The sequence below is a fragment of the Ammospiza nelsoni genome, chromosome 16 (genome assembly GCF_027579445.1).
Source record: "Ammospiza nelsoni isolate bAmmNel1 chromosome 16, bAmmNel1.pri, whole genome shotgun sequence".
Lineage (NCBI taxonomy): Eukaryota > Metazoa > Chordata > Aves > Passeriformes > Passerellidae > Ammospiza > Ammospiza nelsoni.
The window spans coordinates 10725992-10840151 of NC_080648.1; the positions used below are offsets into that span (position 1 = coordinate 10725992).

The following is a 114160-nucleotide window of genomic DNA, read 5'->3' on the forward strand; positions in this document are numbered from 1 at the left end:
AATCCCGGCGCTGGGAAGCATTAGTTGAGTTTCTTAATCCCGGTTAACGCTGGCGCTCTCTGGAGCCGGCGTGAAGAGGCTGAGCTTTCTGCTTGAGCTTTCCAGGCACTCCTTTCATTGCTATGAAGAGAAATAAATTTAAAAAAAAACCAAAAAAACAAAAAACAAAAAAACAAAAAAATTTAAAAGAGCGATGTCCCGTTGGTCGAGAAAGAAACCCCAAAAAAGCTTCCCTGGGGATGGGTCAGTTCCTTGGCAGCCTCCCCCGGCGCTGGGCTCAGCCGAGGCTTGGGCTGGGGCAGTGCGGCTCTGTCGGACCCGGCTCTGTCGGACCCGGCTTTGCCCCTCGCTCCGTGGGCAGGGCACAGGGCACAGGGCACAGGGCACAGGGCACAGGGCACAGGGCACAGGGCACAGGGCACAGGGCAGGGTTGGGTTGCGCTGCCGACCGCTCCGCAGCCCGCGGTGCAGCTGGCACTGACACGATGCTAAAAAGGAAGAGATCTTCGGATAAATTCCCGTGAGTGCCTGAGGCTCTGGCTGGAGGTTTTGAGCTGGGGGAGGGTAGCAGAGAACGGGACAAAAAAGAAGAAAATTGCCTCAAAACCTTTCTTTCTTCTTCATCCCTTTATTGTTTAAATCTGGAGTAATCAATGTCCCTTCCATTTTTTTTTTTAATTTTTTTTTTTACTCCTCTGTGATCCCCAGCACCCTCTCCAGCCTGACAATTAGCATGTTAATTCTTTTTTTCCAGCAAATTGCTTTATGCTGCTATTAGCTCCTGGCTGCTCGCCAGCTTGCTCTCACAATCTCCCATACATCAGATAAGCGCTGTTAATACTTTTATTTTAACGCATTGGAACTTGAAAAATGGGCAGGGGAGAGGAAGAGTAACTGGGCAGAGGAAAACACCACCTCCAGCCCCAGGGTGCTGATCCCAGCAAATGCTAAAGCTGCTTATGATGAGCTATTGCGGCCAACAGTGCCGGTGGTCAAACATTTCACTTAGCATAATAAATGTTTCTGCTGGGAGAGGGCGAATGAAGAGAAGAGAAATCTTCTGGTCAGTTAGATCTGAATAAAGTAAAATAAAATCAGCACCCTCTGAGGCCCTGGTCAGTGTGTTCCTCATGTCCTGCCAGGCTCCAGGTGCTCCAGTTAAACCCCTTGTGCCACCAGCAGCTCTGCTGGGTGGCAGAAAGCTGGCACATCCCTGTCACATTGCTGTTCACATCCTCCTGCGCCCATCCTCAGAAGAGCCATTCCCTGTGTGTTTACTCACAAGTCCTGGGGACCCTGCCATCCACAAGGAGTTCTTTCTCTATGGCAGGTTTTCTCGACTTTTGTTCCTCTCTCTCTCTTTCTCTTCCTCCCGTTTTTCAGCTCCAGTGCTCTGAGTGCTCTCAGGATGGCAGCAGGGCCTTTTCCTGCCTGCCCCCAGAGCTCCTCCTGGGAGCACATCTCCTGCCCACAGAGCCACAGGAATTACACCTATTTACTCTGCAGGTTCAAAGAACAGGATGCCCAGGCAGGCAGCCGTGGGGGTTGGAAAAATCAACAGAGGCACTGAGTTTGAACTCTCATGCTGAAATGTCTCCTTTCATGCCTCCTTCAAAGAGGGGACTCTGTGAGCAGCAGCACGGCAAGGCTGTATGCCTTCCCAGCACCATCCCATCTTCAGCTCTCTCCTCTCTGAACTGCTTTTGAGTTTAACAAAGCTTTATGTCCTTTTTTATTTATTTCCTTTATTATTTTCATTAATATGTAAGAAAATCAAGAAGGCATCTGGGGCTGAATCCTACAAATAGTGTGCACAGATCTGGGGCTGAATCCTACAAATAGTGTGCTCAGTCTCAATGTTTAACATACAGGCTCTCTGCAGATGTTTCCAACTCTGTAACAGGAGGAAAATGTGACAAAAGCTGCATAGGGATGTCATGGTCATTGGTGTGTTTCCTCCCTGCACAGAGGTGTGGTGCAGGAGAAAGGGCTCTGCCAGGGGCTCCTGGGCATCTTTCACCTCCATCCCTCTGTGACCGTGTTCACAGGGGTCTCAGGTTGAGGGAAGAGATGAGGATCTGACTCCATGTTTCAGAAAGCTTGATTTATTATTTTATGATATATTTTATATTAAAATTATACTAAAAGAATACAAGAAAGGATTTCATCAGAAGACTACCTAAGAATAGAAAAAAAAGGAATAATAACAAAGGTTTGTGGCTCGGACTCTCTGTCCAAGCCAACTAACTGTGATTGGCCATTAATTACAAACATCCAACATGGGCCAATCCCAGATGCACCTGTTGCATTCCACAGCAGCAGATAACCATTGGTTACATTTTGTTCCTGAGGCCTCTCAGCTTCTCAGGAGGAAAAATCCTAAGGGAAGGATTTTTCATTAAAGATGTCTGTGACATCCCTCCATCCCTTGAGCCCATGGGGAGCATTCCCCTGGGTGTGTTCCTGGGGAGGATGGCACAGTCCTGGGACAGGATGGGATGGGATGGGATGGGATGGGATGGGATGGGATGGGATGGTTCCCTGCACTCCCCTGGCTGTGTCCCTGGGGGACGATGGCACAGCCCTGGGATGGTTCCCTCACTGCTGGGACAGGACAAAGGTGCTGTTTGCCCTCCCTGGTAAATGCCCCCAAACGCCTCCTGGGGCTGCATCCCTGCCCTGCACACACAGGGTGCCCCCCTGAGCATCCTCTTTCCACCCTTCTTCACTGCAGGTTGCACTCAGACACAGAACCAGAGTCTCTATATTTTCCCTTTTGCTCCTGCACAGTGTTCTCTCTCATTCCTGGAAGATCCCTGCCCCGAGGGTGCCGTGTCTCAGCTCTGGTGCCAGAGCTGTGATTGTTTCCAGTGGTCACAGTGCAGCTGCCCAGCGTGGGGATCAATCCTCGGGGTGTTTTACAGGAGCTCTGTGTGCACACAGGGAGGTCTGAGCTCCTCTTGCTTTTTGGCTGCCTGGCTGGAGCTCATACACAAACTGATGAGAAGCCTTGGGAGTAAATCAGATGTATTTTCTGTGGCACTGTATCCAGGCTTAATCTTAAAACAGCTAAACTGCCATAAATAACACCTTAATTGCAAAAATAAGAGCTGATCCTTTCTCTTTGTTCTCCTTAATTTGGAAGAGGTTTTAAAATCTTCAGTTCCTTTTAATTTTTCCTCATTAACTTATTCCTTATTTAGTAGTTTCACTGGGTTTGTTTCTTGGTTTTGGGGATTTTTTTAATTCTTTCCCAAGGCTGACAGCATTTAGTGGCTGATTTTGTGAGTTTTTATGTGCACTGGCAGTAGCACTGCAAGGACAAACACAGGGCCTCTGACTTTGGCTAGAATTTAATGATAATAAACTTTAGAGTGTTGCAACTTCCTGTCCTGCTTGGAAACTGGGTCAGCATCTCTGACCCTGGTGGCATCATGGGGACAATGTGGGGCTGGAAAGGCTTCTCCTTCCTACCATGTCTGGGTTTGTCTGCCCTCAGATACATTCACGAGGAAGAAATTTTGTTCAGGTGTGTTGGTGTTTTGTTCAGGTGTTTTGTTCAGGAGTTGGTTGATGGTTGTGGCGACTCGGTGGCAGTTCTGGTCCAGTCTTGTGAAATAAATAATGACAAAAATGTCCAGAGGTGAGAAGAGGGAGAGCAGAGCCTGCGCCCCTCAGCCCCATCGCTGCTGCCCTCCAGGCTGGCAGGACAGTCCTGTTTGCTTTAACAATCCTTCAGAGCCCAGCTGCCACCACACACAGCCCAAACCCTGGCGGGGTGGGAATTGCTGGGCGTGGATCCACGCTCTGAAGGGCTGCAGCCTTTCCCCAGCCCCAGCCTGGTAAATAATGCATGATCTCTGTCATGTGCTTACGCAACCCCTACCACGATAAACACCAACCCAGGGAAATGAAAGTGGAAAGAAACATTATCTTTCTCCCTAATGCAACCATTTACAATCTGCCTTACGATCCTTCTGCTCTGCACAGTGAGCAGCAGGCAGGGGGATGTTTCTATTAGCAGACCAGAATGCCACAAATCACGGGCTGGAACTTTCCAGTGCCGCATAAAAGCAGCTTAAAACCATATAAAGGAAAGAAAATAAAAATAACATACAGGGATTATTTTCTTTTCTGTTCGCTCCAAAGGCAAATACTTATTTCCAGGTGCCTGAGTTTCAGATATTTAGGAACATACTTTCAAATGCAGGGCCATAAAATTTAGCACTAGACACCTAATGTGGGAATCTTGCCTTTGGCTCTTAAATATGGGGCAGGATGCCTGAAGAAATTGGCTCAAGTGCAGAGAAGCCATGAAAATGTTTTGTTTCAGAAGGGCTTATGTGTGTTATTTCAAACTAACTTCTACCATTAGGTTCCTCATGACATGTTTGCACCAGCTAAACAGGAGCATTTAGGAAGTTTCCTGACAAGTCTGAGGCAGTGGGGTGGAACTGGGTGATCTTAATGGTCCTTCCAACCCAAACCATTATAAAAGGGAGTTTGAGTCTGTTTGGTCAGTGCTGCATCCAGATCCTTTGCTCTTCTCCAGGCTGGGAGGAGTGCTGTGATTCACCCAGCCATGGGATGGGCAATGGGCACCACACACCTCCTGCCATCCCAGTGAGCTTTGCCACTGCTTCAGTGGCTGTAGGGAGTGACTCTGGCTGTTCATGAACGGTGGGAGCATCCCAGCCTCCCTGCCCTGCCTTCCCATGGTGGGCAGCTCCATGTGGCTTCTGGAGGGTTCTGCAGTGGGAAGAGCTTCACCCTTGGTGAGAGGTGGTGTGTGATCATGCATGGATTCCCTGGGTCCTGACAAAAATGGTCATTTCTCTGTGCAGTCACCTTCTTGGTGTGACAACTGGCCAGAGTTTCACCCTGCCAGGAGATGTGAGTGGGCATCCAGTGACACTCCTGGGGATGCAGCTCCCATACATCCACACAGGCACAACACGAGCAGGAGGTGCTCTGGAAGAAAAAGCAAAAGGTTTAACTGCAGAGAAAGGTTGTCTTTGGTGCCTTCTTTACACTCAAACAGATCCTGAGTCAAACCGTGGTGGTTTTTCACCTGAACTGGGAACAAAGTGGCCGAGGGGTTGGGCTGGGCTCTGCAGCAGCAGCAGCAAAGCTTCCCCCAGCTCAGGGCTCAGGTAGGCACAGTGGTGCTGCTGCTTGTGCTGGCTCAGGACCATGGCAGTGCTGGCCCTGCAGCACCAGGATGCTCCCTGGACTGTTCCTGGCCCAGCCTGGTGCTCTCTGGGCAGGGAGGCAAGTGCAAGGACAGGAGTGTGCAGGAACAGGGCTGTGTGCTGTTCACTGGGTCTGTGTGGCCAGCGTCTAACCCCAGTTATTGGGGGGTGAATTTTAGTAAGAAAAGAAAGGATGAAGGGATACAACTTCAACAAGGTTTCAGTTCTGAATATGGTTTGCTTCTGGTGTCAGCAGTCCCTCACCAGCTTGCAATAAAAGGCAGTATCAGTCCCATCCTGAATAGATCCTCTGAGGGTCAGAAGGAGATTTGGAGAGGCTGTGGAAAATTGTGCTTCTCTGTCTCCTATTCATGTCTCTTCTCAAAAGGATTAAAGGGAGTCTCTCTCCAGGCTGCTGCACAAAAGAAATCCCACCTGTGTGTACAACCCTCCTCCTGCCTGTTCCACTGGGATGCTGCAAAACTTCCCATTTAACTGTAGTGTTGACTTCATTGTGGGGAATTCAGACCAGGAGGGGCTAGGAGTCCCCATCATATCTTGAAAAAGTCTTGAACTCTCAGGCAGAAATCCTCTGGCATCTCCCTCCTTCTCCCTACATTAATTTTGCCAGTATTTGGGATGTCAGGTGTTTGGGATGAGCCAAGGATTATTTGTGAAGCTTCACAGATCATCACAGGGTTTCTTATTTTCAGAATCTGCTTTATTTATGGCTTCTTGCTGGTCCAGCTCACCTGCCTGGTGTCAGAAGTGTTTCCTGCTCTGTTCCTGAGCTCTGTCAGTGCTGGCAGCTCTGGCTGTGGCTGTCAGGCAGCAGTGACAGCCTGGGGACATGGGGCTCCCCTTTCTTCCCTGGGTATTGATTTTTGCTCTGCTTTTCTTAAGGTTGATATTGTCAGCTCTGAGACGAGTCAACAGCAAGTAATAAGGTGAGATGTTAAACCTGGTGATTCCCCTAGACACACAGAGGGAAGTTATTCTACAGCCCATGGGTGTTCCTGCCTCCTGCATGCATGCCAAGCCTGGGTGTCCCTGGTCATGTGCTGTGCAACAAGATTTCTATTGTGCAATATCTTAGTTTGCAAACGCCTCCTTAGTTTGAAAAACAGACTTGGTAATACTTCCTTACCCTGCAGGGATCCAGAGGATTAATCAGTAAAGGTGGCAAGGTGCTCTGATGTGGAAAAATTTAAAAAAACCCAACAAACTAAAGAACCATCTAAAACAGGGTGGAAGATGGAGCTGAACCCTGGGGGGTGATGAAGCTGAAATCTTAATAAGCTATTGACACTCTCTGGAAAGTTACACCATCATCCCACTGGAGTAGCAGTCCCTCAGTGTGGCTGGCTACTGCTTTAAGATGTATTTCCATCTATGACTGTGAAAAAATTAAAGGAAAATTGAACACAGTGTTCCTCAGCAGGCCAGGGATTGGGGAGTTTAATTGCTTGTGTGCTTCCTGATAAAGAAAAACAGTTTTGTGGTTTCTAATTTGTCATTCAGAACACTCTGACTCAAGAAATCACATTGCTTGCTTTTAACTCCAGGGTCTTTTTGATGCTATGATAGAAACCTCCTCTAAAACACACAGAACCCCTCTGAAAACAGGGGATGGTCTGTCCTCAGCAGAGACCAGGTTTCCTCCAGATGCAATCTTGTTTGTGTCCTAAACTGAAGTAAATTATCTGTAGGACGGCAGAACAAAAACTTTGTTTCAATTTCTTTATATGAAATTCTTAATTGAGAAAAGCAACCTCTTCCCTATTTTTCTGCTCTCTAAAAACACCTGCAGATGTACAAGGGAAGGGTAAATTCATCATTTCCATTCCTACAGAAGAGCTGATCTCAAAGATTTGTGCTGTTCACTGAAGATGCTCACCCAAAAAGGGAGACAAAAAGCTCTTAGACCTGTACATCAGGTTTCTATGTCTGTTTATTCCTTGTTCTGGGGTGGAGTCTGAATCCCAGAGCAGGATTTGATACTACAAAATTTTCCATATTTCCATATTGTCAGCACCTTCTATTTCAGCTATATTTTATTACAGAAGTGACAATGCAGTGTCCCTGCATGAGCAGACCAGCCTCGAATCAGATGAAATTTTCCTGGTGATGCACAAACCCTGCATCCTTGTTCCTGTGAGAGGATGCTGGTGAGACCTTTGTGGAGAGGCAGAAGAGAAGAGAGCCCAGCTGCCAGGGCGGGCTGGAAAACGAGATGTGTGTGAGTGGGAAGGCCAGCTGTCACTGCCTGCAGCAGGGAACCCACCCAGGGTGGCGCGGCTCACCCTTGTGAGCGCTCCGTGTCCCCTGTGTCCCTTCCCAGCTGTGACAGCTCCGTGCCTGGCTCTCCCTGCCTCGGGCTGTAATTAGCGCTAATCAAGGCAAGGTGCTGCCCACGCTGCCACAGGGATGGAGTGCTGGAGCGGCTGAGCTTTGGGGAGCCTTGGAGAAATCTCCTGGCAGGGCCATGAGCGGGGGCTGCCCTGGTCCCCGTGGCCACCCCAGCAAAGCTGGAAAATGCCCTCGGCAAATCTGCTCTGCAACTTGGGTTACTGAATGTACCTGGAAATGAAATCTATCAATGTGTGACAAGGGTTATTTCAATAATCTAAAATCTTATTGCTTCTGGAATAGCTGCTCCTTCATGGAGCAAGAAAATTGGTTTTAATTTCATTGCCATAGTTTCACGGAAGTAAATTTGAGAAACTCAAACTCCGCTATCAGTTAGAAAAACGTCATTTTCTTTCTCCCCGCCTGTAACAGTGCTCATAAAACTGCATGAAATATAAAGCAAACAGAAATACTTGCAACTAATTTCCCCCATTAGTAAAGTAAAAACTTGATCTGGCTTTTAACTTTGCAGGGGAAATCAGTGTTAGCAAGAGATGGTTCTTTTGAGGTGATGGAAGATCTTGTTACTCAGTCGTGTTCCTTGCCTAGATAGAAGCAGATACATTCCTGATGTATTTTAATTAGTTCTAAACCTATGCAGGTGAGGAGTACAGAACAGTATTGTTATTAAAATTCATGCTTCATAATCAGAACAGTTAGTGCAGTCTCTGAGAACAGCAAACCAAAGAGCTTTTAACTTTGGTTAACAGTGGAATTATCTAACTCCTGCTATCATTTAACCCATTGCTAAGTTTTTAAGTAGATAGAAAGGTTGTGATCATAAAGTGAAATTGTTGCATTAAGATCATAAGGAGAAAAGCTGTGATCCTTCTCAAAGGCTACATCAGGCCAGCCATTAATTATGAATGCTCATTAATTATAATGGATTTTCTGCCACAAAATCTCTAACTGCTCTCTTGAACTGAACTTCATAGGGCAGCTGTGACAAATGTAGGAGGATTGCCCCGTTTTAAAAGGCTGGGGGTTTCTCTCTTGTGGCATCCATGCTGAAACTGAAGCAAAATGACTAATGAAGTGAAGAACCTCATTCTTTAGAAGATCAAAGTCATAAAATTCTGTTAATTCCCTTTGAGACAAAACTATCAATTATAGCAAAGAGATTTTTTTTCCCTGTAACTTTTTGTTGGATTTTAAAACTCCCTAATTGTTCCCCAAGCCCATCTTCCTTTGTATTCTGCTATAGACTAATTTACTGCAGTGTCAGGAATCTAAAAAAGATATTTCTAGGACAAAACATCAATTATTCTTCTTGAGAGCAGAAGTAACACCCAATTCCTCTTCAGCAGAACCCAGCACAGGCTCTTCGGTTATCAGGGAGTGTTCAGGTACACAAGATCCATGTTCCTAGAAAAGGGGGAGTAAATTTGATATTTTTGTTTAGAGTTTAAGCTTCTCATCTTCTCCTTCCTATCTGAGCTGCTTCCTACCTCTCTTTTTGGGGTTCAGGAATTTTTGCTGAATTTTTGTAGGGTAAATGTCATCTGAACTTCTTCAAATCACCCCTCCCAAGTGTATTTTTGTGTGCCCATTCAGTTTTGGGGAATCCTGGAAGGTAGGGAGGGCCGGAGATGTTTAACTGCATGGTTCCAACACAACTAAATTTGGCTGCAGCTTTTAATCTCTCTTTAACTGCAGCTTTTAACTCCTCCAGTGCCAGGCTGTTCCTAGAGCTGGCACCATCACTTTCCACTGTCTAATGTTGCATTTGGCAGAAATATCCCAGATCTGAGTAGTCCCCACTCTGTAGCCTGGGGGTGCTCATCTCTTCAGTTAAAAATTTCCACAGAAACATTTTTTTCCTTTGATATTTTAGAAAAAAAACAACAACGTAGGATGAAAATGTTGCATCAATATTTTCAATGGTTATTTAGAGAACGAGGCGTTTGAACATGCTTGAAAATACTGCTGGGCACCTATTTGCATGTGTAGGTGCCTAAATATCTGAGAAAAACAACCATCTGGTGTCTCTGGACTCAGATCCTCAGAAAATATGTAGTCTACTCAAACAAAGAGAATTTAGGCACATACATTTCCTTTGATGATTTGCTCAGCTCTTAATATCTCCCTCTCTAATGTGCAGAGGAAGAATACACAAAAGGCTTTGAAAGGCTCTGATGCCTTTGCACTGCCTGTATGTGTTTTACAGATAACATTATGGAAAACTAGCAGGAAACCCCATATATTTCATACAAGTATTCTGCTCTCCAATTTCAACATCCCTTAGAACTCTTACTTTTATAAAATAAATAATTGCCTACCTGGTGCCTAGATAGCATTGCCAGTTATTTCAAAGGCAATTAATTTCTGAAATTATTTTCAGCTACCTCAAATTGCTTCTCCTCTTTAAAGACTCATTTTCTTCCATCCTGTTCAAGCAGAATTCCAGATTTCATGTTTTAATTTCTGTAGAACTCCTGGGTTGTCTAAAGAGAGAATTTGGCCTCAGCATGCCAGAACACAGCAAGTGCAAACCTTTCTGCTGCACACTTTGCCTGGGACAGAAGGCAGAAGCATCAGCACCTGAATGCAGAATATTTTCTGATCTGTGCATGGTGTCACTGCTGGAAAGCAACACAAAATCCTGTAATTCTGAGCAGAAGACCATACTGTGCCAGATTTGGGTGGAAGCTCTTGCTGACATCAAGATAATTCCCAGTGGGTGACTGCCAGCAGGGTTTTGGGGTTGTTTTAGTTTGATCACTATATTAAGTGGACACTGAGAAACACTGGTTTAAAAAACCCCAATCCTCAATATAAGAACTGTTCCAGCTTCCACAGGGCAAAGGCTGGGACAGGGAATTAGTAAAATTATATTAATTTCAATGCTGATTCTTCAAATATAGGGCAATGTCTTGATTCTGAACCTGTTACATGACTTTCTTCCCTCAGTGTTGACAGTATTTAATGCCAAAATTAATGAGACACTCATTGATGCTGGGCCAATTCCCTGACTTGCACATTGTCAATCAGGTAGAAATCCAAATGTTCACCCACTCTCTAAACCATTTAATGTCTCTGACTCCATCAGAAGCACATGACACATCTTGTGGATCATGTGGAATAAAATCAGATATTCTTTCCTTTTCACTCTGATGGAAAAGAAAGTACCCCACGATTCTCAACTGTGTAATCGTTTTCTATGAAATAAATTACTTTATCTGTCTTAATGCTGTCACACTTCTGTTCTCCAGTGATCTCCTTCTTCCATCTGTGTGCATAACTGCAATCTTCTCTACACCTACTCTATGTATGCTCAAGTGTCAAAATCCAGCCTCAATCATTGCTGTCATCAGTCTCTTGTTCCTGCTGGGGTAGTGGGTAAAATATCACTGCCCCTCAGACTTCTCTGGGAGATTTCTGGGCTCACCATGCAGAGTCTGCATGAGCTATCTGAAATACAGTGTGACTGAGTTTTGCTTTGGTTTTTGTCACCTGAAATTTTCCACTTATGGAATGACAGGGTATTTTCACTGCTGTGTGTCTTGTTTCCCTCATGACGGATGCTGCAGTGAAGCATAATTTCAGGAGATATCCACATCACCCAAATCCTCTGAAAGTTGACTTGCTGTTTCTTATTGAGTAATTCTGTGTGACTCATCCTTTGTTCTCTGATACAATTTTTTTTCACTCATTTGCAGAATATTGTTCAGACAATTGAGCTTGCTTTCTGAAATCACCATCTTTTCTGGTGAGGCAGCACAATCACCTTCCCCTTTCACAAAGCCCTGTGAGAGAACGAGGCAACCCATTTGATACCACCATCTTGTTTGCCTTAAAATACAGATTATGCTTGGCTAAACTAAACAACTGCAGGAAAAAAGAAAAATAAACCTTCCTGGATGTTCTGCATCTCCATAGTTTGACATGACAGCGTGCCTCTCCTGCTGAGCCATGACTGGCTTTGCTCACAAAATGCTCTCATTACCTTCCCCCAAACATGAGGCTGTGGGAGCCCCAGGAACTCTGTACCTCAGGATCTGAAGTGTCAGGCACTGACAGTCCTGCAATGTGGATTTCTTGTGAATCCTGTGCCAGGGGCCGTGCTGCTTATCGTATCTCATGTAAATAAAATAACCCCTCTTCTCCTGCTGCTGTTGGTATAATTTCCTGTCTCTGGCCCAGATTCCAGGCTGCCCTCAGCATCCACTCCTCAAATTCACAGCTGAATAAATTTTGCCATCTCATGAAAGATTCTGATACTTCTTTGGACTGATTTATTCATCAGCCTAATTAAAATGTTTTGCTCTGGTAGTTCAAAACATCTTTTCTTTTCTTTTCTTTTCTTTTCTTTTCTTTTCTTTTCTTTTCTTTTCTTTTCTTTTCTTTTCTTTTCTTTTCTTTTCTTTTCTTTTCTTTTCTTTTCTTTTCTTTTCTTTTCTTTCTCTCTCCTTTTCCCTTTTCCTTTTCCTTTTCCTTTTCCTTTTCCTTTTCACTTTCCTTTTCCTTTTCCATTAATGGATAGGAATCCTTTTTGTTTTACATTGTAAACACAAATTTGTAAATATTCCAAATATTGGGTAAATAGATTTTCCCAATCTATTGTGTTCATCAAAACTTGGTAGGATGCCTGCTCATGGAGAAACAGGAGGCAAGATTTTAAGCATTAACAGCTGTGGGAATGACCTACAACATATGGGACATTTGGTAATTATCCAGTCTGTATTATGTAAGACATAATATCACACAGTTCTGCTAAAACTTGAAAGTAGAGAGAAGGAAAATGATGGCAAATGACTGATTGCAAAGATAAAGATTCTCAACTGCATATTCACATTGTTTGGATCTTTAAAAAAAGCCTAAAATTTGCTTGTTGAATTCAAGTTGGTTACAGAGCAAAGGCTCGGCTTTGAAAGATGTTTATTGATAGAAGAAGAAATGTCTGAATCATAAACATCCACAGCTGAAAACGATTTACAAATGCATGACTGCAGGGACAGGCTGTGAAGGAAGCCTGTGCTGGTTTCTGTGCTGCAGAGTGAGCAGGGAGGGTTTCTGATGCGTGTCAGGAGACAGAAGGGTGAGCCTGGACCTTCCCAAAGCCCCCCACCCCCAGAGCGTGGTGTTTGATGGCCAAATGAGGCAGCAGGCATTTCTGCTTCCATGGGTGAAGTCATCAGAGCAGAACCAGCTCAGAGCAGGGAGAACTGGGCAGTTATGTGCTGAATAGATCTCAGTAATGAAAAATTAAGTCAGTCTGTCCTACCAGATATGGATGTTGAGTTGGACACTAAAGGCTAAGATTCTGTGTTGGAAAGGCTATCCACTCCTGGGATTTCTACTGGGAGTTTCTTTCCCCAAAATTATTCAATGTTGTTGAGCCTAGTAACATATTGGAAAACCAGCTCACAATGAACAGTGTTTAGGGACCCCAAATGAATTTACAAACTCTCTCTGGGAACTGCTCCAGTGTGTAATTTCCTCCCTGACACTGGAACTTTGAGTAACATTAAGGAGTCTCACTGCACATTTATCAGCTTGGAATTTGGATACCACTGCTCTTGGGAAGTAGAACTGTTCTATTATAATATATACCATAATTTTTGAAAACATGTGTCTTTGTAATTAAGATGTGTACAGAAGTGGCAGAGTGAGGGCCAAGGTGTTTAGAGATCCCGTGTTTGACACTACAGTCCAAATGATGAATCCTGAAGAATTCTGTTTCATTAAGGCATAATCTTCCACATTTTAAATGGTCAGAAGCTGCCATTTGCAGTAGTTCTCAGACTCTTTGCTTAGCACTTACAAATTCATTTTGTGTTGTATTTTGCTTCCTTATGGCATTGCTTCACTTGGATTTACAGAACTCACCCTTGCATATAGCAGGAAGCTGTTTGTGCTGTATCTTGTAATCTGTGTAATCTGTGTACTTGAGTAAATACATCTTTTATTATTCACAGTTCCAGACATTCTGCTGGTGAAATGTACTGGTGAGAGCAATGCCTGAATCAAGGATGGAAATTGTCCTCTAAGTTATGAGAAACACACACAGCCCAGCCCTGCCCTTCTCAAGAAACTCCCTGACAGCTGCTGAAGCCCTGCTGTGCTATCCCTCAGTGCCACACACTGTGTTGAGAGAACTTTATAAAAAATAAGTGACATATAGTAAATATCTCCTCTCTGAGCTTGCAGGAGCCTCAGGATCCTCCAGAGCCGAAAGATGATGATGTCCTGTGCTGTTCCTACCAGCTGGCTGAGGTAAGAATCTGCTGTGATATGCAGAACTATAAAAAGGAGAAGATTCTGGTTTATAGCTGAAACCACAGCCTGCCACTGGAGGATATTTATTAGAAGGGGCTCAGACACTGCTTGCCCTCCTCATTTTGAGTTGTCCCTTTCTCTGCAGTGGAGTTCATTGATTTCATCAGGCCTACTCACATCCTTAAGTACAAACACTTCTAAGTGAGGGTGAGAGAATTGTACTTTAATCCCTAGACTGTTTCAGACCTTTTTGTCCATCCTCTAAAATTTTTATGCCACCAGAGTAAAAAAATTTATTTGCATCAAAAGTCTTTATCTTAGATAAAAGATTTGAGTTGCTGTTTAAAAAAATAAGTGACACCACCTCTCAAATAGCTGCAGATTCACTTTTCAGATATGCAATTTTTGTTCTATTGAATTTTTTGACATATGGTTATGTAAAACATCTAAAGCAAACTCCATCCATTTACACCCTCCAGAAGGCAGAGACTTCAGGAGTTAATGTGGGATTATTTTTAGCATGTATTCAAGTTTATTCATGCTGAAAGGTAGTACTTATCTTTTGTAATTTTAGAGTAGTTATTTGAATAAAAACATGAGTATAATTCTATTTTAACTGTCATGTGACATCTGGGAACTGGTTCAAACCTCTCTCTCTTGAAGAGGTGGAAATCTCAGCAGTTTTTCCTTCTAACATCTCGGTGGTACACACAATACCTGTGTATGTGTTGAGACCTATGTCTGTAAATAATATGAGTAACAAAATAGGAGTAATCTTCTATATGCTGAGAGAACATTATACCAGAAACAAAGAAAGCATCGACCAGAGAAAGTGCAATTTTCAGTGTTCTTTGCAGGAAAAGCTTATTGAAGTTAAATTACCCCTTAGAGTACAAATTCCATGTTAAGCTGTCACTAGAGACACTGTTAGATAAAAATCTGTGGCTGAGTATTTTTCCTTTAGCTGGGTAAATATTTCTGTTAGCCAACTAACTGAGCCCTTTTGCAAGTTCAGAGATGATCTGTGCAGAGGTTGAGAGTTTCTCATGTTTTGGAGTCACTCCTTATATAACTCTTATGCTGTTTCCACTCTGTAATGGAATAATAAAACACAAGGGGGCTGCAAATTTAGTTTGTAATTTTGGTGGAAGGACTTGGACTGTTTGTCCAAGAGGACGCACAGGGATTTGGCCGGGGCCAAATGCAGAAGAAGCAGCAGGAGGTCAACAAAATTTCACAAAATTTTATTTGTTCCAAGTTTGATCTACAGGAAGAGGAATATAAACCTCTTACTTAGAGATGATTGTGGGTCTAACACTGGGAAAAGCTTTGCAGTAAAAATAATAATTAAGTTACAATGATAACAAGGCTGCAGTCACACAATGTCAAGTGATCTTTTTGCCTTTGCAGGAGATGCACAACTGTACATTTTGATATTCAAGATAATCTGGGTTGCTCCAGCCTTGGGGCCTGCATTGACAGGTCTGTGCTGTATCATCCTGCAGAAAAAATATACCTATATTCACAGAATAATGCCTTTCACAGTCTCTTTCTCAAGCAAACATGCCATAAAAGTATTTGTGATACTGGGTCTGTTGACAGTGATGTTCAGAAAGTCATTTTGTGATGTATTTTGTGATATATGGGTAAAACCTGACAAGAGAAAGGGCTTGTAAAATCATGGCTCAGGCCTTGCTGCTGTGGCTGGGTACAGCTAACAGCCAGCATGATAAGTTCCTGTGAGAAAGGAATTGAACAGTGAGAATCAGCTTGGATATCAGTCTATTCCTGTGGGAACCAATTTGCACCTGTGAGAAGAAAGAAAGATTCTACCCGTGTGAAGCATCTTTTTCCCAGGAGACAAGAGTGTAAACATCTCTGGAGAGGAGAGTTTTTGATGGACACATACAATAGCCATTACTAATCAATGAACTGAATTTCCATAAGTTACTAACCAACTAGAATTAAACATGATACCTTAGAAAACCATTAAAATATGAGCTGTGAAGAATAAAAAATTGATATTCTGGATGAAGACACAGGTGTCATTTTCCGTCCCTACTGTGACAGTATTTCTTCTACTGATCTATATTTCTATTCAGTGCAGTTTGAAAGCATTTTCCAGCTCTGAGTCCCAGTGACCCAGCCCTGAATGTGCCACTTCCCTGGGTGATAACTCTGAACCCTCAGGCAGTGTTTGTCACACAGCTCAGCCCATCAGTGGAGAGCAGATTCCTGGCAGTACCCAATGCACAGGAATGAGGGAGTGTGCTCAGTTTTGCCCTCACAGCAGCAGAGAAGTTCAACAGAGCCATTCCTGTAGGATCCCCCTGTTTCCTTCTGGCATGAGCTGTGTGTGGGGCTGGGGTTGCTCTGGCAGGGGAGGTTGGAGCTCAGCTCCTTCCCAAGGGCTGCACCCATCTCCTGCTGGGATCCCAGCCCAACATGAGCCTTGAGGCCTTCTCAGCATCTGGTCTGACCCCCAGCAGATGCTGGGCAAGCCGGGTGACCCCTTCAGCTCCCATAAAACATGGAACAGCCCTTAATTTCAGCTGCTGGAACCCACTGCTGGCTGCAGATTTGGTGGCAGGGTGGAGAGGAAATAATAATTTTGTTCTCATGAGCTGCTAATTTTCACACTGAGTGTGTGTATCTTCTCCTAATCCTTTGCCTGAATGGGATATTTCCATCACTTGCTCTTGGAACTAATTCCAGAAGACTGTAAAGAGATCCTGAGCTGAGTAATCTATTTTAATTCACTGAGAAAAGACTCAGCAACATACGTGGATACAAAAAGAACTGAAGTAAATCCTCTTTGTCTCAGTTACAGGTCTTTTCTCTTGAGTTTGGAATTTTTTAGTGAGAAGAAGAAGCTCCAAAAGATGTTCTGTCCCTCTTAGCATTGCTGCTGCGTCAGAAATAAACTTTGGTTAAAGAGTTATTTAAATGAAGGAGCCATTTTGCAAGGATCCTGTCAGCTTTGTTACCATTTCTCATCAAATTGGTGGGAGCTGTTCCTGCCTGTGACAGGGGGTTGGAACAGGATGACCTGTAAGGTTCCTTCCAACCCAAACCATTCTGTGATTCTGTGCTCTTTAACACTCCTCTGTCCTGCCTCTCATTTGGAGAGTGGCCACTTGGGCAGGCTGTTCCTGGGAGTGTCAGGACCCAGCCCTCCAAGTTTCACAGAGATGGATTGAAAGGAAACACCTCTGTGCCCAGCTGTCCATCTCTGCTGCCAAGCCAGGACAAGCACTGCCCTGGCCATGGAGAGAAATTTCTCCACTTGTTTTGGGAATAACCACTGGTACAATAAGATGGTGGAGTACAACAATTCTTGGATGTGAGAAACAGTTGTTTTGTGCTGTGTCTGTCTTCCTTGGGAAGGTGTCAGTGACATCCCTCCTGCCCCTCCTGTGTCCAGAAATGCCCTTTCATCCTCAGACTGAAAGCACAAACAGAAGGCTCTGTCCCTGATCCATCCTCCCCAGTGGTGGTGGTGTTTCACCCTCACAGGTCCACCCTCCCCAAGAGCCAGAGAAACACCCCAGTTATCTGAGAGCTGCACTTTGATCCCTCCTTGAGAGCATCTCTCCAGCCATCCCTCCTCACCACCCACCTTGCTCTTGCTGGGAGCCCAGCACCCCTGCATGACCCACTGGGGCTGCCCCTTGGTCCCAGCAGGAGCAGCAGAGCTCAGCAACATCAAGAACTTTATTTCTTTACCCCCAGACCTTCCCCATTTTGTTACTCTGCTCATTGCATCAGTAATTGATAAACTGAGGCAATCTCCTTTCTCTTCTTTCCACCTGCATCCTTCCTTTCCCTTTCCCTTTCCCAATTCTCCTGCATCACAGAAATTGCTCTGCTCCTACTGTTGCTCTCTGCATTCAGTTTTCTGCATTTCTGAAGCAGCGTTTTGGGTGGAATTGCCTAAATCTGAAGAAACACCCCCATGAATCAGACCCATTTTATTCTTTTGATTGACTTCTCTTTATATACACTTGGTGGGAAGTGACATGGTGAGACAGATCCAAAACCCAGCAGTGACTTGTGCCCAGGGGAAGCCCTGCTGCAGCTTGTGACTTACACACACTGGGCCCTGCCAACCCTTGCACTCCTTGCTGCTGACAATTTTAAGTTTGTCAGTAGTGAAAGCAAGGCAGGAACTTGTCCCTGACCCTGTTAAAAAAAGTCTTAATACAAAAATACATCCCTGGTGGGCTCCAAGCACATGGCAATTGGCAGGAGCTGCTGGCAGCAGGTGGATGGCAGCTCTGGGGCTTTGGAGACCTGTGTTACACATTACTTTTGGTTTTTGGCTTCAAGAAAGCAAGAGAACAGCCCAACATCTGCTTTTGCAGTGAAAATTATATAAGCTCCTGGCAGTGCCAGGGTGTTTCTAAATTGATTCTTACTCCCTCCTCTTTCTTGTGTGAAATAAATTGATATAATTTGTTTGTGGATTAACATAAGGTGGCTTTAGAGATACACAAGGTCTTTGCCAGGCTTAATCCATTTACAGCTCGTGAACAAATTGTTTAATTAGTGGGAAATATTTATACTAAGTGCATGCGGGAACTTCAGACAGGATCTTACTCCAAGCTACGGGCAGCCCAGAGTGAGCCCAGGATAAAGAGCCATGATGGATCAGGTCCTTCCTTGGACATTTTCACTCCAGATGAGATCTGGTGTCTGCTTTGTTAGACACAGGTCCTTATTTCAAAGGTCAGGATGAAAAGGGATTTTCCTCCACCTTCCTTGGAGTGCCTGGAGCGCTGGGCAGGGATGACCCTGGGGCTTTTTGGCTTGAGAATGGGCAGAGGCCACCCAGGCATCCCTGGCCAGAAGGAACAGGGCTCTGTGCTTTGGGCTGCCCTCAGTGGCTCCCAGTCTGGTGTCCCAGGGCCATACTGGGATAAGGAGGGGACTGGTCCCAGAGCCCTGGGACCCCTCAGCTCCAGCCTCACCCCATCCCCTCCATCCTCTGGCTGCATCTGAGACAGGACATGGGGATGTGGTAGGAAGGACCCAAAGCAGCAAAGATCTGCAGTGATCTTGCAGGTGGTGTCTCTACAAGACACCCAAACACCTCCATTTTAGGGCAAATGGACCTGTTTTATTTATTGACCTGCATCTTTGGTAAACTAAGAAAAACAAGGAAAAAAACCTAGCTCTTGGGTTTTTTTTAATCTCTGTATCTGGCTTTATGTATACAATCCATCAAGGGGTATCACATCAACAACATTATTTAAGCTGAAATAGGAGACTCACTATTAGACTTAAAAATTCACAGAATAAACAGGTTCTGGCATTTAATTTGTTGTAGCCAGTAAAAGAATAATTACCAGGCAAACATTATGCAGAAAATATTCAAGCAAAGTAGAAATCAGTGTTCTTTATATGGGAACTTAAACCAGAACCATATATTTTGTGTGTTGTGTTTATTTTTGTGTTGGGTAAGATGAAGTGTGCAGTTTGTATTGTTTGCTTAGGGAATAATTTAAGCATGGCTAAGAATGGAGCATCTGTCGAACAACTCTTTGGTCAGTAAACAGTGTAAGATATTTTTTATTAAACATAGCCCTGCCCTCCCGCTTTGCAGGGATGGATGGGAACAGCAGGCACATGAATTTTCTCCAGCAGCAGGACCAGGCTGAGCTGAGCAGGAAGGAATAGCTGCTCTGGTTCAGAGCTATGCAGGCATCAAAATGATTTGTGCTGTGAGGAAAAGAAATGAGGGGTAGAGCCAATGCAGCTGGGCTCCAGAAAAAGTAATGAATGGCAAATTAGTGAATGCCTGAGGTAGCATCCTCCAAAAGAAAACAGAGTGGAACTGGGCTGGTGGATGATAGGATTTCCATTAGTTCACCCAGACTCATCATTTCGCTGAGTGGATTTTGGTACAGAAAGGACAATCACGTCTCGTTTAGAGATCTGCTGAAACCCATGAATGGCCAATGCAGAGAGAGGCCATGCAGGACAGGGTGTTCTCAGGGGCAAACACATGGACAGAACTCAGGAAACAGCTGGCTGTGATATCAAAGGGCAGCTTGGGGCTGGTGGGACTTCACCCTCTTCATCAGAGAGTGTTGGAACTGCCTGACTGCAGTGCTGCCTCCTCCTGCCCTGGCTGTTGTGCCAGAAACCACCCTGGCCTCAGTATCTGTAATAAATCAAACATCATGGTTATGGCTTTAAAAGCATCTTATTTAAAATTTATGAATTGTTGAGAAATTCTGTTATAAAAAACAGGTAAGACTGCTGGAGGTAAACACACTGCTCTGATTATTTACTTCTGTTTATATTTCAGTAGCTTTTAAAAAATATTAATAATGAAAACCACACGCATATAAGTGTGGTTCTTATTCAAAGGAGCACATGGTATAAGCCTTGGAAATTTGCCTATCTTTCCCTGTTTTGCTTTCCCATCCCTCCATTTATTCACCTGCATCTCTCACTTGGTTCTGACCTGCAGAGATGAGTTCCCAGGGTGAGCTGGGGCTCTTGGCTCTGCTGCCCTGCAAATAATGACAAGACATGGCCAAAAGGTGTTTCCACACAGAGCAGAGCTACTTTGATTATTTCTAACAATGTTATTTCTAACATTTATTTAAATATGTTTCTCAGTGAAACTTCCGAGTTGGGGTACAAATTAATGAATGTGTTCTTGATTTGGTCTAATGGGAGCTGTGGTACAGACAAGAGAGATGAGGCTGGGGCTGAGCAGCCTGTGCTGGGATCCCAGGGTGGGCAGCAGATGCTGGAGGTTGTGCTGAGAGATTGGATTCAATTTGCTCTTCTGCACTGAGTGCTCTGAAATTGGGAGCTGGGTGAGCCTGACCAAAGCAAAGAGGTGGCAGATGGGATGAGGGCAAGATGATTAATTGAAAGATACCAGGCAGCCCTGTATCAGCTCCTGCTGCGTGTTCTGAAGTGTGAGATTGTGGAGATCATCTCTGGTTTAGGGGCAAATCTGCTGCTCTGTGGTGGCAGTCCCACTGTGGCCTTCAGAAGCACCTGGCTGTCCACAGTGCTTACCCAGCTGGGAAGTGAAACTGGAAAAGAAAGGAAAAGAAAAAAAAGGAAAGGGGAAGGGGGGAAAGAAAAGGGAAAGGGAAAGGGAAAGGGAAAGGAAAGGGAAAGGGAAAGGGAAAGGGAAAGGGAAAGGGAAAGGGAAAGGGAAAGGGAAAGGGAAAGGGAAAGGGAAAGGGAAAGGGAAAGGGAAAGGGAAAGGGAAAGGGAAAGGGAAAGGGAAAGGGGAAGAAAAGGGAAAGGGAAAGGGAAAGGGAAAGGGAAAGGGAAAGGGAAAGGGAAAGGGAAAGGGAAAGGGAAAGGGAAAGGGAAAGGGAAAGGGAAAGGGAAAGGGAAAGGAAAGGGAAAGGGAAAGGGGAAGAAAAGGGAAAGGGAAAGGGAAAGGGAAAGGGAAAGGGAAAGGGAAAGGGAAAGGGAAAGGGAAAGGGAAAGGGAAAGGGAAAGGGAAAGGGAAAGAGAAAGGGGAAGAAAAGGGAAAGGGAAAGGGAAAGGGAAAGGGAAAGGGAAAGGGAAAGGGAAAGGGAAAGGGAAAGGGAAAGGGAAAGGAAAGGGAAAGGGAAAGGGGAAGAAAAGGGAAAGGGAAAGGGAAAGGGAAAGGGAAAGGAAAAGGAAAAGGAAAAGGAAAAGGAAAAGGAAAAGGAAAAGGAAAAGGAAAAGGAAAAGGAAAAGGAAAAGGAAAAGGAAAGGGAAGGGAAAGGGAAGGAAAGGGAAGGAAAGGGAAGGAAAGGGGAAAGGAAAGATACACAGGAACAGAGTCTCCAGCTCCCTGAAGCAGTCTGAGAAAGAGGGACAGGAGAAGAGGAGCTGCAGTAGGAAAGCATTAAATAGAGACCCAGACAGGCATAATGATAGAGGCAGACTTTTAAATCAGTAAGAAACTGTGAAGAAAAGCCTGTTCAATAAAAAAACTGCCATCAGTGAACCACAGGGACAGTATCCGCTAAATGACATCATTTACCACTCTGCTTGTTATCACTCATTATGCTGTAGATCCTATTATGTGCTGCTTGATGTGAATCTGGCCCCTGCTGTGTCAGGCACAACACGCAAAAATGGGGGAAAAATTATTTCTTGCCCCAAGGGGTCCATGGTGGAGAGTAAGGACTATTTCTATGAAAGGCTGCATTATCAGTTCAGTGCTGGAGGTTCTGGAAGACAGTGACAGGTGGACAATATGTTCCTCAGAGTTTTATAACAAAAGCAAATTATATATATGTAAAGTAGAAATTAAATTGGCTGAGTGCTAGAAAACCTTGGAGGTACAGCAGTTTCATTTTGTTCAAGGGAAGTGATACATTTAGTGGCACAGGGATGCTGGAGATTTCATTAGATCTTAGATTTTAGTAGGCTACAAATCTTCACTGCTCTAACTCCTGTGGGATTTGGGCTTTCATATGGAACCCAACCATCCTTGGTAACCACTCTTGCTTTTATGTGGTTGCTGCTTCTAATGAAGAATTCAAAAATTCAGCAAGTGATAAGTGCCATAAAATAGAAGAATTCAGGAAAAGTCTTGTAATCCAAAATGATCTCTTTTTAAATAGCTAATAGGAAGGCTTTATAACACCACTGCAGTCTCAGGGAGCAGCAGGAGTCAGCAAGAAGGATTGGCCAGGAGGAGGCTGCAGTCAGCCCTGCAGTACCCACAGGCTGGCTGAATTCAGGATAAATAAGAATTACCCCCTCCTATGGGGGACCTTGACTTGTCCTTCTTCGGAGGGGGTTTGAGGTTATGTTGTTGGTTTTAAGCAAAATTTGTTTGGTGTTTTTTTGGGTTTTTTTTCCTTTTTTTTCTGTTGTTTTATTTTTTTTTCTTTGTTTTTTTTGCGGGGAGCTTCATTTCCATTTAATAGGGATCTATTTGATGACAGCAGGGAAGTGAATTTGTGAAGGAATGATAGCCAGCAGATGGCTTGTAGCTACAGAAGGATGCATCCCAAGCCTGAGGTGTCCTTAACTACCCCAAATCACAAAATTATCCTGAGACTCAAGAAAGTGGCTTTTACCCAAATTCATCCACCATGGTAAGTGGGGTTGGGTGTTCTTTGCAAGGATGGCAGGGTAAGAGACAAAGCTCAGCAAATTTCAGGGCATAAATTAAACTCCACAAAGCCTTGTCAGGTTTCTCCATATGTAAATGTATGTTTAATTCATACATCTAGCTGAACAAATTCAGGAATGTGTAACAACACAGGACTTGGCTGCCCTGGACTCTGAAAGGAAACCCAAGCCTTAGGCTCTGCCATTTGCACAGAAAATGTATTTTGGAGTCGACCACTGAATGGGTGTGAAGAAGGTACAAATATTTCAGAGCAGAGGACTTCAGAGGGAAATTCACACCAGGACCCTCCAGCCTGGTCAGAAGAAAATTCCTGCTTAGGAGAGAGGCTGAGGCCAGACTGAACGCCAGTGCTTTGTTTAGTCATAGGGACATTGCTCTGACTCAGTTTCCTCAATGTAGGGTTAATTTGATTTATTTTGGAGAAAGCACCTTTTTCCATAGAATTTACCATATTCCATTTATTTCCAAGAGTCCCCATCCACTGCAGAAATTTCCTCCTTTGTTTCACTGCATTTGACAATAGAAGAGAATTTTCCTATCTCCACTGGCAGATTACCCTTTGTAGTTAGTGAAAAATACTGTCCAACAAGGTTAAGTCATCCCACTCAGATGGCTTTGACTTTGCCATGCCAATTACTAATTTCCATTAAATTCAAAATATGTTTTATGCTGATAAAGGTTCTTAAAGCAGTTTCTCTAAAGCTGCATTAAAGAAAGTGACGCTTACATAAGTCCTTTGGAATACCTAATGTGCCATGACTTTTGCTATAAATATGTGCCAGTTCATTATTTTCACTAAAGTTCACAAGTGGGTAGGTATAGATTACTTTACAGTTAAAAGGGAAAGATCTTGGGTACTTGCACATGGTCTGGATAAGCTCCCAAAGCAATCTGCTGTTTTCACTCTGGCCAAGTGGGTGATTATTTTCCTGGATTTCCTACTTTCTGTTTCCTCTTGGGTTTTTATATTTTTTATGCTGGCCAGTAATTTGCTGCCTGTAAAAGGTGCTTTACTGTTAGGATTCAACTAGAAAAGTCTCACCAAAGTCCAAATAGGTTTTTCACACCAGGCAAGAACTTAAAGAAATGTGAGGATGAGAAGAGCTTTACAAAAAATGCGAAGATGGGGTGGGGAGGGCTGGTTGTGGGTAGAGCTGCCCCACAGCAAATCCCTGCTCTCTGGAACAGACTGGATTTATGGCTCCATCTGCACAATGCAGCACCTCACACTTTGCCCAGATTTGTCCTTGTTTGTCTCTTGACTTCTCCCTTGAAGCTCCTGCAGCCCCGGGGTGATGGGATGCTGGTCCAGCCTCCACTGTGGGCTGAGAGAGGCTTTGGGGTGTTAGTCCACACTGTATATCACTTAATTAGCCTGGCTGCTAATTGATTCCCTGTTCCTCTCACTAATAGGACAAATAAAGGCAGTGGAGGGCTGCCAGTCTGCTGTGTTTGGCACCTTGGAGCAGATGCAGAGCCTGGCTGCTAATGAAGCTGTGTCAGCTGAAGGACACCGTGCCTGCTGCTCTGGGGTGGGCCATCAGCTCTGGGGCACTTTGCTTTGCTGCTTTGCTTTTCCCTGTCATTTTCTCATACAGAAATTATTTCCAAGGTCTCGTGTTCTGTTATAAAAGTCTATAAAATCATCTATCTCTGACAAAAATGATTCAATGCTGTCCGTGGTCTTCTCACCTCTTCCCATGGTTCAGGGGGTTCACAGCCATGCTGGATGTGACCTCCAGTTAATCCTGAGATTTTAGAGCGTAATATGTCCTTTATTTCTGAATACCAGAAAGGAATTTGCTAATTAGGGGGGAACCAAGGTCTCTCACATGGGGAACATTTTAAGAAATCAGAAATGTCATTCTGCTATGACAAATGACACTTAACAATGATAAAATAACATTTCATAGCAGCAGAGGTTATTTGCTGCTGATATTGCAGGAGTCTGGAACTTTGAAGGACTCGAAAAGAAGGAAAAGTAAAGCATGATTCATTACTTAAAATAAGAGAGGGGTAGGAAGTGAAGAAGATGACATTCCCACCTCCACAGGGAAAGATGTCCAAAGACCAAGCTGAAATGTCTGAAGGAGCAGCAGAGCTGATCCTGCCAAGTTGCAGCTTTTACACTAATTTCCATCACCACACCTTCCCTCCACTCTGAAATTGCCTTTGGGTCACTGAGCCCAGTTCACTGTGTATCTGGGTTGTGCTGAACAGGGAGATGTTAATTTTGGTGGGGAGAAGGAGGACCTAAGGCAAAGGCTTGTGGCACTGGTAATTCACATCCTGGTAATTCACATCCTGGTAATTCACATCCTGGCCGTGTTGTATTGGTTTCTCAGTGGAGGCAAACCCTGGGGATGTGACTTTGATTATCTGAATCAGGCAGCTCCAGATTACCTTAATGTGGGGCTGCCTTCATCTGGAGTGCTGTGCAAAAGGGTGATTAACCAGCCAGCCCAGATGGGATCAGCTCCAGGAGCTTGGGGAAATGCTGGGAGATGGCTTAGTCTGCTGTGAAACTGCACCAGGGCAGGCTGGAACAGCAGCATTTGCTCTTGATGGATGAGCCCTAATTTATTTCCACTGCAAGAGGCCTTGGTGACAAGTTTACCCTATAAATAATGCTTAAATTGGAATTTTGTTAAGTACCTTTCTCCTGTAGGGAAAAAAAAAAATTGCTGCCTTCTTTGATTATTCCAGGTATTCAGTAACCATCCTCATGCCCAGTGCTATCAGTTATTTTATACATGTGGCACAGTGGCTACAGACTTTTCTCTGTTGATCCTTGAGTGTGCTGGTTTCCCCAGCAAGTGGCTGGGATCTGACTGGTGTTTGGTTTAAAGGTTTAATTTTTAATAGAAATTTGGCACTTGATTTTGAGAGCAGCTCATTGTGAAATACCTGCTTATATTTTAAAATAATTTTTCTACTAAAGACCTTTGTTCTTCTTTTGTAGCCTCACTAGGAATGTGTCAGCCAGCAGAAGGCTGGCTGATGTCTCAGATCTAGTCTTTTTGCCTTAAAAAAACGAGAAAAAAATAACATAAAATCAGGAAGTAAAAAGTGTTTAATTTAAACAAAGTTGGTGGGGAGGGGGAGGATATTTGTTTAAGTTTGTCTTCAGCACTTTAATAGACAGGTTAGATACCTTTGTGCCTGTGAGCAGCTTTGCTGCAGCATGATGTGAGCTTGCAGCAGTCCTGCCAAAAGCAGCATCGCCTGTTTTACGAGTGGGAGTATTGCAAACTCGGTCTGGAAACACTGTTCAGAGGGATGTCACGGGGGTGTTTCAGCCAGGATGGCACCTGGGGTGGCAGGGTTGGTGACACAACCAGGATTGTTTCCTGTGCTCTCCCAGAGGGCTGCAGCCCCCTTTGCCCGAGGCTTGCCCCATCTGCAGCACACACACAGCACAGCTCCAGGCTCTGCCAGGCTGTGGGATCAATCTGTGGGGTCATCTCCCCTCGGGGATTTTGGCAGCTGCAGCACTCACGGTGCCTTGCAGTGAATCAAGTCTGTCTGCTTTCCCAGCCCGGGGCTGTGTCTCCTCTTGGATTAGACTCTGCCAATGAATGCTCTTTCCCCAGTGCCCTCAGAGAGAAGCACTGAGGGAGGGCTGGATGGAGATTTCCTGAGGAGCACCAGGAACTGGCAGCAGCAATTGCTCAGCATCTCCTCAGAGGCCTCCCCAGTGCTCAGGGGATGTGGAGATGCACATGGCGTGACAAAAGCCAGCAATAGCAATGTGACACAGGGATGGCAATAGTGGGGCACTCCAGATACCTACTGGGAACTTAGACTGGTTGAGGGGAAAGTAGTGTGCTGATATTAACAGCCATTAACTCCATTCTCAGTGAGAAATATTATTTATCATATTTACCTCAAAAAACAATCAAAAAACCTTTGTAGGGAAACCAAGGAATTTCTAAGGGGATGTAGCAATAGGGCAAGGGGGAGTGGCTTCAAACAGAAAGGAATAGCTTTAGATTAGGTGTTAGGAAGAAATTCTTGCTTGTGAAGATGGTGAGACCCTGGCACAGGCTTTCCAGAGCAGCTCTGGCTGCCCCGTCCCTGGCAGTGTCCAAGGCCAGGTAGGATGGGGCTTGGAACAACCTGGGACAGTGGAAGGTGTCCCTGCCCATGGCAGGGGGTTAGAACAAGATGTTCTTTTTGGTTCTTTCCAACCCAAACCACTCTGTGATTCTGCACTTCTTTGAAGTACTGGTACTAAGAGAAGATGCTTGCAAAGGTTAAACAAGTGAGTTGTCTCGCCCTAGAGAGTCAAGGAAAATTCAGCTGGGTCATGACTGATTTTTGTCCATGGAAGAAGTCAGAGACAGACCCTGACAGACACATTCTGTCTACTCAGACACCAGGGAAGGACTTGTTTCAGTCTCAGGGAAGTGACTGCACAGGACTCACAGCACTGAGGGCTTGAGCTCCCTGATTCACTGCACTTATCTAATGGGGAGAGTAACGTGAAAGGTGGGAAGGGTTCTCAATTATCAGTTTATACAGCTTAAAAGTTCAGCCCTGTCTCTCTGGAGCCCTGCTGCAATGAGACACTCACAGAGGAGCAAAGTGCAGAAGTTTTGGTTCAGCAGGTCCCATCATTGCCTGGTTAGAAGCCTGGAAAATCACAGGTTGCAGAAGCAGACTGCCCTAACCTAACTACAGATGTGCTCTGTAATTACAGGGCTGTTTATGTGCAGAGCCCAGTCTGCTGTGGGACACCTTTCTTGGCTGGAATCAATGAAAGAATCCAGCAGCCTCATTGAGCAAATCAGGAGCCAGGTAAGTGCATTCTGTCAGCACAAGGAGATTTTAATGCTAGGCTTTGGTCTATCATTAATTAAAATAAACATCTATTATTTGGTTTTGAGATTCTTTCCAAGAAGGAAAATAGAGTCTGGAAAGGTTTTCAGAGCTGATTACTGTGCACAGCCTGGACTGTGCTTGAGACAGGCACAAAGAGGATCTGGGGAAGGAAGACAAGGATGAGGAGGAACAAAAGGTGTTGAAATCAATGTCAGAAATTAGAGAAAGAACAGGCAGGGAGGGAACAGAAAAAGAAGCAGAACAAAGCCAAAGAAGACAGACAAAATGTGATTGATGGGGAGGGAGGGTGGCAAGAGACGGCTGAGTGACTGGTGGGGGTGACAGCACAATGTGAGCTGGGGAGGTGGCTCTGGGACATTGTCCCTGGGGTCTCTGAGGGCAGGCTGGGCAAGCCTTTGCCAGGCTTGGTGTGCTCCTTGAGGTGGAGATGGATGAGAGGACCCTGGACTCCTCCAGCCGTGGTTGTGCTCAGGCATCCCATGGCCCATGTGCCTGCCCTCCCCTCGCCCAGAGGGGCTGCAGGTGGAGATTCCACAGGTCACATCTTCTCCTGGGTCCCTTTCCAGTTCACACCCAGGAGGCAGACAGATGCAGGAAGGGCTTGGAGACCCCTGCCTGGCCAGCATCATCCTGAGCACACACACAGAGCCCAGGGCCAGCTGCAGCATGTGCTGCTCTAGTCCTGCATGTGCTGCTCCTGTCCTGCAGTGGTTCTCTGGCAGCAGACACCAGAGAACTTCTGCTGGGAGTGGAGCAGAAATCCCTGGCACCTCCATAAACCAAGTTCATAAAGCATCTGTGTGTGCAGGGGCTGTCAGGGGAGTGCTCCAACCCCAAACCCTCATCCCTCAGAGGCTTCCTTCACCGAGCAAATGAGCTGCTGTGGTGGCTGCTGTGGTCCTGCAGGGACCTTGTGTCTTCTCCTGTGGCTGCAGGAGAGACAAGCCTGCACTTAGCCATGGTTTCTGCTCTCTGTTTAGCTCCCAGCAGAATAAAGAGCTGCTCTTTTGTGGGAGGCATAAGGCAGATTTGAGGGCAGAAGGAGGAAAATGTCACAGAGCTTCACACCATCTCTGTAGACACACACACACACACACACAAAATGCAACTCCCTAAAATCACAGTTTTTCTTATTGCTTGATGTTACACCTATACAAATCTGAGGAGAATCTACCATTGAAACCAGATTAAATGCTGATATTGTAATTTTGCATTTTATACTGACCAATAATCAAGAGTAGACCGTATGTAGAGAGCGCAAGGTCTGTAGGCAGAGAGAATTTTTAAAAAAAATTTATCTGGTTTTACCAGAGAATTCTGAGGGCTTTTCACCATCTAAGCGTTTGTAAGTAGGAACAGCATCCTTCAAAATGAAACAGGAATAGAGAAGAGTTATTAAGAGCTTACCTGATGTCTCTTAGGCCATGGTAGGAGGGGAAGAAGGAGGGGTAGCAATGAGAACTGGGGAGCAGTGAGAGCAACATCTCATCTCCATGTCTTGTGTGCTCTTCTGAAGGTGCCTGAGACTCCTGTAACCTTTGTTCCTGCTGGGAGAGACAGGCAAGCTGGGAAATGGGAAATTCAGGTGTGACCTTGGCCAGCTCTGGGTAAGGTAAGCCAGAGTGGAATATTCCAGTTAATGGGATGGGCATGGGATCCAGCCTGGACTGCTGCCTCCTGCCTGCAGCTGGGCACAAGATGTCCTGGGAGAGTGAAGGGCTTGGGATGTTCAGGTGGTTGGAAGATTGGAGATCCTGTGGGCAGATGCAGATTTCATGGACCCACAACCCCAGAATGGCAGGATATTTCATGCCTGCCAGCTTCCACCTGCTCATTCTCATTCCTGAGCCCCCTGGGACCCTCAAGCCCAGGGAATCCCATGCTGTGTATGCATCCATGTCACAACTGAGCACGTTTCCAACATTTTCTACTGCTGCAGAAAAGCCTTCAGGGATGCCTTGAGATTCCCAGGTGAGTAAAATACAGCCTGAGCTGTGTGCTCACATGCCATTTGATAAATTCTTACATAAATTCCTTAACAGCATTTAACTCCCATGGGGTTTCCAGTCTTTGGTGTTGGAGCTAATGGGCAACAGTAGCAAACCACAATATCAAATGTGACATCAGAGATGTGGCATTTCTTATGTGCTCTAAACGAGTGACTAATTTCAGAGCATTTGCTCAGATGTCCTGTTGATGGGGGAATGTTTTCCTTCCTCCTGTAACTATTTCACACCACAGGGAAATCAAAATCTGCTCTCCAAACAGCTACAGACACCGCCTGTTTTCAAGAAGGTGTGAAACAGAAAAGAATAGAAAGATGCTCAGCACCTCCTACGTGGTTCCCTGCTCTCCTTGAGCAACAGCACCGTGCAGGATGAGGCCCCGTGTTGGCACCAGTTTCTGAGTAAACTGCCTCTATAGAAATCGAGCATCTGTTTCTATTAGCAACAGCTGCCTCTGCATGTAAGAGTGTGTTAGTGCATTTAAACACCTCATTATTAAATGGAGTTTGTTTGTGGGTTAGAAGTGGTGAGGAAGGGGCTGGTACAGGTTACCTTTGGTGGGAGAACACGATTCCTACATTCACCTTTGCAAGAGCATCCTCTGCAAAGCTCCAGTAAAACCTCCTGAAAACAGGGTGTTCTGTCAGGCAGGGATGTGCCTGACACACAGAGGCTGAGCCTTGAGCCCTGCTGTGTGTCCTGCTCCCCCCAGCCAGCCAGGACAGACGGACACCATGGATAGCAAAGGGAAAGCACTGATGGGGCAGTTCTCCTTGAGAGCAACAGGATGCTGCTGCCAGGGTGATCCTGCAGCTATTCCAGCAGGTCCAGGGGCACAGAAATGCTTTGTGCCACTAGACTAGAGCAGCAGGAGAGGAGCTGTGCCTTTCCCTGGCATGGTTGTCACCGTAATATTTTCTGAACAATCCCTTTGCCAGGATTTTTCTCCTGAGAAGCCTCAGAGGTAAAGAAAAACAATAATTATCTGCTACTGTGGAATGCAACAGGTGCATCTTTGATTGGTCCATGTTGGTTGTTTCTAATTAATGGCCAATCACAGTCAGCTGGCTCGGACTCTGAGAGTCACAAACTTCTGTTATTGATTCCTTTCTATTCCTTCCTGATGAAATCTTTTCTTCTATTCTTTCAGTATAGTTATAATATATAATTTTCTTTTAATATAATATATATAAAAATAATAAAAGTTTATATATGTATATATATATATATATATATATAAAATAAAGTATGCCTTCTGAATCTTATGGAGTCAAGATTCTCGTCTCTTCCCTCATCCTGGGACCCCTGTGAACACCTCCACACACGGTGCCTAGAGCAGCACGAAGGAGCTGTGCCTTTCCCTGCACGGTGGCTAGAGCAGCACTGTTGGGCAGGGTGGATGGGGCTGAGCCAAGCTCCTTGTTCACTCAGAGCAGGGATGGAGCTCAGCTGTGGAGCAGGGCTGTCTGCTGTGCCCCGTCTGCCGCCTGCATCCGCAGCAGGAAAATAAACACACCCTGGGGACAGGCTGGGTGTGGGAGGGTGGGAGCTGCACAGCAGGAGCAGCCTCGGCAAAAGCAGCTCCTGTTGGCAGAGCAGGCAGCCCAGCCAAAGGAAAGGCTGGAGAGCAGCCACGAAGCAGCCGGGGAAGTTTTTTCCTATTTAGCTGCGGGGATTTTGTTGCAAGTCTCAAGGCGACTTTTTCATTTCCTTTGGAAAATAGGCTGCGATCCCCCAGAGAAATGGCATGTGACAAGATTAGGCAGGAATCACTAGTGAGATGAGCACCCAAAGTGAGCCAAAGGCTGCATGAGCATGTATCACTAAATGTTTCACTACAGGTGTGAATATTTCATTCTGCTGTGCTAAAGCATCTCTTGCAGTATCAGTATTCTCTCATTGAAAAAACAAACCCATGAAATTCGGAGAATGCACAAGGTGAAAATTACATTGAGGTTCCTCTCAGGCTCTGAACTTCCTTGCATACAAGCTTTGTCCAAATGGAATTTTTAATTTTCTGCCACAGGAACACTAAATTCTTCTGACTCAGAAAGTTGTGCTGGAAGGAGTAAAACTAATCAGGCAGGGTTGTTTGGTAGCTTATAGCAAACCTTAAAAACTGGGCCAGGCTTATAGCAAATTGAGCTAAGTAGATTAACATGTATGGATCCTGCAAGCTGTCAGTCCCTTTGCCAGGATTTGTATTGGGCAATTTGGAACTCCTTGGCGAGTCCCTCCTGGATGACACTGCCTGCTCACTCCAGATTCACTGAGCAGGAAACTTTTCTGTTCTCCTTGGGCTTTTGTACCTCAGCTAGTTTCCCTGAGAAGGGGGAAGGGAAGCACATTTACGTATTGCCATGGTTGCAAAGTCTGGCATTCCAAAGGCAAATCAGCTCCCTTTGTGTGTTGTTGGGTCAGCTGTGATGAAAGGAGGGGCAAAGAATGTGTCTGAGCCCTTCAGCTTTTGAATGTTCACTGAGAGAAGCATTTAAATGGCACCAGGAGTTCGGCTGTGATCTTGAAGAAAACATCTCCACTCGATGCTCACATCTCCTCAGCTGATAATAACCACTGTCACAGCCAAAGGTGACAAAAATTACATAAATGCTACTGTTTCTGCACAAAACCAGCTGGCAGCCTTTTTTTGGCAGCCTTCATTGGTACAGTTAGTGACCATAGCCTGTGAGCTGAGCTCGGATGGAGTGGTGGGATGGGGAAGGTGTGCAGGCAGTGTTGGCATCTCCAGGTCACAGCAAACAGCCCTAGGGGTGGGCTGGAAGGAGGGCAGGCATGCAAACTCCTTAAATTCCTCCAGGCAAGTCTCCTCTGGAGAAATCTGGCACAACAGGGACGCTTTTAAGGTGTTTTAGTCATCTTGTAAAAACAGCACAATGGTGAGTGCCTGGAGAGAGCAGCACCTCTGCTGTTCGGGAAGAGGTGGCAGCTGACTCCTGTGGGTTCCTGCTCTCCGGGTTTGCTCAGCAGGCAGCTGAGGGAACTTTCTGGAACGGTTGTTGAAAGATCTTGCTTTTACATGATGTTAAAAAGATAAGAAAAATTGCACCTCTCACTTTGTTGCTGTTTGAAACTGAATATTTGCTGTTTTTCTCTTCCAGTGCTAATCCTGTGCCTTGTTGCTGACTTTTATCAGCAGCCCCTCTGATGGATGCTGTTGATCGTCTGCCCAGTACAGCAGATGACAGCCATGAAATCACACTCCTATGAGACCCTGCTCCAGAAAAATACACCCGGAGGGTGCTGCCCTCTCTGCTGCTGTCCACAGCCTTCCCCAGGGGTGGAGGACAGCGGTTCAGGCTGGGAGCCCAGCTGGGATCACTGCTCCCACGTATCCATCTCTAATCACCCTCCACCGTGGGAAGGAGCTGATGTTGGAACCCATTTGCCTGGAAATGAGCTTTTCCTGAGCAGCCTAATGCTCAGCTTCTAGGTGAGCTACTATAAATGTGTTTTTAATGATTTACCTAATTGCAAGTGCTTTCACAAACGATTTTGGTAGCACTTACTGGGACTACAGTAACATCTGAGGTTGTAGTAATGAAAGTGTAATGTGATAGCATGATAACAGCGCCAAAAGGACTGACCTGAGAGGGATTAACAGCAAGATCCCAGCTGTGGGTGCTTAGTTAGGAGCTCTCAGTGCAAGGAGCTGCTCTTAAGTGTGGACAGGCATGGGGAAAAGGGAGATGGTAGGGATGTAGAAAAGAGCAGGACACCAGGATCCTTTCTTAGAAGGATTGTCAGAGGTCATGGGCGCTGACAGAAAGGAAACATTTTTTTTAAGTGACTGAATAAGGCATCCTGGTTTTCCCTGTCTTTTTCTCCTAAAATGACATGAGATTGCAGGGTGGTTATTGCTGAATAAAGACAGCTTCAGTCTAGAATGCAGAGCCCATAGAGGGGAGTTGTGTGCAGAAGGTGCAGAGGAGCAGGTATTGAGCATCTCTGGTGTGTGACAGTGTTCACAGGAGTCTGAGGGAAGAGATGAGGATCTGACTCCATGTTTCAGAAGGCTTGATTTATTATTTTATGATATATATTATATTAAAACTATAATAAAAGAAGAAAGGATTTCATCAGAAGGCTACCTAAGGATAGAAAGAGAAGGAATGATAACAAAGGCTTGTGTCTCGGACAGAGTCCGAGCCAGCTGACTGTGATTGGCCATTAATTAGAAACAACCATGAGACCAATCGCAGATCCACCTGTTGCATTCCACAGCAGCAGATAATCAATGTTTATATTTTGTTCCTGAGGCCTCTCAGCTTCTCAGGAGGAAAAATCCTAAGGAAAAGATTTTTCAGAAAATATCATGGTTACACTGGGGCAGGGCACAGCCCTTTGCAGGTGCCCCTCCCCAGCAGGTAAGGCTGGAGCTTTGTCCTCTGTGGGACACATGCAGAGGGACCATGGAAGGTGCAGAGGTGACATTACCCAGGCAATGAGGACATTTGGCCTCTGCCTGGGAGTGCTTTTGTTTATAAATGTGTATCCACTTCCCAGGAAAATATTTTTGATGTTGACTTCAGACATCCTCTCTGGGAGACGGCCCAGCCTCCTGCCTTGCCCCAGAGACAATAGAAGGAAAACAAGCACAATAGGTGCATGTGCTAAACACTTTAATGAGCACTTCCACACCATTCTCCTGCATTTCCCCACATGCCCATGAGTCAATAAGCACCTCATGCAGCTTTCTAGATAGTGTGCAATAAACTGACAGAGCCACGTACCAGCCCCAACATCAGCCCTCATTCGCTGAATAATTGATGGAGATGTGAACTGATTTTGTGCTGTGTGTGTTGTCTCAGTGACTATTCCCACTAATCCCCATGCCTGTGTGAGCTTCCTACAAGGAGATTATGCTTCAAATATTTCAGATACAATTATACCCATTTGTGCAAGAGGCACTGCGATAATTTTTGCACTTGCACAAATGCCCAGTTGATTGATCTGCACCTGCAATCAGAAAAGGGCCCTTGAATTTGTTGCCCTGTGGCTCTGGAGGATGTGTGCCTCTTGTTTTCTCTGGTTCATTTTGAATGGTAAGTTAATGATAGAGCACAAATCCCCAGTGATTATGCTCTGTTCTCCATTGTCACCCAACATAATGTCCTCCTGTGGCTCTTTGTGATGATGCTCTGTGATGCACAGAGCATTCAATAGAAAATGCTGTAAGTTCTGTACTAGAAAGTCAGCATTTACAGTAGTTACTTGGGACAATTTTATCTCCTGGAGACAGGGCTTTTAAATTATGACTAATACATGGTATCTGGGAATCTTTCATCTCCAGCTCTCTCTCAGATATTTAGCCCAGATATACTTGCATTACTCCCAAACCACTCAGCCTTTCTCTTTCAATGCACACAGGAGAAATTTTTATGATTTATGTAGAAGGAAAATTATCAGGCTTCAGAAAATTCATTTATTTTTTTAATATTGTTTCCTTACAACCAGTAACAGGATCTGGACTGAGGGATGGGGATAACAGAGCCTTGGAAAGAGAAAAGACATGAGCAGAGAGGACTAACTTCTCATTCATTTAGACTTTAATAAATAATAAAAATGCTGGTTTGGGGTGAAATTCTGCCTCCATGTCCACCAAGATCAGCTGTTTCAATAAAGTTGGTCTGACTGAGCTCTTTATTGGTTGCAGCAGCTCAGGACCTGTTCTGATCATTCCTCCCTCTCTGCTGACTCTCTCTGCCAGTTTACCAACAGCTTTTCAATTACCTGAGCCTGAGAAAAACCCATATAAGTACCTGATTTCATTTAGTGCTTTCCATCATGCTCTAGGTTACACTCAGTGCTCATTATCTTTGCATGTTTTGGAATCATATGACTACAAATATAACTTAGTGTGAGTATTCAGAATGAGGGATTGTTGGGAATTTTTCAATGAAATATGTTTGCAGAAGAAAAAGAGTTCTCAAACTGGCAATGCAGCACTAAACCCAAAAATTGTACTGGGAAAGGTGATTGCTCACCTCATACTGGAGAATGGGATGCATTTTACAAACTGCCTCCAGTAAATACTCAAACACTCTAACTTGGCCTTTGCACACCTCGGTTGGAATCTGAATCGGCTGAACCTGTTGGAACAATTTTAATGTTGAAACAGGGATTTCAGCCTTAATCTCTTGGACTATACCCATGCTAATATAATCAGCAACGCTTCCTTGCTCTGGGCACCCTACTCTAGCAATATCCTTCCTCCTCCCCTCTGGTTATTTGTTTTCTTGAAAAGGCAACCCAAGATTGAGGGCAGAGTTTTCTGCCCTCAGTGGCTGCTGTGATGTGTCTGGTGCACTCTCAGCCATGTCCCACAGCCTGCTGGCCTGGCCTTGCTTCTTCTGATGCAGGGACTTTCCATTAATTTCTGTTGGGGAAAAAGAAAAAAAAAAATTGGGGAAGTCCTTCATTTCATCCCTCTGCCAAACCAGACCTTTCTGAATGCTTTTGATGGTCAGAAGACTTTGGCAGAATGAAGCTGTTCCTCACTGCCCTTTGTAGCTTTAATCACTGTTTTCCCTGTTGTTCATATGATGAACTCCAAACCATAGCTTGGCTGGCAGCTCAGTATCTCTTTAAATCACTACTGGTTTCTCCTATGTCATTAATATTTTATTTATGTTGTATTAAATTTCGCATCAGTCTCCATGCCAACAGTTCATGCCAGCAGCAATGTCTGACAAAATAATTTAAACCCTCAGAGATATGAGCAATTCCTTTTTGAAAAGCATCACAAAGTTGGATTCATTTTGTCCTTGTTTAGCAGTGTCAAAGAGTCAGGCCTGGACATAGAATTAGAGTGGTTGGGGTTGGAAGGGACCTTAAAGAACATCTCATTCCAACCCCCTGCCATGGGCTGGGACACCTTCCACTGTCCCAGGTTGGTCCAAGCCCCTTCCAACCTGGCCTTGGACACTGCCAGGGATGGGGCAGCCACAGAATCCCTGGACAGCCTGTGCCAGGGCCTCACCCTCCTCTTAATATCCAATCTAAACCTGCTCTCCTCCAGTTTGAAGCCATTCCTCCTTGTCCTAGCACTGCAAGCCCTGTAAAACAGCCTCTCTCCAGGTTTCTTGTAGCCTCTTCAGATGCTCAAAGGCCACAAAAAGACCCCAGAGCCTTCCCTCTCCACACTGAACAATCCCAATTCTCTCAGCCTTCCCTGTTCCTCCTCTGGCCCATGTCTGTGGGGACACCAACAGGGGCATCTTTTCACAAGGAGGACTAACACTCACCTGGCACCAAATGTCATCCACAGCTGACACCAAACCCTCAGGGAAAGGCAGAGTTAGACCAGATGATAATTCTGGGAAATTCAGAAGGTTTTGAACAGAAAGTCCCTTCCTCACGGGACTTGCAGACTCTTTCTTGTGGAGTTGCACTATTCTATACACCCCTGTTACTGCTCTCATTCCTGTGTAAATGCAATCCATGCAATTATTTTATTGCATATTTATTGTTCCCATCTGCTTGGCTGCTGTCAAGCAAATCCCTTTGATGCTGGCCTGGAGATAAAGCCACTGAGAGGGAAAACCAGCAGCCAGCTTAACTCCCCCTTAACCATGTACAGTATGGTCTCAGTTTGGATTAATTTATTTATTTATTGCCATTTCAGCCCTTAGTAGATCTCCAGGAAAGAGCAAGGAATTGTCCTCAGTCCCAGAGGTTCAGCAAGAGCAGAGAGCTCTGCTGGGACTGCAGAGCATCCATCCTGTCCTCCCTGAAATGTCACACCAGCAGCAGAGAAATGCAAAAACCAATAATAAAACAGTGAAAAATTGAGTGGAAATAAAAAAGAAGAGTAAACTAAAGGGAAGAATATGCAGGAGAGTACAGCCAAAAATGGTTGGAGTCTCAAGGGAGAGATCAGCAAAAAATTTTGAGTGTGTTTCTTCATCTTTTCATTCAAGGGACCCCTAAAGACTTGCTAATTGAAATGCAAAGTCTGGATAAAATAATGTGTAAATGGGGATAATGTAATGCCACACAGGGAAGATTTGACACAAAACACTTTAGACTCCTGGGGCCCGACAAATACAAATTTTCTCCCACCATATTCTCAAAATCCCAAATCTGCAAGACTTGGGGAATGCCATTAATCACAGGTGTAGCCAAAGGCAGAGATCCAGGAATCACAACTGCCTTCATAAGCCTCTGCACAGAGGGGATTAGAGAGAAATGAGTTTACTGCAGGAACTGTGGAGTTAGCACATATCATCCCAAGGAGCAATTTGTCAATAAACAGCACATCTCTGCCAGGGCAGGGGAAGCAAAGAAAGACCCAGGCAACAACTGCAGCTTATAAACGTGGCTCTATTGATTTTCCATGCCAATTAATGCCAGCAAAGAATACATCCCTGGAGACCACACAGCACGAACTGTAGGCAAAATTGCTTCTCCTGAGACTGCAGCTGCCTTTGCAGCCTCATGGTATCAACCCTCCTTGTTTGCTTCTGCTTCCTTTATTAAAAATCCACAGTGGGGAGGAGATTGGTGCATCTTCCTGCCCTTGAAATGTAGTTGAAGGAATATCCATCTGTTTCAACGAGCCAAATCTATCCTCTATCTTGTTATTTTTGTGGTTTGTTTTGTTCTTTGTGAAATATAATGAATGGTCTTGCTTATTTCTCCCAACTAGCAATTACTTCAGAGATCAAATCACAAGCAGCCCTATAACCTTCTGACAGGGTAGGATTCTGGAAACTTGCAGAAGTGCCATGCAGACTCTGCTGTGAAATCTGACAATTTAAGAGGTTCCATCCTGGTCCAGACAGTGATGATTTTTGATACCTTTTTAAAATATCCTTCCGTTTTTTCTGCTCTGTCGGGTATTGGAGAAATAAATGAAATCTGCAATCCTTTCTGCAGATGGGAGGACATCTGAAAATTCACTGGCTTGGATGGTGCTAGCAGCCATCCTTCACATGTCTTGTCTTGGTTTAATAGGTGGTTGCAGCTGTGGGATCATTGCTATATTTCACAGTTCTGTTCTATTATTAGATATTGGAGGAATATGAGAACATGGATAGCTTGTGTTAAACTACCAGTTCCTGTATTTATTGGCACCACCTGGGAGATTAAAACAGCTGCTGTCACTCTGCAGAGTTATCTTCAAAGCAGGGGAGATATCATGAATACATGATCAAAGCACCCTCACTTTGTCCCATTGTGCAGTAATTACAGATGGAAATGTTCTCTGAAAAGGCAGCACTGGCTCTCTGAAACAGCAGGCAGCAGCTTTGCCCTGATGTGGGAAAGCAAAGCCAGCCTTGGAGTCACAGAATATCCTGAGCTGGGAGGGACCCACGAGGATCACTGAGAGCACAGGACAACTCCAGAGATCTCACCCTGCACAGGACAACCCCACAGACCTCACCCTGCACAGAACAACCCTAAAGATCTGATCCTGCACAGAACAACCGCACAGATCTCACCCTGTCCCTGGGAGGGTTGTGCACGCACTCACTGAGCTCTGTCAGGCTTGGTGCAGTGACCACAGCCTGTTCCAGCACCCAGCCACCCTCTGGGTGAGGACGCCCAACCCAAACCTCCCCTGACACAGCTCCATGCCAGTCCAAAAGCTTCAGTGTTCAGCATGGGGGATGCTCCATGGCTGTGGTGGCCACAGCAAGAGAGTCAGCAGTCCCCTCCTGGGGGCAGAGATAGGGCTCCTTATTCACAGTGACCAGGGCCACATTTATAGAAAATCTCCTCCTGTGATCTCCTGGGATAATTTCAGCTCATTTTGGCACAGCTGCTGAGCAAGATCCTGCCTTGGGACAGGCAAGTTGGGACCTCCCTCCTCTGCACCCAAGGGAAAACATACTTACCTTGAAAACAGCAAGGTGGTGTGTCCTTTGGAGGAGGATGGGAAGGAGTTGTTGGAGCTAGGATGGGGTATGAAATCTGTGGCAGAACCACTGGCTCGTGTTCCTTGCGTGTGTGGGCAAAAGGGACTCAATAAATAATGCAGCAAATGCATAATAAATAATTTAGGCACTATGAGGCTTGGATGAGATACACAGGAACCCCTCCTAAATTTAAAGTGCCTCTCCCTTTATGCATGGCAGGATGGCATCAGCCTCTAGGACCTGTGTTGGTGGCATCCTGAACCTGCCCCTGCCCATGGTGGCTCCAGTGCAGCAGGTGACACACACTGAAAGGCAGCACAGGCCTGAGTGAGCAATTTGAGTGTTAATTTGCATTGATGTAAATTGCAGCTCTGTCAGTGGCTGCAGCCCAGTGCAAGGTGATGAGCTGGAGGTGTGTGGTGGCTCTGGGTCTGTGAGTTTGTGGTGGGTCACCTCTGGCACCTGCCTGGTGCTGCAGTTCAAAGTTCTGATGATAAGAAGCTGTTGTGGTTAATGATAAATCTGATCCTCCTCCTTCAAAAACTGTGGGAACCACTGAGGGGATTGTGAAGCTGGAGGCCAGTGAGAGAAAAGCCACACAGAGGCAGGAGCTGGGTCCCTGCAGCCCCTGTGTTCTAACGGAGCCCTCAGAATAATTATGAATAAAGCACTGTTTTCCAAATCACTTTCTAAAATAAACCATCCAGATGGCTGTAAGGGAAGACCTAGTCATCAGTCTGAGTAATGCTTATTTTGAGTACATTCCCCATGAAATGTGTACAGTTGTGCTGGATTGTGCACAGTGAGGCTCAAAGGGATGCAGAGGCAGAACATCACAAGTGACAGTGCTGGTCCCCACTGTCCTTCTGGGCTTGATCAGTGGGACCACCCTGAGAGCTGTTCCAGTGTCTCACATGGAATGTGTGGAGAGGAAGAATGTATTTTCTTTCCTGCAGCTTTACAGGTTCCTGGATCGCTCAGAAATGGGGATAAGGATGTACTTGGGGCTAAGAAAAGGTGAATTTTCTCTCTGTCCTTTCTGGGAGAGGTGCACAAGACAAGAGACATCTTCTGATGGCCTGTGTGAACAAGGTTATTTGGCTTTTCAGCCAGTGCTGGGATTCCTGCCCCTCCTTTCCCCCAGGGTGTCCAATTCAATTTTGACAAAAATGAAATCTGAAAAGCAACACTGACACAGAAAGGCAAAAAACCCTGGTGCTCTGCTAGGGCTGCCCGTGTCTGCTGTAGCACAACAGAGCATAAATTCACTATAACTATAAGTTCCCAGGGGTGTTTCCCAGCTAACACCTTGTTCAGTGCTGTTCTGCAGTGCCTGGGATGTGCAGAGCTGTGCTTGGATGCTTTTTATGGGTGCACTCAGCAGGATGGCTGCCAGCAGCATCTGTGCCCGAGTGCTGAGCAATTGTCACCACGGCTGCTGGAATCGTCACCAGCCTGGGGAATACTGGAAGGGTCTTGCTGGCTTCTGCCATTCCTCAGGCCTTGAGTGAAAAGCTCTCCTCAGGAAACACCTCATGGTGTTCTGGGGGCTGCTGGAAAGTGCCCCCAGTGCCAGGACAGGTGGAGGGGCTGTGCAGAACCCCCACCCCACTGGGTCCCTTTCCTGGGGCCCACCTGCACATGGCAGAGAAAAATACCACCTGAAACTCGGTCTGGCCACTGCACACTAATTTGCATCCCCAGACTTTGTGCTAAATTGCAGCCTGAGTAATAGCAGCTGCTTTATTTTTTTTTTCTTGAATGCAATTTTTATTAGCTGTGAAATCAAGCCCTTTCTGGAAGTATGTGAGCAGCCCTTTATGTATAGGAAGATTATAATGGTATAGCAGAAAAACCAAAGCATTGGAAGCTCTTGAGGCATAAATTCAAACCCTCATTAATCTCTGTGGGCTGCATCTCAAACCTGAATTTTTACAGAACGTGGGTGGTGTTTTCTAAGTGAGTTGCTGGAATTGGTTGGCTGGGAGGATTGACTTAGATAACAATATGTTTCTGAACCTCAGCCCTGTGCCTGTGGCTCAGGCTGAGCATGTCACATTCAGGGGGTGGCTCCAGGCCCTGCAGCTCAGGGCTGTGGGAGCACTGGGAGCACTGGGACTGACACACAGAGCTGCTGATGGACTCATCCTGCCTTTTCTGATCCTCACTAATTCAATTACAGCATGCTTTTATGTCTGCTTTATTATTTTTTTTTTTTTTTCAAGGAACATCTGAACTTCTTTATCTGGGCCAGCTCAGCTTTTTACTGTGACTACCCAATTTAAATTGACGTGTGGTGGATGTGTCATCCCATAACTCTGTATCACTCCTGCCTTGTACCCCAGTCCCAGACGAGTCCCTTTGGCATTGCTGGAGACCTGAGCACCAGGAATAAATTGGTGCTGCCTTTGGAGAGCTGCTCTGGGCTCCTGAGCCTTCCCCTGGCTCTGGTGCCCCTGGGAGCACCCAGGTTTGAGCTGTTCTCACACAACCAGGTCTGAGCCACTGCTGCAAGCCCAGCAAGAGATAAACTGCTGCACCTAGGGGATCCAGGCTGTGACTGGAGTGCTGTCTTTGGTTAAGGACAGGCTTTGTGTCCTTACAAAAAGGAAGGCAACAAGAAAGGGCAACAAGAAGGAGGCTTAAGGCACAATTCCAGCTCCAAGAAGGATGAATGCTGGAGGGATTCCCCTTCAGATTTTGGAAAAAATGTCACTCATTCTGCTATCACAAAAATCTTGGTACCTCAGATTAAAGAATTGTCCACATTTTGTTAGAAATACTACTAAAATTGGAAGAATGGGTTAAGGAAACCCTGCATGTGAGATGATAGCAGAAACATGCATTTTTATTTTCTAATTTAAATTAGTTTGGTTGGTTTATGTAGGTACAGATTGGAAGAGAACCTAACCTTTACATTTTTAAATCAGTTCAAGCAGCAGAATCCCTATATTAGGGAAGCAGCAGTTCTGGCCACAGTAGGTCCTACACAAAAAATTCAGCTGAAGAGGGAATTTTTTCTGGAGCTGTATATCTATATTTTGTGCAGGTACAAATGAGAGATACTGAAAGGTGCTGTCCTCTAGGAGCCAGCAGACACTTTAAAAAAGGAAAAGACAGTAAAAAGTAGAAAATTTTGAGTGCATCAAAGTCAGCTGAAGAAATATTGGCTTTCTAACAAGAAAACATCAGTTTATAATTTCTTTTTTTTTAATAACAGAATTTAATAAGTGCCAGATCCTTGTGGCTTTATGGGCTGTTAAAACACGTAGATGGTAATGAGCTGGAGAAAAGCCCTGCAGAAAGAGGAGTTGTTTTTATCCTGTAGCTTTGCTTTCGCTGTGCATTTCTTGTTCGTGAGCACAACCTGCTGGCTCCCACTGCAACCAGCAGCAAGAGACGGATCCATCCTCCTCCCTTCTCTCCATCCACTGCAGTTTGTGTTTGGCAGAGCTCTGGGCTGTGTTTTCCCCTCCTGAATGCACATGCCCACTGAAATCCCCGTGAGACATCCACAGATTATCCTAAAGCATGGAGAAAATATAGAGGAACTTCTCACAGCTCTCTGCAGGCACAGGAGCTTTGAACTTTTACTGTTAAAAGCCAGGAAAAAAACTCCTGAAAAAAACAAACAGCAAACAGTTTCTTCCTCTCAGAGCGCTGGGTACTTGTGGAGCTGAGGGTTTACTGCAGGCTGGGCATGAACTGACATTACCAGGCACAATTGTTCCACCGCCTTATGATGCTGTCTCTGAGCCAAAGCCAGTGTCTGGGGCCAGGGTGGATTTTAGCAGGTTCTGCAGCTGTATCCTTGCTTTGTTTGTCCCCAGGGGTCAGCTCTGAGCCAGCACAGCTTGGGAAAAGGTGCTCACAGGCAGCAGCTCAGGGTGGTGGCTGGAACTCCAGTTGAGAAAGCGCTATTATTTTCTCTTATTCCTGCTGACACTCACTTTTTCCTCTCATTTAATTATATTTTCAGTTGCACCTTTCTCTCCTCATCATTTTCACTGTAAGATGGGTGCAGAACATAAGCCCCATCCCTCACCTCCCAAATTTTTTTTTCTAAATATTTAAAGAAACTCAGCAGTAAAACTCAGAGTGCATGGACTGTAGTTCACCCCAAAGGACAATGAGGCACAGGCAGGTAATGCACACCCCAGCCTCCATGCTACAGCTCAGCTGCCATGAGTGCAAAGTTCCTCCCTCAGTCTCATTCCTCTCCTGCCTGCATTCACCTCTCCCACCTTGTTCAGCCCTGAAAGCAAAACCTGCTCTAAGTTTGTGTTTCACCTCTGTGATACCATCCCTTCCATCCTGCCCTGGAGGACAGTGGCAGCAGCTTTACCCCCGGACCCTGCAGGTCCCTGCAGCTCCTGCCACCACACCCATGTCCCCAAGGATTCCTGTCACAGCAGAGTGGTGGCTCCTCGGGGCATCACCACAAACGTGGCTCTGCTGTGATGCCCAGATGGCAGCAGGGACCAGCCAGGTGCTCCCAGGCACACAGCAAACACTGCAGGGTGTTTAATGAGCACAAAAGTCTCCCTCCAGTCGTGACTCTTCACTCTGCAGTGAACGTTGCTTCTGCTCAGGTATCTGTTTGATCTCACTGAGGCTTTGCCTGAAAGCAAAGCTGGGGTTTCTGCTACTGGAGTGAGTTCTGCTCCTAGGTGTGCTTAGAGGCTGCCCCTGCTGGCCTCTCCTCACCCAAAGATTTGCCTGAGATCTGGGACAAAAATCAAAGTCCCTAAACTTATGGGCTCACATGGCTGGCTGCAAATGGAGCTGGGAATCCTCCTATTTCCAACTTCTGAGTGTGGTCTTCTGAGTATCTTACCCTGTCTGTCTGTCCTGGCTGGCTGCAGGAATGACTGACAAAACCAGTCAGTGCTGCTTCTATACACATGAGCCCAACAAGCTTCTTTTCAGGATGAACTGAATTCTTTAATTGTGTTTGGGAATCATGGTGAAGATTTGGCCCAAAGCATATTATTGTACAGATAGAACTTTTGCATCAAACCAGCTTTTTAATTTCATGGAAGCTTTCATCTTCAAATGAAAACCTGGGAGTGAGTTCCTGCAGTCCCTGCTGCAGTGCCTGCCATCAGAGGGGATGCTGGTACCAGGACAGAGGCTGGGAGCCCTGCTGCAGGGGGAGAGCGCAGTGCTGGATGCTCTCAGCTGCAGGGCACAGCGACAGGTTTCTATCAGCTTGTTTTCAAAAGCAACTTGCTATGAGTCTGTGCCACCCACCTGGATGTACAAGGGAACAATTTTCATCTCCTGCTCCCTCCCACGTGGGCTGTGCTGTGCTGCCAAAGCTGTGCCCACCCTGGGGCAGCTGCTGGGGAAGAGCCTGGGCTCAGGGCAGTGACTTCACACAGAAACCCATCTCCTCACCAGATCCCCCATGCTTCTGCTATGCAAGCCTAATTGAAACCTTGCAGCACAATAATTAATCATTAGTAAGGGAATTAAATGTTAGTCTGTATTACAGTAAACATTAGTTGTATATTAACAGGATCATTAGCTGTTCATTAACTGTTTATTCCCCTTTGTCACACTGCAGGTTTGTGTTAAATGTCTGTCTCAAATGACCTGAAGAGAGTGTCCTTTTACCTGATGGAAAAGTCATCACAAATTTCAGAACCAGTTTAGTTATTTTGCTCCTTTGGTTACAATCTCCCTTTCTATTTGACTTTTTTTTTTTTAATTCAGCAGTAGTGAAGACATATCATTGATATAGAGCCACTAAAATCTCCCAGGGATTGAATGGGGTGACTTCCCAAAATTATATATGCTCACTGAGGCAATCATACTTTTTTTTTCCTGTTGCTCTTGTGCTGCTGGCATCAGGCATTGACAGATCCTGTCCCTCACTGAGGAGTATATGCCCTACAAAGATGCAGAATAGGGACAAAGAGAGGGCAAAGCTAATGAGCATATTTTCATTCTAATAAGATTCAGAACCACAGCCCCATTTTGGGCCCTTCCTTTCAGGTTATTAAGGCAAATCACTGAATTTCTCTGCATCCGTCTTCCTTCACTAGGCAGATGCAGAGAAATAGCTAAGGCTATTTCATTTCCCCTGTGCAATAGAAATGCATAAAACTCCTCCTTTCTCAATAAAAGGTCAGTTCCTTAAGGCTGTAGCTAGTGCAGGCTGCTGTCCAGCACCAGGTGTGCTACCTGCAGGGTTCACAGCCCAGTCCCAGCCAGGGTGAAAGGGGAAAAATGGGACCTGCTGCCTGCAGCCTCTGACACCGCAGTGGTGAGAGATGTGTGGCCAAAGCAAGGGCAGAACTGTTTTTCAGGTCACTAGGGAGGCATTTATAATGTCTGGATAGAGGAAACACCTCCCTGCCCACCTGAGCACAGCCTGCCAGCATTCCTGTTGCTGTGGTTCCCTTCCCTGCCTGTGGGTTACCCACAGGGTTACTGATCCTCAGCTGAGGATGAAGTGCCCTGTTTGTCAGGCACAGGGGTTGTGTGACAGGTGCAGGGCAGGTCCTGCCTCCTGCCAGGGCTGCAGCCAGACCTGGCCATGGTGCAGCAGAGATCTGCCCTCAGCTGCAGATGTGTTTGGAGCCCTGTCCAGGCTGCTCAGCTCTGCTGCCTTTGTGCTGATGGACTGTGTCCTGGCTTGTCCTCTCTGACTGATCATTCATTTCTTGTATCTTTTAATTAGGGCAATTTCTTTTGGCCTGCTGGAAATGCCTTCCTCATGTAGATTAATTAAAAATAAAGCCTAGCTCTGACGATTTAATATGAGCTCTGGTCAGGATGCAGGCAGCCTTGTAAGCCATTATTCATTACACCATTCATATTCTTCATAATATTTGCTTTTCAACCATGTTTTTTGGGAACTGAGGACAGTGTTTGTTAGTCATCCTCCACAAAGTTACAGGCAGAATTAATCCAGCTGGAGAGCAGAGATGAGCATGAAGCATCCCATCTGCCCTGTGGCAGCACAGCCCATCCATCCCTTGGTGCTGAGAGCAGGGACAAGGTGCCAGGTGCCCCTGGGCAGCTCCTTTGTTCTGGGGTCCCTGGCTTAACACCAGGCACTTCAGCCCCATGAAATATCAACTCCTGTTAGTGCTTCCTGCTGGTTTTTCCTCTCTGTTGGCAGCAGCTGGCTGGTTTGTCCTTTGCAAGGTGTGAAACAACTGTCTAGAGACTTGGGCAGTCAATAAATCAATGGTGGCTGGCGAATGACTTTGTTCTGATCCTCTTCAGGGTGTCTGTTCCAATCCAGTTTGATTGACCTGTGCTAGTTGCAGAATTGTGACCATCTCTTGCAGAATATTCACCTTTGTGTGGAGGAGTCCAGATTAGTCTCATTTTTATGGAACCTCTCTTATTTCCCGTAAAAAGTTATAATTCTGTATCTACAAATAATTTGTGTAAGAAGTTTCATCCCTTCACAGTATGAATTTGTCCAAGGAATACCAGCACCTACACTACAAACCAAAGGTCAGAGGTGTTACAGAGGAGGAAATCCAGCTCAGCTGATGTGACACTGCTCTGCCAGGAGGTCCCCTGGTGATGGGGAATGGGACAGGGGACACACATGTCTCAGGTCTCGTCCAATCTGGTACTCACCCACCTTGATTTTTCCTCTTCAAACTCTCTAAGTTCTCTCAGGCTTCTCTTTCAGTGAAGCTTCTTAATTTTAATTTCTTATAAACTGGCCTTGGAGAATAAACTCTGCTTCTGACAACAGCCCATTAATACACAGTGAGCAACTTTCTTGGGTGTGTTACTGGGACCAGATGAGAAAAGTGCTCTGATGTAGTGGGATTTTGCTTGTCATGAATATTTATATAAAGTCTCTGTACTTTGATACTTTCAAGAATGTAAATGCAAAAGAGGAGGAAGCAGATTTTTTAAACAATATTATTTATATTTTAGTCTACTTTTGAAGTCCTAGAGAATACTGTGCTGTTTCTTGGTGGGTTCCTGAGTGAGTGCAGTGAGCTGGAAAGGTGGGGAGGGGACAAATAGTATTGCCATGAAATATATTCCTTCTTCTTATGGGGAAAACTGCGTATATATTGTCAAAACTTGTGGGAGACAGCCCAAAGTGCTGAGTACATACCATTCCTGAGTTTTTCTCGTTTAAAATTATTTTAGTTTAAGTGTTGCATTTTGGCTCTTTCAGGCTTCAGAATGACTGTGGTAAAATTGCTTTGTATAATGATTTCATTGTTCACATACTGGAGAAAAACAAAAAAAAAGGCCATGTAATAGGTAGTCAAAAGATCAAGCAAATATTTCACTCAGTGTACAACAAAATATTATGAGGTAATTTTATTTTTTTTCCATTTTTAGGTAAAAATATTACAGTATACAAGATAATTTTATTAAAGGTAAAAATACAGTATTTTTTTCTCTAAACAGATCTACGTACAGTACACTTTTTTTTTATTTTGTTTTCTTTCATTTTTGTACAAATATAACTATTATTCTAATAGGCTATATGTATTCTCATCTGGCACTTAAGAACTGATCACAGGTCACCTTCTGGCTCTGCTTGTTTGTCTCAGCTGAAACCTAGATGTCATGTTCATTTTATGGGTGTCTCATGTTAACAAACAGTCCAGTTCCATGGTTCCCAAGTAGTAAGGTGTGCTTTAAGTAGTTGAAATCATGTAGCCGACCATGAAAACCCAATCCATCCATGTTTGCAGTTGTGTTGCACAGACTTATAATTTTCCTGTTGAAAAAGTGTGATCCTTCTAATACCACAGCCTTAGAACACTTTGAATCCCTTTCTCATCCTCTGTAAGAGCCAAAAAGATGACAACAATTTCTACAATGACTTTTTCCTTTATTTCTTTTTTTTCTTCTTTTTTTTTTTTTTTTGGTCAGAATGTTCAATTGAAACATTTTTGTACAAATTTCAAGGCTGGAAACTACTGGGCAATGTTCTTTGTGATTGATCCCTCCCTATGGCTTGCAGTTTGACCTGTGGAATCTGAAAGCTGAGCTCAGTTGCATCGCTGTCTCTGGATTAATGTTGTGTTCTTTGAACTGAATACATTAGCACAAGGTGTTTTATCTCTGGGTATTCCTGGGAAGTGAGTTTCACATCATTACGAATATTTCAGTCCACTGTTGTCGGAGATGGGTTCGACTAAAGATAAAAGAGAGGCTAAGTGCATACAAAGAGACCATATCCATCAGCAGACTAGCTAATACAGCTGGAAAAGGGGGACAGGAGTGTTTGGTTGGAAATCCTTTCATCAGGTTAAAGGATAATTTACCCCACAAGCTTGATTTCATTTTTCCAGTGCTGTCAGCTTCTACTTCTCGTTCACTGCCTTGGTCACTTCAACAGATGATTTCTCATTAGCTTTTCATTAGCCACAGTGCTGATCAAAGTTATATTCAGGGTTGCCAAAGTTTTATTCAGGGTTCCCAATGTAAACATAAAAGGAGAGCACACACCCAAGAAAAGGAATTTAAAATTTTTTGCAGGGAATTTGCTTGGCACATTTTTTCTTCAGGCTCACCCATTCCTGGTCAGTACAGACTCTGTTGGTGTTAATGAGCACAGTCACATTGTCTTCTCTGGAGTCAGGTGAATGAAGATCTGGTTTTTTTTTTTTTGCCTTTAATTGGAGGTGCCTTCTCTGTGGTGCATCTGTTTCTGATGTTGGGGGCATAGATTTTTACCATCAAGTCACTTTTGTATCAGAAAAGATTTAACTGGTCACTCACCAAGTGCAGGAGTAAAAGCAAAGTGCTTGTCAACAAAAGCTGAGTGTGCAATACTCATCTTTCACATGTTTTCTGCCCTCCTTAGATGCTGGTTGAGAATGAACAATGTTTAGAAAACAAGTTGTCTTTCTCTGTATTCTCCATCAAATGTCCTTATTTAAGGTCTTCCCAAACTTGTCACTCAGCTGCTGTATTAGTTTGGCCAGCTCACCAGTAGCTTGGGACTTTTCCTCTAAGAGTTCATAGCGGAGACTGGAAATATCTTGTTTGATTTCTTTAAGTTCTCCTGAAAGAGGAAAATGTTCTTGTTAGCCATACTCAACCAAGTCAGTAATCCCTATGGTTCCAAGACCCAAGAGAGCAATAATTGCAGTGTTTGGTCAGGAATGTGTGTGGAGCTGCATTTGATCTTCCTGCATTACACACACAATATCTGTAGTTGAAAGGAATAACCTGTACTTGCAGTAGGGGTACCAACAAATACAGCTGTTGAAGAGTTGTGGAGAGTTCATGTTTCTTTCTCAAATTTGTTCTCCCTCCACAAACTGATCTCCACCTACATAGGAGGTAGGTAAGAGGTGTAGTTAAGAGGTGTTAGAGTTCTTTTCCATCTGCACAAAAATCCCACAAGCCACCACAGCAGTGTGAATCTGGATCCCATTCAAAACAGGGTCCTTGGGGCAGGCTTGGGCAATGCAGTCAGAAAATGCTTCACCTGGACACCAGGGTAAGGTTGGGTGTTGGCAATACCTTGGTGGTGGTAAAGGAAGGAGAGCTAGAGCTACAGGGGTGAGCAGGGCTGGGTGAAGATCCTGTGAGATGTGTGTTCTGCTAAGGATAAACCAGGACCAGGGCTGGGTGAAGATCCTGTGAGATGTGTGTTCTGCTAAGGACAAACAAGGACCTGGAATTCCAAGGGCACAAGGGCGGCTCAGAGTCAGCACTGCTCACCTGAGTGTGAGCATGAGCAAGCTCTCTCTACAGAGCATCTTAACTAAGCTCAACCCTCCTCCTGGCCAGATCAGCAGCAATAACAGCTCATGCTCCTTAGGTGGGTCAATGATAAAATTCCACTTGCCTTCATTGACCTCGTCGTTTTCCCGGTCAACCTGAGCCTTCAGCACATAGCGCTTGATCAGACGCTTCATTATCTTCTGGAAGGAGAACAGAAACACTCCTTCAGTGGGAGACCGTCCACATGCCAGACTTATTATGAGCAATTAATATGGTTTCACTAGAGATTTTTTTTTATTTTTCCCCCCCCATTTATTTTACATTTTATATTGTGAAGATTGCACTACAGTAGTTGACTGACAGCCACTCAATCACTCGGCACTTTGGGGTTCTTTGTGGGATGTATGTGAATCTACAGCATGTCCCAGACAGAAAGAAAACACAGATGATCCAATAAAAAGCTAAGGAAATGGGTTCCAGAGCCTTCTTTTAGCATGTTGCTGTCTAATAGTACTTTACAGGAAGAAATAAGTGGTAATTAATGATGTTAGCAAACTCACAATGCAGCTGACTTGAGGTTCACAGGAAGACTCTGTTAGCCTTGTCATGGGGTTTTTAAGAGAAAAATTTAGAGGACAGAGAAAATAGAGTCTGAACAAAGGTGGGGAACTTGGCTTAAGGGAGAAAAGTTTCTTATGGAAATGGTGGATTTTAAGAGATATATATGGGGAAAAATATAAAGCCATGTAAATTTAGAAAATGGAAGATGATTGTTAGTATGGAATAGTAAGTATGGGAATAGATGATAGTTATGGATATGAGCTTGCAATGTGCTATTGTTCCAAGAATGTCTAAGTTCCATTTATCTAAAAGGAAAGTAACTTTGGCAGTTTTGGGCTGCACTCTGGGGTACAGCTCATAGCCTTATCTTCACTGTAGAAAAGAAACCTAAGTGGGGGAAAAAAATCTCATAATAAAAACCTATAAAGGAAAAAAGGAATAAAAATATATAAACATAAAAAGAAGTGCTCTCTAAGAGACAGAGATTTACATACATCCTCTGAAAACACAAGAGAGCTCAGTGTCTTTGATTGACCAGATGTCCAGCGTTAAAGGAGAAGCCTCTCCCGGCATGGACTCACTTCTTCACAGAGCAATCTCTGCTCGGAACATCTGAAAAATGCTACAAAGGGTGTGAAATTAAGAAAACAGTACACCTGCTCTTTTTCCTGCATAGCCAAATAAGGATTATAGCAGTGAAAAAGGCTAGTGGAGATTAAAGAAGGATCCAGTCATTTGTCTATGCCATGCAGCCATGGAATATGGGGTGACTAGGACTGTCCTTTATGCCAGAGGCATCTGGCTAAGCAGGTGAGTCACTAAGGCAGCAGAGATGAGTACAGTGCACCTACGGTGTGCTGGAGATGGCCAAGGTAGTAGAATCCAGAGGGAGGTAGGGCTGTCACCTGAGAAAACATAAATGAAGTAATGTTTGGGGAAAGTAGGGAAATCCTGGAGCCAAAAATAAGTCTTTTTTTTCCAGAGCAGAAGTTAGAGGAGATTTAGACTAAAACAAGGAATCAGAACACAGGTTCTTGTTACCTGGAAAAAAAGATACATAACCTCTCCTTACACCAGTTCCCATATTCTCTTTGATAAAGATACTGTTTTTCCTAGACTAATTTATTCTCAAATCATGGCAGCTGTGTTGACTTGTTCCTCATGCTTTTCAAAATATTGCAAGTTTAAATTCTGTATATTTTTGTTACCCCTCTAGAGCACTGTTCATATGTAGTCTTAAGTACACAGACTGCAAAGGCTGCAGATATATCCCTTGATAAACACTGGTAAGCTAGAAACAAGTGCTTCAAAGGTTTTCCCAGTAGTAGAAAAGCTTTACAGCCTGATTATCACACTGTTCCTTCTTCTTTATGTTTAGACTATTACATTCTCCTTATATTATTTGGGCAATTTCTTTCTGCAGCAACCAAAATGTTCTAAGGTAGTTTGAAGACAAACCTGGCATTATTAAAACAAAATAACAGGTACTTAGCTTTTTCTATCTATTTTTCACGGTCACCTTTGTCTTTTTAAATATTGGAAATAAAGGTCTAATTTACCACAAACACTTGGTGATCTCATTGAGAAATAATAGCTACAGGAAGAGAACCAGTTCAGCAGAGGCTGACACATCACCTGTGGGCTTGAATGGATGGGGACATGTCAGAAGTGCTGAAATGCCACTTTGAGCAGGACACAATCTCTCATCCCCTTTACTTTGATAGAATCAAGCCAACTAACGCCAGATGCCAGAGTGAATGCATCCCATTTCTAACTTAGATTTTTAGATACCCCTCTTATTTTGGTAGAAAAGCATGAAAAATTTTTAAAACCAGTAGAAATTTCTTACTGGTCTGCTGAACAGCTGGGGAGCCCATTGTGCTGGAAGCTGTACCAAGACAAGACAATCCAGTTCTGGAATTGCCCTTGCACATTTTAGCCAATTTAACTATTATTTTCCTCATCTGTCTTTAATGTCAGTCCCTTCAGACACAACACTTGCCATCGGATTCCATTCCACTTTTGTGCTACAAAAGAAGCCAAAAATCCTGCAGGGCACATTCTGTTTATTGTGTTGCCCTGGGACATGTTTGCACAAGAAATGACACATCTGCTGGCACCACACTGGAGCTGGACAGACAGCTGTGTTACCCTGTGCCACCTCTGCAGCCACAGGGGGTTCTGAACCGTAGCACATTGCAGGGTTAGCTGGGCAGGACGAGCCAGGGGAAGCACATGCAGATGTTAATGCAGCAGCTGGAGAGGTGAGGGATGAAATGCTGTCAATGCAAGATGGGAGGAGTAAAGGTTGGGTGATGTGTGTTGAGTTAAACACCCTCAGAGGCATTAATCAGCATGACAAATGCTAACACCATGCGTGTTTCCATGGGGTACAGACTGCTTTTCTTTCCATAACACCCCAGCCCAGCCCCGAGGCAGTGCCCATCCAGGACAGCATCGCCTGGAGAAGGCAAAGGTGATTGCTGCAGGTGGGAGCTGGGCAGGGGCAGAGCTCTCCCCTGGCTCCTGCTTTCATGCTCTGATTACCTGGTATCTCGTGGGCTTGGTGTAAGCGTTCTTCCCAGAAAAACTCTCTGTGTTCTGAATGCTAGAGTGAAAACGAACTTTCTGAAATTATAAAACATCATGACATGATTAAATCAATGATAGCTTCCCATTCCCAGACAGCCCCAAACTAAGAAGAGCTTTAGAAAAACAGTAGGAAATGGTTCTATGTACAGTACAGTAAAAGCTAGAACATTCAAGCCAAAAAAGGAAATTTTTGGAAGATAGAAAAAACCAAAAAAATACACAAATTAATGGAAAAATCTGGATTCTAAATTATCTAGACAGAAATGCTATTCACACACATGTTTTAGACAACAAGGTATAAAGAGGCACAAAATACTTTTATCTTAATGAGGCTGATGCTTATCCATTCAGAACACAAGATAACTGCTTGCGTTTGGAAAGAATGGGATTGTGGTACAAAGCCAAATTCTGAAACACAATTGATTTTCATGGGTCCTTTTAAAACAGCAGTACCCTTTGCTCTTTCTTTTGGGTCAAGAAAAATATGCATTTTTTAAACAGACAATTTTATATTAATCAGAGGCATGACAGCTCTAGAAGCTTCCAAGGAGACTTTTCTGGACACTACACATAAAATTTGTCGGAGATTTCTTTGACTCTAATCCACCTCTGAGGTTTTTGATCCAATATTAACCAAATAAATCACTTATTCAAGGAATAAATATCATAAACTTCTGCACCTATATGCAATTGTATGTAGAGGGGAGGCCCTGGATAAGGGCTTTCCTTCCATGGTTGAACCAGAGATCCTGATTTTTTTTTCTTTCAAATTAGGATGTTTATAATGATTGAAAGTCTGAAATAATAGCGTAATTTTTAACAAATGTCTTTCTTACTCATCAGGTGTATCATGGGCTTACAGAGACTCTTGAAGATGATACATGAACAAAATCAATAGGCAAGCAAGAAATGACTGATATTCTTAATTGTTTATGCTAAAGCCATGGAAAATATGAATATTGCATGAGTTCCATGAAAAAAGACAAGCCAAACACTTTCCCTCATCAGGCTTGGGGAGCAGAGGCTTAGAGGAAATTTTATTACTTTGTTTTAGGCTTTGAAGCAGAAATTAAATTTCAAACAAAGCAAGCTTAGTGCAGTCTGATTCAAATAACATTTTAAAAGCATTTTAAAATCATTATTTGAGGTAGTTGAAGGAGAAACACTTCTTTCATTTTGAGACTCCACTGTTCTAGTGGTTCTTCCAGTAATCAATAGCAGTGTTAAATGAATTTGTAGACATGCTTGTCTATCTCAGCAAAGCACCCTATGCTGATAGTTAAATTTTTTGATAATACAGAGTAAACCCCATGGACAGACTTCTCCCTTCAATTTAGGTGCTGGCAGAGAGTGGGTGAGCACCAGACCTGAGCAGTTCTCTCAAACTCCTGGGAGGATGATCCTCTTTGAAGGCTGTGGATATCTATAACTATCCAGCTGCCTGGAGCTGGATAGTTCCCCATGAGCTGGATGGTTCCCTATGAGCTGGATGGTTCACTGTGAGCTGGAGGCTCACCATGAGCTGGATGGTTCACCATGGGCTGGAGGGATCACCATGAGCTGGGGGGCTCATCATGAGCTGGGGGCTCACCATGGGCTGGATGGCTCACCATGAGCTGGATGGCTCACCAGGACACGGATGGTTCACCATGAGCTGGATGGCTCACCATGAGCTGGGGGGCTCACCATGAGCTGGATGGTTCACCATGGGCTGGATGGTTCACCATGAGCTGGATGGCTCACCATGAGCTGGGGGGCTCACCATGAGCTGGATGGTTCACCATGGGCTGGATGGCTCACCATGAGCTGGGGGGCTCACCATGAGCTGGATGGTTCACCATGAGCTGGATGGTTCACCATGAGCTGGATGGTTCACCAGGACACGGATGGTTCACCATGAGCTGGATGGTTCACCAGGACACGGATGGTTCACCGTGAGCTGGATGGCTCACCATGAGCTGGGGGGCTCACCATGAGCTGGATGGTTCACCATGGGCTGGATGGTTCACCATGAGCTGGATGGCTCACCATGAGCTGGGGGGCTCACCATGAGCTGGATGGTTCACCATGGGCTGGATGGTTCACCATGAGCTGGATGGTTCACCATGAGCTGGATGGTTCACCAGGACACGGATGGTTCACCATGAGCTGGATGGTTCACCATGAGCTGGATGGTTCACCAGGACATGGATGGTTCACCATGAGCTGGATGGCCCACCACGAGCTGGATAGTTCACCGTGAGCTGGGGGGCTCTGTTTTTTGCTCCTCCAAGAGGTCCAAGCAGACCTTAAAGCAGCCTCCATGCCCCAAAGACAAATTCTGCAAAGCCTCCTCCAACTTCCCTTCCCTTCTCCTCAGTCTTCCTTCCAAGGTTACAGCTGAGGGTGGGCTGCACACATCTCAGCTGGAGAGTGCCACCCTGTTGTCCCCTCCCTGGGCAGTGTCACACAGCTCAGCTGGGAGAGCCTGGAACAATGGCCCTGAGCAGACAAGTCGTGAACCTCTTCGTGCCTCTGCTTCTGCCCCTCTCTCTGACCTTGCTTTTTTGGCCTTGGAGTGCCTGCTTTTACAAAAGTTAAAAAAGTGCCTGCTTTTACAAAAATTGTCCTTTTCCTGGTGCAACGAGGCCACACCTTTGGGAGGACACCCTGCTTGCAATGTGATAGAGCAACGTGCAGTGGTCCCTGAACACCATCCAGCCCTCTCCAGCAGCTCCCTGGCATGAATCCTTTCCACAAAGAAGCTGAAAAGTGGAAATAAAACATACCCGTTTTTTGGAGTTCAGCATCCCCATCTCAAGGTCATTTTCACAGTTTTTGGCCTTAGATTTGCAGAGTTTTATGAGGCACATTTTTATTCTCAGTATGAGATAATAAAATGATTTAGGGCTTGGCACTAGATTAAAAGGAGCAGGTAAAGTCCTTCCTTCATCAAAGTAGGATAGCCAGAGCTTGGCACGTGCAAACTTCCACTCCACATCCGCGTCCTCCTTGGGAAGGGGAGAAGGAAAAACAAATCAACACCCAAATTAGTAAATAGGAAGGAATTTAGCTCTGACCAGGACAAACATACAGGTAGGAGTTAAGTACAACAAAATTCTGCCTCCCAGAACAAGGCCCCTGTACAAAATGTGTATTTGTAGGCTTCTTTCTGGTAATTTCAAAACAAGGAAGATTTAAACAAAATGATGCATAAACAGAACACATGTGTGTTCCAAATATTACACTATTTCCTTGTGTATCAAAGGGTTGTCTCAGTAACAATGTTTTTTTGCTATGCTGACAAATGAATGTGTCAGAACATAGAGACATGGAAAGCAGAAAAAATTTTTATGAGCACAACAACAGCAAAGACTGTCTGTGATGAACTGCAGTGCTCTGTGCCATCTGTTACCACTGCTCTGGCCAGGAATCCCCTTAGGGAGGCTCAGACACTGCTGGATGAGCATTCCCCTATCATCAGCTGATTTCCTCTTGGATCCTGTCTGTATTCACCACCATATATCCCTAAATACCTTAATTCTCCTACTGTTCACCTCCTGCCACTGATGAAGGTGGAGAAAAACTCCATCATTCAGTGTGTGTGAATGTCCTTTATGAATTGTCAAAGTGGGCCAGGATCACTTCCAAGTAACAAGGGCAAGGCTAGCAAATATTTTAAGGAGGAAATCGTTCACTTGGCATTTATACAGGAGCATGATCAGGGCCATGTACCTGGAGCATTTATCAGGCAGAAGAAAGGATGAGATACAGCTGCTGTACCACTGTGTTCATTGTGCTTTACATGGAGGGCAGAAGGAGCAGAGGTGTGGATCTGCCAGCTCCCTGTACTTGTGTACATCTGGAATTGTGTGTTCTGGTGAAATTCATATCCTCTGATTACCCTGAACCTCTGGAACCTGCTCAGGAACTGCCATGACACCGTGGAGATGAATTTTGCCACAGCTACAGCAGTGTGGCTTCACCAGAGCAGCAGCATGCCCTTCTCTGTTCTCATGGTTTGGGGTTGCACCTCACAAAACCTTTAAGGTGAATTACAGAACAAACCGCCAGTGAACAGTTCTAATGCCTTTCTGTTATGCAGTGAGAAGTACTGCTGATGGGAGTTGTTCTGTTCTATGGCTAGCAAAAGGATTTCTTTCTTTCTTTCTATAAATCCAAATTTGTCAGGAAGCACCAGTACTTGAGGTATAAACAGAGGAAAACCAGAAGCAGCAAAGAGAGATGTTAAATGGAAGGCAAGAAAATATGGTCTTGTCACTCCAGCTAATAGCAAACCATCTGCCCACTGACCATAATGGAATTTAATTCCTCAGCAATGTCCATCCCAGGACATCATTGACTTGCTCTGGTCAGACACACACTTTGGCAATAGGGACTTCCTCTGCAGTCAGTCACCACCCCTGGGGATACTGAAAGATGTGCAGATGTGACAACTGGGGACATGGTTTGGTGGTGGCCTTGGCCACCTGGATGAATGGTTATAGGTTTTTTTCAAACCTATATGACTCAGATTCTACAACTCTCTTTAATCTTCACAGAGATTCACAGAGAGCTCTTGAAATCTCTCACTAGTGACTACTGAAATGAATTACTATCAGAACTAGTTTTTCTTCAATTAGGAGGATCTGGGCCAAACAGTCACACTTGTTTTGCTTGCTGATAGTTACAAGTAATATTTAACAAAATTTAGAAACTTTCCTTGCAGTCAAGAAGAATGACAAACCATTTTTCCAAGAAAATGGCTTTCACAAAGTTTAAACTGGAAAGTTAATATAGGCCACTTATTCACATATTTTCAGAGATCTTTTTTTCTTCAAGAGCATCTCTGTCTACTACAATAAACTGGAAAATGCAGTAAGAGGCTGAGACCCCTTCTGAAGTAAAACTTGTTTCAGGTGAATAGGATTCAGGGAATTGCTTGATCCTGTGTGATTAGAAACCTTTGGAGAAATGACTCTGGTTTCTGCAATCCTGAAAGGTTCTGGGGCAGAGAGCGTGTGTAAGGTCTCTCTGACATTTAGACTCAGTTACAGCATGCACAGGATAGAGTTATATTTGTACTACAGTTCATGGATGAATCAGACATTACAGTGAGAAAATATTTTCAGCCCTGGCCTTTTTCAATGTCAGGTTTTGAGGGGAGATTAGGACAAGTAATTACTACAAACGCAACTGCAGAAGTTTGACATTTAACAAATCAGAAGTAAAAGGTGACTCAACATTAACATTATCCAAATAATGTATTTTTTTCTGCCTTTATTTAGATTAGCAGAGAGTTGTTTATGTCCAAAGCATTTAGCAAATCCACTCTGCTAATAGCCACGCTACTGAACAGGGCTGGGTAAACCCTGCAAACGCCTTTCTGCAGAAACCTATTAATATTCCTTGAGGGCTCTGTTTATATGCTTTAAAAGATGGATTTTGTAAATGTCCACAAAGTCATGTTTTGCCGACCCTAAAGACTCTTCAAAAAAATTGTATCAAGTTTTATGCCTGGTAATTTCTAAACATTTTCATGAATGCACATGAGCTTCATATCTACATGGGCTGGAGTGTTTAAGCAGTAGGGAACAGGGCAAAAAGTCAGAAGAAATATTACTCTGTCATAAGCAAACAATGCAGCTAAGGCAACACACATGGATAAATTATGATAACCAACAAAAGGAATAAAAAATATCACAAGCCACTTCCATTAAATACATGTTAAGGAAATTTGGTTTACTCACAGAGGGTCATTAAAAACAAGGAAGCTGAAATAGTTATAGAAATTATTCATTGTTGATTATTAATTCAATCATAATCTGGGGACAGACTCAGCCTTAACTGTTATACCACATATGATGTTTTCAGGATTCTAACCTTGGATGTAAAGTAAACTACAGCCTCCTTGGGTTCTTAGCATTTTCATTATCAGTAATAATTAAGTTTGTGTTTTTAATCTGATTTATCTTACCTCAATTTCCTGATAGGAGTTGTTGATCATGGCTATTAACATGTTAAGCAGCACAACCACCATAGTCACGTTATATACTCCATAGAGTACATATCCAATATTCTCAATGAATTTATGGTCATACTTCAGCACCACAGATATCACTTCAGATAAGCCAAATATTGACCAGAATAAGGTTTTAAAACTTTCTTCTACCCTAAAAATAAAACAAACAATCTCTTAATAGAGTTGACACTGGGTTAGCCAGGCCACATGCTAATAATAAAAGCAGCAATCCACAAATATAAATATATCTTGGCACAGTTATTGCAACCCATTATCCATCACCTAGGGATGTGCCAGATCACATTTCCTGATTTGATAAAGAAATATGATTTCTGATTAATACTACAAAGTTACAGAGTGCCCTGATTTGCTCCATCTGTTCTTATCAGGTGCATTACACTAGGATTTTGTGTCCCTAATAGGGATGACAAATCCATGGGCAACTTGCAGTCTGAAACTTTTTATGTAGGGCTTTTGCTTCTACTCATTCACTCTTTTTTCCTCCCAAGAAGATAGAACCAAGTCTGACCTCCTTCTCTGCAGTTTCCAGGGCAGAAGAGAAGCATGTCTTTCACCCAGGAGAAAGGATTGAAAAGTTCTGCATTGTGGCATTAATATAAAGAACACAGAGTGCAAATATAGCCAGACCATAGTCTGATTTTCTTCCTGTCCTTCTTTGGGACTCCAAACATGTCAGACACCCAAGCATTTGTAGGAAGAAATTGGATTTAAGGAGTGGTAGAAGATGTTGCAGAAAGGCATTTTGATTTGATTATTATCCTTGCTTGAAAGTAGGAAGGAGCAAGAGGAAAATTAAAAGGCTGAAAGATAGGAAAAAGGGGAATAAGCCAACGACAAAGAGAAGTGGGGCTGGAAAGAATGAAGCTGGACTGACAGGTCAGAAGGAGAGTCTGATCCAATGAGTTGGGGCTGTAACAGGGGAGGGGAGCAGCCACAGCTGAAAAGGACAGAAGGAGGAGGAAGAGGAGAAGGGATGCTGGCACATTTTGAAAGCATTTTGCCTAATATTTAACTTAGAAGGCATTTTGCCTTTGCTGAACAATCCTTAGCCTGTTAACAGTTAATTGCCTCCCTTCTCCTGCCCGCCAGGAGGGAGCACCTTCAAATGAAACAATGCCATAAAAAATTATTTTGATGAAATTTTTCTTACTAGGGTAGTGTTTTACTAATCCTGCTAAATCTGTTTATAAAAACAGCTTATAGACACAAACCATGGCATATTCAACAGGAAAAATAAACATTACATCAATTCCAGTGTCAATTACACCATTCATAAAAGCAAGAGAAATTAATTTCAACCCTTTGAAAGGCTGGTGCAGAATTTCTGGACAGCTCCTTTCTGCTGCAGCAAACTGGTTTTTAATTCTCATCATCATTTGTGGTACTCCACAGCTCATTTACAAGTAGTAGTAAAACTGCAGTAAAGAGTATAATATTTACTCTGTATATTGTTTTGTGGGGACTAACCTTGAGTGGTGTTTCAAATAAGTGTTGTACAATTTCACAGATAACCAGAGTTGCTGATATCCCACTCCCTGAGCCTGTTGCTCTGCAGGGCTGCAGAGATACCCCTGGGGGATGTGTGACCATATTACATTTAGGGGCCATCACTTTTCCCCCTGCTTTTCCTCTCCTGTTACACCCTGCTCTGTTCTCCTGCCCTCTCTGCAGCAGGGCTGACCTGGCATTAATGTGTCAGGCTCCCTGCACTGTGCAGTGGCAATCTGGCCACTGCTCCCTCAATAGATGTTGTATTTTCCAGTTTAAGAACACATATTACACCAATGATCTTTGGCATTGAAACCCATCGCCGAGGTGATTTCCCAAACTAATAAAAACCCTAACTCCAGCCCTGAGCCCAGCTGCACCCTGCTATTAACTTTCCTTTTTAATTTAGAAAGGTTCCCTCAGTTTTCCGCCCTGCTGGCAGATTTTAATACAATGTGTCAGCTCTGCTCCTTTTCTGCAGCTTGAGCATTGACCTCTGTGCTCGAGCAGTGCCAGATTCTCCTTGAAAAGTAAATTGAGAGCTGTGAGCAGCCTTGACCACCCCGAGCCCCAGAGGTAAAGGGGGTGCCAGGTTCCTTTGTCATGTCCACAAACCTGATTTCCAGGGTCAGGTAAGGGACCAGTGCCTGTGCTGGTGGGACTGGAGGCTGCTGGAGAGGCTGACCTAAGCTGTAGCACCAAAATGATGTTTAGCAGTGCCCCAGGCATATGCAGGCCTTTCTGTCAGAGGAAATGATTTAAGGAGACCTGGTACCAGTCCCTCCCTACCCGTCACAAAGGCCGCAAACGACTCTTTCCTTCTCCCTTTTAGATTATTGCCAGAGATTTGGCACAGGTTGCAGAGAACATCAGTTGAGCTTTTTTTTGTTTTGGTTTGGGTTTTTTTTGTTTGTTTGTTTGTTTTTTGGGGTTTTTGTTTGTTTGTTTGTTTTTTTTTCAAGAACATCTCACTAAAACATGAGAGGAGTTGGTTGGGAGCCAAGTTCTCAAAGATTCCAAGATGCCAAGGTGTCCCCTTGTTGCCAGCTAAGCAATTTACCCCCTTCCTGCAAGGTCAGCAGGTGTTTCATCCTTCTCAAAGGCAAACAAATGAAGGATTTAGGAAGTCAGGAGTCCTGCCCAGCCTGGCAGCTCCTGGCAGCAGAGGGGTCTGGCAGTGACAGATTGGTAGATGCTCCCTGTGGAGGAGCCTCTGCAGCAGTCACCCTCTTTACTGGGGGAGAACTGACTGCACTGGGGAGACCACAGAGATCGTTTGTTTGTTTGTTTCATTACACTTATTTCAGTAAAATTTAAGGATTTTGCACTGAGGAAGGTGATTCTTCCTAACAAACCATAGCCAGTTATCTATTTGCAGACTTTCCTCACTTTTGTGTACAGCGAGTGCTTTTCATCACAAAGGATCATGGCAAGCCTGTCATTTCATATCAGTCTTGTGCCCTCCTCTTTAAGAAACCTTAAGGCATCCTTTCAGATTTATCTCCTTAAATGAATTTGAGAACTAACTCTGCCAAAAAAGCAAGACAGTCAATGCAATCTACAAAACTATCACATTTTGACAAAACAAAACAAGTAGAAAAAAGCCTCCAAGCCTGGAAGTAGCTTTGGCACTGAGCAGTGAGTCACATTCCCCTTTGGGGAGAGTGAGACAGAAAACCTTGCCTTGTAGCCTTCAGCCTGATTTCTGATGCAGAAAGCAAGATGAACACAATCAGCCTTGACTCCATTTCGATTTTGTTTGCATAGCATGTTCTTAATTACAGGCTGTTTCAAGAGCTGTGTGCTGTACACAGCATCTGATAAACAGATAAACATAGCTGGTGTGGTGGCAACTGCTGGGGAAATGATCTGCTCTTCAGCATTGAAGAACTTCCAAAAAATGTTCAAAGTGTATTTAGTTAAATAATTTCTATATTTAACTAGTGTGGAGTAAAGACAACTGCATCCTTATTTCCTTTGCTCCTTTGCATCAAAAGGAAAGAAATGACAGAAACTTAGTATACTAACTCAAATCAGAGGCCACTGGGGTACTATGTGCTTGTTCTGTAGATGAACAGAGAAGAAACTGAGTACACAATTTCAAAGTACAGTAGAAAGGGAGGGCGAAAGCTAAACCAAATATTCACTAGCTATTATCATTAGAACTAAGCAAGCAATTCCCTCAGTGTACATTCTTTTTTCTGCTTACATACTGCCCTGGGAAGGTGTGCTCTTCTTAAATGTGTGATTTGAGGTATTTTAGTGAGCAGCTGTTTGTCTAAGGCTTCCCACTGAGGCAATCCAGGGAGCTGCCAGTGCTGTTTGGAACTGCCCACAGTCAATTATGGGCACAAATCCACTGGGTCTTTTCCTGTCACAACTGTCCAAGTGGCCTCTGAGAATCAGAGTTAAATATTCACAATTCTGACTGCGTAACTCTCTGTAAAATTTCACCTATCCTCATCAGGATTCACAAACATGCTCCCAGGAGATGCCTTCTGTGATGTTGCTGCAGTCACAGAAGGGTTATGAGGACACCAGAGTAAGCATGACCCCTTTTTGCCCCAGGGATTTTTCAGGGAATGAAACAAAGATAATAGATTGTAATACTTGTAAAGCTGTAATAAAAGCTCTAATACCCAAGCTCTAATACTGAAATCTTTCTCCTTTCCACGAGTAAGTTAGTGGCAGCAGGAGACCACCACCTTCAGCAAGGCCAACAAGCAGCCACCCAAAATAGAGCAGGAAGCACTGCTACAACTGGTGTCTGCCCATCTGCCAAAACAACCTTGCAATTAGCTTATTAAAATTGTTTGAGACTGTCTACCTCAGGGCTTCTGGTTTTTTGCATGGAATGTCTAAGGAGGATTTTTGGAATGAATGTAACTCTGTTCTCTTTGTTTCACATGATGAAAGGGCTCATTTTCACTGATCATCATTTGCCACCTCCTGTGTGTTTAAATAATCAGAAGAAAGTAAGTATTTTTAAAGGCTCTTCCAAATTCTTGAAAGGAAAATTTATGCTCATGGAAGATTTGCTTTGTAAGAACATGAAGTCCCCCCAGGATAAGCAGTCAGCAGGCTGAAGTTAAGGAGGATCTCTTCCCAGCCCAAATATCCCTTGGGCATTTAAAGCAATCTTTACTCCAGTGAGCAGTCATCATTTTGGTGAATATTTGATCATTATTTCAATCAAAAGACAGTAACTACTGGAAGATGCACTTAGATAATGAGTGCTAATAACAGAGCTACTGTGCTGAGTTGCACCAGTGGCTGGAATTTGTCAGTGCTGCTCTCCAGGGATGTGGCTGGGGGATGCCACAAGTGAGGGCTGCTGTGCCACCAGGCAGCCAGGGATGGTGCAGCCTTGATGCTCATTAAATCTTGTGCTTCAAGGGCATCTTCCTCTTTTCAAATCTGAAGCAAGTCACATCCCACACACTCAGTTCTCTTCTCCGTAACTACTGAGTACAGATAGATGTAAATGGTCTCACAAATCCTTCCATTAAAATGCACTCTGAGGCTCCAGTAGAGGTCTAGAATGCAAATTTGGCTCAACAGGGGAAAGTAAACATTGTGTTACAGGTTACATGTGGCACAAGAGGGTGGTGTGGTAAAACTGTAAGGCAACAGCAACTTGCAGGACAGAAATGACACTGGAAAGGTAATTTCTCCAAGAGGAGTGATGAGCTTAGCCCCAGGCTCACTGTGTGACACGTTCCAGGACTGACACATCAAATGCAGCATCAAATGTCTGCTGTGCACACAGTCACCACTGTGGGCTCAGGCACTGTGGCTTTGGAGTGGTTTCCTGAAAGTCAGCACACAGCAAGAGGAAAACATCATGCCAAGAGAGGTGTGTGGGAAGGAAAGCCTGCCCTGTGTCCCCAAGGCGAGTCCAGGTGGATTTGTGACACAAAACTGACTGTCCCAGTGCTGTGCTGGTGCCACATCGCAGTGCAAGGGAGGAGGCTTTCCCCTGGATGCATGGGACACATCCCTCATTCTCAGCAGGACTGTCCCCTGCTCTGGAAAGCCCTGAGCAGAGGGCCAGAGGGGCCAGCCCTGCAGAGCAGCCTCCCTCCCACGGGTACTCACGTTGTAAACGCGGGGTTGTACTTTGCACCAAGGTAGTAAGAGTAAAGGTTGAACATCCCAATCATGAAGGCTAGGAACACCATGATGAAGATGACCATGAACTTGAAGATGTCCTTCACGGTCCTGCCCAGAGAGATCTGCAGGGGCCCAAAGCTTTCGTTGGCTGGAAGAATGTAAGCAATGCGGGAGAAGCTGAGTACCACAGCTATGGCATACAGGCCTTCTGAAATGATCTGGGGATCCGAGGGGAGCCACTTGTTCCTGGCTAAAACAATACATGTACACTGGGTGTTAGTAACAGAAAGGGTTAGCTGGAAGCTGCTATGATAAATGACCGTTTTCCAGACTCAGTCTTGCATTTGGGTGGGAGTTAAAGAGAAAAAAAAACCAAACAACTTTGGGGCAGTTGTACACTGGACCACAATGTGCTGTACAAATATAGTTGTATTTTTCACATGGTAAAGGTAGGAAATTACCAAATCACTGGGATTTACTGAAGCCACACAGTGAAAAAAAAACCCAGCATGGCTTTAAACAAACTTGATATTTTCTGTTTCCAAGTTGAATATTAACTGTGCTGTGCTTTGTCCATTTGAAGCTCTTGAGATGGAGAACCAAAACCACAACACAGTGGAGTAGAGCTGTGGATTTGGATACAGGGCACTGTGTCAGTATTTGGAAAGGAAGCATTAGGGAGACCAAGATCTTCTATCTCCACCATTAGATAAGAAAGTTAGGATTTGTTCAGATAAAGCAGATATAAACATTGTGTACCATTTTCATGTTATCTCTAAAATAAAACCAGTTTCAGAAGTCTAGTTACTCTAATCGTTTTACTTTACCAGATATGCATCATTTACCTAATCTAATAAATGTAAACATTTATATTAATATGGCTTATAAGTGTCCTTGCATCAACTCAGGCTCTTGATGGAAAGATTGCAACTCACATTAAAACGTGACATCTTCAGGGCCACAGCACTAAACTAGGGCATCATTTGCAGTAATCTGAACCAAAGGAAAAGCATCAGATGGAGGAATTCACAGCATCTTGTTGGGATATTCTGTTCTGGACCCTTTGCACCTTTGTGTCATGAACTCACTTTAAATGAGTAAGCAGCAAGGCAGAGGGGGAAAAGCCACAACCTCATCTCTGTGGCTCTTGGCTTGTGTGGGCAGGGAGGGATGCTGGAGGCTGATCCTGTGGCTCTGAACTGCTCTGGGTCAGGCCCGTGGCTCTGGGGCTGGTTGGGTCTAAGTGGAGGAAATGCTGCCTCAGCTCTCCTCTCCAGCCCAAGCATAGCACCAGAACAACCTCCAGAACACCTAGGGAGCCACTGGTGTTCCTTAGTGCCCGGCTCTGGAGCTCCTGCAACTCCTGTGAGCAAAAATCCCCATGGGTGCCATCCAGAGCTGGCAGAGGTGTGCAATGTCTCCAGTCCCCACACGTGAAGCTCTGTTCATTTCTGTATAGCAAAGAAAAACCATTTCAGCCATCCAAAAGAACATTTTCAAGGCACTGCTGCGGCTTGCATTTCCCAATGTCAGTGCTTATAGATGATACAGGCCCTACAAAAATGTAGGTTTTGATGAGCAGCAGCTATTTTTATTGCCATTCTTATTTATTTTTGTCGAGGTGTTGGATGTAACAAATGCAGAGTTACTGCAGCCTCAGATTCTGTGTTTGTTCACACATTTCCCTCCTCTCTCATTTGGAAAGCCAAGCAGATTAATTCATCTGTAATTTAAATTCTGTTCTGCTCACTCAGAGTTCCTGATTACCTGTTGCTCAAGATACATTTTCAGCATGTGATTGACCTGAATGTAGCACAAGAGCAGAGGCTGAATGAGGTTTGGATCCTTTCTGACTGGTTAGGAAGATGGCTGGAATGGATAGATCTAGGGAAAATAATTTGGTTTATTCAGAAAATATACTATATAAATATCACAAAAAGAAAGCTGCTTTCAGTACTGCCACACATTAACTTAAAAGAACAGGAAATATTAGATAGCAAAAAGCATCTTACCATAGGTAAAGTAAGCAACTTCAGGGGGAAGGGTGACATTATTGAGGTCATCATCCTGAACGTACTGATCTACGTACTGTTGTGCCTCAGAGGCTTTGAGAAAAGCCATGAACCTGGCAGTGAATGATGCCACAAAGATGGACAGCATCCCAAAGTCCAGCAGGTTCCAGAGATGCACCACATATTCACGGGGACCCTCTTCCCAGATCTCCTTGCACTCCGACCATATCATACCTGTGGAGGGATCAGAGCATCTGTAACTGGCAAGCACAGGAGGTGTTTATTCAGACAGATCTGTTTGTTTCCTGCTTGCAGTGGCTTCTAAGATCAAAGCTGCAGACTTTTTAATTAAACGTATGAATTGAGAATGGCTCATGTCATCTTTTCTTAAAAATTAATACAACCTTTTGTGCTTATGAAGCAGAAATCTCAAAATGTCACTCTATAAGTCAATAAAAAAGCTGATTTCTGATGATGACAACAGAAAAAGCACTGTTCAGAAACTCTGATGACAGTAGAAAATTCTACTGCTGATGCAGTTGGAAAAAAAGTAGATTTCCTCTCTTGTCCCCAGGATGACCTTCCTACACCGTGGCACTGAAAATGGCACTGCTTGCTCTGCTGCTCTGTTCCTCCTTCCCTAAGACAGTGGGGGTGTCCATTTGGAGAATGCAAACAGAACTGTTCAATAGTAAGTTTAGTATGATTAAAAAAGGGTAAGACAGAAATTCTTTCCTTCCAATTTCATAAAGCTTTCTGTATTAAATAATGAATTTCCATATATTAAAGTCTGAATTACCACTTTGCAAACACTGAGTTTAGCTCAAATTTATGATTTCTGACAACAGACTTAGAAATAAACCTAAATGCCAAACCCAGTGAATTCAAATATTTTACATCCATGTCCTACTGGGAAGAGCTGGAGTGGACAAGTGAATTCAGTCAAAGACCTCAGGTCAGATTCACCAATTTACCCAACTTTCAATCCCAGCAGGGCTCCAGGGCTGAAATCTCACTCCTGAATAGCTAAAGTGTTGGAATATTTAACCCACTGATAAATATTTCCTGCTCTCTACCCAGTCCTGTTTCCATAGCAGCAGCAAAATTCACATTTAATCAAGGAGGAGCAGCGCCTGCCAATTTCCATGTGACCTCCTGCAATCTTCTCCTTTCTGTGAACTCCTCTCATCCTCTCTGCTGGAAGCTCTCGTGGTGTGGCATGCAAATGCTTTTGCTTGGCTCCTTCTGAAGCTCCTGGGGTGTCCCCAGAGGTGCACTGGGGTTACAGAGAGGGAAAGAGGTCTCTGGGAATTTAGCCTGAGGAGGAGGAGAGGAGAGCTGCTGCTCTCAGTCCTTGTGCATGGGCAAGGATTGAAAGAGAAAAAGGAAGGCTGAGCTCTCCATCAGGCAAGGTCACAGCGAGCCTGTGAGCTCCACAGCCCTGGGAACTCCCTGGAGATGTGCCCTGATTTGGGTCTGCCCTGAGAGAGAGCCTGAGAGCTGCAGGATGCTGAGCAGAGGGCAGGAGAGGAGCCTCCCAGCTCTCCTCCTCCTTGGTGCCTGGCTGTGTGAAAGCAGGAACTTCATCCCACACTGACACTCACCAAGAGCGAGATTTAATAATAAATAGCCTAAGGGAGGAGGTGGAAGAATTGGTTTCTCAGGAATTTTCCTGGAGCAAGGATGAAATATTAAAGGAACATTTCTGCCCTGAAAAAAAAAAGCATTCCAGAAATGATGGATAGGAGCCATTAGCCCTGTGCATTACATGTGTGCTTTAAAAAGGTACCAAAGCACTTAAAGAAATATCACATGCATGGTAGCATTGCCCAACAAAGCACTTGTTCACTGATGACCAGAAATTATTCCCGTCCAAATTTATTTTTAATCTTGCTCACTTAATATACCTAAGCCACAGATTAATGAAGAAGTGTCTAAAACTGAGGAGTCTGACTAAAATAAGAATCCATCTGCGAAAGTAACATGCTATTGGCCTATAATTTCCACTGTTCTTTTCCCCAGCTTTGTGGCAATCATTTTTAAAAATGTCTGTCAGGACAAGTAGAAAAGTTACAGTAATTACTTGGTCAGTACTGCTGGGTAATTGTATACACATTATGAGACAGTAATTTAAAGTTTCTCCCCAGTAAAAGTATTGAGAAGAGAAAAATCAGCTAAAATTTAGGGGATGGGACGTAAAATGAAGTGTAAGGAATAAGAAGTAGTTAGACAAAGCAGCTCTGCCAGGATTACATTGCAGTGTGGTGTTTCTGAGGCCCCCAATGGCTCTGGCAGGGGGTGTTTCCCCGAGTTTGATGCTCAGAGATGTGGGATGTGAGCACATCCTAGGCTCAGCTCCTGCTTCTCTTGTTCCCACAGCAGGGATAATCAGAAATGTCACCTTGATGGGCAATTCTGGTTTCAGCAGGGGAAGGAGAGTCAAGATACAGGCACAGCCCATCTGGAAGAAAAATGGGAGTGTGCAAGAAGTGCTGTGCACCACCTGTGCACAAAAAGGAGCAGTTTGTCAGATTTTTATATCCTCTGGCCTGGTGCATAAATCAGGAGCAGCTGATGTTGCAGAGCTGCCTTTGAGCCTTCCTGGGTCCACCAAAGGCTGTTTGATTAAGAGATTAATAGTGCTCAGATTGCATCTACCCAGAGTTTAACTGCTACCCTGGCTGCTTTTGCAGTGGGGATTTAGAAATAAACCCCCTGCTTTGAGTGCACACTTCTGCCCATGCTGCTCATGAGGAAAATGCCAGCCTTCCTCATTTGAAGAGGAAGAGATGGGAAGCTCACAGGGAAGAGGCAGCCAAGGCAAGCAATGAGCCCTGGGTACATGAGCCAAAATTGCTGTGCACCATGTACAAAGGGGATGTTGGCTTTGTTTAACCTCATGAGATCCCCATGATTGTTTAAACTTGACAATCCATCCCATCCCTCAGGTGTGCCAGCCTCAGCATTTACCATCTGCCAGCTCACTAAGGGTGCACTTGAACTCTCTTCATTAATGCTGGTATTAAATGACACTGTCCCCATGCAGACCCTGAGGGACACCACTTGTCACCAATGTCCATCAGTGGACTCTGAGCCACTGCCCACACAACCCTCAGCAGCTTTCTTACACATCTATCAGCCCACCCATCAAATCCATCTGTCTCTGATTTAGAGAGAAGGATGTTGTGGGGATCCATGTCAAAGGCTTTACAAAAGTCCAGTTAAATGACATCTGCAGCTTGTCCTTGTGCACTTACACAGTCACTCCATCAGAGAAGGACACTAGGTAGGTCTGTGTTGGCCACTTTAATTATATTTCTACTTGAATATATGTATTTATAATATCTGTAAGATTTTAGCACCAAAAGCTGCCACCCTTGGTGCTTTTACAATCCTTGAAGGTCAGGGTCACACATGGGGCTCAACAAGTGCAGGCCATGTGCACCAAACTTTCACCTCAGTATTGCTGAAACATTACTTGAAGCTTTATGGAGGCAAGCAGGTAAAATGGCCAGAGGAGATTGTCAGTGCAGATGTAGGCAGTCATTAGAAAATCTCATTATATTCAGGAGTCTGTACAATGAATCACCTTTCTACTCCCAGAAAAGTGAAAACCTTCTCTTTAAATGAAATGTTTTCTTCTTCATCTCTCAGGAACTCAACAAGCAGACAGATACCTACTGCCTATAAGGGAAGAATACCTAGTTTAAAATCTAATCATCTTGTCCAACTGCTTTAATATAATTTTAAAAATATATCTTACAGTCTTACTCTATCCAGTCTGGCATCTATTCAGCATTTTCTAGCCTAATATCCTGTATGGGATTCTGATTATCACAGGGACAGGGAACAAAGAAACACTGGCCAGGAAGTCATCAGATAGAGCAGCCATATCCTATTTTTCAGGGGAATTTAATGCCATCAGTACTCATGGAACAGTGGAATTATTTGCTGCAAGAAGAGAATCAAAATCATGGTGGTGAACAAAAATAGATTCAGAAGAGGTAGACAAAGATTCTACAGAGTTGATAAGCTCAATTTCCCAGTAAATTCTCCAGAACTTGTTTAGACTAGTGGTTCAAACTAAGTGACCTGCCAGGAGTAAATGATGCCTGTAGGAAACGTGAGACATCTGAATTTGTCTGAAACTCCTTAGAAATTTGACTTGTGGATGTGGCACACTTTCACACTCAAAAGGTTCACCCACATGAATCCTTACTTTGTAATTGCTGAATAATTTCTTTTGTAAAATTTGAGCACTGCACTGTCCTCTCACTGGTAAAAATTTCATACTACAAATTTCATAAAATCTAGCTCTTACTTGCCTAGAAGGTTTCATCACTAGACCTCGGAGTGCACTACAAGAAAAGCAAATGACATTATACTCATTTTGCAGGCAAAGACACTGAGGTTCAGTGAATTACAGTAGGATCCCATGGCAGGGTAATAAATCAGACTCACCACACTTCTTTGTGCTCACTTTGTCCCAGAGTGAAGCCACAAGTTTCTATTATAACATTATCTTCTTTAAGATGCAATGATTAAACCAACAGAGATAAATAGGCAACATCTGTGGCATTTATGATGGAAAGTGGAAAAATCAGGTAAATGAGAATTTGCTAAGCACCATTCAATGTTTTCAAAAGTAATGGCCAAGATCAAAGTCTTCTTTGCTCCTCTTTTAATCAGAACTCTTGACATCAACATCTAGACTCATAGTAAGTTGTTTCAATTTTGGGGAGTTTTCTTGGTTTGGGTTTTTTGTTTGTTTAGCTTGTGGTTTGTTGGGTTTTTGGGGGGTTTTTGTTTGTTTTTGTTTTGGGGTTTTTTAAATTTTTCTTTTTTCTTTGTCTTGTCATTGTGTGTTATGCTATTCCTAATGAGATTGAATTTCCACAGAGCACTTGTGGACACTTTGGTTTCACTTACCCAATACCCACTTCATGATCAGCAATTCTGTCCATGAGAACTGGGTTGTTTTGACTCTGAATATTTGCTTTGGATGATCCGTGATGGTCTCGTTGGGGAGATTTTTGACCCCTTCAAACCGATCTGAGGCGTTCACCACTAACAGTCCCAGGAAGATTGTGAAGGAAACTGCATGAGCCACAAACTTCATGAAAGGGCTTCGAAGGGTACGTCCCAGCTGCAATGCAACGTGCACAGTCAGAAGGTTTTTATTTACCCCCCACAGCTAGCCTGAAAGCAAAGCTGAGTTAATAGGAGAAATAACAATTGATGATTTTCAAGTGTATCCATAGCAAAAAAGAAGACAAGGCTGTCAGCATGGAAACAAATTAGAAAAGATACATTAAAATTTTTTGTAAGCTAAACTATGTGCAGAAGTAAATGTGTATATGTGCCTTATGAAATTTCTGTACAACTTTTGCCAATTATATTGACACTAATTGCTTGCACCAATTAATAAGTTATTAAGTGATGTAGTTAATGACTTAAGATCACACTTTTTTAAGAGTATATAAGCTGAAGAACACACAGAATAAAAAATTTTTTCTTACACCCTGATCACATGTATGTATGTCATATCCAACCTAACAGTGACATTTGATGTGATGTCCTAGATGTTTTCCACTATAAAATTTGAAACCTTTTGCCCAGGGTGAAAAGGATTCAGTAATTGATTCTGGATCATTAGCTAAATCGAGTTTAGATTTGTTCAAGTTGTTATTTGCTATTACTAGACATTATGCATTGGGTAATTTTCTATGCATGGCAATGCCTCTTTAAACCCATACGTAATATCTAATTGCCCTGGCCATATGGTGAGTAAAAAATGAAGAGCCAGGACATTTATATGAGAGACATGTTTATTTGTCTTATATGAATGCACTTGTGTGTCAATATAAAGACTAATGATGGACACAATTCTCATCCTTATATGTTAGAATCTTTTATTAATAGTGAATTCTCGGTTCATTATCAATGTGTAAGAAACAGCCTTCTGGTTAAATATGCTTTAGTAATGCTTTTCAAATGCTTTGCTATGATAGTCTTCTCTCATAATTAGTACCAAAGCTGGAGAATTACTCCCAGAATACAAGGATTTATTTCAAGACACTAAGCCAAGAACAAGAGCAGTACGTCTCTTCCCTGCAGATAATTGTTCTGCTCTTCTTGACAAGTTTTCTTGGTTAATGAATTTAAATATCACTCTTTAAATTTTAAATTTTCTGTGATCCAAGAAAACATTACTCCAGAATGATGGAAGGAGTAGAAGCATTTTCAGGAGCACTAGGGCCAAAGCCTGTAGTGTTGGACACAACAGGGAGCAATGGAAGAGCTGGCCTGGATGGGGTCTTTCCAAATTCCCCTCAAAGCCAATTCAAAACATTTTTTTCAGTTTATTACTCATTGATTCCTTCCCTTTGATGCCAAGATATAATCCATTTTTTTAATATCCACTGATTTGATAATAAAACTTCATAGGAAAGAGAACATAAAAAGGAAATTACTTATTTTCATATTTATCTCCAATAGCAGATTAATTCCAAGGAGCCCTGGTCTCTGCTTATGGCAGAACAGGAAATATTTCAAAAGCAGAGGTCTCTAGTTCTAGCAGAAATTCAAAGGAAGTACTAGGAATCAGGGGTTTATTTGTTTTTCTTATCAGAGTTTATAAAATGTCAATAAAATATTTTATAAAGTTGAAAGAATAGGAAATCCTATTGGAAAATGTGCATGCTTCTAAATACTGAAAAGACTTTCCATTAAAGAAAATGAAAATATCTGCTCTTTCCTGAGGTCCTTATTAACATTCTCTGAGGTCAGTAAGGACATGTTTAGCTGGGTAGATATTGCACTGGCTTGAAACCCAAGTTTATTTAATCTTATCTACGAATAATATGGCAGACATAGGAGTGGATGAAGTGTTAAAACCAGTCTCAACCCTTACAGTTCTGGTTCACCTCCTGTGCTGTCACCATTGGTGCAGTTCTCAACAGTTTTTATGGTTGATGTTGTGTAGATTGATGCTTTGTAGTAGAATTTATAATTTCAGTACTGAGCTGAGGGGATGATGGGATAGGTCTAAAGTCACACAGTAATAATCTCAGATGTTTTCCCCCTATGACCTGAGAGAGTTCAGATTGCAAGAGTAAAGTGGAACACCAGCCATGGATCCTTAGCAAGAAATTTTTAAGAAAGTGCATTTGCAATCTGTATGAGACTCATTTCTACCCTGAATTCACTAAAAGAGGAAAAGCAATCACTGTTGAATCATGAATCCTCTCCACACAGACTTTTCCTGCTGTCTATAGAAATGTAAAACAAAAAGACCTTAGATTAAAGTAGCATAGTCTCAGTTATCAGAGAAATAATCCAATGTATTACAGAACCAAATGAATTCCGTGGGTAATTTCCCTTACTTCTCTCATGATTTAACAGAAATCTGCATTTAGTTAATGTTACATCAGCCATTTGTCCCATTTATTACTTCAGAAAGCTTACCATTATTTTTTTGAGCTGATGCTTTCTATATCTTCTCAGAAATCTAATTTTTAGCTTAGAGCTACAATAAGAGGTAGACTAAAATGTTCTGTAAAAAACTTATGAAGTGTGAATTCCTCTAACCAGTCTAATGCTTTATGACAATAAGAGTTTTCAAACAACATGATATAGCTAAACTCAAGGTGTGTAACTGCATGAGTGTATCAATTTCTTGATTATTACTGTGGAAAAATTATTTCTTTGCCCTGTTGTGTAAGATCAAGATTGCTCCATCAGTAAAAACCAAATAAAATAACTGTAAAGCTGACCAGGACAAAACGGGGCTGCTCAGAGTGGAGATGCTGCCTGTGTAGAATTTTCTGCAATAACACTATGAGAGGATAGCAGGCTCTTGGATCAACCTGCAGCCCTTGAAATTAACAGTGATGATTTTGGGTGAGGCACCAATTCCTAGGGAAAAAATTGTTTTTGTGATTCAGTTATTTCTATCACAGGCCCCAATCAAAAATCAAGACTACATTGTTCTGATCAAGGCAAATCCATGCATTAAAAGACAATACCTGCCTGAAGGAAATTTCAATTGGGCTTTGTGCTAGAAAGTTACATGTGTTTTTTTAAAGTCTAGTGGGGTGAAAAGGAAGGAACATTGAAAAATAACAATGCATGAAAGGTTTAGGATAATGAAATCAAAGCTGATGAAAAGTTAAGTATCCCCCTCCCCCCATTTTAAAATTTTAATACACCTACCTCAAGAAATTAAAACTAAGTCACTTTCTCAATAATTTCTTACTTCTGCTGCAAAACTGTTTTAGTTTTAGTGGGGGGCTGCCTCAGTTTCTTTACTCTTAGTTTTTATGTTTTTTAAATTCTCCACTTATTTCTAGTCTAATTGTTCTTCCTACCTATTGCCATATTCAAATGTGGGCCCTGTAATTCTGAGACTGCATCACAAATGTTGCTGTTGGCTGGTGTGCCAACTCCCAACACATTCAACAGAGGTGGAGGAAATTAAACAGCTTCATAAACCCCTGCTAGACTGGGCTCTGACATGGAGGAATCAAGGTGGTAATTCCAAGCAATAATTCCCTCTATGAGCCAGCCAAAAGCACCCACAGCACAGCCTGGATTTCACATGAACTGCTCTGTGAGCATCTCTGAGTCCTGGCTGGTACCCATGGAAAATGAGGAGCTTTGTGTTGGTACAGACCTCGAGGAGATGAAGTTACATCCTCAAATCCTCTAACACAAAATGCTCCTCTTGGAGCTATTTTGGAGGAGACCAAGGTTTAAATGTGTTTTATTATCTCAGATGTACCGAAGGACTTTTTCTGGTTGTATTAATATGTGTTTCAAATTATGGTCTTTCCTCAATACTAATTGATGGATCTATAACTACTTGAGTTTGAAATATTTAGAAAGGATTCCTCACTGGTTTTTAGAGGAAGTGGAAGAACATACTTTCAGGACTGAGTACCAGTGCCAGGGGTCATTTTTATCAAATTTAAGTACCTGTGACAAGCCTCCTGCAGAAGACATCTTCCTTGTAAGGGATGGTGTTGTTGGCTATTGCTGAATGTGAAATTATCTTCTTCCCTGCCACCCCTTTTTCTGTGGCAAGAGCAATGACAAAGCTATTTATCACTCAGCCACACACTTATTTATCTCCACTTGTTTGAGCAGATTCCTTCAGGATGAAACCTCTACAGATTTCATACCACAAACTACTTGAGATTTTACCTAAGCTAATGTTTGGCTCTGGTCCTTTGACCTCTAGGTCTCAACAAACTGTCTTCCACCATCTGATCTATATTTAGGTATACAGCTGTATTCCAAGTTTCATCATCTCTTCCCTCAAAACCATAAAGATTTTATGATTAAGTCTTAGTCCTTGCTGCAACACTAAGAAGTTTCCTGGGGCATGCCAGAGTTTCAGGCCCATGTGTCATAATAATGCTCCACTAACTAAAACTACAATAGTGCTCTATTAACTAAAACCACAATAATGCTGAATTAACTAAAACCACAACAATGCTCTGCTAATTAAAACCACAAGCTCAGAAAGAAGGAGGAAAGGTAACAAAGGCACCTTGAAGAAGGGAGGAACCCACAACAAAAAGTGCATAAAAGAAGAATAAATTAAACATGAGTTAACTAAAACAAGAACCTCCTCCTTTAGTTGCTTCCAGTGTTGGTGGTTCTTCTATTTTTTCTTCATTACACTCTTATGTTCTTATCTCCTACACATTTCTTTTTCCTTCTGTTTTCTTGTCACCCATTCCCTCACCCTCTTTACCCACTAAATCTCAGACCATGACAGTTCCGTTTGTGTCTGTCAAGCAACACCCCAAGCTTGTTCTCCCCATGGTATCTTAGAGGATACCATGAATCACTTCCCAACATCTTTATGGAAAAATCTTCCACTGCAGGCCCTGGGTAAAGATGCCTGCAAACAGCCCCTCAGGAGTTTGTACCTTGCTGCAGGGAGCAATCCAGTAGGCTATGGCAAGGAAGGGCAGCCCGATGGAGACCCCAAAAACAGCCAAGAACTTCACAGCTATGGATTGCTGCCGTAGGCCTGAGAGGTTTTCGTACCACATGGTGAGCAATTGCTGCTGGCAGTTGGGGTGAGCAACAAACTGCAAGAAAAGCAGAAACAGAGACATGAGTAGCATTGTCTGAAGAGGAAGAGATTTCAGGGAAAAACCTTCTGAACTTGCCTGTGGAACATGACAAGTTATGTCTTTGTTGTCCATAAAAAAACAGAAAACAGCAAACCAGGCACAGAGGACCCCCAGGTGGTGGCAGAACCTGCATCACTTCTGTTCCTTGTCTTCTCTAGAAGAAAGCTATTTTTGTGTGGTTAAAAAGCTGAATATCTGAGCCAAACCCCAAAATCCATCAGTGGTCAGCACTGACAAAATGCCTCTGAGCAAGTTACTTCTTGGGGAAAGAGAGTGAACCCTGAGATTCAGAAAATACAGAGAGGGGCTCGGAATCAAGCTGGAAAACACTGTGATGACTTTGCCAAGGCCATTGACACAGCAGCTTAACACAGCACTAATATTAAATTGTTCTATTCACTTTGCAAAGACCAAAAGGGAGCCATTCTGCAGGGCTCTCCTGCAAATTATGAGATCTGGCTGGTATTTTGCTACTTTAGATGCTTTATCTCAGAGTACCTTTCAAAATATGACAGCTCATTCTTTACTGATAGGACAAAAGCAAATTCAAAAGCAGCAGGGAAAGCTGTGGTGCTCTGGTACAGAAAGTACCTGTTTTGTACCCTGTAACTGGGACTCTTCAGTTTACTGTTCAGAAGTAAAAAAAAAAAAAAAAAAAAAAAAGGTAAAAAAAAAAAGTGAATGGCAGAAAAGTGAAAAGGGCAGTTTCCTAATGGCAAAATTACAGCACCACCAGATCCTACCTAACAGTTTTATAATAAAAGATTAAACTTTAGTTCATATTGTTCTTTGAGGTGATTGAATTTAGAACGTGGCTATTTTAATCACAAAGAAAAGATAATTAAAATGCAAAAGAATAGAAAGAAAAAATGAAAAATAAATATGTTGCTGGTGCAGCTGATTTCATAAGTAGAACCGAGTGTTTCATTTATTAGTTCTTTGGCTGAATAAATGTTCCTGGGAGGGAAATGTAAAATGCTCTGCTCTTTCAGAGAGTAGAACTTTCTGGAGGTGAAGGGGAGGAGGAAAGGGGTCAGGAAAAAAGGAGAGGAGGAAAGCAGAGGCTGCTGAGGGCTTGGGGGCCACAGGGACAGGGTCAGGGTCAGGGACAGGGACAGGGACAGGGACCATGCCCGGCAGCCACCCCTTGCCCTGGATCACCCAGCTGGAAGATTTCAGCTGCCATCTGTGGTTTTCTTGGGACTGAAAACCAGAGAAAATTCTAACTGTGCTTTCATCTTCACCACCTGTGAACGATGATCGATTTGGGAACTTAATGTACTCTTTTTGAGATGTTTGCTTAACAGAACTGTTACTGTTCAGAAGGAAATACAGTTGCACAGTAATTAGGATTGCTTTGCAGTAACACTTTTCCTTCGTTAATAGCACATTAGCAGCTGTTTTGTGATGAATTAGGCTTCGGGTTCTACATTTCTCAAAAAGAAGAAAAAAAAAAAAGAAGATGAGACTCTACCCCTTCTACTGAATAAATCAATCAGAACAAAGAAAATTGATGGGTACTTTTAACCTCCTTTGTCTTTAGAATTTTTTCCTGGAAATATTAACATCTTAATATTCTTTCTTTTAAGCTGCTTTCATGGAAAAGAATGCTTTCAAAAAAAAAAAAAAAAAGTAATTATAAGTCATGAGTCCTAGTCCTTCTGAGCATTTAAAGTGTAAGGCTGAGGTGATGACAGCAGTATTACAAGGAGGCATTTCCTAATGCCTGATGTTTGTGTTTGTCCTAATGCTGCTTGGGCTTGTTATCTTCCTGGCAAATGGACAGAAAAACAAAGTGGAAGGAATCTCAGTAGAGAATTGATCTCTTTTGCAAATTTTATTTTCGGATATCATGAATTCAACCACACTTGTAGTGACTCATGGGAAGGGAAATGACACTGGTGAATGTGCAGACTTTGGGATGAAGGGCCCAAGCAATACCCAGACCTCCTCCTCCTGTTGTAATTGTTCAGAATTCACTCAAACAAAGAAATTCAGCTGTCCTTGGCAATGAGACAGTCAAAGACTTCTGGTTGGCATTCCAGAGACTTCATCAGACATTTTAATCTGTCCATTTTTTCAATGTGTCTGGAAACAGCTACCATAAAAATACAAGTATAGGAAAATTGAGAAGGAATTGCCATAAAACCCAGTTCAGTGGAACAATTTATTTTGTACAAGGCAATAAAGACAGGCAGAGTGCCATGGAGCCTAGATGGTGTTCATCTGTCATCTCTTTGGCCCAAATCCTCCCATTCCCCACAGCACTCAGGATTTTCCATGGCTGGGTCCCCTCCTGGGTCAGGGGTCTCATCAGCCCCTCTGGACATCTCAGCCCTAACTCTAGACATGCTGCAGACCATAAATAGAGGAAGATTACCAGATAAAATACCAGGAAAGTGGTCTCTTTAATGTTCTTAGAACGTTCTCTTTCAGGGGAAACAGAACATTCTCAAAAAGTGACTTAACAGACTCAAAGGAGAAGAAGGAAAGGAAAGGCTGAAAAGCCTCATCCCTTGCTCCTCCTCTAACAAACTGGGTGCAATTACCAATAAACCCCCAAAACATGCTACTGGAGCTAGGACACAGGGCAGGATGAATAAACCACAATCCATACATACCTTGAACAAACCCCAGTACCTTTGTAAACTCCCTATAAATCATTATGAGCCCAGCATAATTGCTATACTAATCCGTGGCCCTCTACTGTAAAAGCTGCATGTTAGGAACAATACTGCAGCTATCTCCAGATAAGAAAATAAGCCCAGGGACCAGAAAAGTGTTAAAACCTCAAAAAAGCCTGGGGACCCGGGACACATGAAGGCCTCCACCCAGAGAGACGTTATGAATTCAAGCAGCATGGCTGCTGATTGCTTTATCCCATTACAAAGTACAACTAAAATGAAATCAGTACAGGCTTTTCCCACTTTCTCAAGCCCCATGTTGGGCACCAAGAGAGTTTTTGACCTGGTTTATGGGAAATGTGGGAAAAAAACTTCCAAAGGAGTTCCTCTAGAGAGCAAATTTGAGCGGCCCCTCCCTGCCACTGGTTTGGGAAAAGATTTCCTTGGGGAAAAGTGGAAAACTCTATTTATTTAACAAGCAAAATACTCACAAACATGAAAAGATTAATAATATTGAACAATGGAACCTCTTGTTGTTCTGAAGAGATGGCAAATTCAGAAAGTCTTTCTGTGGATTGGAAAGAGAAAGAGTCTTTTCCATGGTTATGTCCTTGGATTTTCCTGGTCTCTCTGGGGCCCAGGTCTGATGTCCCAGCTGCAGGGCAGCCTGGGGGGCCCTGGATGATAATCCTGGTGTTCTCAGACTGAACAACAGCTGAACAGCTCCAAAAAACATTTCATCCTCAGCTAACTTAAAAAAACCTAACTAAAATCAGAGGTGATTCTCTCCTGCTCCCTGTCTATGCTGCAGACAGCACAGACAACACACAGAGATGGAGCTCTTTGTTTTTGAATACAGACACAAAAAATTTACTGCTTTTCCTTCTCCCCTTCTTTGTTCTTGGATCTAATTTTAAAGGCACAAAATTTATTTCTGGGCTAAACAGATGAATGGAGATATAATTCAGCATCATTAAGTCACCCCAGGACATCATCTTACTCTGATTATTGCAAAAATGAGGGAAAAATAAGTTAAGGATTAGAGATGATAAAATGATAATAAGTTAAAGATCAGAGCATGAATGAGTTTTAATCTGTTAGTTGCTTACAGCAAGCAGTACGGTTTTCATTGTTTTCCCTATTAGATATTAATGAAACACAGAGTGACCCCTTGGACACTGCCAGTCCTCTCTCTGTCAACATTTCAGAAACTGGTCTTAGATCACCTCAAAGATGTTACATTTAACTTTCTCTCTTCCCGGGAATGGGCACTGAAACCAAGGTAAAGATTACACTAAAAATGCTTTGGTTAGGCACTTAGGCATGGAGAAGAAGCTTGAGACAAAAGCTTCAAGGCAGAATGCTTCAAAGCATAATGACAAATGGTGATGTGTGATATTGAATTTCAGAGGCCTGAATGCTGCAGTGCTTTTTCAATGTTCCCATTAAATGCTCTTTTTCCTTTCCTCAGAGCTGGAAAATGAGGTGAGGAGGCTTTCAGGGACAAACCGTGGGTGCTCCCGAGCTGCAGACAAGAAAGAGCAGTGTGACCAGGGCTGTGCAGAAGGGCAGGAAATCTCTGATTGAAATGGAAGCACTGGCAGTGCAGGGGATTGCCTGGCTCCAAAACCAGCCACTTAAAAGCATTGAGTGCTTTATCTCCTGGGCAGAGTCAGGAAGGTAATGCATCAGGATCTGTGGGCTCAAGCAAAATGTTTTGCAGTGCTTCTGCATTCAGAAACCACAGGGGGAGCTTTGCTGGCCCCAGGGCCCTGGATCCCACTAGATGGCAGTGGATTTTCCTGTGCATACCTCTTGATATAGGAAGGAAATAGTTCTTCCCTCCAGCCTATCACTCACACAGCTTTTTAAGTTAAAATAGGCTTAAAAAACCCCATAATAAAATCACACAGCAATCAGCTCAAATAATGAAGGCACCAAAGCAGAATTTTTGAGAGGCAGTGGAAGACTCAGGTAAGTATTGACACCTCCAAAAGCCCTGCCCTGTGCTACAGGGGATTAAATAAGAGACATGAATATTTATCTGGAATACAGAAAAGTTTCTCGAAGAGTTCAGTGGGAATTGAAAGGACCCAAAGGAAGAGTTTTACATATAGGAATAAAGAAGGTTTTTCAGAGACCACTGTGGATACCACAATGATTGATCACGTTTCCACATTTCTATTTAATTTGATGTGTGACAGCTCTCTCTGGTAGCTTAACATGTTATATGCATTGTGGGGAAACACTTCTGAGCTCTTATGACAGAATGAGAGGTTTTCCTTAGCATAGTTGCTCAAAAAAGCAGGAGTTTCACTCCAAGATAAAATACCTTTATATTTTATAAACATATAGAAAATTACTTCTCATAGAAAATGCTGCAATAGAAAGACTTTTATTTTTGAATTTTCTATTATATTGAACAGAGGAAGAGTCTGTAATGAGGGGAGGGGAGGGGAGGAGAGGAGAGGAGAGGAGAGGAGAGGAGAGGAGAGGAGAGGAGAGGAGAGGAGAGGAGAGGAGAGGAGAGGAGAGGAGAGGAGAGGAGAGGAGAGGAGAGGAGAGGAGAGGAGAGGAGAGGAGAGGAGAGGAGAGGAGAGGAGAGGAGAGGAGAGGAGAGGAGAGGAGAGGAGAGGAGTCTTATCTTGGAGAGAAAAATGGTGTCAGCAGAAATAAGGAAACATGGCAAGACAGCTGAGACAGAGGTCAGCCTCAGATGATTGGAATTAATTGTGCAGAAAGAAACCAGTATCTCTTTTATTACTGAAATAATTCCATTTCCCTTAAAATTACAGAAATCTACCACTGAGGCAAAAGAATGAACCACTCAGACAGGATCATCTCCCTTTGCTAATGCACCCTACACTGAATAGCCCGGGGCTGTGGCAGGAAGGCAAAACTCATCAGTGGAGCAGTGAAAGCAGATAAAACCCTGCAGATCAGAACCAACACCATGAACCTGGGGCTGCAAAGTCCTGAGGTGCTCCTGTCGTGTCCTCTCAGCCTGTGCTTTCCCCATCAGCCTCATGGCAAACTTCAGTGTGTTTAATCACTGAGTGTAAGCTAAAAAGGAGCTGCATAAATAGACTTGCAGGAGAACATTGGGGATGTCAAGAGACACTGGCAGGGGCAGGGATGAGCAATTTCTCTTTCCATCATGTAGCTGCATTCATGTCCTTGGAGCAACCTTTCTGGGTTCATTATTGAGCATTTACCTTTTGATGTAGCTCTTTGCTTCTGCAAACCTTCATTTATTAACACATTTTAGGCAGCAGCACCTGCTCACAGGAACCCTGGGCTGGGTGTGCAATGCTTCAAATGCCAGAAATCTGTTAGGGAAAATGCTGACTCAAATGAGCCATCCAAAGGGTTTCAATTGGCACCTTGTGCCCCTGAATTACAACTGGAAAAGAAGGGGGCATCAAATGGGTTGCACACATGGCTTTTCCCATTTTGCCAGCCCTGAACATGGCAGGAGGGTTGAACCTGGGTGATCCTTAAGGTCCCTTTCCAACCCAAACCATTCTGGGGTTCTGTGCTGTCAGGAGCAGAGGAGCAGTGCTCCTGCAGGGATCCACGCATTGGAAAAACCAGGTGGGATCTGGATCACACACACTGGAAAAACCAGGTGGGATCTGGACCACACATATTGGAAAAACCAGGTGGGATCTGGATCACACACACTGGAAAAACCAGGTGGGATCTGGACCACACATATTGGAAAAACCAGGTGGGATCTGGATCACACACACTGGAAAAACCAGGTGGGATCTGGACTACACACACTGTGTGCTCTGGAAAGTTAAAAGCACATCAGAATAATCACCAAGATCTCCTGAGAGCTCCCAGACAAACCAGCCTGATCTGAGCCTGCCGCGCTCGTGCTCCCAGCAGGACCAAAGGCAGGGCTGGGCCTGAAGGGGAGCTGAGGTTTCCTTGGCAGCTTTGCTGTTCTTGAGCAAAACCAGAGGGGAGGAGGAGGGGAGAGAGGGAAAGCTGAGCTTTGTTTTGCTCCTCCCAGCAAAGCCTTCACCGAAGGAGCAATGAAATCATCCTTTCTCAGCAGGGCGCTGAACACTGTGGGAGTATCAGCAAACATTGGCAGGGCTGGGAAAAACTCAGGGGAAGGTCAAAGCAGGATATTGCTGCTCTTCCTAGGAAGGGTCATAAATACCCTGCCATTTCACCAAAGAGAATCAGATAAACTAAGAGGTAAATATATCCCCACATGCTAATAAGAGGGGAAAAAAATCACTGAATGTATTAAAACAAAAAAAAAAAGTTTCTTTGCTTTTATAACACTTCTCCCTTTTGAAGATTCCCTTGATATTTTAGGCATTTTTAAGACTTGAAGCTTAAGTAAAGGGTCTGCATTTACACTGAATAAAATACTTTTCTTGAGCTGAAACATACTTTTTTGGGGGGCCAGTACAAAACGTCAAAAATGTGCCAAAACATTTTTGTTATCCAGTAAAAGACCCGTTACAGGTTTTTTTTCACTTGATGCAGAGCAGAAGATGAGAGAGCTCAGAGGGAGTTATTGAAGTTTCCTGGAAAACACACAGTGCAGGGAAAGACCAGCACAGGCAGAAACCTTCTCTTATCTCTGCTCTGTGAACTTCCCAGTGAACAAAGAGCCCTTTGTTTTGCAAAAGCTATTCTGAGACCTTAGCAGAAGCAGGTGGGATATTCAATATATTTTGTATTTATTTCATGCTCTGGAGTGTGAAAAAAAAATTGCCTTTAGCAAATGCATGTGCTGTTAAATTCTTGCAGCTGAAATTGTCAAGGGGTAAATAAGGCTGGAACTTGGTTCACTCTTTGCTGTTGTGGCTTCAAGAGAGGAAAATAAAACTGCAGAAAGTTTAAGAAAGAAATAGAAAGTACGTGCCCTACTGCTAATGAATTAGAAATAACAAGTAAAGTTCCATTCCAAAGACCCATGCTGTGACACTGGGACCTTTTCACAAAAAATAGATCTGCTCTAATTGTAGTTAAATTCTATCCATGGCCATGGGCCCTGTTTTAAAAACACTTTGCACCAGACTAACCTTACAAGAGAGAGCGAAAACAGGTCCAGATTCCTTTGTCCAGATGCAAAAGAAAGATTTTCACGGGTGAGAGAAAAATTCAGCTGATCAAGCCTCATTTCAATGGGATCTAACAACAGCATGAAAGGAAACAGTGCGCGACAAGGAATTGCTGCAGACACCCAGAGAACAGGGAAATGTCCCTGCCCGGAGCATGGCTGCAGCCTTCCCTCTGTCCCTGGGGCTCATTGCACTGTCCAATGGCATCACACAAATATTCATGAGGCTCTTGCTCATCCTGCAGATGAGCTCTGTGGCAGGCTTGGTGAATATTCAGACCTGCTGTCTGGAGTTGAGCTTCAGTGTTTTTAAACCTGCAGCAAAGGGAAAGGTTTGTGTTTGTAAGCAAGGCCCAGATGAGCCAGGATTATCAGGAGAAAAAGCCCAACTAATTGTGCAGCTTCAGCCTCTGAGTTGCATTTAGGGCATAAACCCACAAATATTTAGAAGAGTTTTAGTAATAAACTGCACCTTTACAAAACTTTTCACATTGATTCCTTCTGAACCAAAATATCTTTGTTATTAGGTCCATTTGGTAGAGGGCAAATACTCACACCAAAACCCAGGATACTCACACATTCTCCAGTTTTATTGAAATCCAATATCTTTGCCCATTGACATTATTGCTCTTCAGCACTGATTGGAAAGGCAAAATTGATAATAGCAGAAGGGACTTTTGTTGTTCTCCTGTTAATTTTAGACCTTATGAAATGAAAAGGCAAGTCTGATATGTGTGATGTGTGTAACTAGAAAATGTAGAGTTTACACAAATGCATTGATTGGTTTAGTTTAAACCTTGCTTTGCCTTTAAGTTTTTTTATAATTTGACTTTTCTGAGATAAAGATTGAGCTTTTTTGGGCTCAGCATTCTCCTCTAGGGTAGGGAATAAGGTGGTTGGCCCTGTGGAAAACTTCAGTTTCTTCTTCTAGTGGGCTGCATGTTTTCTGAAGAGATTTATTGTTACTGTCTGATTTCTCCTCTTTTTACATATATGAATAAATCTTATCACTGAATTATTTATCTGAAAACAAGAGACTGAATTGCAAGTCCCAGCCTTTAAAATTCCAGGATTTTCATATCTGTGCAAAATCAAAACCACTTGAAAATTTTTAGCATTGAATTATTCATCTGAAAACATGCCACAATAAAATCTACCAAACAACAATGTCCCTTTGGTGTCTAAAAAACAGCCACAGAGGGCACAGAAGGAGAGATTTAAAACATTGTCTATGGGGATTTAGGCAAAGTCAAAATTGGAGTCAGCTAAGGTCAGGTTTGTAGCAAACCATATTAATTGCCCTTTTCTATGGGAATTTTATTATTAATTATTAATAAAGGTAATTTAAAGCCCTTTCATCAGTGATGTACATCCATACAATGATTTTGATGTGTTCTTGTGCTCACTTGTCTGTATCTTGATGGACATTTAAGACTCTGTGACACTTTGCAAATGAAAATAATTAAGTCTGCATATTACAGTGAACTGAGAATATTTCAGACAGTATTCAGGATGGAGAAATGATTCATTGAAACCTTAAGAGGATGGATGTATGTGCAGGAAATAACAAAATGAGATTTGTCAAGGAAAAGAAAAGAAATTAAAACATCTGGGAAAAAGGAAATAATCAGAGTCACAGATTTTAGTGGGAGGAAGGAACCTTGCTAATGAAATACTCAGATATAGAAATGCATTTTGTGGGGAAGGGAAGTAACTCCTTCCCTTTCCAATCTCTGTCAAAACATCTGCAACATGCAATTAAAAATGTAAAAAGAAAAATTACATGGATAAGCTTTAGAGTCCAGAATGACCACAGTGCTTCCACTGATATAAAATTTACATTTTACAGCATTCACTGGCACTCCCCTGACAGAAGCAAGAGATACTCTTCTTCCCACCACCACTGTCCAGGACATCAATGACTTCACAAGACCTCAGTTACATATTCTTGAAACTAAAAAGTGAGGGAAGAAATTAATGAGGGCTTGCAGAAACAAAAATACAACTTTCTGAAAGCCCTTTTGATTGAGAAGTTCTTTCCTTGAGGCTTCTCCTCAGATGGTAAACCATAACCCTGTCCTGTTCAAAGCCATATCTGTGTCACTGGAGCACGGAAAGGTCAATGTTTGTCCTGTGAGAAATTCCTAAACTGAAGTTAGGGATGTGAATCATTCATCTGGGTTACCCAAATGTAGTTTTCCATGGGTGTTCAGGCTGGTGTGCAGGTGTGGCTGTGCCCAGAATCCTGCAGGATAACTGAGAGCAGAGAGATCTCACCCACCATGGCATGTGGCACAGAGACATTCCTTGCTCTCCTGCTGCCAGAACTTCTGGTCACTTCTGGGTCTCTCCTGCCCTCTGTTCCCACCTTATTTTCCTGTGTTTCTTGGGCAAAACCCAGGCTGTCCCAGGTAACCTTCCTGAGGATGCTCTAGTGGAGCATCTTTGGGGCAGTGTCTGTTACTGCACATTTGGGGGGCAAAGCCCTTCAGCACAGGCAGGGCTGGCTCTCCTGGCCTTCTCCTGCTCCCATCCAGGCTGCTGCAGCAGTTAATGAGAGCTGGGACTCCTCATGCCCTCAAGTATCTGAACCATGAGACCAACACAGTGAAAAGTTATAATCTAATGCAGCCGTGAGTATTCTGCTCAGAGCATCCTCCATATGTTAATTATTAATAATATAGTTATGAAAAAAGTTCCTGTTCCAGCTCTCTCTTAAATAGGATTTACACAGCCATCTGGTGTTCTGTTTAATTCTTATTTTTTTTTTCCCCAACCCAATTTGTGTGTCTTACTGTTAATTCAATTAAAACTCGTGAAAGAGAAAGGTGCTCTGGCTTTGTGGTGGTTATGGACAGAGCTGCTGAGAAGACAGAGGTGGGCACTCAACATTTGCAATTAAAAGAAAAGAGCAATGATAACTTTGCCACTGGGAAAGAAGGGAAATTAATGTCCCCTCCTACAGAGGAGCAATAGCTGTACACCTACAGAGAAGCCACAGCTTTATACCTAAAGGTAAATGTTGATACAAGTCCCCTGCCAACATTAAAGAGAGACAAGAAAGGATCATACTGGTAGAGACTAAAATGAGAACATAAAATATGTGCATCTGTGCAGCTGATATAAAGCAGCAGAATGGTTTTGTTGTAAGACATCAAAACTTTAATTTTCTCATCGTTGGCTGTCCAAGGGTAGTTCCAACCTCTGAATCTCTGCCTCTCAAAAGCAGGAATCATATTCTGGCTTAATTAGAAATGAGTTCACACAGAGGAAAAATGTGTGCTACCCTTACATTTCAAGTACCTGGGTGAAAACAAATTTGTTTGACTGTTTCAAGAAAAGAAAAAAACCATTACTGTAAAATTTCCAATCAAGAGCACGGTAAGCTTTCAGACGTGGTAAACCTGCATGAGCAGCAGCTGAGGATATCCATGGCCACAGAGCTCATGGTGCTTGGGATCAGAACTTAGCAACCCAAGCTACTTTTGGTTAAAATCCACCCAAACCACCTGTCCCACCTTAATGCTGCTTTTTATTTTGCCACTTCTGTGAGCAGCTGCTGGACCCCCCCAGATTTTGGTGCCACTGTGAGAGCTCCCAGCCTCTGCTCCAGTGTCCAGGTGAGCACCTGGGCAGTCTGGCTGCAGCATCACCAGGGTGCTTGGCTGCTCCTCCTGCTCCCCACCCTCCTCCTCCCTGTGCCCCAGACCCTGCAGAGATGGAAGAGAAGGAAATCTCTGAAAGCATCGCTAAACAAACCAGGGGAGACAATGGTACATTTGCAACAGTCCCATAGCATGGGCAAAAAGTTCAGTTCTTAGAAAGAATCCAGGACTCAGTACCTGCTTAAGTGTTTGAAAATTGGTTGTTTTGCTCTTGAAAAACTGTTTCCATTTTGATAAATTCCAAGGAATCATTAAGACAGCGGATCTAAATGGAAAAATGCCTCTGGAAAACTTGGTCAGAGGATATTTGAGTGTTTTTTTCCAAAAAATCTTGGAGTACAGAGTGATTATTTAGTTCTTTCAAAAAGTGTGAAGAATAACAGCAATACACCATTTTTATAAAGACTTTATAAACTACTGTAATTTTGGGTTTCTCCTTGATGCAAAATATGTAAAAGCAGAGTTTCTTAATTCTTCAAATAACTTTCTATTATAGAAAGTCCTTGAATTAGAGCCTTAAGCTTTTCACCATTCTCTCATATGTGTTAGTAGGATGCTTTGCAGAAGAAAAGAAAAGGAAAAAAGAGACCAACAAATGGAGCCTGTAATTGTTGATGCTTTCTTGAATGACTTTACAAGGTTCATGTCAAACTTTGTGAATTAGGAAAAAAGATAAGGATCAATAAAACCATGTCCTTTCACTTGACCAGAGAATTGCTTTTTTGAAGTTGAAAATGAACGAGGTAACAGGGGACTTTGATTGGAAACACAGAAGGAGAAATGCAGAGACATTTCCATTAATATAGAAAAAACCTGCTGTAGGTACCAGCTGCAGGTTTACTGAGCAGAGGAGGTAAGAAGGCTTCAGCTCTGAGTGAACACAAGATTTTCCTTAGACACCATAATTGCAGTAACTGCACTGTGTGAGGACAATGAAGTAACAAAGAAATCTGGAAGATCTAGGAAGATTTTAAAAGATTTTGCAAAGGCCTGATGAAACTCTGCAGATGCAATTGCTCTTCTGTCTGAGGGTGGGAGTCCTTGACATCTTTCCCAGACTCTAGAAATAAAAATGTGATGAAATACAAGCTGCATCAGCAGCTGTAAAAGTAAAATAATGGATATTAAATAATAATTTTCAATGCATTTCATGGTTCTCTGCAATTTTTCATCAAAGAAAGCCTATTGTAGGCACTAAGTATTAATATGGAAATGGGAATTAAGAAGCTAATGGTAGAAATAGATTTTTTAAACATCAAATATTTCTTAAAATTTCCCATGCGAGTGCAAATATTTAGTCTGGATATGAACTTAATGAAAAAATAACTCATAACCACTAACCCCTCTTTCTTTTTTTTTTTTCTTTGTCAGACCATTCTGAAGTCCCTGAAGCTGTTTTGTATAAAACTCCTGCCTAGGCAGGGTCATCTCAGAGCACATGGCACAGGATTGTGTTGGGACAGTTCTTGAATATCCCCAGTGAGCAGACTCCACACTCTCTGGGTGATCTCCTCCAGTGCTTGGTCACATGAACTGTGAAGAAATTCTTTCTTATATTCAGGTGGAATTTCCTGGGCATCAGTTCCTGTCTGATGTCTCTTGTCCTGCTAGCTGGAGCACTGAGCAGAGCCTGGTCCATCCTCTGGACGCTCCCTGCAGGCACTGCCAGACACTGATGGGGAATCCTCTCAGGTGTGAGCAGGACCAGCTCCCTCAGCCTTTCCTCATAAGAAAGGTGCTCCAGGGCCTTAATTATCCTTGTTTTCTGCTGGACCCATCACAGGAGCTGCACGTCTCTCTTGTACTGAGGAGCCCAGACCTGGACAAGGTCTAGTCATGATGAGTCATTAGCTTTGGAAAAGTGACTTGAAATTTACAGAATCTGTCCAAGAATCTGTTCATTAAATATGTGTAATACTTCACCCACCCTCTGACCCCTCTCTGTTATAGGATTTCCTTAAAATGGAGATGGATTTCAAAGCACAGGATTTGTACACATAAACCTAAATATCTCTCAACTGAATAAAAAGCTTGCACCTGAAGTGCATTGCCTCTTCAGGAATTAATTACTGTGTCACCATAACACAATGTCTTTGTTCAGCAAGTGTGACCAGTATCAGTCCATTATCATGTCACTGCCAAAGCCAAACCCATTTATCTGAGTGTGTCTGTGTCTCCCACAGACTGAACTGCCTTGTTTTGGAGTCAGCAGTTAAACACTCATCTTACACACACCAGCTGCTGAAAGGAATGTGCTGAAAAGTGCTGACCTGAGAGCCATCATGAAATCCTGCAATTAGTTTAACTGTTGTTACCAGTGTGCAACAAGTTGCTGTGATCCACAAAGGATGCTCAGCTTTCCTGGGCCTAGGAAGATATTTATTCATTAAAAGATCCACTGTACATGGCCCCCACTGGTGCTTTAGGTCAGTGTTCATGCATTGTGAAAAGCTACATACAGACAGGGTAAGAAATGGGGGAATGTCCCTATGGAGCCAGGTAAGCCAGGGTGGAAGTGCCCAGAGCAGCACAGCAGCTCCAGCTCGTGGTCTTGGTGGCAAAAGGATGACACAATTTTTTAGGAGGATAAATAGCACAGGAGCAAAGTAGCACAGAATTCACACATTGAAAAGGCACAAGGTCCCTTGCAGCTCAGAATGTTCTGTGATTCTGTGACTGATGATTCTCAGGTCATGGATCACTGGGCACTGTTCCATGATGAGGCACTATCTGTGTCTTTTAGATTAGTTCATTTTCTGAAGGAGCACCAGAGCAAGTTTGGCCTCCTGTTACCAAAGCAACAATAATTTCAATAACTAAGCTTGACCCAGCTTGTTGAACTGAGAGTGAACTGAGATGTTCAGCTTGGTCTTGGTGATGGAACAAAGCAGAGACACAACATCCGAGGAGAGAATATTTGGCTCCATGCTACGTGCTCCTGCATGAAAGCATTTAATTTCAAATATGTTTTAAGATTCTCTTTAATTAATGGCTTTCATAACAGGAAAAGACCTTCTCCAGCCAGCAGAGTCAAGAGGCAAAATGGAGCAGGTGGTGGGCTTGGGAGGGGAATGAGAGAGCAGATGTTAGCTCAAAAATTTGGAATGCTCTTCGAGTCCTGTAGCAGGAGCCCAGTTTCCATCAAAGCATATTGAAGGAGCAATTAATTGGGACCACCCAGGCCTAGAATTTGCCAGAATAACATTTTCCATTCACATAACACACTTCTGTAAGGCTGGCTAGTTGTTTCAAATACTTCTAGAAGAATTTCTTTTTCATTTTGCAGATAACCTTCTCCATATTAAAGCAAGTGAGAAAATACAAATCAAGCCACAAGTTGCTAAAATTCTAGGGACAGTCCTGGTCCCAGTGAAATATATCTTTTGTTTATTTTTCAGGAGGCATCAAGGAAGCACAATTAAATGTGAAGACATATGGGACCCAAAGGAAGAGCTTACCTTTTTGACCTCATATTTAATAGCAAGTTTAATCCTGCTCAGACTCGGCCGGTGGTGCTCAGGGCACAGGTGGATGTTCACATCTCCATTCAGAATAGCCTCCACCTCTTCAGTGTCTCTGCACAGGTCCAGCACCCCCACAACAAAGTCCTTGCATTGCATAGATAACTTCCTATAGTCATTCTGAGGAAAAACAGAAAGAAAATGTATTTAATTGTGTGCTGGAAAGCTGGGCTGCAAACAGCAAATGAAAAAAAGGAAGAGAGAGCAATTGTGAGCAAGGTTACTTCTGCAAAACTGCTGCCTGGAAGAGTAAGAAAGCATTTGATTTACACAGCATGTTGATGGCTTTTCACAAAAGTACAGGAACTCCTCCAGACTTAATTAGCAATGTTTTTATCAGCAGCATAGTTTGCATGATAATAGAACAAGTTTTACAGAACAAGTAAATAATTTCTAGGGAAATTTTGATTTTAAGCAATCAGTTGATGTCTGCTCTCTGTGTGGCGTATCTCTAGGAATGTAAAAATATAGCCAAGAAAAAGGTCCTGCTAACTGGGTAAAATATACAGCAAAATTTTCAGTTTAGATTCTTTCCTAGTAATTCTTTCTTTCATAACTTTCGAGAAGTTTCAGACTGGCACAACAAGCTGGAGCATCACACACAGATGTGTTCAAATGAATTATATAGTTGTAAAACCAACTTCAGCCTCAAACCTTAGAGTTTAGTTAAACATTCCTGAAGGAGCAGCCAGATGAACATTGTCACACCACCTCACCAAGAAATGGAACTTCAGAAACTCAACATGATTTCCTGTGAAATAATTTCACTTTGAGAACCCAAATTACACTTGTGGGGAAAGAGATAACCTGTACCTGACTTGACAGAGGACTAGAAGAGCAATTTCCCTGCCCTAAATTAAATTGTGATTGATTTTCACATGCTGACACTTAAAAAACAAGGAGAGTGCCACCATCTGAGTAAATGTTGTAAATTAGAACACAATTAAGGCCACGATTCATATCATAACAAAATGGTGATATTAAAGGCTCCATGCAACAAATAGGAATAATAAGCACAAGACAAGCTCTAACTGATTTGAGAGGTCTTTTCAAATTAGGTTTGATGAGTTAATTAAATTCAGAACCTTATCTAATTAAGCCAGCAGCCAAAAGAAGAAGATAGTTAAACTTGGCTTTGATGAAGTGATAAGGGTAACCTGGCTTTGTGCTTCTGTATTTTCTAAATTATCTTTTCTATCATTTACACATAGCAACATATTAGCCTTCCTTGTTACACAAAGATCTTAAAGCACTGTACAAACATTCATTAATTAGTTGGAACAGCGCTGTCTAAAATACTTAATTAAAGGTGGCTTAACTTCTTTGGTCAGTTTTTCCCCTTCAGAATTGAGATGCTAATGAATTTTTAAAATCAGTTGGTTTAATGACTTTGTCATGGGTTTGAGGTTACTTCTACCATGAATGTGTGTGCACGTCCCAACTTCACTTTTCATGCATGGAAGAGCTGGGAAGAGCACAGAATAATTGAATAATCACAGAATAATAATCACAGGGAGCCAGAAAGCCCCTCAGGGCTGCAAGTGGGGCATTCTCACAGGAAGGGGAAGGAGCCATTTCTGATCTGTGTTTAGGAGAAGGGGCTGAAGACAGCTGGGGAATAGCAGGGATTTTACTGCTGACACCTCATGCAGGGTGAAACTTGTATGTTTACATCCTCTTATGTATCAAAAAACTTTAGATCTGAGTTTCTCTCTTTGTCCTTTAGTGCTGTAGTCAGACCAGGTGTTCTAATTGTGTTGTTAACGGAGGGGAGCAAGAACTTCAAATCTTCATTAAGAGGAGACATAAAGAGCACAACCAGCAGATCTTTATCTGGGTGAATGCCCCATTGCAGAAGCTGGGGCACCAAAACTTCCATAAATGTGCCAAGCTAGAGCACCAAGATTTGAGATGTTCTTATATCTCAGGCAAAAGCTGATGGTCCATTTACATCTAAATCTAGTACAAGAGCATTTTGTGGAGATAGATAGGATTTGTGGAGTAAATGTTTTCAAATACAGGGTGAGGTAAAGTCTGAAATGTAAATGAAAGATAGATTTTACTTTATGGCTTCAAAGCACTCCTCTCAAATCAATTCCATGCTTTAATCTTCCCCACACCAAGATGAATTTCAATAAATTGAAAGCTTACCTCTTCACTGAGAGAATAGATGGCCAAACAAAAACATCAGCCTCAAAATAAATACAGAAATAGTTAAGGACAGCAAATATGGATAGATCTGAAAACATGTGTAGGGTGGGAATGAAAGGCCTTGCTGCCACAGGTAATGGAGATGCTCAATTAGCTCAGCAGCTTAAAAAAAACCAAGGGTGAGAACTCTGCTGGGCTTTAATACCATTCTCTATGTACTATTTGCAAACTTCATAAGCTTATTAACCAGCACATTTTAGACAATTCTCATCACCACTTCCACATCATCTGAGCAACTAGTTTGTATTAAATTAGATTATTTTCCCTCTTCTCCTTTCTTTAAGGAAAGATATTTAGTAGCAACTAGGAAGGTGCTTCCAAAGCATCTGCAAATGGCAGGTTCCCAGCTGGAAAAAAGACCCAGCTTTATGCACATCTCCAACCTTAATGTTTTTACTGATTCTGTACATTTGTAGGAACTATGGATGATTTCCTCAGTCAGTTTTTTACTCTGATTTTTAAGTAGATGCAAGCAGCCATACATCCTGTCCAAGGTACAAGCTGTAGAAAGAATAAAATAAAATAAAATAAAATAAAATAAAATAAAATAAAATAAAATAAAATAAAATAAAATAAAATAAAATAAAATAAAATAAAATAAAATAAAATAAACTGCTCTACAGCAATTCTGCAGCCAGGCAGGCAGGCAGATTACATCTCTCAGGAGACTGCTCATCTGTTGAAACAAGTCTCAAAGATCACTGAACCTGCTGTGTCTTCTGATGATCCCTTTTACAAAATCATTTTTCATCTTTGTTCTGGGCTCCTTAATGCTCACAGTCATCATAGAAAACCCTGATCACCCTGATGGCGAGAACACGCTCAATGACTCTCCTCATGTCAAGGTATTTCTCTCAAGCACACATTATTCTTTACTTAAAAACTGAGATTAACAGAGGTCTGACAGCCAAGCCTCTCCTGATCCTGACTTGCAATGCACAGCTTTGGTGACGCAAGCAGAAATTCTGTACCTGCACCTGAAATCTGAACTGTGAGTTCTGACGCACGGGAAAAATCCCAAGGAAGACAAGAAGATTTATTTACAGGCAGCATCCCAGCTCTACTGGTGTTCATGCCAGCACTGTTTATTTCACACATTTGCCCGTATTTCACACATTTGGAAGCATCCAAGGTGCTGCTTTCCCTGCAGGAAGGAGTGCTGGGACATTGGATGGGAGGCTGCACCCCAGGGCAGAGATTAGCCAGGGGTGGGAGGACGAGGTGAAGAAGAGCAAGGATGCATTTCCAGATACTTCCATGCACTGGTGAGCAGTTACAGAACTTGGGGAAATGGCCTGAAAAAGAAGCTGTGTCAGGAGAGGTTTAGGTTGGATATCAGAAGAATATTCTTCACCCTGAGGGTGACTGGGCACTGGAAAAGGCTCCCCAGGGCAGTGGTCACAGCACCAAACCTGACGGAGCTCAAGATCAACACTCTCAGGACCATGATGGGATTCTTGGGGCTGCTCTGGGCAGGGCCAGGAGCTGGACTTTGATATCTGTGTGGGTCCCTTCACACTCAGAGCATTCTGTAATTCTCTGTGGTTCTGGTTACACCAAGGTTTCTGAAGATCACAGCCCTGAGGCCTCCCCTGACTCTGCCAGAGCACAGAGGGGCAGATGGCCACTGTGCCTTGGGGTGCAAAGGGACAGTCCCCACTCCACTTCACCCCTGCCCTGCCAGCCGGGTCCTACCCCTAAACCAGGCACTTCATGGCCCTGCTGTCCAAATAAGCTTTGTGGAGAACCATCCTGGCTGCAAGCCTGGCCAGGCAGTGGGGTCAGACTTGTACCACAACAGGAAACTCAGGGCTGGGGACACAAACTCCAGCTCAGTTCTCCTGGCAGGGCAGCAGAAGCACACACAGACAATGACAATAACCCAAACCTTCCCAAGCTCCCCAGTTAGGTGCCACATTGTGGAAGTCTGAGGATTAAGAGCTTCATAAACCAGATGGATTTTTACAGTAATGAAAATTGCAGATCACACATGAGAGATGAGAGGCCTCATCCTGACAGGCTGAGTGCTGTCAAGCCTCAGGGAGGAAGATGAGGGATACAACCCAGTAGGCAAGAGAGCCAGTCTGTTTCAAATTACACATGGAAGAGAATTTTATTTCCAACAGAGGCAGTGAGCAGAGCAGGATCAGGATAATGCCTGAGAATGTTACAATATCATTTTTTAAAAACTAGAATGTAATAAAAGGATTCCAAATTAGTAATTTCCTGCTTCTTCTAACAGTGTTGTGCATGTGGAGTTAAAAATGTCTAATTTTGCTGTTTTGAAAAGGCTGATGGTACTTGTCATTCACTGCAATTTCTCTGAGTACCCTATTATTATCTGTTGATTATGTTCTAAATGAACTCTGTCATGTCTCCACATCTGTTCAAAACCAACCAGATTTTTTCAGAAAAGAGCTGTTTCAGGTCAGAGGTATGGAGTTTGAGTAAAAAAGTTAAGTGAAATGAGGAAAACTAAGACCAGGAACCTATCTGGCCTTTCTGGGTAGCATTAAATTTGCTGTGCAAATGAAAGCTGTAGGCACATTGCACAGAGTCTCTTTTTATGTTTCTTTGAGCTCTTGGCTCTTTGTATTCATTCTACATCACACATACACATATATCAAGGAGAGAAATATTGCATTGCTTAGATTAGCATTTTGAGAAGAGACAGCAGGAAAAAAAAATGGAGAGGCAATTCTGTAAATATGAACAGAAAACTCCCCCAAGTAAAAATTATTGTAGAAAGAAAACAAAGCTGAGAGAAAGGAGGGGGGGGGGGAAAGCTGAAATATTTCATGCAAGATTTGAAATGAAATTGTTAAATAAACCATCATGTCAAATATTCAAAATGCTTATAAATATTTACCAATTAGATACCACATGAAATATGCATAAGCCTGTACAGAAAAGTTGTGGGGCAGATTTCCTTGTGTGTACTTACAGTGTCTCTGGCTGGCCATGTGTTTGGGAGTGAAAAGAAGCACAAGGCCAGTGGCAGGGAAGGTGATGGGAGAAGATGCTGAGGAAGGCCCTGCACCGATCCTGGCCATGTAACTTTGCTTTGCTCTGAAATGCACTGAGCACCCTCCCAAAGAGCTTTGCCAGCTGCTGACACTTTTGAATACAGTTGAGTGCATTCTTATTGTTTCCAGACTAAATGAAATGCCTACATGCACAGTCTATGCCAAGGCTGTACAGTTAATTGTCCAGCAAGCACATAAACATTGGTTTATGTTCTCCTGCTCCTTAAGTGGCAGCACATCAGAGAATTATTGGAGCTCTGGGTATATTGTGCTATAGCCGTGGGCATGCCTCTGAATTTAAAGCCCAGTGCTGGTTTAAAACATTTCCCCACTCAGGTGCAGGTTGCTAAATGTTTCTAGAGGTAGGAACAGATGCCTCAGTTCATTTTCAAAATGATCCAGACCTTGACTTCTTAATCTCCAGCGTGCATAATATAATAACCAATCTGTTCATATACAAGAGTTTGACATTTCACAAGTGTGACTCTGTTGCTTTCCAAGCAATTTGGACACTTCTAAATGGAGTCAAAATAAACATGGCCATGGTTTGTCCTCTGAGCAGGGCCAGGCTGCAGCATGGCAGAGCAAAGGGGGATTTTAGATTCTGTCACCAAGAGATGTGGCCAATATAGGAGCCCAAGGACAAAGCAGAGTGTGCCTGTGTTGGTATTATTCTTCTCCAAAGAAGCCCAGAAAACAACAGGATCATCTGACTGAGGACCAAAAATTTTCTGACTTCCAACAAGCCATGGAAATAACATCCCTTGCATCACTACAAGGATTTCAATGGCAGTTGCACTGACTGATTTACAATAAGATTTTTTTTTGTGTCTCTTTATTCTCCTCAGCTTTCTAGCTGCAATTCATGTCTTCATATTCACTGCAGAAGCTCATCTCTGAGAGAGTATATCCCTCCACCAAGGGGATAGAACATTTAGGAATCCATCAAACCACTGACTTTGAATTTCATCTCATACCTATTGACTGGTAGATACATGAAATACTTCAAGAAGCTCAACAAGATGGTGGTAGTAATTCTAGTTGCAGGGTTGAAAATTCTTTAGAATTGTTACCATGCTTTTGAAGTATCATTTGCAGGTCCAGGTATATGTTTAATCTTCAGCAATAACTTTCCAAGAACTTTGAAATGGGAACTGTCAAAAGCAGCAGAAAGGACAGGTTTGCACCTCCCTGTTTCATTTCTACTCTTTTGCACTTTAGCTCTTTTCTGCTCTAGCTCTTACAAATCTACAGACTCTACCAATAATGCCTTCTGGGAAATTATTAATATTTTTGATAAATGTAGGTTCTCTGGGACCAAAACTAATGAATAAATTTTGGAAGGTGTTTTTCCATCAATAAAAACATTAGAACCAGAAAAATACTTTACTTTGACTTCCCCTTGGAACAATTCCTTTAAAAGGTGTCTGGATGGTTTTTAAAATCTAAATTTAATGGATGTATTTTTTGGGAAAGCAAATGCAGAAATCAAACATAGTCCTTATAGTTAAGGACTGAGTCTGAGCACAAGTCCTGACTCTTCAAAGTTTTAGATTCCCTAGCATAAGAAATTTCAGAATCCACTCAGCCTTTTTTATTACTTCTATTGATTTTTTTACTATCTGAAACTTGAAATAAGTTTCCTGTACATGTGAACTCCCTCTACACTGAAATTAAAGGATGATTTGACTTATCCAAAGTTCTCACCCTGAACAGAATACAGTCTTTCTTTTCATACCTAATGAGTTGCCTGGAAAACACCTCCATCTCCTCTACTCCTTTCCCCCAAAGTCACCTTCAGCCTGACAGGTACCATTACTGAGCATCCCTGTGCAGGAACATCAGTGTTATTCATCAGAGAGCTACCACCCCATTCCAAGTCTCTGAAAATATTTTATTAACTTAGAACAGAAATTATATTGGTCTAAATTTTTTTTTAAAAATGAGAATATTTAAAGTCTTAAGGTTAGCATAGCAGCTTTTCAACATAAGATGGCATTTGATGCTTGAGGTACTTCTCTTTCCTATCACCTCAGCACGTTTTCAAACAAATCACAAATAAGCCACAGCTTTTGATTCCTCAATTAAGTGAAAGGTGTTTTATTTTTTTTCCTTGCAGATTTTCCCTAGCTCATTTGAATGTTTATGCTGAAACACCTGCTTTCAGAAGATAAACTATCAAGTCCCTGGATAAAGAGGACAGAGGTATTAGTGAAAAGTGCATGCCAAATGTGGGGAATACACAAATGTGGCCAAGGAGAGGGCCTGTCTCCTGTGTCCTGTCAACAACTTCTCTTTAAATGCAAGCTGTGCACTTCAAGATAACACTCTGATGGTTTTGTGGTTGGAGAAGAGATTAGGATCTGCTCATGTCAGCAGTAAAATCAAGCTCATGAAGATGCAGCACATTGCTCCAAATCCATCTTCATGACATTCAAACGTTTGTTCTCTCCTTGTGTGGGGATATGACGCTGGAAATCACCTGGGAGAAAAGGCCATCCCCCACCTCATCACAGCCTCCTTTCAGGTAATTCTGCAGCTCTGATGTGAGAGATTTATCAAAGCACAGTTACCGCTGGGCCAAGCTTCTCATTCCTCATGCCATCCATACTTTTTCTCTCTGACATTTTCCCATGTATATTACATTCTTGATCTCTTTCTTGCAAGTTTCACTGGGGAAGATTTCTATTTCCTATACAATTTGAGATGAAATAGTTTCCTTGCACTAAAAGAATTAGCTGCTCTTCCTCAATTGTGTGGCTCTTCTCAGCTCAGCTGCTTGACATCTCTTTGTTTCCTGAAAATCAGATGGCAAACAACCAGGAGAAAATAATGTATTTAAATTCACAGTAATTGCTTGCTCATGACAGCTTCATTTATCCCTTAGGCTGAGGTAAATTTGGCACCTTCAACTTGCTTAAAAAACACATTTGTATGTTCAAAAGTGCTATGAGTGCCTTCTCTCACAGGACTTTTGGCTACAAGCAGCACATGCATATCAGGAAAAAGACTCCTCCTAAATCCATCCTGCAAGTGAATGTTGACCTAATTGCAAGCCACTGCAAATGATATTAGTAATTAAAATAACCTTATGTTTTCCAGGTCTCAAAGAGCCAACTACCACAGTTCTCAATGCCCAGCAAGGAGAGCTTCTAATAAAACTGGTCACAAGCATCAGAGTGGGTGAAATTGTAGTTCCCATGGCACATAAACAGCAACGAATCACTTTGGAAAAATGTGATTCCAGCTGCTGAGTCCTGGCACAGGGCAATCTTGACTTTATGGAAATTCTCCTCTCTTTGAGAAGAGCAGACCTAGAAGTCATGCTGTAGAACCTTCTTGAGCAGAAATATGAATATAAAAGGTGCATAATTATATCTCTTTGTTCTAAAATGAGTTCAGATCCTGGAGTTGGGACATTGAGAATGAAATGACACCCAGTGGGTAATGAGCTGTTTCCATGCTGCACTGGTCACAATTTCCCTGCAACGAATTAAATTCCAGAAAATTGCCATTTTTGATCATGTGAATGCAAAAAAACCATAGTTTCTACAGTACTTAGCACCATTTTAAAGCAATATGAAATTGTTTGTATACCATTACTGTTTATCCACAATTCTCTGAATAGTCTGCCTGGACTCAGTGAGGATAAGTTCATCATAATTATCTACAATAACAACAATTAACAACATAATGAGGGATAAACTAAATCACTGCCCATCTGCATCCTATTTGATGTCAAACTTGAGATCCCCAGAATGTGTTACTTCATTTACATTCACTAATATAATATTGATTCCCTACAGTGCCTTGGATAAACGTACCTGACTCCATTCTCCCATCCGCTGCTCTAACACCATTATTCTATTCCGAGCAATTATCCTCATTATGCTCATTTGTATTTCCAGTAGATATCCCTTCCCAACGTAAATAATGAGCAGCACTCTTTGGAAAGCAGTCATCTTGCTCATCACAAACCTCCCAGCTCCTAACTATTCCCAAACCCCAGTGCTGGTACCAGCTGAATGGTTGGCCATTTGCTGGCACTAATTAAATGCAAAGCTTAAAAATGTTGGATTGGAATGATATCACAGTAGTGATCACAGCCTTTTCTGTCTGTTTTCCTCAACAAGAATTGGATTTTATCTGTCTGAAAAATATCTTCATCTTTGGTGCTTTAAGGTGGACCCCTTTTGGTACCAGTCATTACTGAGGGGAGGAAGAAGGGGGATTGTGTTGCTGTGCCATTTTATATCAGTTTATAAAACAGTAGGGCAACCCTGACAAAGGGAGAAATGACAAAGAGGACTCCATTGATATAGTATAATAAAGTAATTAATTGGAAGGCTAATTAATTACTTTACTATACTATATAATTCTATACTATACTACACTACACTACATCTAAACTGAACCTGCACAAACACTCAACTCCTCTGAACAAAACCTTGAGACTGTGAGTCAGCAGAGTCTGTGCACACACACTTGGCCCCGATAGGCCAAGGAAACAAAACACCATCACTCTGAGAAAACAATCTCCATATTGCATTCCACTTTTGCACAAACACAGGCACAGCAAATGAGATAAGAATTGTTTCTTCTTTCTCTGAGGTTCCTCACTGTGATTCACAGAAAATATCCTTGGGAAGTTGAGCCTTGCTTTTCTCTGTGAAGAGAAATGTGGCCACAAGTAAGTGTGCTGAGAAAATTCTCTTAGATAAGTGGTATGTAAGGGCAAGCTCAAAGTCAGAGGAGCTCTGAGCTCCCTGCAGAGGACCCAGTGACTGGGATGGAAAGGCCCAATGAGTCTTTCTTTCCAACAGCAGCTCAGGGCAGCAGGAACCCTCTCACTGCGCTGCCACTGACAGCACGCACCAGTTTGAGCACCAGGACTCATTTTGTCTTCCACGCTCGGTGAGCAAGAAAGGAAAACACTCTGTCACTGTTAACTAAACACAGGCAAGTGGCCAAATCACTGTCCCTGCTCCAAGAGCTCCTGAGCAGCTGGTAGCAGGGCTGGCAGGGAATTTGGGATGCTCTGCTCTGGAGAGCTGCGAGGGCTCCAGCCCAGCCATGGCACAGGCACAGGGCAGCCAGGGAGCAGCAGGAGCTGGCACACAGGGGTTTGTCTCACCTTTACTGCTTAGAGGTTGGAGAGACAAAGGTTCATCCTGTGGGAGAATCCAGATCTTTGGGAGAGATTGTGCTAGGGATCAATCCCACCTACTGATACACCAGCCCATCACACCTTGCTGTGATGGATCCAAGATGTGAGTTGCTACTCCTCATTTGTATAAAGAGAGGAATCCATGAGCAGGTTTCAGCCTTGGATCAGACCTGCTGGTCACCCCAGTGCTTCATTGCATGTCATTCTTTCAAAGGATGAGGAAAAAAATCATGGCTTCAACAAATCTGAAGATGATGGTCAAATGGGTCATGATTTTGCCAGCGACTGAGTTTTCCTCCCATGTTAAAGCTGTTATAAAGATCATCATGTAACAATAATAAGATTGTGGTAAGCTGAACTTTTTACAGTTAAATTTTTGAAGTATTTCTAAACTATTAGTATAGGGATTTTCCAGCTCCTCAGAAATGGGCTCTTGTTGGAGGATGGGCTGCTTATTTTTAAGAAAACATTGAAATCCCAGGAGGAAAATTACCTTAAAGCAATTTCACCTGGTTCCAGATTTTACACTTATTTCTCTACCGGGCTAAAGCATCTCAGTGATTGGCTTAAAAGCTTTATATGTAAAAATGCTTCTGAATTGCTTGGCAGTGGTGAGGCAACTGCTGTGCTACTTCCTTATGTGACACTTTTCTATTGCTCTCTGCTTCCCAGATGTTTTCTCCCATTAATGATCATAAGAGAATTCCATGTCATTTTATATTTTTATGATCGTGTCTGTTGCCCACCTAAACTAAATCCTGCTCCAGGGACGTGTTCAATCAAGCTGGAAGCAGTAAGATATGAGTGCTGCAGTTGCAATGTTGCTCATCCTTAACTGAGTAGGACTAAAAATGACTTCCCAGGGAGCTGTAAAGGGCAATAAACATTGCACTGATGGTGTGCGCACTGGCATTGCCAAAAATCTCACTTGCAGTAGCATCACAGGGAACAAAAGTATTCCAGCTACACTGTCTGGGAGAGTCAGATATTTCCAGGGTTACATCTGTCTTGACATCCTCAAATGTTGAAAGTTTCCTTCAAGATTTGGAGATTTTTTAGGGGAGGCTTAATTCAATCTGAGGTGATTGAACCATTAATTCAAATTTTCCATTTTCTTCCACTGATGCAATGTCTATGCTTTGATGTGTACAAAGAACCTTTTTTCCCTTTTCACTCTTTCAAAAGAGAGAATGGGCTGGTTCCCTAGGAAAGTAGAGAAAAGTTTTTCCTGCATGTAAAGTATTTTGAGAACTTTAAAGAGGTTTTCTTTCAGCTGGGAGATTTTAACAACAATGTCACCTCCTAAGGTGGGTGAAATAACCTTGTGGGCAGTGGACATTATCCAATTTTATGTGACTGCTCAGTGGCTTGTGCTGCCAACAGAGTTACAACTTCCATGAAAAATGGTCTTCATTTTCCCAGGTACAGGTGTGGGCTGTGGATGACTGAGTTAAACCCTTCACTGTGAATCACAGCACCTACTGCTCTGCTTGACTGTGAGCAGACACAGACAGATGCTAACACACCTTCACACACAGAGATACAAATCTGGGTTTCTCAAGGCAGCTCCAGACATCCCAGCTTTGGCAATGGCTCTACACCACTCTGAAAAACTTTGAAGATTTTCTTCTCATGCAACATTTTAAAACCATTTTCCTTGGGCAATATGCCAGGCAGAAAATTATTTAATCACAGAGCCTAAAAAGAGCACTTACCAAAACAACTCCCAAAATATAAAGGATATTTCTTAGTTTATAAATATGTAGAGAGCAACATAAGAGTCACAGATTTGGTGGGTTCTAAGGGCAGAAAGACTATATATATTCTTTTTCCACAGTTTCTGCTACATATCCTTAGAAAAATGTAACCACGATTAATTAATTGACTATTAAGACAAAGCTGATGTAGCAGCTATCATTAGTGAATTTGTCTCTGAAAAAGAACAGCATAGAGAATGAGTTCCTTCTGCACAGAGTGAGTCCCACTCAGTGAGCCAAACACTGATTTCACTAGCAGGCTTAAATCTATTCTCCTTCTCCCAGGATATTTCCATTATCACTTTTAATTTCCTCTCTTATTTTAATACCTAATTTGTTCCAACAAGAAGTTAAACTTGTAACAATAGGAAATTTGCTTTCCTGCTTTACTGGGACTTGATTCTTTCCTGTACTATGAGTTGGGTAATTAATTGGTCGTACCTGTTTATGCATTTGCTTTGCACAAGTGAAAATTAAAACAAAAACATCACAGGTTCTAAATGTGAGTGTTTTCATGGCAGTGGGGAAAATTGGCTTATAGGTGAGAGGGGGCAAAAAGGATCAGTTCTTTTTAAAAGTTCAAAACGACCAAACCACATCCTTGACTCCATCCCTAAGAAAAAAACATAAAATAATATTCTCACTAAAGATTGACCTGGAAAAATTAATATCCAAAAAATATCACTTGTGAGTAGTGATGTTCCTATACTCATTTGTACTGGGATGCTTAGTTTTCAAAACAGGCAGTAGTTAAGACTGAGAGCTGTGCAAGAGAAATAAAAACAGTAATAAAAGGCAATGAGTACATTCTGCCTACCAGACCAAATTTCTGAAGTTCCCTGCTGCCTTCTCTTCTTAAAACCCAGCAAAGTGAAACACAAAGAAAAAAAAAAGAAAGCTGCTTAAAAAATCCCTCTCTTTAAAATGCAACTCCTGTCTGGAAGGAAAATAAAGAAAAGAACAGAATGTCTGAAAAATTAAATGAAAGCTTAAACAAATGCTGTATAAACACACTAAAGCCTTTAAGAGCAGCTTGCTGAAATAATAAATATGAGTCCTAAAAAGTATTCCCAAACATAACAGAAGCAAGATGTCTGCCAGAGAATATGTTGAGGGCAGAGATTAAGAAAAGATGAGAAGATCACTGAAGGAAGAATGGGTCAGAGCGGAAATATGAAGTGATGGATTTACAGGAATGTTCATGAGGCTAATGAGAGAGGTTCCCACACCAGTTTCTGCTTTCAGTGGGAGATGAGTTGCAGGCACAGCTCCCATCAGTCAGTCCTGAGAGCAAACAAACCCCAGAGTCTGTCCAGCCTGGGTAGGAAGCCGAGTTTATAAGTGCAGCCTTGCTGGTTTACAATCTGAGGGTTTTCAAGTACTTTTCTCTTTCCAAGTTCACTGTTATCCTCCATTCTCTCAAAGTATTTCCCCATCCTACTATTTTACTTTTCAATGTTTTATGCCATTTTCCATCTTTTTATCACTCATTTCAAAACACCAAGAGTCTAATAATGATTTTTTAACTCCCTGCTGCATGGAGCTAGAAACAACAAGAAAATGGACTAAGTAATTTCTCTTTAAAGTTTAAGTTAAGCATATCCTGTGAAGTTAACGGTTTATAGTTAAGTAGGATAAAAGCTGGAGCTGACTTACTGAGGCAAGAGGAGTGCCAGATCATCCTAACAAGTCACAGAGTCTCAAGGGCTGTTTTGTTACTCTTTCATCATCATGAGAACAGAGGGGTTTGAGGCTCAGCTGCTCTGCATCCCTGCAGCCCAATGGAAGCAGGGGCAGCTCAGGCTCATCCCTGCAGCATTCCCACACTGGACTCACTGCCCACCAGCCTCTCACAGTCCCTGAGCCTGCACCTGAAGCTCACCTGCACATGAGAGCAGGCTCACTGCCAGGACCTGCTTTTGGATCCCAAAAGCTTTTAGAGAAAGTGTTGTAAAGGAAGAAAGACAGGAAGAAACATATAAGTGAGAAACAAAACAGGTTCTGCTGTAGTAATTGCACTGACAATGTTGGTGGGAGCAGTAAACAAAGACCACACACCATATGTCTTCCAGGTGATGATTTTGATCTTGCTTTTAGAACAGCTTTTAGTCAGGAGGAGCTGAGCTCTGATTTACTGCTTATGGTTGGTGAGATCTTTTCTAAGCCTCCTTTGCGAGGCTCTAATTTGATTTGTCTGGATTGCTAAATTGGAATGATTTGCCTGATTTACTTCATCACAAGGATGCTTCCTGACACACACAAGCATGTGGTCCAAATTGAGAGCATGCAAGGCTGTAAAACAGTGGTGGCTGTGGAGGGGGATCTCACCAGAAAAAGGATCACACAGTCACTGCTTCAGGAAAAGTAAACAGAACTATTATTCTGGGAATCACTCAGTTCCACATTGTGGACAGTAGCATTAAGCTGATGCTGCTGTTAAAGACAGTTGCAAAGGCATTTCCTGCAGGCTGTTTGCTAGAAATTCAATCTCCTAAGGCTTTTGATAGACATATAAAAACAATTCTGTTGACACTGCTTTTAATATTCCAGTCTTGGAAATGAGTCACCTGGCTGTGAACAGCTGGTAACTGTGCAGACATCTGCATATGCTCTCCCACCAAGCTGCCACAAGGGAGATGGATTTCTCTGGACCAAAGAGGAGAGCAATTCTCATCAGCCTGGCTCAGGGGTGATGCTGCTTCAGATGGACAAACCCTGGCTCATCAGACTTATTTATATGAGCAAAACAAACAGAATCCTCTGGTAGATGGCACAAGGATTATTTACTTTATGACTGAGGTCCAAGATCTGCAAGCTTTTAAAGAAATTGGAATGTACAGAGATGGGTTTTTTTGAGTAAAAAGGGGAGAATGAGAGAGGAGAATTCTTCCTGTGTGGGCTAGAGGGATCCTAGCTCTGCTAGGCTGACAATAAATGCTTTCTCCCTCAAAACAGCTTCACATATTAATCATTAGCCTAATATCTGTTTTCCTCCCTTTGTGGAAAACTACAAAGCACTTTAACTTTGTCCTATAATTGTTTTAATTGTACTTTTGATTTTTGAATTGAGGAGCCCCTCAGTTTCCTGCCCAGATTTTCCTACACTCTGCAGAGTCATGGTCACTTGGAACCCTTCAATCCACATGGGATCCTCTCTTTCTCTGTGTTCCCAAGGGCAATGCAGAAGGGACCCATCCACTGGACTAAATGAGGCCCCCACTCTGTACTGCCTTTGCTCCAGTGAATGTTGGTTTGGCTTTTTAAAACAAAAAAATTAAAACTAGAAAGAGAGAGAAAGTAATGAACTTGTTCTTAATTTTGAGCTTTCAAGTGGGATATACAAAAATGACAAAGCACTTAATTAAGGTATTTTTTTTTTCAGCTTAGGCTGCCTCCACTAGAGGAGAATATCATTGCTTAAAGACCTGCAAACATACTCAGGGGCTCTGATGTTTGCTTCTCTCTCTTCTGGAATCCATCTCTTAGGAGTTTCCCATCCACCCCACTTCTACATGTATTTTCATAGAAACAACTGGTTCCACACTTTTCATTTTACTTTGGGGAAGAGGTCTTATTTATTTCTAGACTAATGGACTACATCTTTCATAGCAATTTTTTTTTCTACAATTAACGAGAAATCTTGTTTTTTGACAAAATTTTGCAAACCTGTTTCATCAGATTTGCAGCATATTACTGAATCTTAGCAATTTAAGGTGATAGAAATCTATTCAGTTTCTGCCACAGTAAAAAACTAAAGAATGGATAATTTGGCCTACCACAGGTAACACAAGTTTTCTTCTTTAAAGTGGTCCACATGGCTGTTTTGCTTCACATTTGTCTGCACAAAGAGGCAACTTGCTTAAAAATTTTAATGTTCTTTAAAAAATAGCACATGCATTGGCTTCTCATTTTGATGTGCTGAAAGGTGCTATTGCATAAGAGATTTGGGACAGCAAGCAGCAGGAGAGAGGCACTGCTTTTATATTTTAATTAGCTCATGCTAGCAGTTTCTTCAGAGGTTACTAAATTACTATTTGTCCACCTACATTATTAAAATTTTGTGTCTTTCCGTTTCAAGGACTCATTGTACCTCCTGAAAACTGCATTTCTGCAATCGCACATAATTTTTAAATAATGTTCTTAAACAATCCTGAGTGATAATTTTATAAATCTGTTGAGTACCAATTTTAATTATAGAACTTTAGGAATCAAACATTTTAAGTTTCTGGGAAAATTCTATTTTAGTCACAAAAAAAGCCCTCTAGAACTTGTCTAATTTCATAAACTTTCTTCATTTGCGGACTTCTTAAATACATTTTCAGCAATTGTGTTCTTTCCTCAAAATAAATTCTTAAGTTGTCATGTTCTGTGAAAAACCCCCCACTGTTTTATTAATACCCTATTTCACATCACACTGATTATGTTAATAAGAATAAATATTTTTACATAAATACATACCTCTGGGGGTATTTTTTTTTTTTTTGCTACAGTGAGAATAGATTAGAATCTTGAGAACTTTCTTATTTCTGGAAGAATGAATATAGCAAAGGAATGTGAAATCTTTGAAGAAAACTTATGGTATGAGTAGGTACTTCACTAACATTCATGGATGTGTGCTGCACAGACCCTTCCAACAAGACAATGAACTTGGAAAACCTGGAAATGCATCATTTGGCAAATGGTTTCTAATGTTTTGGGGGGTTTTTGGGTATTGATTTATTCCCATCTATTTGCCAGTGCAGAGATATAACCGCCATGGAGCTCTTCAATATTGGATTGTTGGTTTGCTCCTGGAGGATTTGTGCAAGAGAAGATTCTGGTATTTTTATATCAGAAGAGTAAATATATTTACTTTTCTGCAGCCAGACACTTATCAGGACTGACAGGCACACAATGCTTAGGGCTGCTCATGCTCCTCTCAATATACAGCTGTCTATGAAAAGAAGCTGGAGCATTAATGAGATATTATTGTTGTTAAGTGTGGGCATGAGCCTCCAGTGCCCTCACACTGGAGCAACCCTCACTCAAGCACTGGGATTCACTGAGCCCAAGGAGGTTGCTTCAGTCAGACTGAATCCAAATAAAACTTCCCCTTCAAATTCTTGTGTCCTTGCATTCTGATGCACATGGGGAAAAAGAGATTGCAAAATTTTACCATGATTTTGTTGCCCAAAAGATCTCAGCGGGTCGCGATTTTTTCAATCACAAAGCCTGATAATCTGTTTTCTTCTTACTTTTAAAGTGGAGAGCACAGATTCGTAGAACCATTTAGGTCAGAAAAACCTTCTAAGATCCAGCTTTAAACCCAAGACTGCCAAGGCCACCACTAAACCATGTCCCCAAGTGACACTTCTACACATCTCTTAAATCCCTTCAGGGATGGTGACACAGCCACTTCTCTGGGAAGCCTCTTCCAGGGCTTGACCCCCTTCTCTGTGAAGAGATCTTCCCTGATATCCAGCCTAAAACTCTCCTGACACAACATGAGACTGTTTCTTCTGTTGCTTGTTATCTGGGAGAAAAGACCAAGCCCCACCTGGCTACAGCCCCTTCAGGGAGCTGTAGAGACTGAGAAGGTGCCCCCTGAGCCCCCTTTTCTCCAGGCTCAGCCCCCATCTCCCTCAGCTGCTGCTCATCAGACTTCTGTTCCAGACCCTTCCCCAGCTCTGTGCCCTTTTCTGGACCTGCTCCAGAACCTCAAAATCTTTATTGGAGTGAGGGGCTCAAAACTGAACACCAGCCCCGCCAGTGCCTGGTGCAGGGGGATGACCTCCCCAGTCCTTTGTAGTATAGAGCTACAAATCCTGAAACAGATGCTTTAACACATGAATAGTTCTCTTAATTAGAAATGATGGATTCCTGATGAGCATCCTGCCCCAGTGTACTCACAACACGGAATTTATTACCCCAGAGTCACTGATCCTGATTGTAGCTGCACAATAGCCATAAATCAGAAAAAAGGCTAATGTTGATGGCTGAGCCACTGAAAATGAGGGGTTTAATGACTAATTTATATTAGAAAGGAAGACAATGCTCTTTACATCATGTAAATGACATACAGAAATACTGCAAATGGCATTGGACATTTACAAACTCATTATGATAATGGAAATCTCAAATAACTTGTAAGAGAGTTCCACAAGCTCTACTCTTATGTTTGGCATGATGATAAACTTCATAGCTATTTATTGATTGTTTCTCTTTTCCTTTTTCATGCAATTCATCATGTATAGATGCAGCACCAAACCATTAAGATGCAATGCAGTTTAAAATATTTTACAGAGAACCAAAATTTCTTGATTTATACCTTTTATCATTGTAGCAGAACTAGATGTACTGGATTCTTAAAACAGCATCTAGAGCTCTGCCTCTAAAATAGATTGCTCAATTAAAAGACTTACCTTTCTTACAAAAAACGAGTCTCCATTTTTTGAACAATCTAATTTTTATTCCTGCTGCAAATTAGAGATTCTAAGCAATCACAGTGTGCAACACAGAAACTTAAGCTTCTGCTGTAATATGCAATGTTCAGTTCCAAGCATTTATTAACTGGAGATTGACAGTGATCTGAATGTATGCATAGCTAACACGTCTGGCAGTCTCTGCCAGTCTTACTCCCCCACCTCTCAAACAGCAGCCCAAAATTTGATCAAACATGTAAACTACTCAATAGCCTGAACACTCTCAGCCCAAGGAAAAAGGCACAGTGGTGAGTTACCTTAAATTCAGTTTCAATGTTGGCTAGCCTGGCCAGTTCATTGCTAAGCTCTAGAGCAGTAAGGACAGGGTCTTCACTGGACAGAGACAAATAAGCAGCACTGGCTAATCCCTTGTAGGCATTCATTCTTGAGCGAGAGTGGCTAAAGGAGTCTTTCCTCTGCTTTTCCATACATTCATTGCACTTGCAAAAATAGTCATGCGGCCTTTCAATCCGTGCACCTTTGAGAAGTAAGATGTGAACAATTTCATACTCCTGGCAGTGGGCAGCAAGGATGATGGGGGTAATGTCGTGGGAGAAGCGAGTTCCATCTTCGTCGTAGGCGTAGAAGTCATCGTCCCTCAGCTCCTGCTCCAGGGGGCTGAGCGTGAGGCGCTGTCCCTGCGCGAAGGCCGGGTGGTTCAGGATCGCCTCCACGATGCGCACGTACCCTTTGCTGATGGCCAACAGAAGGGCATCCCCAACTCGGGCCAGGTTCTCCTTCTTGAGGAGCAGCTCTGTCACTTCCAGGTGCTCGTTCCCCACGGCCAGCTGGAGGGCGTTCTGTCCCATGTAATCGACGCAATTGAAGTTCAAGGTTTTGGATTCCTCCAGCATTTTCCGCACGACGGGAATGTTGCCATACTCTGCGGAGTCCAGGAAATGCTCCTCCTCCGCGGTGAGGCTGGTGCCTTTCTCGTTGAACATGTAGGCAGGGCCCCGGATGGCCTGGCGCCGGCCCTTCTCCCGAAGGGTGGCGTGCCTCCGATGCATGTCTTTAGAATTGCTGTGTCTCAACCTGCAGAAAACCACAGAGGAATGTTGGTTACATCCTAGCACAGCCATGATTTCACAGGACCTGAAATAAGGTTGGAAATGTGTCATTTTGACCACATCTGACTAGCTTTGTGTGGCCTGCGCCAGTTACGTAAAATCATTTAGGATATATGTGGAACAAAGATTAGCTTCTGAACAAAAGACAAGTGATTTGCTCACCCTTCCTGATTGTAACATGGATGCACATCCTTGACTTGATAAATAGGAAAAAAGCAGCATAATTTTATAATAGATATAATTTTATATATTACATATTATTTTATATATTATATTATTTTAGATATTATATGATATATGATATGATATTATAATATAAATAGATAAATATATAATTTTATATATTATATTCTTATATTTTATAATATATATAATTTTCCATTTGTATTGTTTACATCATATTTAGGATTAATGTACATAAGACAATATTTCTCTGAACCACTCCTCTTGAATTTTGTCCTTGAGGGCACAAGCCCTAAAGAAGGTTAGCAGGACTCTCCCTTGGCAATAGACCTAGGATCAGGCCAGTAAACTATGTTCCATAAAGTTTATATGCTTCTAATTTTAAGCACATGGTAACAAGGATAATTATATTGCATATTCTGATAAGATTCAGCTGGTACAAGCAAACCATCTATTCATTCCCTTCTTTTTTTCAAGGTACATAATACCATTTTTCTGTTTCCTGATCTAGAGAGTTTAATAATGAACAGTCTAATTTCTTACTGAAATACAGTCAGCCACTACTTCAAATACAAGTACCCAGATCCAGGGGAGACTCTGGGAAAACACAGGAATAACTCCTCATATATCACATCAGTCCCCAGTAAGCATGTTTTAGAGAGCTATTGCAGAAATACGAGACACAGGTCTCTCATCACAAACAGAGGGCAGGAGAAAAAAGGTCATAAATTTCCTCACTGATTATGTGGCTGAAATGCCCTTCACTTGAAGATGGTGAGATGATAAACTATCCTTATTCCACCTTCTCTGTAAGTCCCAAAGAAAGCAATGTTATGTACAGTTTGTCTCATGGATGAGAAAATGCATTTTTGTATGAAATAAACATAAATCTTAAATGTATCTGTGGCTTTAAAACATTCACATTTTGCATTCAGAGCTGTCTCAATGTTGCTCTTTTAAAAAATTTTATTGCAGCAGCATTTCAGCACACTCACAGTGTCTTTTAGAGTCTAAGCATGTGGAGTTAATTGCCATCCAAAGCCCACAGAATGTGCAGCCTGATTAAAAAGGTAAAAACAACACCTCTTTCACAGACAGCATTTGCACTCAGCCCAATAGAAAGTCCTAAATCACTTGGGTAAAATCTTCAGGAGCCTCTGAGCTGCAGTGGACAGATGTAACAAATAAGCAGGTGTTAATGCTCAATGGGTGGCAAAGGTTCATCCTTCCACACTCCATCTGTTCTCCAAGTCAGTGCTGACCTTCAGTCAATGAAAAGTTCATGTGCTGCTCTGAAAAAATACTACAGAGGTTGGAAAGTTCTGCAGTGAGGATGAGGGGAACTGTGCCAGGAGACCAAGTGGAGAAGGTCCATTGCCTTCAAGAATAGGTAACAAAGGAGTAAAGGAACCAGCAAGAACCTGGCAAAACACAGGGTTATCAGATACCCAAAATATCTAAAGATCCAGGACATTGAAATTCTCAAGATTGCTGTTCTTATGGAGCCAACACATACATATAATTTTAATTCATTGTGCTGATATGGACTGAAGACTTTCAAACAAATTTTACAGCATTTCTCAAGAGTTACATTAAAATTTAAACAAATCCTAGGGAATCAATTATGTGACCACACAAGGTTGAAACAGATTCATAATTGAGAACCTCTCCCCCTAAGCTTTGATGCATAACTGTAACATCTTAATAAAAGCTAGTAGGAACTGAACATATCATCCCAGGCTCCACTGAGAGATAAAGTGCTGTATGAATCTCAAAACTATTTCCTTCCAGCATGGTTTGAAGTTGAAGAAGAACACAGAGATGAGGTATACAAGAATAATGAAGGCAATATGTTTAAGTAAATGAATTCCCTAGACTACATGAAATTTACTATAAGAGAAAACAATAACAACTAAATAAATAAAGTATGCAACTAACATATTTCACAGAAATATAGAGTTCTCTAAAGCCAAAAAAATGCCCAGGGTAAAATTTGGCACCCTTTGAAGTCAACATTATAGGTTTCATTGATTTCAGTGGAGTCCAAATTTTGGAAACATATATGCATACACACAGATATTTCCCTCAGCAATTAGCTTTCATCTCAGAAGCAGTTCCAGC

The 114160-nt window shown here is 42.8% G+C and overlaps 1 protein-coding gene across 1 annotated transcript; it reads right to left on the bottom strand.

Annotated features, from left to right (window-relative positions):
• Window positions 1-49518: 49518 nt before the first annotated feature.
• Window positions 49519-111814, bottom strand: TRPC7 (transient receptor potential cation channel subfamily C member 7). Its single transcript, XM_059483619.1, has 12 exons — window positions 111044-111814; window positions 92102-92284; window positions 77056-77220; window positions 72047-72263; window positions 67118-67351; window positions 65091-65355; window positions 59439-59634; window positions 56251-56472; window positions 53438-53518; window positions 51742-51795; window positions 50454-50529; window positions 49519-49661 (listed from the first exon to the last, which is right to left on the bottom strand). The coding sequence occupies exons 1-12, from the start codon at window positions 111794-111796 to the stop codon at window positions 49519-49521; spliced, it is 2589 nt and encodes an 862-aa protein (XP_059339602.1). The 5' UTR covers window positions 111797-111814.
• Between the last annotated feature and the right edge of the window lie 2346 nt (window positions 111815-114160).

Bases quoted from the DNA above. Each gene is read 5' to 3' on its own strand.
- TRPC7 (XM_059483619.1), bottom strand. From the start codon at position 111,796: ATGCATCGGAGGCACGCCACCCTTCGGGAGAAGGGCCGGCGCCAGGCC. The intron at 53,519-56,250 runs GTATGTTTTATT...TTATAATTTCAG, and splicing joins TGCTGAACTCCAAAAAACGG to AAAGTTCGTTTTCACTCTAG. The intron at 50,530-51,741 runs GTAGGTGCACTG...TTCTCCTTCCAG, and splicing joins TTGGCCATCTCCAGCACACC to AAGATAATGAAGCGTCTGAT.